Raw genomic sequence first — 139330 nt, 5'->3', positions numbered from 1 at the left:
TCTAAGAAGAGCCATGCCTTTCTCAGGGCCCATCAGCTACGTGGGTTTAAGCCTAGAGGAGCAAACCCCCGAGATGCGGTCCCAAGGAGGCCCCAGTAGGGGATGGAATTAACGACTTAGGACCAGGTCTGTCCAATCTCAGGCAGACAGGCATGGAGGGGCCCGGACACCTTGGGGCCAGGAGGCCTGATGCCAAGTTGCCTCTCCTGACTCACACAGCCCCACCCTCTCCAAGCTGGAGTCTACCATCCAGCTCCTCCAGTGGGGGAGGCACTAGATATCCTGCCTGTCCTGAGAGAGGGCAGGGGAGAGGAGAAAAAGAGGCCTGAGCATTTACTAAATTGCCAAGCTTATGATGGGGGCTCTACTGCCTGGTCTACTTGGAGTCTTATAACCATGCAGGGTGACACTCAGAAAACAGATGCTCTGAGCTGGTGGAGAGGGGAGGGAGGAGGAAAGAAAGAAAGAAAAAAGATATTAAAAAGGCAGAAGAGAGAAAACCAACCCACACTATATTACTGACTCTTCACAACCACCCTATTTTACAGATCAGAAACTGAAGCCCTGAGAAGCTAGACGAACTGCTGGGTCACACAGCAAGTACATGCTCCAGCCTGGATTCAAACCCAGCCCACCCAAGTCCTGGCCCAGGACTCTTTCCACAACTTGGTGCCCATCCCTTGGAAGAGTCACCCTTCCCAGGGTCCAGGTTTCCCTCTTTGTTCAGTGGGGATGGTCATTCCCTTACAAATGCAATAATGGGGGACACTGAGGCATGAGGAGGGCAGAGCTGGGAAAGGGAAGGATGGCAGCCCCTTCCTCCTCCATGGCTCAGGGGGCAGCCTTGAAGGTGGTCTCCATACGTGTGTTTGCAGAGACCAAAGCTGAGGCCAGAGGTCCTAAAATTCCTGGAGCCCTTTATTTCCCATCCTTCCTCTCTCAAATGTCCCCTTATGCCTCTGGAGATGCCCAGGTACATGCGAGGCCACCCTGAGGGCCCAGAGCCCCTCTTATGAGGAAGATAGTGCTAGACACAGACACATTCAGCGCTAAATGGTTAGGAGTGAGAATGGGAGAGTCTAGAGGAGAGACCTATGGTCTGTCTGGGGGAATCAAAGAAGGCTTCCTGGAGGAGGAGGTCATTAGAGCTGCATGTTGAAGCCTGAGCAAGAGCTTGCCAAGCACACTTGGGAATCCTGCACCTTGAAATAGGTGTGGATGGCAGAAGGGAGAAGCAATCCTTCTACCTCTCCCTCTCTGCCAGTCAGGGCCAGCCTGAAGGCTGCGATAGCCACAGTGGGAGTGTCAGAACCCAAATGATAGGAGTGCCATGGCTTAAAATTGAGCAACAACCATTTAACAAAAGCTTGGGCAAACAACTGCCTATCCGAACATGTCTGCTCTGACTCTGAGAGGTGAACATTCTCTAAAAGTTCCTGGGAATGTTATTGTCACGTCTTTTCCCATGCTGTTCCCATTATCTGTATTGCCATCGTGGCTTTGGTAAACTCCTATTCATCCTTCAAATGGCCCTTCTTCTGGATTGCCCACCTGCCTAGAAACCCAGGTAGGCTCTGGGAGTTGAGGGTTTACTCATCACTCAGAGGCCCAGCCCACCTACCTGAGGCGCCCACCAGGGGCTTGATGTAGTCAGGGTGCACCAGAACCAACAGTGGCAGGACAGGTCCTATCCACACCAGGATCACATGGTGCATGCTGTCCAGCACCCTCTTCTCATCTTGGAGGCCTGTCTCATTCGGGAGATACTGCAGAGGGTGGTAGAGAAGGGTAGTGAGAAGGTGTCCAGCCCTGGCTTCCCCCACCCCTTCCCTCCCACCACTTCCCCTGCCCTCAAAACAAGCCGGGAAGAGCTGTATGATTGTGGGCAGTTGGCTGCACCTCACTGAGCCTCCATTCCCTCATCTGAAAACTGGGAGAAAAGTCAACTCCCCTTCTGAGGGTAGCTGAGAGGATTCATGGAATAGCAAAGTGGAAGAGCCCCAGCACAGGGCCTGACACACGGCTGGTGTTCAAGAAATAAAAGCAGTAAGAGTAAACGCAATAATGATAACAGTTGGCACTTAATCTAGTACCTCTACGTTCATAACAAAATATTACTAGTATTATTCTCTTTAACACATACACGTGCTTGCAGTTGGGTGCTGCTGTGGGCATTTTTTCAACCCACACAAGAACCCTATGACGTAGTTGCTACTATTTTCCCCATTTTATTTTACTCTGAAGGGTCAAATGATTTGTCTTAAGTTACAGGTGAGTAAAGCGACTGTCCTGGTTTGGGCTCCCCTAGAAGCAGGACCTGAGACAAGGGTTCTAGGGCAAGCAGTTTATTTGGGGGGTGATCCCCAGAAACATGGGTGGGGAGAGGAGAAGTGAGATAGAGAGGAAAGGCAGCCAGCAAAGAGTTGTCAAGGGAATTACTCCCATGGGCAACTGGGGCTCAGTCCCATTGGGGATCTCTGGGGGACATCCATCTCAGAGTCAACCCACCTGAAGGTGAGGGGGCTGGGGTGTTTTTATACCAACTCCCCTAGTCCCATAATCACCGGCTGAGGTTGAAGTTCACAGTCCACCCGCACAGAGTGGGCTTCAGCTGCTAGAGAAAGCCCTAGAACACAGGTGCTAGCAACTAGAAGTCAGCCCACTGCAGCCAGACATGGGCCGAGAGGATGTGCGCAGACACTGGCATCACCTGCCATAGTGGTAAAGCCAGGATTTGAACACAGGCCCCCAAACTCCAAAACGCCTGCTCTTAACCAACATGTTCTATGAGGCAGAGCACTTCAGGCTCAATGTCAGATGGATCTGAGCTCAAATCCACCCTCAGCGGCTGTGTGATCTTGGGCAAGTCACCTAACCTCTCTGAGCCCCAAATATCGAATCCATAATATAGGGCAGGTCCATCCCTATTTCATAGGTTATGAGAATTGGGAGAGCTCAGATATAAAGGAGCCTAACCCAGTTCCTGGCCAATGGTAGGGTCCAGCAATTGTAGAATGAATGAATGAATGAACAAATGACTCCTCTCTGGTTTCTGTGTCTCCTTCTTGATCAGGTTCAGCCCTGAGCCTGTCCACACCCAAGGGAGATCATGGCATCATCCAGGTCTCATGGCGGGCCCACGGGGTCAAGGCTGGACTTCAGAACTGGTGCTGGCCAACCGCCCATGGCACCAGAGGCTGGCCACTATTTCCAGGACCACCATCCATGCCAGAGGGCTTCCTGGAGCAAGGGCATTGGATATGGGGCATGAAAAATGAGTAGAAGTTCATCTAACAGAGAAGGATATTCTGGGCAGAGGGCACAGTTTCGGCAAAGGCCATGGAGGTGGAAAGTCAGAGGCTTGTTCCAGGAGCAGAAAGTCATTCTATGGGACTAGAGGGAGATGGTAGAACAGGTGAGGAGGGTGGGGGTTGGAGTCTAAAGGGACTTGAACTCCAGCTGAGAAGCTGGGACTTTCTCAGGACAGCAATGGGGAGCCATGGAGGGTGTATAAGCAGGGGAGGGACATGGCTGGATTCAGGAATCCTTCTGGGACCAGGATGAGGGATGGACTGGAGGGGTAAGACTAAAGGCAGGAGCCCAGGGAGGAGCCTGGACCATGGAACAGCAGGAGAGGAGGAGGCCTGAGCAGTGGTTGGAGAATGGGAAAGAGGGAGGAGATTCAGGTACAGCCAAAACTTGGTGAGTGCTGGCTGCAGGAGGATAATAAAATGAATGTTTCTTGCACTATTGAGTGGAAATGTCTCCTGCTTCCTTCTTCTGAGACACTCACTCCAAGCAGTATCTAAAATGTGTCTATAATCACTTGTTACTTCCAGTCTCCGCAGGACCCGAGAATTGAGCTCATACATCCACCGCGGTGTAGCAGGCTCAGTGCCCAGCATACCACAGACACGACTTCGGGAATCGTTGAAACAATCCCACGAGATTATTAGGAATGATTATAGTTCCACGTTGCAGATGAGTTATCTGAAGCACAGGGAGGTGAAAGAGCTTGTCAGGGTCACACAGGCAGCTCATGGCAGAAACTGGCAAGTCCACACTGGTGACCATTGCCCCAAAGTGCCTCTCCAAAGTCTTCCTCCAAGTTCAGCATGAGGAAGGTCTCCACAACTGTCCCTCGGTTTCATCTGGGCCTGGAAGGGGGATCAGCTGAGTCCAGCAGGGAAATAGGGGCTGGACTCTGGCCCCAAAAGCCTCAGCACCCTTAGGAGTCTGACTTTCTCTCTTCTGACCTCTGAAGCCCTTTTAGAAAAGTCCAGCCTTTCTCATCCAGAAGCTAGAGGGGCAAGGGTAGACAGTTAAGATCAGGGACGCTGGAACCAGACAGCCTGGGTTTAAACCCAGACGCTGCCACTTACAAGCTCTGTGACCTAAGGCCAGCTACTTAACCTCTCTGTGCCATAGTATTCTCTGGAGAAAAAATGGAGATAGTCACAGGACCTACCTTCTAAGATTGTCAAGAGGACCAAATGAGCTAATAGTTATAAAGTGCCTGAAATAATACCTGGAATATATATGTGAAATAAGAAATGAAATGAAAGAAAAGGGTTGGAATCCTCACCTGGGACCACAGCATTAAAGAGAAAGAGAGAGTGTGTGAAACCACATTGTGGGGTAGGTGAAGCAACAAAATCTACAGGGGTGCCCTGCCTCCCACTCTGGGATTTCACAAGCACTGGTACCTGTTGCTACAGCAATAGCCTGGAATTGTAGAGAGAACTTTAGAGTCAGCTCTGCCTCATCCAAGCTGTGTGATCCTGGGTTCCTGCTTGCCCTCTCTGAACCGCAGTCTCACTCAGATCCTGTAAGATGGGTCTGTTCATGGCTCCAACTAGATTCTTGGGGGGATGAAGGAAGCCAGCAGGTCCATCATCCTTACTGAACATCTGTACCTTCCCTGCCCTGCCCAGCCCACCTGCCCAGCCACACACACCATGCCCAGGTGGCCCAGCAGCCAGCTGCGCCGGGGCGGCTGGGGGAAGCAGCGCAGTCGGCAGCAGGTGATATAGAAGTGCCAGCAGAGCCTCAGGAACTGCAGCAGCAGACGGAAGAGGAAGAAGAGCAGGGAGAGAAGGAGCCCGGACAGGGCATACAAACGGAACGCTGTCTTCTCCAATCCCAGGAGGTGCAGCAGGTGCTCTGTGATGGGCAGCATCCTGGGGGGACACATAGGGTGGGGGTTAGTGCAGGTGGGAACCACCCTCTGGCCACATGTGTGCCATACACATGATGACCTGTGAAGCCAAGCGTGATGTGCCTGGCACATAGTAGGCACTCAATACATGTAAGTCCCAGACACCAAGGATGCTTCTTCCCAGAGCAGTGACCTCCAGCCAGCTGGCCCCACCCATATGCCCTCAGCCTTGACTTCTCAGGGCATCCCTCCCAACTTCTCTGCCCGTGCACAGGTGGCCAGAGTATTAGAAAATTGAAACAAACTCCCTCTCCTCCTTCTTGCCAAAAGTAGCTCTCAATCAATGACTGATGAGCACTGCTGGATAAATAATCCAGCTCCTTTCCAGTGCAATGACTCTGAGGTGTGGGTTCTGTATGCACTGCTAGGGTTCCCCAGCAGGATTAAACTTCAGCTGCCCACAAGAGAAACCTTCTCTGTTAGCTGCCTCCTTTCCCCTGTCTTACCTCCTTCTTCTTCTTCTTCACCTCCTCCTCCTCCTCCCCCCTCCCCCTCCTCCCCCTCCTCCTCCCCTCCTCCCCCTCCTCCTCCTCCTCCTCCCCTCCTCCTCCCCTCCTCCTCCCCCTCCTCCCCCTCCTCCTCCTCCTCCTTCTTCTTCTTCTCCTCTTCCTTCTTTTTTTAATTGAGTTAAAACTCACATGATATAAAATGAAGCATTTAAAAGTGAGCAGTTCAGTGGCATTAATACATTCACGATGCTGTGCAACCACCACTTCTATCCAGTTCCAAAACATTTCCATCACCCCAAAGGGAGAACCCGTCTCCATTTAGCAGTCCACTCCCCCTCCCCCCCACCCCTGGAAACCGCTAATCTTTTTTCTGTCTCTACGGATTTGCCTATTCTGGGCATTTCATATAAAGGGAATCATACACAGCGACTTTTCGTGTCTTTTGTGGCTTTCTTCACTCAGAATGATGTTTTCAAGGTTCATCCACTTTGTAGCGTGTATCAGTGCTTCGTTTCTTATAAATGCTGAGTAATAGTCCATTGTAAGAACTTATCACATTTTGTTTATCCATTCATCTATAGGACATTTGGGTTGTTTCCACCTTTTGACTACTATGAAATGTGCTGCTATGACCAGGCATGTATATGTATTTGTTTGAGTCCCTGTTTTCAATTCTTTTAGGTTCACTGCCTTCTCCCTTATTGGTCTTTTCTGTGATCACTTCCCACATAAACTACTTGCACTCAAATCCTTGCCCTAGAGTCAGCTCCTGAAGGAACCAAAACAGAGTGGGTGTGTACAAATAATACTAATAACACAGTGACCAGGTGTAGAGCACTTACTACCTGCCATGCTCCACCATTAGGGTGGTGCCTCATTTCATGGAATCTTAAGGCAATCCTTGAAGGCAGGTCCCGTCATTCTCTCCATTTTCAAGACAATTCAAGCTCAGTGCCTCCAACTCACGGGAGTTGGGAGCTGGCAGGGGTCCCCTGAACCCCCACCAAGGCCAACCTCAATCAATTTGAGGGCCCATGGATCTCAGACAACACCAAGGAGACTGCTGAAAATGCTCAGGTCCTGCTCTCATCAATCTTTTCCACTCAGTCCTATGAGCCAAGGGTTCCCTCTGTGCTCCCACCTCCTTGGACAACAGAGCTAAAGAAACCCTGCACTGCAGGTCCTCGCCTGTGTCCTCAACACCCACCCACCCCTGCCAGGGGTGCCCCCTCCCAGGGCCTCCAACCCACTGGCTCTTCCACCAGCCAAAGTCCAACCACATCATCCAGGCAGAGGTGAAGTTTCTATTGGTTGCTGTGTCCTGGGAAAGCAGGTGGATGGGTCATTACCAAATGTGGAGGACCCCATTGGAATGGTCTGACTTACAAGGCAGATGACATGACGACTCATTAGGATGGCTACTATTAAAGAAAGAAAGTAAGAAAATAACAAGTGTTGGCAAGGATGTGGAGAAATTGGAAACCTATGCATTGCAGGAGTGAATGTAAAATGGTGCAGCCGTGCTCCAGAGAACAGTATGGTGGTTCCTCAAAAAAGTAAACGTAGAATTACCATATGTTCTAGCAATCCCACTTCTGGGTAGATCCCCAAAAGAAATGAAAGCAGGGACTCAAATAGATATTTGTACACTCGTGTTCATGGTGGAACTATTTGCAATAGCCAAAAAGTGAAAGCAACCCAAGCATCCATCAGCGAAAAAATGGATAAACAAAATGTGGTCCATTCATACAGCGGAATATTATGCAGCCCTAAAAAGGAAGGAAATTGTAACACCTGCTACAACACCTGCTACAACACCGATGAACCTTGATGACATTATGCTAGATGAAATAAGCCAGACACAAAAGGACAAATACTGTATGATTCCACTTATATGAGGTCCCTGGACTGGTCACATTCATAGACACAGAAAGGAGGATGGTGGTTGCCAGTGTCTGGGGGAGGGGGAAATGGTGAGTTAATGTTAACAGATACAGGATTTTAGCTGGGGAAGATGGAAAAGTTCTGGAGATGGATGGTAGTGGTGGTTGCACAGCAATGTGAATGCTCTTAATACCACTGAACTATACACTTAAGTGGTTAAAATGGTAAATGTTATGTGTATTTTACCACAGTTAAAATCTTTTTTAAAATACAGAAAGTCTGGTGTAGGCAATATGCCCTCTGGAGGGCTGGAAGGGGAGGGGGAGGGGGAGGGAGTAAGCAACCTTCCAAAATGACACACAGAGAGCTCCAAGTCACGAGTCCCAGGCATATGCTCTGAACTAAGACCACTGATGTGCAATTGGGCTGCCTCTCCCATGGGCAGCTCTAGGTGACACATGCCACAGGAAGTAGCCATGGGTATTTATTTCTTTACCAATTTAGCGATGGATGATGATTTTCGCCAGCAATATCGGGGAAGCCAGCTAGTGGGTTACTACGAAGAATTGTGACCTTCCTCTGGCTTCCACAGGCCAGGACTTCCACTAAGGGTTCTACATGTTTCTCTTCAGCATTCAGTTGGCAAATCATTTCTGAGCCCCTGCTATGTGTCTGACTCTGTTCTAGGCATGGGGATGTAATGATGGCAGGACAGACATGGCCCTGTCCCTTAGGGGTGGTGACCACCAACAGACATGCTAGGACACCACAGAAAGGCTACATGTTCTGAAGAAGGTAAAGTGGGGATGGGGGAGTGGCTGAGTATTGCCCCCCACCATTGATATCCCATTCTAATCCCTAGAACCTGTGACCTTATATGGAAAAATCTTTGCAGGTGGGATTAAGGTAAGGATCTAGAGATGGGGAGATGATTCTGGATTATCCAGGTAGGTCCTAACTGGAATCACAAGTGTCCCTCTAGAGAGAGGCAGAGGGAGCCAAGGACCTGGGTTCAATCCCTGGTCAGGGAACTAAGATTCCGTAAGCCATGTAGCGCAGCCAAAGAAAGAGTGTGAGAGAGAGGCAGAGGGAGATCTGGCACACAGAAGAGAAGGCCATGTGAAGACAAAGGCAGGGATTGGGGTGATGCGCCCACAAGCCAAAGAACACCTGGAGCCCCCAGAACCTGGAAGAGACAAGGAAGGATCCTCCCCTAGAGCTTTCAGAAGGAGTGTGGCCCTGCCGACACCTGGATTGCAGACTTCTGGCCTGCAAATCCAAGAGCTAATAAATTGTGTTGTTTTAAGCCATCCAGTTCACGGAAATCTGTTACAGCAGCTACAGGGCACTAATACTCAGAGTAAGAGGATGGGGAGCAATTCTTTTAGATGAAGTGGTCCAGGGAGGCCTCTCTGGAGAGGGATATCTGAGCAGAGGCCTGAGTGAAGTGAGGAACCTATATGAAGGGGGCTTTCTTACTAAAATATGTACACACACACACACACACACACACACACACACACACACACCATAAGCAGCTGGGTTCTAATCCTAACTCCTCCACTGACTGCTTTTACTGTCACCCCCAGTTCCCCATATGGAACTGGGGGTAGCTGTAAGAGATGATCTCTGAGTCCACCATGGTATGACCTTTCCTGTGTATGGTCTGGAGTTGGAGGGATGGGGTGGGGGTCACCATCCTGGCAGGCCCAAGACTTCTTGGGGTGGGCTGGAGTCAACATATTCAGCCAACAGGTCACATGGGTCACATCTAACCCCTGGGCAAGCTGGCTGTAGTCTAGCTTCCACCCCATCCACTACAGACACCTTTCTAAAGGCCTGTCATTCCTCTGTTCTAACTCCCTCCATGGCTCCGCACTCCCCCCAGCCTGGTATCCAAAGCCCTTTGGGAGGTGAACCCTGACCATCTTCCACCTCAGCCACAAAGCTCCCCTTTCTCAGTCCGTTTTGGACCCTCCCTTTCTTCACCCAATTTGTAAATGTTGGTATTCCTTAGAGCTTGGTCCTGGGTGGTCTCCTCTCCCTCTGTGCACACCTCCTGAGGATCTCATGCCCTCCCATGGCCTCCGTGACTCGTCTCTGAGGTGCCTCCCATGTCTCAGTGGCCCCCTTGATAGGTCCAGCCACCTCCTGGATATTCCCCCACGGGTATCAGATTCACCTCACCCCCACCTCCCTCCTTCTTCTTCCATTCGATCTGTTGCCAGCTGGTGCTGGTTATCCAGCCTAAACATTCTTTCACATCCATTCATTTCTCTCCATCCATCATCCCAATCGATGTCAATTCACCACTGTGGTAGCCTCCTCCCATCGGTCCCGAGTTCCATCCTTGGCCCCCAGCAGTCCATTCCCCACACAGAAGTCAGAGGGCTCTTCCTAAAATTAAATCAGACATGACCTTCCCCCTCCTCCTATGGACCCCCCATTACACTCTGAAAGCAATTCAGACTCCTTTCCATGGACCCCATTGCCCTGTGTGGCCTCCCCTGCTGACGCCTCCAACTCTGTCTCCCACCGCTCTCCCCCTCACTCACTCAACTCTGGCCACTCCAGCCACAGGCTAAGTTCATTCCTACCTCAGAGCCTCTGCACATGCTGTTCCCTCCACCTTGCATGCCCCTCCCCCAACTCTGCCCACACCAGCTTCCCCTCGTCCTCCAGGCCCAGCTCTGCTCTGACAGCCCATTTTGCACGGCAATCATCTACCTCCCTTCCTTTGCTCTCAAAAGAATTATTGAGCACCTGCTGTACGCAGTGACTTTCACAGTCATGCATGCCTTTCATCTTTCCAGTAACCCTCAGAGGAAGTTGGGGGACTTGGAGTCACAGCAAAAGCCCCTACCTCCACCCAGGAAAATCGCAGCTGATATTCTGACCACAGAGATGTCTTCCTGAAGGATTGAAATGGGAAGGAATTGGAACAAGATAAAGTGTGAGCCCTGAAAAAGGGGTCCCTGCTCCAGGTGGGTGGGTGCATGGGAGGGCCAGAGAAACCCTGTGCCCACCTCACCATCCCTCAGGACAGGTGCAGGCTGCAGTCTTTCCTGGGACAGACACCAGCTCTACTCCTAGCAGAAAAAACACATGCTGTGGGTCCCCAACTGGCTCTTCCCCTGGGAGCCACAGTCTTCTCATCCCCAAAATGGGAATAAAAGAAAGAGGTCCATCTGATGTTCATGGGAGGAGCTCAACAAATGGGTGCATTGAGGAAGTCCTCTACTTTCCACAGCTGGGTTCCTCCTCCCCTCAAACAGAGCAGTTCTGTCCAAATCCCCAAAGAAAGTGCTACAAAAAGTTTTGAGGAGGTGCGGCCGCTGTGGGAAACAATTTGATGGTCCCGCAAAAAGTTAAATATAGAATCAATCCATGACCCAGAATTCCACTCCTAGGTGTATACCCAAAAGAATGGAAAACAGGGACTCAAACCGATACTTGTGTACAAATATTCATAGCGACACTATTCACAATCACCAAAGGGTGAAAGCAGCCCAAATGTCCATCAACTGGTGATGGATAGATATCATATGGTGTATCTATACCATGGAATATTATACAGCCATGAAAATGAATGAAGCACTGACACAGGCTACAACACGGATAAACCTCAAAAACATGAAGCTGAGTGAAAGAAGCCAGACACAAAAGGCCATGTATTGTATAATCCAGTTTATATAAAATATCCAGGATAGGTGGGAGACAGAAAGCAGATTCGTGGTTGCCAGGGGCTGGGGGGAACAGGAGTTGGGGAGTGAGGAGGTCTCCTTTCAGGGTGATGGAAATGTTTTGAAAACAGATACATGTGGTGATTGCACAACATTGTGAATGTACTAAATGCCACAGAATTGTTCACTTTAAAATAGTTATTTTATGTTAGATGAATTTTGCCCCAATTTTTTTAAATGCAGAAAAAAAGGTTTTGAGGACCCATGAGAAATTTATCACGGTGGCTGCCTCTGAAAGGAGCCTGCAAAAACTGGGGGCAGGATTGGAAGGGAGGCTTACCTTTCTGTCTCCATCTTTGGGGACTTTTTGATTTTCTATACCCTGAGCACATATTGACCATTCAAAAGTGTTTTAACTATTAAAATTAATTAGTGAATTGTACAAGCCAAAGAATGAACTCTAATGTAAACTATGGACTTTAGTTAATAACAACGTTCTAGGGACTTCTCTGGTGATGCAGTGGTTAAGAATCCGCCTGCCAATGCAGGGGACACAGGTTTGATCCCTGGTCCAGGAAGATCCCACATGCCACGGAGCAGCTAAGCCCGTGAGCCAGAACTACTGAAGCCCAGCGCGCCCTAGAGCCCGCGCTCCGCAACAAGAGAAGCCAACGCAATGAGAAGCCTGCGCACTGCAAGGAAGAGTAGCCCCCGCTCGCCACAACTAGAGAAAAGCCCACGCGCAGCAACGAAGACCCAACGCAACCAATAAATAAATAAATAAGTGAAAGATAGGGGGAAAACCTAGCATGTTAAAAATAAAAATAATGTTCTATATTGGTTCATCAAGTGTAACAAATGCACCACACTAATGAGAGATGTTAATAACAGTCGAGTTGAGGGGGTGTGTTGGAACCCCATACTTTCTGGGTAATTTTTCTGTAAACCTAAAACTGCTCTAAAAAGTAAAGTCTGGGGCTTCCCTGGTGGCGCAGTGGTTGAGAGTCCGCCTGCCGATGCAGGGGATGTGGGTTCATGCCCCAGTCCGGGAAAATCCCACATACCATGGAGCAGCTGGGCCCGTGAGCCATGGCCGCTGAGCCTGCGCGTCCGGAGCCTGTTCTCCGCGACCGGAGAGGCCACGGCAGTGAGAGGCCCGCGTACCACAAAAAAAAAAAAAAAAAAGTAAAGTCTGTTAAGATTTAATTAGTTGATAGCACAGGGAACTATATTCAATATCCTGTGATAATGGAAAAGAATATAAAAAAAGAAGGAATATATATGTATAACTTAATCACTTTGCTGTACAGGAGAAATTAACACAACATTGTAAATCGACTATACTTCAATAAAAAATTACTTAGTTGAAATTAATGAAAAATGAATTAAGATGCTTCAATGGGGGGGCATGTTTGGGGATGCAGACAGTTATTCTCTTTCTTGACCTGGGTGCTGGTGACATGCGTGGGTTCAGTTTGCAAAAACCCCAGTTCTAGAATGTGCACTTTCCTGTATGTATATTACACTTCAACTTAAAAAATTAAAAATAAAATGAAGAGGTGTTTGGGGATTGCATTATTCTTTAAAAATGCATTTTTGGATTCAAATCACAGCTCTGCCCCTCCCCAAGTAAGCAGCCTGGAGTGAGTCCAGTCCCCATCCTCAGCATCCCCATTTCCAATCTGTGAAATGGGTTAATAATAAAGGGACCTACTTCCTAAGTTTGTCTGGGACACTTCAGTGAGATGAGGCTTGGCACATAACATGCAAAATTTCAGCCATTATTCCTATTTCTATTACAATATTTATAAAAGTGAGACAAATTCAAAGCTGACACTCTCAGGATGCTGTGGGAGGCTGGCATGCCTGTTCCTCTCAGCACCAGCCCCCAATCTCATCCCAGAAGCCAGGCAAGGGCCCCAGCAGCCCCGCCCTGGCAGAGGTAGCCCCGCCCACCCTACTGGGGTGGGCATTATCTGAAGATGGAGGTGCCAGTGACTCGCTCTGAGGCCGGCCCACACCCATGGAGGGCTGGTTTGTCAAGTTAGCCCAGCCACCAAACGGGGACTCATCATACAAGGTGTGTGGACTCCTGAGAACGAATGCAGTAACGTGGAACCTGGCCCACCAGAAACCATATATCTGCCTCTTCTTGAGCCACAGGCAGTGTACATACTACCTCCACTCCCCACATGGTGGCCTGACAGCCAAGCACCCAACACTGGCCCCACTGCCCTACATCCCAGCCCTGCTCTCCGTTCCCTCTAGCAGCCTGTAGTCAGACAGCCTGCCCGCTAAGCTGGCTCATGGTACCTTTTCGAACGCCTCTATGCCAAAGGGCTGTCGACTCACATTTTCCCAAAGTGCCAGACCCCAGACGTTATGAGCCAGGAGGGGGCCTACCCAAGTATCTGGGGTTCTGAGAGTTTCAGGGGCAGTTATGACGGCAGGGCCAGGTTGGCAGGACAGGATGTGGAGGGGTGAGTCTCACCACAGCTTTGGGCATATTTTAGGCATTTGCCTGCAGCTTCTTTGGCCCAAAGGAGATCCTGGCAGAAAAAGATGCTTAAAAATTACCAGTAAGGGCTTCCCTGGTGGCGCAGTGGTTGAGAGTCCGCCTGCCGATGCAAGGGATGCGGGTTCGTGCCTCGGTCCGGGAAGATCCCACATGCCATGGAGCGGCTGGGCCCGTGAGCCATGGCCGCTGGGCCTGCGCGTCCGGAGCCTGTGCTCCGCAACGGGAGAGGCCACAAGAGTGAGAGGGCTGCGTACCGCAAAAAACAAACAAACAAACAAAAAACTACCAGTAATCTAGATCATTCCAGGGCTACAATTGTCTCTGCCCATCATCTCCATCAAATGTGGCCATGCTTGGATGTGCGCCTCAGAAAGGACTCCTTGGAGCTCTGCATCTTAGCTGTGTGACCTCAGGTGAGTGTCTGCACCTCTCGGAGCCTAAACTTCCTCATCCACAAGACAGGAACCACGTTACCAACTTCATGGGGCTGAGATGACAACTAAGCGTTTTTTCATGTGCTCAGCTCGGTGCTTCATCAAGGACAGTAAGTCCTTGATCAAAGGTACCTCTCACGGCTGTTGGTACTACCATCACATTCATTATTGTAACTCAGCCACCCAGGATTTCGAGAATCAGGCCCAAGTCTTTCCAGGGAGAAGAGATGGGGTCCCATACCGTCTGGATGACTCTTGAATGTCTCCAGAGTCAACCAAACCCCTCTGCGGATACCAACCAAGGTCACAGCTGCACGCTAGCCCAGAGCTAATGTTACTGCTCAGAAACCCAAGCTGGGCTATACAGAGAGGCCAGAGCCTTCGGAAAGTGCCCAGGATTTTGGGGTCAGCCGGGGCTGGTTTGTTCAAATCCCAGCTCCCCCATTGTCTCCCTCCCACCTCCAGCCTGAGACTTACCAGCTGGTGGGCCTCAGTTGCTTTGCATGGTCCCTGCTGGCTAGCCCCGCTCTGGTCCAAGGGGGAAGGGCCAGGCCCCTGGGACACCAGGGAGCATTATTTCAAACAAACATCCCACAAACATCAGCTGGGACCAACTGCAGGACCTCACGCGACCCTCACAGCCAACTGTGGGGACCCAGGCAGGCATCCTCTTTTCATAGAGGGTCAGTTGGAGGCTCTGCGCCTGTGATGTGTGTGAGACTGTGAAGGCGGCGGCACTGACGAAGCCTAAGGTTCGTCAGTGGGACGCACCGCCTCCCCTTTAAGACAATGTGGAGTGGTGAAATCCCCGTGACCCCAACCAGCCTTAAGGAGGCGTCACAGGGCTGGGCTTGGATCCGTCTAAGATGCCCTGATTCCGAGAGGTGTCTTCTTGAGGCCCTTCCCACCATGGACACCCAGAGAGAAGGATACACCCAGGACTCCAAGGCGCACATAGAAGAAACCTCACACATATGCAGCGACGGTCGGGGGGACACACGCACACACACACACACACACACACACACACACACACACACACACACGAGTCCCTCACAGGCAGTCCCGTCCTGGTTCCTGGGGATTCCCGGGGCCGGCAGTGCACCCGCCCCCCGCCGCGCGCAGACCCTCGTACCCGCGCTTCCAGCCCCGGAGCTGGTGCACCTCGGGTTACAGCGCAGGGCTGAGGCCGCCCTCAGGTTACAGTCCGCTCCTCCCCCCCCCACGCGCGCTCACCCTGCGGGTCTCGGCCTCCCTCCCTCGAACCAGATCCGCCTGAACCGAAACCTCGGCTCTGACTTGCCGTCAGGCGACCCAGCTCTTTAACCCAGACCAGCCGGCCACAAGGAGAGGCCCGCCCCTGTCACGCCCCCCGATCTCAACAGCCTCTGGGCGGGGACTGAGGTGCGGCCTCCAGAGATGGAGAAAACGAGATACAAGAGACATGGAGGTGTGGAGAGGGACAGAAAGGGAAAGACAACAGAGGATGATTTGGAGAGTGACAGGTGGAGAGATGGAGAGAAAGACACAGAGACAGAGAAAGACACAGGCAAAGAGACAAAGACTTAAGATACCCAGAGGCCCCAACCATCAGGGTTCCTGCCACCCTGACTCCCTTTAGCGCCCAAATCCCCCTCTGGACCACTAGTACCCTCCTCCCACACCAGCACCCCTCAGGACCTCCAGTTCAGGGCCTGCTCCCAAGCTGGGACAGGAGTCCCTAAGCCAGCATCCCTGGTGCCCCACGAGCCACCAGAGCCTCCTCTGGGACCCCAGAAATCTGCAGACTCCACCAGCCCTTGGGAGCCAGCCGTTCTGCTCCCTCTGGATCTTGGGTCCAACGCACCAGCCTGGAGCTCCGCAGCCAGCCTCTCCCTCCAGGAAGACCTCCAGCTTCAACAAGCACCACAGGGACTTCCCTGGTGGTCCAGTGGGTAAGACTCTGTGCTCACAATGCAGGGCGCCTGGGTTCGATCCCTGGTCGGGCAACTAGCTCCCCGCATGCATGCCACAACTAAGAAGTCCACATGCCACAACTAAAGATCCCTCATGCAGCAACTAATATCCTGTGTACTACAGCTAAGACCCAGTGCAGCCTAAATAAATAAATATTAAAAAAAAAAAAAAAGCAGGGCTTCCCTGGTGGCGCAGTGGTTGAGAGTCCGCCTGCCGATGCAGGAGACACGGGTTCGTGCCCCGGTCCAGGAAGATCCCACATGCCGCGGAGCGGCTGGGCCCGTGAGCCATGGCTGCTGAGCCTGTGCGTCCGGAGCCTGTGCTCCACAACGGAAGAGGCCACAACAGTGAGAGGCCCGCGTTCTGCAAAAAAAAAAAAAAAAAAAAAATACACCACAGACACTTTTTCTGCTCCTCCCACCCCACCCATCCCCTGCCAGCCACCTTGACCCCTCCAACTAGGAGGTTCTCCTTGGCCAGCCCATCTTCTCCAGATGTGCCCAGAGTCAGCCCTGCCCCCTAATGTGAGGCAGATACCATTCCCTGGTTGGTGAGTGGGTGGCTGATCTGGGCAAGTGAGCAGACAGGTTGGGAGGGCTCACAGCTGGCCCCCAGCTCCCCACCGTCTCCCCAGGACCAAGCAAACGACCTTGCACATACCAGATGCCCAAAAATATCCATCAAAGTGGAGGAAAAACACTGGAGAGCAGAGGCCCAAGTTTTTAGTGCAGGTCCATCTAGGACAACCGAGGCACAGGATGCAGGCTTGAGGAGAGGTTTGACTGTCCAGGTTCAGGCAAGGGCCAGGTCAATTAGAGAAGCCTGAAGCTCTGAGAAGATAATACTCCCCTCTCAATGAGTTCCAGAGTTAGCACTGCCGTAAACCATAAAGAAGTTCAAGAGGGACTTCCCTGGTGGCACAGTGGTTAAGAATCCGCCTGCCAATGCAGGGGACATGGGTTCGATCCCTGGTCCAGGAGGATCCCACATGCTGCAGAGCAACTAAGCCCACAAGCCGCAGCTACTGAGCCCGTGCACCACAGCTACTGAAGCCTGTTCTTCACAACAGAAGAAGCCACCGCAGTGAGAAGCCCACGAACCACACCAAAGAGTAGCCCCTGCTCGCTGCAACTAGAGAGACCCCGTGCGCAGCAACGAAGACCCAACACAGCCAGTCTCCCTGAGAGTGCCCCCTCCCAGGATCAGCTGGTGCTGAGCTGGGCAGTGATTGGCTCAGAATTAGTCTGTGCAACAATGGAGCACCCACTGTGCTCCAACCATTGTTTTAGGTGCTGGGAATATGGCAGAGAATAAAACAGACCAAATCCCTGTCCTCATGGAACTGAGATTCAAGTGAGGAAATAGATACAGATATTTCCATCAATGAAGGGATATAACAAAGGGTTTTGACATGAGGTAGAAGGGATTCTACTGTATGAGGTTGGGCATCAGGTCACTGGCTAAAACCTGAATAACAAGAATAAATGTTGAATCATGTTGTACATCTTGAATATACACAATTTTTATTTGTCAATTATACCTAAATAAAGACAGAAAAGAATAAATTTTGAATGAATGAATGAATTTTTACAAGTCTGAACCTTACAGAAAATGCTCTGGCTGGTTCCCAGAGGCTGATACAAGTATCCTTAGCTATTAAGCCTGGTTATTTTATTTTATTTCATTTCATTTCATTTTAGAGCAGAGAAAGGTTTTTTGCAGGGCCAAGTAAGGAAAACTGGTGGCTCCTGCTACAAAAAACCTGAACTCAAGCCCAGTAATTTTATATGGCACGTGGAGGAACATTTTCTATTCATTTTCTGGTTTATGGAGTTATATTAAATGAGAGATTCGTTTGGATATGTAGAAGAAAAATATATATTTGGCCTGAACATCAAATCTACAGTCTCATGGATATAATAATAGCATTATAAATTTTGCTTAAAATCATAAGGTTTAAAAGGAAGAGCCCCGAGAGAAAACTATTCATTAAGTAATAGAAAGTTAATAAGTACATAGGGCAAAAAGTGGTGACAGGTAATTGTGAATGGCTGAAATTTCAGAATCAAAAACAATCAGTCTGGATTAAGATAAAGACAGAGAAGGAGGCTGAAGATCTCTGAATTTGAGTTTTGGAAAAATACAAATTCCAGAAAACAAGAAGCAGAGGGCTCAAAACTTGAAGGAGGGAATTCTAGAACAAGTGTAAGATGCCCCGCTTTGCCCCAGCAGGTGGTAAACTTGGATGATTTCTTCATCCTTCATTTTCATGAAGTTCTCACTAGGCGGTGAGGGTGGGAGGGGACAGTGTTTCAAGGTGAAGAAGAGGAGATACAAATAACTGAAACTTTGCTGCTTTGGAGGAGGCAGAAGGGAGGCCAAGAAAGGCAACATGAGGGATGTGACATCTGAGCTGGGACGGCAGGGAGAGGTTGGATTTCAACAGGTGCAGGAAAGGGAGTAGGGCTCGAGCACAGAGAAACCAGAGGGTGTGGCTGGGTGGGTGGCTTTCTCTGGCCTCGGGGTGTGAGAGACAAAGAGGCTGGAGGGGTGCAGGACCTTGAAGGCCAGTCCCAGTGGCTGAGGGTTGACCTGGGGAGCAGTGGGGAGCCATGGACAGTGCTTGAGTGGGGAAGAAGCCCCCTGTTGGTTGACTTGTTTTTTGGCTTGTGGAATTTTACTTCCCCGACCAGGGATTGAACCCAGGCCCTCAGCAGTGAGAGCGTGGAGCCCTCACCACTGGACCACCAGGGAATTCCCAGTTGGTTGTTTTAAAGCACATTGGAGCTTTTTTATTTTTTAGGGATGTGGAGGATGTCCACATGGGTGACTAGCTGGATGTGGGTTTCGAGAGAACCGAGGAGGAGAAGAGAGGGTGTCAGCCCAGCTTCTCTGCCTTTAGAGAGATGGAGGAAAGGAAGGAGGAGCAAGTTGAGGGGCCCGGGAATGGGGAAACACTTCCTGGCCACGCGACCCTGGGCAAGTCATGTGACCCCTGTAGGCCTCCATTCCTGACCGATAAAACGGGGGAGATGACCACAGGATGAGATGGTGTTTGCAGTGCGCTCAGCCCCATGCGTGGCACAGAGCATGGGCTGGACAAACGACAGCACTTCAAGTTTGTGGTTTGATTTGGGCCATCCCAGCAGTTCTCAGCTGGGGCAGACTGTCCCTTCAGAGGACATTTGGCAATGTCTCAAGATACTTTTGATTGTCACCCTGTGGAGTGAGAGACGCTACAGGGGTCCTTTGGGTGGAGGCCAGGAACGTTGCTCAACATCCTACAATGCACAGGACAGCCTCCACCACAGAGCATGACCCAGCCACAAATGTCAGCAGTGCCACAGTTGAGAAACTCTGGGTTACCTTGAGTCTAAAAGGCCTGTGGGCCATTCAGGGAGACACCCAGGAGGCAGCTAGGCCCATCAGGAGAAGTGCATCTGTGAGTCACCTGTACTGGGAAGACAGTGGATGCCAGCAGAGTGAGTCGGTGATGTTATTCCAGGAGTTGGACTGAGAAGAGGATGGGAAAGCAGAAGTGTTGATCACAACCGCGCTTAGAAAGAGGACAGGCAGAGGCATGCGTCTGGAGGTGGAGATGGGTCACATCTGGGGGGCTGAGGAAGCATGGTAATAAGTTCCATCAGCTGTGCCAGAGGTCATGGAGCTCAGGCCGTAGCAAGAGACAGAACTGTGTGGTTACCAATTCACCAGAGTCTTTAGCCTGGCTCAATAGACTAAGGTCAGAGTGGGAGGGGAGGAAATGGAGGCAGTGGCCAGACCAGGGAGGTGGTACCAAAAAGACATCTGGAAGTGGGTAAAGGTGGAGCATGGCATGGGTGCTGGGAAGGGCTTTTCCTGGGGCTCCAGAAGCTCACATAAGACTTTTTTTTTTTTAACATCTTTATTGGAGTATAATTGCCTTACAATGGCGTGCTAGCTTCTGCTGTATAACAAACTGAATCAGTTATACATATACATATATCCCTATATCTCCTCCCACTTGCATGGGTGTGGAGAGGGACATCCTCCCTATCCCACCCCTCTAGGTGGTCACAAAGCACTGAGCTGATCTCCCTGTGCTATGCGGCTGCTTCCCACTAGCTATCTGTTTTACATTTGGTAGTGTATATATGTCCATGCCACTCTCTCACTTCATCCCAGCTTACCCTTCCCCTCCCCATGTCCTCAAGTCCATTCTCTACGTCTGCGTCTTTATTCCTGTCCTACCCCTAGGTTCTTCAGAACCTTTTTTGTTTTTTGGATTCCATATATATGTGTTAGCATACGGTATTTGTTTTTCTCCTTCTGACTTACTTCACTCTGTATGACAGACTCTATGTCCATCCACCTCACTATAGATAACTCAATTTCATTTCTTTTTGTGGCTGAGTGATATTCCATTGTATATATGTGCCACATCTTCTTTATCCATTCATCTGTCGATGGACACTTAGGTTACTTCCATGTCCTGCCTATTGTAAATAGAGCTGCAATGAACAATGTGGTACATGACTCTTTTTGAATTATGGTTTTCTCAGGGTATATAGTGGGAGTGCTGGGTCATATGGTAGTCCTATTTTTAGTTTTTTAAGGAACCTCCATACTGTTCTCCATAGTAGCTGTATCATGGTTTTCTCTGGGTATATGCCCAGTACTGGGATTGCTGGGTCATATACTAATTCTGTTTTTAGTTTCTTAAGGAACCTCCATACTCTTCTCCATGGTGGCTGTATCAATTTACATTCCAACCAACAGTGCAAGAGGGTTCCCTTTTCTCCATACCCTCTCCAGCATTTGTTGTTCGTAGATTTTCTGGTGATGCCCATTCTAACTGCTGTGAGGTGACACCTCATTGTAGTTTTGATTTGCATTTCTCTAATATTAGTAATGTTGAGCAGCTTTTCATGTGTTTCTTGGCCATCTGTACATCTTCTTTGGAGAAATGTCTGTTTAGGTCTTCTGCCCAGTTTTGGATTGGGTTGTTTGCTTTTTTGATATTGAACTGCATGAGCTGCTTGTATATCGTAGAGATGGATCCTTTGTCAGTTGCTTCATTTGCAAATATTTTCTCCCATTCTGAGTGTTGTCTTTTGGTCTTGTTTATGGTTTCCTTTGCTGTGCAAAAGCTTTTAAGTTTCATTAGGTACCATTTGTTTATTCTTGTTTTTATTTCCATTTCTCTAGGAGGTGGGTCAAAAAGGATCTTGCTGTGATTTATGTCATAGAGTGTTCTGCCTATGTTTTCCTCTAAGAGTTTGATAGTGTCCGGTCTTACATTTAGGTCTTTAATCCATTCTGAGTTTTTTTTTTGTGTATGGTGTTAGGGAGTGTTCTAATCTCATTCTTTTACATGTAGCTGTCCAGTTTTCCCAGCCCCACTTATTGAAGAGGCTGTCTTTTCTCCATTGTATATTCTTGCTTCCTTTATCATAGATAAGGTGACCATATGTGCGTGGGTTTATCTCTGGGCTTTCTATCCTGTTCCATTGATCTATATTTCTGTTTTTGTGCCAGTACTATACTGTCTTGATTACTGTAGCTTTATAGTATTGTCGGAAGTCCAGGAGCCTGATTTCTCCAGCTCCGTTTTTCTTTCTCAAGATTGCTTTGGCTATTCAGGGTCTTTTGTGTTTCCATACAAATTGTGAAATATTTTGTTGTAGTTCTGTGAAAAATGCTATTGGTAGTTTGATAGGGATTGCATTGAATATGTAGATTGCTTTGGGTAGTATAGTCATTTCCACAATGTTGATTCTTCCAATCCAAGAACATTGTGTATCTCTCCATCTGTTCGTATCATCTTTAATTTCTTTCATCAGTGTCATAGTTTTCTGCATACAGGTCTTTCGTCTCCTTAGGTAGGTTTATTCCTAGGTATTTTATTCGTTTTGTTGCAATGGTAAATGGGAGTGTTTCCTTAATTTCTCTTTCAGATTTTTCATCATTAGTGTATAGGAATTCAAGAGATTTGTCATTAATTTTGTATCCTGCTACTTTACCAAATTCATTGATTAGCTCTAGTAGTTTTCTGGTAGCATCTTTAGGATTCTCTATGTATAGTATCATGTCATCTGCAAACAGTGACAGCTTTACTACTTCTTTTCCGGTTTGGATTCCTTTTATTTCTTTTTCTTCTCTGATTGCTGTGGCTAAAACTTCCAAAACTATGTTGAATAAGAGTGGTGAGAGTGGGCAACCTTGTCTTGTTCCTGATCTTAGTGGAAATGCTTTCAGTTTTTCACCATTGAGGACGATGTTGGCTGTGGGTTTGTCATATATGGCCTTTATTATTTTGAGGAAAGTTCCCTCTATGCCTACTTTCTAGAGGGCTTTTATCATAAATGGGTGTTGAATTTTGTCAAAAGCTTTCTCGGCATCTATTGAGATGATCATATGGTTTTTCTCCTTCAATTTATTAATATGGTGTAGCACGTTGATTGATTTGCGTATATTGAAGAATCCTTGCATTCATGGAATAAATCCCACTTGATCATGGTGTATGATCCTTTTAATGTGTTGTTGGATTCTGTTTGCTAGTATTTTGTGGAGGATTTTGCATCTATGTTCATCAGTGATATTGGCCTGTAGTTTTCTTTTTTTGTGACATCTTTGTCTGGTTTTGGTATCAGGGTGATGGTGGCCTCGTAGAATGAGTTTGGGAGGGTTCCTCCCTCTGCTATATTTTGGAAGAGTTTGAGAAGGATAGGTGTTAGCTCTTCTCTAAATTTTGATAGAATTCGCCTGTGAAGCCATCTGGTCCTCACAGCAGACTTTAAGGGGCAGAGATGAAAAGAAGAGAAATCCCCTCATATACTCTTGATGGGTATGTAAAATGGTACAGCCACCATGGAAAAACAGTGTGGTGGTTCCTTTTTTTTTTTTTTTTTTTTTTTTTGTACAGCAGGTTCTCATTAGTTATCCATTTTTTACATATTAGTGTATATATGTCAATCCCAATGGTGGTTCCTTTTTTGAGGAATAGAATTACCATATGAACTCTCTAATTTCCACTCCTAAGTATATACCCAAAAAACCTGAAAACAGGGACTCAAACACATACATGAACACACATGCTTGTACCAGCATTATTCACAGTAGCCAGCCACTTGAGACCATTTTTTCCAAACCAACCAAGGCCATCTCTCCCAACTCAAAGCCTTTGCACTGCTGTTCCTTCTGCCTAGAATTCTGTTCCCTCTCAGGGGTGACTCATCTCCCACATGGGCAGAATCTTAGTGACCTAGTTACTGTGGAGAAGGCGAAATGAGCAGTAAAGAACAAGGTGTCCTTTCTGGCCTTTGTCTAGTGTGACCCAGCCCCCACCCTTCCTCTGCAAACACCTGTCTCCATTTCCCCATAGTTCCGGGAGGATTAATTTCCACCTCCCTGCATCAGGGCCCAGGGACACAGTATATGTGAAATAGAGGGTAAACGATACCACAGACATCCGCGGATACTTCATTCTACCTCCCTTAAGCCAATCAGACTCTCTCCTCCCACACCTTAGACAATTAAATGCTCTCCTATCCCTCAGCTGAACAAACTCCGATCTCCTGTTTCTCATCCAATTAGACTCCGCCCCTTCCCCCCTCACTCCTAGCCCTCAGCCAGTCAGACTCTGCCCTCCCTCTCTTCAGCCAATCAGACACTCTCCTGCTTCTCAGACAACCAGACTCCACCTTCCTGCTCCTTGGCTAATTAAACTACTCACCTAATCCTCAACCAGTCAGACTCCCATATCCTACTTCTCAGCCAATTAGACTCTTCCTGTCTGTCCACCTAACCAATTACTTCCACCTTCCTGTCCCTCAGCTAATCTGGCTCAGCCCTCCCCCTCCCCACCTCAGCCTGTCAGAAGCAACCTTCTTGTCCCTCAATCAATAAGAATGCCCCTTTAGGTGAAGCCCGCAGTAGGCCTGGCTCTGCCAATTGCCAGCTCTGTGGACTGGAGTGCTCTTCTTAGCATCTCTGTGTCTCATTCTTCTCTACTATAAAACGAGGGCAGTCATCTCCTTCCCTGTCGGGGTGGTCCCAAGACTCCAACCTGAAAAGTGGATTCTCCCTTATATGTTGTATACATGTGTGTTAGTATTTCTCCTCTCTCCCTCAAATCCCCAAAAGCTGTTGCCTCTACTAGAATACCCTTTCCTGCCAGAAAAACTCCTATTCATCCTTCAAAACCCAGCTGCAGCAGCCCCTCCTCCAGGAGCCTTTCTGTGCTCCTCTCCCATGCTGTACTCAAGCTCCCACTGTGGACCCTCCCAGCTAGCCTGGGACTAGGTCTTTTGGGACCCCAGAATCTCCCAGCATGAGGCTGGGCACAGACTATTGCTGCCATTTGAATAACTGCTGACCAACTGAGTCCATGAACAAATCAATTTTAATACTGATTATCTGGAGAGGAAACCCAGAATTGGACTTTGGGGGAAATCATTAAATCCCTTAATATCAAGTACCAAATCATGAATTCATTTTTTCAGTGGAGACTGAGAGCGACAGCTTTCACCAGATTTTGGAAAAAAAAGGGGATTAAGGACTTTGTTTTACAAATTGGAGCCCCACAGAGGGCCAGTGACTTGCCCAAGGTAACACTGCCTGGTGGTGAAAACAGAGTCAGGATTTTAATTCCTGTGACCCATCTGAGAGTTCTGGGACTTGGATGCACAGTGTGAAAAAAGCCTTCACACTCATCATCCAATTTAGGAGGAAAGAACATTCATATTTATAATGAAGAGCCAAGTGGTCACTCAGTTGACAGACATTTGTTGAACACCTGAATGCTGTGTGCCAGGCACTGGTCTCAGCCCTGAGGATGCAGCACTGAGCAGGACAGGTCCCTGCCCTCCTGGAGTTTCCATCCAAGTGGGGAAGGCAGCAGTAGTTAAACAAATGAATAAGATAATGTCTGGTAAGGATCTTAGTAAATAGGATGTTCTCGCAGGGAAGGACTGGGAACCTAGTTTAGATAAGGTGGTCAGAGCTAGGCCTCCCTCTAGGAGGTGTTTGAATGATCCCTGAATGATAGGAAGATATGAAGAAGACTGTTCCAAGCAAAGTGAACAGCAAGTACAAATGCCCTGGGGCTGAGTGAGGGTGGCATCCTCACGGAGCAAGAGGCCAATGGGCTGGAGCAGGAAACGCACTAGGAGAGGAGATCAGAGGTGGGGGAAGAAGCCAATTGTGAAGATTCTAGTGTATGCAAGGCAGAAATGAGAGGGAAGCGGGGTGGGTGCCTCAAGGCAGAGGGACCTGCAGGAGCCAATGCCTAGAGGCAAGGAGGTGCCTGGTCCATGCCTGTTTGGGGCCCCAGAAGTCACCCTGCCTTCAGCTGTGCTGATATAAACTGCAGAGCAGGAAGGGAGTGAACAGTTTGCGGCAAAGTTGACCTCTGCCAGGGAATCTGTTGTTGTTCTTGACCACAGGCCACCCTAGGCTGATTCAGCAAGATTCTGTGTTGTCAAAGGTCAGCTCCCCAAAGAACAAAGCAACACAGCAGCAAACCCCTCCCCACAAGAGGACCTGCCTTATGGACCTCACCTCACTAGCTTCCAAAGGGGTTAAACTTCAGGAAACCTCAAAAATGCTTGCAGGCTGGATCTAGCCACCAGTTGCCATGTGACTTTTGGCAAGTTACTTCACCCCTTTGAGCCTGAGTCGACCACTTTTTTGCTTGACTCATCTGTAAATCAAAGGCTTCATACATGCTCCATTGTCTGCCTACATTACCACACTCATTTTTCACATTAAGGTTGGGACTCAGATTATAAAGAGAGATGGAGGTTCAGAATATAACTTGCCCAAGTTGGGAGTTAAACTAGATCTGTTAGATTCCAGGGATGGTGAGGCTATGGGGGTCCAAACCAAAGATCCTCCTTAGGAAGTGTCTGGCACCCAGTGGCCACTAAGCAGATGGGAACTATTCTATGGTTATTAACCTCAGGATGGTGTGACACCACCTCTCCCAGCCTCAGTTTCCTTGGCTGCAAAATGGGGACTTAGAATTCTCTCTTCACTGGCTTTGGGAGGCATTAGAGATATCAAATGTGTAAAAATAAATGGTGGGGTTTGCTGATTTCTCAAAAAGTTAAACGTAGAGTTACCCCATGACCCAGCAATTCCACTCCTAGATATAGACCCCAAAGCATTGAAAACTGTACTCAAACAAGTGCATGTGCAGGCATGTTCATAACAGCACTATTCACAGTAGCCAAAAGTGGAAACAACCAAAATGCCCATCAAATAATGACTGGATAAACAAAATATCAAATATCTATAGATTAGAGTATTATTCAGCCATAAACAGGAATGAAGCCCTGACACACGCTACAACGTGGATGAAACTCAAAAAGCATTACGCTAAGTGAAAGAAGCCAGACACAAAAGGTCACATAATGTATGATTCCATTTATATAAAATGTCCAGAGTAGGTAAATCTTAGAGACAGGAAGCAGATTGGTGGTTACCAGAGGCTGGGGAGGAGCGAGGAAGAGGAAACGGGGAGTGATTACTTAATCAGTATGAAGTTTCCGTCTGGGGTGATGAAAACGTTTTGGAACTAGATAGAGATGATAGTTATACAAGATTGTGAATGTACTAAATGCCACTGAATTGTTCACTTTGAAATGATTAATATTATGGTACATGAATTTCACCTCAATAATAAATAAATTAGATATAAATGGTGGGAAGCAGGTTGATGTGATTTCATATCACCCATACATTTGCTACAAGCGTAAGATAGATACATTATTATTCCCATTTTAGAGATAGAAAAATCAAGGCACAGAGAGAGGAGGTGCTCCACTCAGGGAGTGGGGAAGTCTGAATTGGACCTGGGGTCTCTCTGACCTCAAGCAGTTTCCACTCCTCTGCCTGGGAGCCATGCAGGTGATAGATACCCACAGTGAGATCATCACCCTGGAAGCACAGGTGACTCAGCAAGAAGGCAAACAGAAGAACCCAGGATATTGGCTAGCTTGACCTGGTTCTTTTCCTCTGGCCCAGGAGAACCAAGCCAGGGAGACCCAGAGCTAAGGAGCTGTCTGTTGTTCAGGCAGAAAACCTTTGTTATTGTCACCTCTCTGTTCCCAGTCCTGGGCTGAATGCCCCAAGAAGACTCATCCCTGGAGCCAGCACTCAAGGAGCTCCTAGTCTGGAGAGTATGGAGTTTGACATAGACACTCACAGACTCTTGGTGTCAGGGCTGAACCAGAGAAAGGACTCTGGAGCTGGGAAAGGCAAGAACAGAAAGCCTGAGGAGAAGGGAAGGCTTCCTGGACACTGGGGATGGGTTTTGAAGTATGTATAGGAGTCCACTGGGTTGAATGAAAAAGTTTGTATTTTACACACTCACATACTTTACTAGGGAAAATGCAAAGTGATATGAGCCCTGGAGAAGGGAAGTTAGTAAATATCTGGCAAAATTATATAGGTATTTATCCACTTAGAGGAATATATCCCAATGGTTTTCTTGCAAAAATAAGAAAAGATGAATGAACAAGGTTATTCATAGCAGCACCATTTAAACTGTCAAAAGACTGGAAATGTCCATATGTCCAACAGTAGGGAATGGTTGAATAAACAAATTGTGGCACAGCCACATGATGGAGTACTATGTAGCTATAAAAAGGAATGAGGAAGAGCTCCGTATACCAGTGTAGAAAGATCTCCAGGAAACAGTGTTAAATGGAAAAACAGCAAAATGGAATCTATCTATCTATCTATATATATATATATATATATACATATATATGTGTATATATATATGTGTATATATATATGGAGAGAGAGAGAGAGGGAGAGAGAGAGTAAACCATGAAAAAAATTGTAAATTGCTATCTGAGAGGAAGGGAAAGAACATGATGGAGGGTACTGGAATAGAAGCTAGATGTCTCTATATATATCTTATTCTGTAGATTTGACTTTGGAACCATTTAAGTATTTACATAATTCTAAAATAATATTAGATTTAATAAATAATTTCCCCACTTCACACCCATTAAGATAGCTAATATAAAAAAAGAAAATAACAGGGCTTCCCTGGTGTCGCAGTGGTTGAGAGTCCACCTGCCGATGCAGGAGACACGGTTTCGTGCCCCGGTCCGGGAAGATCCCACATGCCACGGAGCGGCTGGGCCCGTGAGCCATGGCCGCTGACCCTGCGCGTCCGGAGCCTGTGCTCCGCAACGGGAGAGGTCACAGCAGTGAGAGGCCTGCTTACGCAAAAAAAAAAAAAAGAAAATAACAAATGTTGGTGAGGATGTGGAGAACTTGGAACCCTGTGCACTGTTGGTAGAATGTAAAACGGTGCAGCCACTACGGAAAACAGTATGGGAGTCCCTCAAAAAAGTAAACATACAATTACCACATGACCCAGCAATTCCACTCCTAGGTGTATACTCAAAAGAAGTGAAAGCAGGAACTTAAATAGATATTTGTACACACAGGTTCATAACAGAACTATTCACAATAGTCATAAGTGGAACCAACCCAAATGTCCATCAACAGATGAATGGATAAACCAAGTGTAGTGTATCCATACAATGGAATATTATTCAGCCTTAAAATGGAAGGAAATGGTGGCACATGCTACAACAGTGATGAACCTTAAAGACACTTTGCTAAGTGAAATAAGCGCGTCACAAAAGACAAATATTATATGATTCCACTTATATGAGGTCCCTAGAGCAGTCAAATTCATAGGGAAAGAAAATAGAATGGTGAGTGCCAAGGGCTGGGGGAAACTGGAATGGGGAGTTAGTGTTTAACGAGGACAGAATTTCAGTTGGGGAAGATGAAAAATTTCTGGAGATAGATGTGGTGGTGATGGTTGTACAACAATGTGAATGTACTTAATGCCACTGAACTGTACACTTAAAAATGATTAAAACTGTAAAATCTATGTTATGTATATTTAACCACAATAAAAAAAGGTAAAGTGGCATTACCTTATTTGAATGACCAGTTAGTCTAAGTTGCATTTGTTATAGTACAATATTCAGAGATATTTTTAAATGGGGATGGTGGAATATAGTGAGGTGAATTTTTCAATAATAATAACAGTTACTATAATAATATAAATACTGTTATTTGAGATGTTTTCTAATCCCACATTTTTTCTAGTCACATAATTATAATGCACAATCTTATCATGAGGTGTTGTTTTTATTGCTGTTACGGTTTTAAAAAAATAAAAACTTTCTGTCCTCAAAAAGAAATTTCCTAAAAATCAAAAGCTTCAGGTTAGGGGCAAAACTACAAAATGAAACTATTTCAAGAGACATTATAGGACCATAATTTGATGGCACATTCCCAATGGGATATACCCAAAAGACAAAAAAAAAAAAAACAGAAAAAAGTCTTAAATGGATTTTCAGCAATCACATTGTTTAAGGTACTGTTGTTATGTTATTCTGAGATGATATGTGTGTATTGTGGGGGACTGGGGCCAGTAGGGAAGACTTGACTTGGACTAGTACCCCAGATGCAGAAATAATAAATGACTGTGAGTCTGGACTCATCCAGGACATGGAGTCTGGCCGTAATAGATTATCCTGTGGGCTGACCCTCTGCTGGGGAGGCTGGGGCAGTCAGATGGGTGAGCAGAAATGACTCTACTTATTGAATGCTTTCCACACGCTGGCATGGTCCTAAACATTTTGCATGTATCTCCTTGTTTAACTCTCACAAAACCCCTATGAGGTTGGTACTATTATCCCATTTCAGAGATGGACAAAATGAGGGCTCAAGACTAAGGCTCTTTCTCTAGCTAGTAAGAAACAGTGTGAGAATAGGAATCTGGGTGGGATGGCTCAGCAGGGGTCAGCAAACTTTAGTTAAAGACCACATGAATCCAAACAAAATGAAACCACTACCCAGAAAGGTATCTGCACCCCATGTTCATTGATGCATTATTTACAATAGCCAAGACAGGGAAACAACCTAAGTGCCTCTCAATGGATAAAGAAAAGGTGATATAGATAGATGGATAGATAGATAGATAGATATAAATATAAATGAATATACAATTCAGCCATTAAAAAATAAGGAAGTCCTGCCACTCGCAACAACCTGAATGGAAATTGATGGCATTATGCTATGTAAAATAAGTCAGGCAGAGAAAGACAAATACTGTATGGTCTCGCTTACATGTGGAATTTGAAAAAGAAAAAATAAATAAACATATAGAAACAGAGTAGAATGATGGTTGCCACGGGCTGGGGATGGGGGAAATGGGGAGATGTTGGTCAAAGGGTACAGACTTTTAGTTATAAGATAAATAAGTTCTGAGAACCTATCATACAGCATGGTGACTACAGTCAACAATTTCTTATACTTCAAAGTTGCTAAGGGAGTACACCTTAAAGTTCTCACCACAGACACACAAAAAATAAATATGTGAAGTAAGGCGATGGATATGTTAACTACCCTTATTGTGGTAATCATTTTGCAATACATTCATATAACAAATCATCACGTTGCACACCTTAAACTTATACAATGTTATATGTCAATTATATCTCAATAAAGCTGGAGGTGGGGGATGCACATAGTAAGTATTTTCAACTTTTCAGGACAAATGGTCTCCATCACAATGACTCAACTCTGCCATTAGAGCATGAAAATAATCATAGACAATATGTAAACAAATGGGGGAGGATGTGTTCCGATAAACTTTCATTTTACATAAACAAACTGTGCTACATCCATAGAATGGAATATTATTCAGCCATATAAAGGAATGATTCATAATAAAATGCATTGATTCATGCTACAATATGAATGAAACTTGAAAACTTTATGCTCAATGAAAAAAAAGCCAGACACAGAAAGTCACATATTACATGAAATGACCAGAATAGGTAAAACCACAGAGACAGAAAGCAGACTGGCAACTGCCAGGGGCTGGTAGATGACAGAAAGTAACTGCTTAATGGGTACAGGGTTTTATTTTGGGGTGATGAAAATTTTGGAACTAGATTAGATATAGGTGATGGTTGTACAAAATTGTAAATGTACTAAATGCCACAGAATTGTACACTTTTAAATGGTTCACTTTATGTTAGGTGGATTTCACCTTGAAAAAAAAACAAAAAAAATTGTTTACAAAACAGATAGTCAATACATAAGCTGTGGTTTGCCCAGTCTTGCTTTAAAATGTCTCTTCTATGTGGCACATATATACAATGGAATATTACTCAGCCATAAAAAAGAATGAAACTGGGCTTCCCTGGTGGCGTAGTGGTTGAGAGTCCGCCTGCCAATGCAGGGGACATGGATTCGTGCCCCGGTCCGGGAAGATCCCACATGCCGTGGAGCGGCTGGGCCCGTGAGCCATGGCCACTGAGCCTGCGCGTCCGGAGCCTGTGCTCCGCAACGGGAGAGGCCACAGCAGTGAGAGGCCCGCGTACTGCAAAAAAAAAAGAATGAAACTGAGTTATTTGTAGTGAGGTGGATGGACCTAGAGTCTGTCATACAGAGTGAAATAAGTCAGAAAGAGAAAAACAAATACCGTATGCTAACACATATATATGGAATTTTAAAAAGCGGTACTGGTGAACCTAGTGGCAGGGCAGGAATAAAGACGCAGATGTAGAGAATGGACTTGAGGACAGTGTGGGAAGGGGAAGCTGGGAGAAAGTGAGAGAGTAGCATTGACATATATACACTACCAAATGTAAAATAGTTAGCTAGTGGGAAGCAGCTGCATAGCACAGGGAGATCAGCTCGGTGATTTGTGACCACCTAGAGGGGTGGGATAGGGAGGGTGGGAGGGAGGCTCAAGAGGGAGGGGATATGGGGATATATGTATACATATAGCTGATTCACTTTGTTATATAGCAGAAACTAACACAACATTGTAAAGCATTTATACTCCAATAAAGGTGTGAAAAAATTAAAAAATAATAAAAACATCACTTTATGTTAGGTGAATTTCACCTTGAAAAAAAAACAAAAAATATTGTTTACAAAAGAGATAGTCAATCCATAGGCTGTGGTTTGCCTAGTCTTGCTTTAAAACATCTCTTCAGTGTGGCACATATATACAATGGAATATTACATCTCTTCACAAAACCCAGAGCTGAATTTTAAAATGTAGGCATATACAAAACATGGAAACAACCTAAATGTCCATCGACAGATGAATGGATAAAGAAGAAGTGGTACATATATACAATGGAATACTACTCAGTCATAAAAAGGGATGAAATAATCCATTTGTAGCAACATGGATATGACTAGAGATTATCATACTAAGTGAAGTAAGTCAGAGAAAGACAAATACCATATGATATCACTTATATGTAGAATCTAAAATATGGCACAAATAACCTATCTACAAAACAGAAACAGACTCACAGACATAGGGAACAGACTTGTGGTTGCCAAGGGGGATGGGGGTGGGGGAGGGAAGGACTGGGAGTTTGGGATTAGCAAATGTAAACTGTTATATATAGGATGAATAAACAAGGTCCTACTGTATAGCACTGGGAACTATATTCAGTATCCTGTGATAAATCATAATAGAAAAGAATATTTTAAAAAAGAACGTCTCAGGACTTCCCTGGCGTTCCAGTGGTTAAGACTCTGCACTACCACTGCAGGGGGCACAGGTTCAATCCCTGGTCAGGGAAATAGGATCCCACATGCCATAAGGTGTGGCCAAAAAAACAAAAGAATGTCTCTATGTGTATAACTGAGTCACTTTGCTGTACAGCAGAGATTGGCACGACATTGTAAATCAACTATATTTCAATTTAAAAAATTAAATTTAAAAAAATGTAGGCATATAAAATCTTATCTCAGAGAACTGCACACAAGTTTTTATTATTATTATCAGGGTCTTCATTATTATTATCATTACTGTTACCAAAATGAATGTTATTAACTCTGATCTTGGCCCCAAGCCCAGCCCTGCCCCGCCCCGCCCCAAGTTCCTTTTCCTCTGGCCTCTGGCCTCTGGCCTCGATCCCAGGTTCACTTCAGATCCAGAGCCCAGGGTTCTGTCTTTCTGTGCCAATGCTACCTCCATTAGAGATGACCCCAGGCCCTGGGTACTCTTATGAGACCCCTGGTCTGTCTGCAGCCTGGAGGGGCCTTGACATATCCTGGCAGTGGGCCTCATGAAGTGGGAAGGAAGCAGGGGCGGGGAATGACTCATCATGGGAATCCCAGCCTTTGTGCTGCCTCCCAGGCCCAGCCAAGACCAGGTGCGTTGGTGTGTGGGTGTCTGCATGTGTGTGTTTCAGAGCCTAACCTCACATTGACCCCACATCCTCAATCAGGTCTACTCAACAGTCACTCCCTGCTACCCATCTGGTCCCTGACCTGTGGTGGGCATTTCTGGACATCCCAAGAGAATTCAACATCTCCTAGTCTGGGGGAGATGGAACCAGACAGAGAAACTCTAGACCTTGTATGGACAGGTCTGGGTCAAAGGTAGGAATCCCGGGCTAGGGAGCCAGAATGGGAGAAGTGGGGAGCCGGGGGTAATCAAGGAGCCTTCCTGAAGGAAGGGTCCTACCCAAGAATGTCACAAATCCCAGATAGACCCTGAGGGAAATGTTGGCTGGCCATGTCATGTCCCTGACTCCAATACAACCCAGCTCCTACCACAAACTTCAAGGTTTAAACAGGTATCAAGGCTGCCCATCTGGCTGGCCCAAGAATTACTGGGTGTGAAGTTGCTCTGTAGCCAGTCTGCAAACACTTGCCCAGCATGAAGAGTCATAATTACTCTGACCCTGACCTAGCCACAGGATAGTGAAAACATGCACTGGTCTTGGAGCCTTCCCCAGGTTCTAGCTATGTGACCTAGCACAAGTTACTTAACATCTCTGAGCTCACCCTCCTGCTGGGTAAAATGAGCATAAATTGGCAGTTAGATAAAATGGTAAGGGTCTCTCCACAGCCACAATCAGTGGGAGAATCAGAGGGACAAACCCAAGGTCCATGATGCCACATCAAGGTCATTCCCAGACCAAGCAGACATTAGGTGAGGATCTCGTGTGACAGTTACCCCGCAACATCCTGGGGGCTACCCCCTGGTGGATGTAGGGCCTGGATGAAGGTAAAGCAAGGGAGGCACAAAGACAGGATCAGAATTCCCGATTTTTCCTTTCACTTCTGGCTCCAAGATGTCTAAGCACAGCACTGCCCCTGACCCTGTCTTTATTAAAGTGTTGATATTTTGTTCATCATGGATTTTTTTTGCATTTCTTTTAGTCTTTTAAAACATGGTGCTAGAATATTATTTATCTTGATGGCTGAGATTTTCGGCACCACCTTAAATTTTACACCCTCACTCTCCTCACTCTAGTCCTGCACCGGATGGACACACAGCCCACATCTTCCACGTGGTTCTATGAGGCAGAGCCCCTGACCCCAAATCCTCAGAAACTGGGACATGGAGGAGGAGATTTCCTCAGAATCTCCTGGGGAGCAGCCTCTATTCATCCTCCTCTCTTAGCATCTAACTCTGTGAGCCCCTACTGTGTGTCCAGCTTTGTGCTAGGCCATGCTGAGTGCCCAGAAAGAGGACACTCAATATCTAAGTAGGTCCCCTGGGGAATCCCAGGCCTGGCTTAGCCTGGGCACTCCCAGGCCCGCCCAAGGCCCGCCCTGTGCTGAGTGCTCAGGCCGGTGGGTCTCCTGGAAATTCCCCAGGCTAGTTTCGAGATGGGAGGCCAACAGTGAAGTAATTTACACGGCAGCCCCAGCCATGATAAGCCCATCCCACCTGATGCTGGATAAAGAGGAGGAGGGCTCTCTTCAGCAGGACTTGGCCACAGGCACTAGAGGAAGAGGGAGGACCCCTCACTGCCAACCCAGGTGAGCCCAGAAGTCCGCTCCGGGGACAAAGCCAGGGTCCCAAACACCCCAGCCCAATTCCTGCTCTCAACTACCACTGGTAGCTTGGGATCCGGAGCTGGAATGAGATGAGAGATGACATCTTCAGGTCCCCCTACGCTACTTCAACAAAAACAATCCTCATCCCCTGCACTCAACCTCTGCCTGAGGCTAAAGTGCTGACATCAAAGAAGGCAGACGGCAGTGCGGCAGTGCAGAGTTCAGGCCTCTCCTTCTCTCCTCACCCTCATCACAGCCAGTCTTACCAGTCGGGCAGGCACCTGAGAGTCCCCTCTGGTGGCCAGAAGCAGCTACAGAACGATCACCATAGGAAGGGTGGATCGCTGCATTAGCCTCAGTTTACCTCTCCTGGGGAATGGGCAGAGTTTGCTGGAATCTGAACTACCTAGTTTCCAGGCCACTCCTGCAATGCGCTTGGCTTACTGACCATTGACCTCACCCTGGGAGGAACAGGATAGGATGGGGGAAGCCCCTGAGACCCAGATGACGTTGAGCCAGGGCACTCTGTACCCACGCCACCACTGCCTCCCGCCCACAGCTCTGCAAGTGGCAGCCGTGTCATTCACCGCTGGACTTTGACAGTAGCCAAAGGCACTCTCAGTTCTCCATGCTTGTCTCCTTCCAGCTCTGCCAAAGTCTCCACTGAGGTAAACTGGATACTTCCCCTGGAAACTGGAAGCCCACAATGGTGGTCCAGGCTATCCTATGGATCCTGTACGGATTGCTGCTGCAGCCGGAGCCAGGCACAGGTAGGTCAAAAGGCAGAGGCCTGAGGCCAGGACTCTTATTTCAGCAGAAGTATACTGCTGCCCCGCTGTGTCCAGCCCTGTACAGGGTGAGGCTAGATCCAGGAGGCCCCAGTCTCAAGGAACCTCCAGTCTGGGAACACAGATGCTCCCAGCCCCATAGGATCAGGGCAAGGGTTGGGGGAAGAAACTGGGGCCAAAAGAGCAAAAATCAGGAAGGCTTCCTGCAGGAGGGGATGTAGATCTAGGACAGGAAGAAGAATTTTACTTGGTGGTGAAGCAGGAAAGGATATTTTAGGCAGAGAGAAGAACAAAGTTATAGATGAATCACTGAGTGAACTGTCTGGAGAAGAACCTGAATTCCAGCAGTCAGCAGAGTGTAAGGATTAAGACTTCCTGTGTTCAAATCCTGCCTCTGCCACTTCCTAGCTATGTGATCTTAGGTAGATAATTTAACCTCTCCACGTTCATAGGGTCCTTGTGAAGATTGACTGGGTTGTTATATAAGTCACCTAGAATGGTGCCTGGCACATAGTAAAGGTTTAATTATTCAACAACACACCCCAGCTCTGAGTCCCAGACTTCTAAGTTCTAAGTTCAGCCATAGATATTTCTCCCACAAGGCACAGGCCCACCCTCCCCTGGACATCCTTTGAGACACCTTTCCCTCTAAAATTCCCCAAACTCCAATTCATCATGAAAAACGGTCCATCTTTCCCTCAAAATATCTGGAGACTCTGACCACTCTTGTCCATCACAGCGTCACCATCCTGGCTTCAGCCACCTTCATTGCTTACCTCCAAACTCTCTCCCCTTCTCTACTCTGGTCCCCCCAAAATCTATTCTCCACACGGCACTCAAAGGAGCAATCAGAATTCCAACTTGGCCATGTATCTCTCCTGCTCATGAACCTGCCATGGCTCCCCAGTGCTCGCTGATAGTCTAAGCTCCTTAACCTGTTGTCTGTGCCTCAGTTTCCTCACCTACACAAGGACAATGATTGCCCAACAAAGAGCAGGGGGCATTGAGAAGATGTAGAAACGGCAGGGGGAGGCTCAGTAACAGGTGGTGCTGGGCTGCTGGGCTAATACCATCCCTCCTCCTTCAGCGACCCTGCCCCTGCTCATGGACTCTGTCATCCAGGCACTGGCTGAGCTCGAGCAGAAGGCACCAGCCACCGAGGCTGGCCACACTGCCTCTGCATGGCTGCTGTCAGCCCAGGACTCTTGTGCCCACAACCCTCTCCAACACTTCTTGCTGGAGGAACAGAGTCTCAAGACCACCATGCTGGATCCTCCTTCACTGAGCCCAGAGCTTCAAGGCCTGACCATGGAGGTGGCGAGACATGGTGTGTGGGACGGGAAGGAATGCGGGGTGGTGCTGGCGTCCGATGGCTCAACCGTGGCTGTGGAGCCTCTTCTGGCAGGGCTGGAGGCAGGGCTGCAGGGGAACAGGGTCGTAAACCTGCCTTTAGACAGCACGGACACCCCTCCGGATGCTGACGTCACCTTTCCTGACTTTGGAGCCACGGTTCCTGATGTAAGAGCCACCTCCCCAGGACTCAGGGATACCTCTTCAGATGTCACCTGGGCAGATGTCGGAGCTGTGTCTCCAAATGTTAGAGCCACAGATCTAGATGTCCAAGTCACCTCTCCAGATGTCCAAGCCTCCTCAGCAGATACCAAAGCCAAGTTCCCAACCACTGTGGACAGCCTCCTAGTGGTCACCCTGGCCAGAGACCTGGGCCTGAACTTCCTCCAGGGCCCTCAGACCTGGAGCCATTCACTGGGAACGGAGGGTTGCTGGGACCAGCTCTCTCTTCCCCGGACCTTCACGCTCCTGGACCCTGAAGCATCAACCCTCACCACGGCCTTCCTCAATGGTGCCCTGGATGGGGCCCTCCTTGGAGACTACCTGAGCCGGTCCCCTGAGCCCCGGCCACCCCTCAGCCACCTGCTGAGCCAGTACTATGGAGCCGGGGTAGCGGGAGACCCAGGATTTCGCAGCAACTTCCGACGGCAGAACGGAGCTGCTCTGACTCCAACTCCCATTCTGACCCAGCAGGTATGGGGGGCCCTCATCCTGCTGCAGAGACTGGAGCCAGCACACCCTCACCTTCAGGGTATGAGCCAAGAACAGCTGGCACAGGTGGCCACCCACGCTACCAAGGAGTTCACTGAGGCCTTCCTAGGTGAGAAGGGCCCCCACCCCCTGTAATGCTCCTTCTCACATATACAGACATTCTCAGTGCCCCACAGGTCAGGAGGATATAGGACTGGGGGATTCCAGAGTGGGCAATAAGGGCTTTGGCTGGGAGGCCAACAGGACTAGGATGCTGTGAGATTTAGTTAAGTTAGATCCCAATGGGGGCCAGTGTGGTGTGAGACTGAACTGTCCCCAAATCTGGGAGGAGACTGAAGGGATGATCCTTATATGCACTCTTAGTGTGGGAGGAGGCGGCAGGCAGAGAAACGCTTGCTTACTCCCGTGCTGGACTCTCTTCCTCTCAGGGTGTCCAGCCATCCACCCACGTTGCCGCTGGGGCGCGGCCCCGTACCAGGGCCGTCCGACGCCGCTGCAGCTGCCGCTCGGGTTCTTGTATGTACACCACACATACATGCCCGCGTCACCCTGCACGGACTTTGAGCGCTGCGCCGCCGACATGCGCTCTATGCAGCGCTTCCACCAGTATACTCGCGGCTGGGACGACATAGGCTACAGGTGGGCGGCAACCTGCAAGTCGCTGGCAGGGCGGACCAAGTGGTGGTGCAGTGTAGAGCCTGGGGGCGCAGAGCCAGACTGAGGGGGCGGGGTTTGGACCTGAGCGAAGCTGGCAAGGAGTTTAGGGTGGGTGGAGCCAATGTGGAGAGGGGAGCGGCCTAGACTAGGGTCCGGGCCTTAACAGGGACCAGAAATAGCTCAACAGTGGGATTCCCGAGTTTGGGGTGGGAACTAGGAAAGGAGTCCGGACTTGGGAGAGGAGCAGGACCTGTGGTAGCGGCTGAGTCTGGGACGGGGCAGTGATGGGATATGACCTAAAACAGAAAAGGGCTCTGAATTGGGCAGGAGTTGGACTTGAGACAATGGGGAGGGAGCTGGGTAGAAAGAGATGAGGCCAATGTTGGGGGCAGATCCAGAGAAACGGGACGGTTTCTGGGGTGGCATTAGGTCGGGGAGTGGGACACGGCTGGACGGGGTAGAGTCAGCGCGACCGGGCGGGACTTGGGGTGGCGGCGGCCCTTGGCACAGGTGCGGAAACTGGGGTAGAGGGCCAGATGAGAGCCGGGGCCTCACGCCGAGTGGTGCATGCTTCCCTCTATCCTCGCAGTTTCGTGGTGGGCTCAGACGGCTACGTGTACGAGGGCCGCGGCTGGCACTGGGTGGGTGCGCACACACTCGGCCACAACTCCCGCGGCTTCGGTGTGGCCTTGATAGGCAATTACACTGCGGAGCTGCCCGCAGAGGCCGCGCTGCGCGCGGTGCGCGACGAGCTCCCGCGCTGCGCTGTGCGCGCCGGCTTCCTGCGGCCAGGCTACGCGCTGCTCGGCCACCGCCAGCTCGTGCGCACTGACTGCCCTGGCGACGCGCTCTTCAACCAGCTGCGCACCTGGCCGCACTTCGACAAGGTGAGTCCCCGACGCCTGCACTACCTCGGCCTGAGGCCCATCTGTCCACACAAGCTCAGCACGGCCCCTGATCCCTGCCTGTTTGCCTAACCTCAGCAGGCCCCTCACTCCTTCCTGTAACCCTGTGCCCACACAGCCTCAGTCAGGACCCTGAACCCCATTGCAGCTCGTCTGTTCAGGCAATCTAGACTCAGACTCCAGTCATTCTGCTTGCAATATAGCCTACCCACCCTGCCACTCTGTCTGCACAACCTCATCCCAGCCACCCAAACTTGCCCTCATCCTTGCCCCCTACCCAAAGCCCCGCCCCTACCCATCCACACAACACTGACCCAGACTGTGACCCTCTACAGAAAACCCTTTTACCTGCACAGCTTCTGTCCAGCCCCTAACCTAGTATTGCAATCCTCTGCTCAGACAATCTCAGAGTCTCAGAGAGACAATCCTCTCCTGAGGATGCTTGCTAGCCCCAGCCTTCCTGACCCTTGATGACAACCCTTACGCTGGAGCAATCCAGGCCCAGTCAGCACAACCTCAGCCTGATGACTGCACCCCAACCTCTGATCATGATCACAAAAACGCCTCTATAACATCCCTGTGCTATCTAGCTCTACCTTCAAGCTACCACTCCATTTCATTTGGCTGGCCTGCAGTTGGCATTGTACCTGCCCCCTCACTTTGGGCCCCTGTCCTCTTACCATCTAGGGTGCCACCATGAGGAAGGCAGACCCAGCCCCACGACCCCTCACCCACCCCACCACCAAACCTCACACTCCCTTGTCTTTTTTAGAATGTGAAACCAAGAACTGCCAGGAGGGCCTCTAGGAGATCCAGGAGGGCCTCTAGGTGATCCAGTTGGAGGCCACCTCCAACGATCCTGCTAGCCACAGACCTCCAATAAAGAGACCATGGGAAGAAAGCCTGTGTCCATGCATCATCTGCGTTTGCACATTCTGTCTTAGTTTAGGGTTGCCCAGAAGCAGACCCTGGGACAAGAATCCTTGTTGATAAGTAGTTCTCTGAGCAGTGATCCCAGGACATATCAGCTGAGGAATAAGGAATTGACACAGGGAAGGGAAGGCAGCTGGGAAAGGGTGCTTTATCAGGCATGTGGGTATGGGAGGCACGTGGAGCTCAATCCCACCAGGGACCTTTGGGGGATAGTGTCGGTCACACACCGCGGAGTCATCCCACTCAAAGGGCAAGGCAGCTGGAGTACTGATCCTCCAATTTCCATAGTCATTGGCTGAGGGCTGCTCCCAGGACAGTGTTAATGTGTTGGCACTTTGGGACTGCTTGTTGCACGGGCAGTGTGGACTCCACCTGTAAGAGAAAGTCCTCCAGCCAAAATGCAGGGAGTTGGGAGTGGGGCCAGTATGCAGTGAAGTGGTACAGGCTCAGAGATATGGTAGAACACAGGGAGACTCTACCTGTATGTGCAGTGAGTGGACTGAGTGTGGTAAGAATGAGGTGGGCATAGCTAAGGTATGTGCACCCGCAAGAACATGTCCAGCACCAGGAAAAGGATTTTTGACCCTCGCTGAAGACCCTTTTCCTCAGGACAGGTTATAGAATGTTCAAGGCCCAGTGCGAAATGAAACATGCAGGCCCTGTCCAAAAAGTTAAATCAAGCGCAATGCAGAGCCCTTCTGAGCCCGGTGACTGCACAGGTCACATGCTCACGAAGGCAGTCCTACCCATCCCACCCTGTGAATTCCGGTCACGCTTGCCTTTGCACAAGCTGTTCCTTCTACCTGGCATGTTCTTCCCATGGCCAGCTCCTTCTCATGCTCAGCCCTCCTGGATTTTTCCAGCTCAAAGTGCATCACTTCTGCTCAGCCCCTACTCTACTCTGTCTATTTGCTTCCAAGTCTTCACCAGCTAGAAATGTCCTGCATTCATGTTCAAGATTTGTCTCTCTCGCTGTACTGTGAGCTCCAGGAAGGCAGGAACCAAGTTTATTTTGTTCCCTGTAGCTTTTCCAGTACCCAGCACTTAGTAGGCATTCAGGAAACATTTGCTGAATAAACAAAGTGTCCCATTATAAGCCTTCTGAAACTGATGTTATCACCTTGTACAAATCAGGAAACCAAGGCTCTGAGAGAGGAAATCACTTGCCTGAGGTCACACAGTGAGAGAAGGACCAGCTGGCACTCAAACCCACTCTGGGGCCAGTGGGCCAGGATTCTACTGACTCTCGAGTTATCTCACTTATTACTCAGGACAGCATTTGGCCACCTCTTTTTTCAAGTAAATACTTATTGTGGTATAATAGAGATACAAGAAAGGGCACCAAAATGTGTGGTTAATGAATTTTCACAACAGAACATACCCATGTAATCAACACCCAGCTCAAGAAATAGAACAGGTTAAATTTCTATTATGTGAATTTCACCTCAATTTAAAAAAAAAAAAAAAACCCGCCATGATCAGCTACCAGAAGCCTCCGTTGTGCTTCCCCACCTCCCCAGTCTCTAGCCCTTCCAAAGGAAACCAATATCCTGAATTGTTAAACAGAGTTTTGCCTGCTTTGGAACTTCGTATAAATGGAACCACACAGTGTTTACTCTTCATTCTTTGGGTTTTTTTGCTCAACGTTGCGATTCATCTGAGTTCAATCCTTCTTATTGATACATAATATCCCACTGTGTAAAGAGACCACAATTTATTCATTCTACAGTAGATGCACACTTGGGCTGTTTTCCATTTGGCGCTATTATGAATAGCGCTGGTGGGCATGTCTGTTGGGTGTACACCTAGCAGTGGAACTGCTGGGTCGGAGGAGAAGGGTGTGGTCAATGTTCATAGGTCACCACAGTTTTCCAACTTGGATGAATCAGTCTACACTCTGACCAGCAGTAGATGAGAGTTCCAGCATTTAGTCAGCATGTGCCCGTTTTGCAGAGGAGGCCACTGAGGCTCAGAGAGGGGCATGTGCTTCCTCCTGGTCAGTGAGAGATTCTGAGTCCTGCTCTGTCACCTCCTCTCTTCTTGCATCCTGCCCCCACTGTGCCCTCCCAGCTTGGCTGTGGGGTGGGGTGGGACAGACGGGGTCACGTGGAGTTGCGTTCAGCGGGAGGAAGCCAGGCAGGGTGCAGACGGCTGCTGATTCTGGGGCTGGTCAGGAAATCAAGGTAAGAGAGGGAGTGCATATGGCCCCCAAGGGGGTTCCCTGGGGGCAGAGCTGAGAGTAGGGAAGGGGCCAAGATGAAGACAACATGTGGGCAGACACTGGGCAGAATTGTCACCCTATCATCCCCCCAGGAGAATCTCTGCCATGGACCCACCTTCGCCGAGCCTGGCCTCCCAAACCCAGCCAGCAGCCCCATCGCCGCTAACCTCCTACCACTGGCACTCAGGAGGTTGTGGGGAGAAGGGGGCTGGAGGGTCCCGCTGGGGCCGCCTTGCAGGATGGGGGAGGGCGCTGAGCCACCAGGAGCCCACAGTCAGCAGCCAGCCGGCCCCTCGCTCGCTGTTTCGTCGTGTCCTCTCTGCGCCCCACAAGGAGTCGCGCTCGAGCCGCCTCCGAATATCCAAGACCCTCTGGGGAAAGCATAAGAGCCCACCGCTGGAGTCAGAACCAGAGCCAGAGATCTCAGGTACATGGCTCCCCCACCCAGGCTGGGAGGCCCGGATGCTTGGGTTTTGTCTGCCTCCGGAGCATCAGCCTTACAGACACAGGAAGTTGTGGGGAGTGCAAAAGCCCGACAGGAAGTGGCTGGGGCCCGGCTGGCTGCCCTCTTCTCTCTCTCCCCCTTACCCAGGGCCTGGGCATGGTGGGAGTGGCTAGGGACCTGTGAGCTGGGGGTCCAGCCCTGGGAAGGGACAGGGAATAGACTGATGGTAGCACGGTCCAGATGCCAAATGGCTCTTGGCCCCAGTAGGTCTCTCCTCACATTCAGTGGCCCAGGCTTATTCTCTCCTGCCTGGATACCCATCTCTGCTGCCTCCTGCTCTCCTGTCTTCCAGCCTCCGTGTCTTAGTTTCTTCACTTCCTTGAGCCTCAGCTTCCCCATAAGTTAAATGGGAATCGTGATTCCTGCCTTGAAGGATATATTATTTCATTCGTTCATTCATTCATTCAAACAGAGGTCTGTGAGCATTTACTGCGTTCTAGGCCCGCCCTGATTTAGACACTGAGGACACAGCAGTGAACAAAACAGACGAGACTGCCTGCCCTGTGGAGCTCATAGTGTAGTGGGTGTGACAGACAGTAAACAAACAAGAAAATGACACATGGGGCTAAGTGTCACACAGAGGGATCTAGAAGAGTAAAGGATATCATGAGAATTGGAGCTCATGAATGTAACGCTGGCCTAGGACTCAGCACATTTTATGTGATCCGTGAACAAGTGGGAATCATCATTTATTCCCCTGGTGGTAAAACAATGGGACAGACAGGTAATCTGGGTGGCCTGATCCAGCCCTCCTATTCCCGGAAGCTCATCTGATCCTCATCATTCATATTCCCATTTTGCAGAGGCATCCCTTCAGCCCCCTCCACGGTATCAGGTATTGCCCACGCCATAGCATCCAGTGAGAGCTCTCTAACAAGCAGACCTGCTCCTCCCCTACTCAAACACCTCCCATGGCTCCTTATACCTCCAGGATAAAACCCCAGCTCTTCTAACTGACACCCAAAGCCCTGCACTAGTCTCTTCCTGAACCTTCCCCTCCAGCCTCCAAGCCCTCCAAGCCCTTCTCACCCCTCCCTTTATTTCCCTGGGCCAGGCCATGTGCCACCTCCCAGGCTTTGCTCAAGCCATTCATGCCACGATCTCCTCCATCTTTGTCAAAACCCAATCTGTTATTCAAGACCCATTGCAGGGGACTTCCCTGGTGGTCCAGTGGTTAAGACTCCACGCTTCCACTGCAGGGGGCTCAGGTTCTATCCCTAGTTGGGGAACTAAGATCCCACATGCCACGCAGCATGGCCAAGAAATTAGAGAAAAAAAAAAAAAAAGACCCATTGTAAACTTACTCTCTCTGGGAGGCCTTCCTACTGCACCTCTCCCAACCCTGCCCTTCTTCTGTTCCTTTCTCAAACTTTGAACACTTTTCCCTTTAGACTTGTTATTTATGTAAGGAACCAAGGCTGCTGTCCTGTTTTTGAACCTCTTGGACCTGCCCACTGTCTTGCTTAAGAGAAGGATGCTTGTATGTACACGACCCTTGAGTATGGGCTCTGTTAGTGCCAGCCAGGCCCTGGAACAAAGGCTTAGTTTCCTTGAAGGAAACTATGAAAAGGAAAGAAGGAAAATTAGCAAGTAATGTTATTTCCATTTTCAGTGCATTTCTCGCAGTGAGATCAGACCACCACAAGGCTGAACCCTCCCGGAAGATCTGTTGCAACCTTTGCCTTTGTTCTTTATTTATCATGCATTTAAAATGAGATGCAGAAGCATTTAACATACTATGTAAATATGGACCTCTTAAAATTAAAATTTCATTGGAAATGCTTTCAATTCAGCAACATCTTAGCTATTTGTTAGTTCTTTTGTGTTGTCTTATCAAAGTTTAATAGATACAGTTCCATAGTTGTTGATGCGTTTGCGTGTATGTTCGATTTGTGTAAAGATGGTACTAAGTCAATTAAAAAAGAGAGAGAGAGAAGAATGCTTGTATCCGAAGCCCAGCTCAGGGACTCACAAGCTGTGTGACCCTGGGCAAGTCATCCAATTTCTATGTGTTTTCAGTTTCCTCCTTGGTAAAATGGGTGTTATAATAGCCCATCGAATGGCTTTTGGAGGATTAAATGAGAGGTGTGTGAAGCAGTAAACACAGTACGCGGGGCACATAGTCGGTGGGGCTGTGTCCACCACCCATCACCAGCCATGGTTAGTGGAGACAAGGCCCGGAGAGGGGTGGAGGCTTGTCCAACACCTGACATGGCTGCTGGGTGGGTTGGGAAGAGGGGGCACTTAGGAGGGAACCCCTGATGAGCCTTGGTGAGTGGAGAGGTTGTTCTGAGGGAGAAAGGACTCCCACATCCCCAGCACCTCCTCCTCTACCCAGAGCCTGAGCCGAAGCTGGAGCCCCCTGCCCCACAGATCCCAGAGGCCCCCCCACCCGACGTGCCCATCTGGAACATCGGGGCCTTCACCCTATTTGATGGGAGGCTGGTGCTGCTTGGGGGTGAGGAGGAGGTAAGAGGGGGCACCTGGGCAAGGGGAGGGAAGGAGAGGAAGGAAGAGAGACAGAACAGTGGTAACGGCAGGGGATGAGGGGGCATAACAGAAAGGCGTCTGCCTCTCCCTCTGTCTGTCTGCCTGCCTCTCCTTTCTGACCACCCACTCTTTTGGGGGGACAGCGTCCTTGCAGGCCCCGTGTGGGGAGCGCTAGTTCCGAGGGCAGCATCCAGGTGGCCTTGGGGAACCTCAGGGATCCAGGTAAGCTTGAGAGATGGGGGCTGGGGATTTGGGAGCCTCTCAAGGTGGGGCAGAATCCACGATGATCCCACCCCCCAACCTTCCACCCCTGACCACCCACAGATCGGATCTCTGGAAAGACCGAGCCAGAGGCTGCTGGCCCCAACGAGGTCCACAACATTCGGGTAAGTGGGGGGTGGAGGGGAGAGCAAAGACTTTCTGACCTTCAGAGGTGAAAGGGGGACTCTTCCTGGGTGATCTTAGGCAGGTCACTGACCCTCTCAGGATCATAGTGTCCATATCTGTCAAACGGAGCCAGAAAGAGAAGCTCCTTCTTGGGGCTGTTTATGAAAAGTCCATAGAGAATGTAGGAAAGCATATGATTGGTGCTTTAGAAATGGGAGCTGTTGATTGCCTTTAATATTCCTGCTAATATAGCCTGAGGTTGTGATCCCTCGAGACCAACAGATCTTCCAGGACACCCTGGGGGGAAGGGAGCTGAGGAGGGAACACAGGGTTCTGCCCAGCTGACATCCCCCTCCCCACAGGGGCTGCTCAAGCGGCTGAAAGAGAAGAAAAAGGCCAAATCGGAGCTAGGAGCCAATGCTTCCCAGGATGGGTAAGGGTCTCTGAGGAGCTGGAGGGGCTGGGATTCAACATTGCCCCTCCCCCTCCTCCTGCCTATAATTCTGACTTTCACCAAATATCCCCTGTGGCCCTCTGTGTCCTGCCCCATGTTGGGCAATGCTGGGGCCACCGAAAGACCCTTAGCATTGAGCCAGCCCTCTGTTGAATGGTGGGGGCAGAGTCTGACACAATAACTCTACAACTGCAGCTGAGTCAACACCTTGGTCTGGGAGTGTCAGGGAAGGGACACTTGAGCTGAGATCTGAAGGACAGATGGAAGTTAACTAGGCCGAAAGGGTCAGGAAAAGCATTCCAGGCAGAGGGAACAGCAAGTGCAAAGGTCAAGAGGACGGATGAAGTGACAAAAACAAGGCCAGTGTGACTGGAGTTCAGACAGTGAATTAAGTGTCAAAAGGAGGATTCAAGTCCAATTTAGGTTCAAGTCCCTCCTGACTTCCACCCTTCAGGCTGTAAGGGGTAGTTGGGGTGGGGGAGGGGTAGTGGGTAGGAATGACAGCTTGTTCATGTGCGCCTTCACCAGACCCCCCAGTGCTCTGGGCTCTCGGGAATCGCTGGCCAAGCTTTCGGAACTGGACCTGGGCGCCGAGCGGGACGTGCGGGTCTGGCCACTGCACCCCAGCCTCCTGGAGGAGCCCCACTGCTTCCAGGTACGTGCAGGCAACTCTCCGCCTCGCCTGACCCTTTGGCTCCACCCTTGGTCTCAACCGCACGCTGGATGCCCCTCCTCAACAGGTAACGTGGGCGGGCGGGAGCCGCTGCTTCTCCTGTCGCTCGGCTGCTGAGAGAGACCGCTGGATAGAGGACATTCGTCGCCACTTCCAGCCTAGTCAGGTCGGTAGTGCGCAAGGTCGGACCTGGAGACCCCTCCCACAGCCCGGGCCCCGCCCCTTCCACCCACCCCAAATCCCACTCGCCCCAAAACCTTGCCCCTTGGACACACCTGCCCCCCTACACTTTTGCAGCCACTCCGAGATCCTCCCCCCCACTTGCATCTATTACCAGCCCCTTGCACAGCTCGGATTGTATTCAATCCGAGCCCTATTTGCACCCCAGGCAGTCTCCAAGTCCCCACCCCGCGGCTACTCCTCCATGCCCTAGAGCCCTGATCTCTCCGGGAGAGCCCAGAAAAGCTAGAGGGTTTCCGCATAGCCATCTTGGGCACCCCCGTGGCCTCACTGTCTTCCCCCAGGGGCCCAGCGACCCCCTGGGAGCACGGGCCCCGTTCTTCACCTCTGGTGCCCGATGTGGAGCACAGACGCCACGCTCCCGCCCCTACTCCGGTCCGCAGGACAACATTGAGCGGGAAGAGACGTGGCTGAGCGTGTGGGTGCACGAAGTGAAGGGGCTGCCCCGGGCGGCGGCGGGGGCGCCGGGAGTGCGCGCGGAGCTGTGGCTGGACGGCGCGCTGCTGGCTCGCACAACTCCGAGGGCTGGCCCGGGCCAGCTCTTCTGGGCGGAACGCTTCCACTTTGAGGCGCTGCCGCCCGCGCGTCGCCTGTCGTTGCGGCTACGCGGAGCGGGCCCGGGGGACGCGGTGCTGGGCCGCGTGGCCTTGGCGCTGGAAGAGTTAGGCGTCCCCCGCGCGCCCGCCGCGGGCCTGGAGCGCTGGTTCCCGCTTCTCGGGGCGCCAGCGGGCGCGGCGCTGCGGGCACGAATCCGGGCGCGGCGCCTGCGCGTGCTGCCCTCTGAACGCTACAAGGAGCTGGCTGAGTTCCTCACTTTCCACTACGCGCGCCTCTGCGGGGCGCTCGAGCTCGCGCTGTCCGCTCAGGCCAAGGAAGAGCTGGCGGCTGCCATGGTGCGCGTGCTGCGGGCCACCGGCCGGGCTCAGGTGCGGCGCTGCGACGGGACGAACCCGGGTGACCAGGGGCTGACCGATCGCGCGCTCCAGGGGGGAGTTGGTGGGGACAATACCAGAGTGGCACTTTCGAGGGGCTGGGCAGCTTGAGGGGCGGGGTCTGAGCTGAGCCTCTGCACTGCGAGGCCCAAGTTTGCGCTTGGAGGGGTGGAGGTTCCGGCCTGTTAAGAGCCCCAGCAGCGAGGGCTGGGCCTGGACAGCAGCTATGAGGAGTGGGCCTGTGCCCCAGGGGTGAGGGACCCACCAAGGGCAGGGATTCCCCCTGACTCAGTCTGCGCCCAACGCATTGTAACCGCACTATGCCCAGGCACTGGTGACAGACCTGGGCACCGCAGAGCTGGCACGCAGTGGAGGCCGTGAGGCTCTTCTGTTCCGGGAAAACACATTGGCCACCAAGGCCATCGATGAGTACATGAAGCTGGTAGCACAGGATTACCTCCAAAAGACACTGGGTAAGCAGAGTGGGGCAGGGGTCAGAGGCCTAGCTGAGCCGGCTAGGACACCCCAGGGGAGATCTGAGAATCCTTGAGTAACTTGGATTCTGGTAGCGGGTGGTGCCCTGGGGATGCTCAGATCCTAGAAGGAATCAGGGGTTTCCCAAGATTTTAGGTGCCTCCAGAGTAATTTGGAGATAGAACTGGAGGCTGGGTGCTGTGGGTTGTGGTGGTCACGGGCTGGCCCCTCTCTGGCTGTGCTGGACTGCAGGACAGGTCGTGCGGCGTCTCTGTGCCTCCACTGAGGACTGTGAGGTGAACCCCAGCAAGTGCCCGGCCTCAGAGCTGCCCCAGCACCAGATCAGACTGCGAAACAGCTGCAAGGAGGTCTTTGAGAGCATCATCCACTCTTACGAGTGAGAATCAGGGCCCCAGAACCCGAGCCTAACCCTGCCTCTTAGCCACTGTGCTAACCCTGACTCCCGATTAGGGTTTCCAGATAAAATACAGGATGCCCAGTTAAATGTGATACCATATTTGGGACATGCTTACACTAAAAAAAGTGTTCATTTTTAAAATCTGAAATTCAGGTTTAACTGTTGATCCTAAAGTTTTATTTGCTAAATTTGGCAACCCATTCCCAATATCATGCTACCTAACCCCAAGTAACCTGGGACCAAATTCTTTGTCTTCTAAACTACAGGTGACCCCATACCCTAATTCCATGCCACCTGACCCCAATTAACATAGGATCTCACTCCTATGACCTCTGACTCCAGTAATGGCATACCCCCAATTCCATGATCCCTGACCTTAAGTAACATTGTGTCCCAAATCCCATGTAACTGGGATTCCTAAGATTCTAATTCCTTGACCTCTGACCCTAGGTTAACCTGTATGCCTAATCCCATGCCATCTAGGATATCAATCTCATGATTTCTGAACCTAGGTGACCCTGTAACCCCAATCCCATCCTATTTCATATCATGTCTGGCACCCCAATTTCATGTCCAGTCATAGCTACACCCCAAGCTCATGGCCTCCATCCTCATGTGAACCTGTACCCCCAAATCTAAGATCACTGACTCCAGAAGTCACGACGATAACTACACCACAAACAAACCCTGACCCTAAATGGACCTATAACCCCAAGCATCATTATCCCCAATGTCTTCAATCCTGACCCAGAATGCCGGTGTCTCCTGACACCTGACCGTAGCACTTTGATCATCCATGAACTTTATGCCCATATCCTCCCACTCTGACCATTGTCTTTTCTGCCCCAGCTGGTTCCCAGCAGAGCTGGGCACTGTGTTCTCAGGCTGGCGAGAAGCATGCAAGGCACGTGGCTCTGAGGCACTGGGGTACCGCCTAGTGTGTGCCTCTCTCTTCCTGCGGCTCCTGTGTCCTGCCATTCTTTCACCCAGCCTCTTTGGCCTAGCGCCAGAGCACCCGGCACCTGGCCCAGCCCGCACCCTCACGCTGATCGCCAAGGTCATCCAGAACCTCGCCAACCATGCTCCGTGAGTCCTGGTAGGCTGGGAGGCCATGCTGGGGCCGTGGGGGTAGCAGATGCCTGACCTGACCCACCCAGTTGGGCCTTGATCTAGGTTTGGTGAGAAGGAGGCCTACATGAGCTTCATGAATAGCTTCCTGGAGGATCATGGACCTGCCATGCAACGCTTCCTGGACCAGGTGGCCATGGTGGATGTGCACACAGCACCCAGTGGTTACCAGGGCAGCAGTGACCTGGCCCTCCAGCTGGCAGTCCTGCATGCCCAGCTTTGTACCATCTTTGCTGAACTTGACCAGGTGTGGCCTGAGCCCAAAGCCCAGAATATGAGGTAGGGAGGCAAGAGAGTAGGGAGCCTCTGGTCCTGGAGAGCTTGCTCAGCATCCTCCCTGCATTGCTTTACCAGGCAACCCGTGACAGCCTGGAACCACTGCCCACCATCCTGAGTGCCATCGAGGAGGGCCGACCTGTACCTGTGTCTGTGCCAATGCGTCTTGCACCACCTCCGGCCCAGGTCCATTCCAGGTAACCTACCTGCCTCAAGTCTGATCCAGTTCTGACGGGTAGGAGCAGGGGAAGGGCCAAAGGCATCACAGGGTCAAACTGTGGTCAGAGATGAAGACAGGATCATGTCAGGGGTCAGAGACAACAGGGTCACGTTGGGGTCAGTGTCAGAAGCAGTGTAGGATGGAGGTCAGAGGCTGGAGACAGGATCATCTCGGGGTCAGGAAGAGGCTCACAGTACAGTCAGAGGGCGGGCACAGGGTCAGATTGGAATCTGAGGTGGGGATTAAGCATTGCAGAGATCAGGGAGAGGTCACATCTGGGGTCAGAGAGAAAGTGACATTGTGGTCAGCAATGAGGGGCAGGTTTCAGTGAGAGGTTGTGGATAGGGTCAAATCAGGGGTCAGAGTGGGTCAGAAGGATGTTGAGACACATCATCAAGGGTCAGGGACAGGTTCATATTGCAAACAGGTCGGGCCCAGGGTCAGATGGGGTCAAGGGTTATGGACAGAGTCATTTTGGAGGTCAGAAGTCAGGGACTATGTTCTTTCAGGAGGCTGAGACAGGGTGAGTTTAAGGTCAGAGACTGGGAACAAGACGGAGTCAGATTGGGAAGGAAGAGGGTACAGTTGTGAGCAGAGGCCAAGCTCAGGCAAACTGGAAGCAGAGGTTACAGAGAGGCTCAAGCCAAGGGTAACACTGTGTCAGAGTCCAGGGACAACGCTAGAAAGAAATCAGAGGTTAGATTGACGTTGTGTCAAAGGTCATAGAAGGGACAGTATTGTCAGAAGTCCAGGACAGGATCAGAAGTCAAAATGTGATCCCTTCAGCAATAGGGTCACACAGAAGTAAAAGATCGGGGCGGGGTTATTTCTGGTCAGAGGTAGAGATGCAGTCCGCTCAGGAACCGGTGGAGCGTCTGAGCTCCCCCATCCCACCCCCAGCATCTCTGCAGGAGAGAAGCCTGGCTTTCTGGCCCCCCGAGACCTCCCCAAGCACACCCCTCTCATCTCCAAGAGCCAGTCCCTGCGCAGCGTTCACGGCGCAGGTAGTTGGGCCCGGCCACGGCCGGACGAGGAGCAGCCCCCGCGGCAGCCTCGGCCGGTGCAGCGCACGCAGAGCGTCCCGGCTGGCCGCCCCGCTCGCCACCGCCCGTCTGCAGGGCCGCGGCCGCGACCCAAAGGCTCCCTACGCACGGGACCCGTGCCCCGCGGCCGGCCCTGGACCGGAACCTCAGCATCGCTGCCTCGGAAGCCGTCGGTTCCCTGGCAGCGCCAGCTGGACCAGCCACGGGACAGAGACCAAACGCTGGGCACCCACCGACCCATGGGCAAGGTGAGGTACAGCCCAGGTGCGCCCGCACACAGAGTGGGGAGACAGGATTGGAAAAAGACTGAAAGATGGGCAGGTCTCGGTTCAAATACCGAGCTTGCTGTGCTGTGTGACCCAGGCATAACCCAACCCTCTCTGAGCCTCAGTTTCCTCTTCTGTACAATTAGGGCATCGTTCCCCAATAGGCAGGGCGGTGAGGAGGCAGAGCACGGGGTACAGGGAGGTCAGGGTCCTTGGGGAGAAGAGGCGGGACGATGGCTCAGGTTACAGCTGCTCCCTCCCCACAGATGACGGAGCTGCAGTGCGAGGTGGCCGCCCTGCGCCAGGATCAGAAGGCGCTGTCCGGCCTCGTGGAGTCACTCGGCACCCACATCCGGGCCTTGAGCGAGCAGCAGGAGCAGCTTCGGAGCCAGCTTCAGAACCTGGCTACCAGGCTCCGAGAAGGGTAAGCCCCGCACTCCCCACTAGCTCCGCCCCCAGGTGGGCTTTCTATTAAAGAGATCGGCTCAGGCCCCGCCTCCCAGTCAGTCCCACCCAAATCATGTCTGTCACGGCCACGCCCCCTCTGCAAGACCCGCCCCAACACACCTAAGACCCGCCTCTTGAGCTCCACCAGCCCCAAATACCTGGGAGGGCCTTTCGTCCAGTCCCTCAGTCAGCTTCTCCCACACAGATTGGGACAGACCCACTATCTCTTAGTCTGGGCATTCCCCCATCCCTCTCGTGACCCAACTCAGGACTAGCCAAGACCCGCCTCCAACGGTTGGTTGGTTTGTCCTTTCATCATATTACGGTCCAGGCTCTAATTCAGCAGCCCCTTCTTCAGACTGATCTAGGCCCCACCCCCCAGCCTGGATAAACCCCGCCTCCATTCCAAGCTTCGCCCCCGAGCCCCTGACTCTCCTACCAAGAGCGGGAGGGATGTTCCTCAGCCTCTGACTCTTTCCCTTTGCCCCTGATCCCCACAGGACCGCGAAGTTGGATCCAGAGCGCGATCCTCCAACCAATGAGGGCCACAGGCTGAAAAGTCTGGTGAGACCCCTGCCCGAGCCCTGGGGCATATCTGGGCTGGGTAAGGGAACAAGAGTTGGGTGCAACCCTCCCCCGGCTCTGAGTCCACTGCCGCTGCCTCCCCAGGAGTGCCGCCTGGCCGAGATAGAGAGTACTCAGGCCCAGGTGAGGGAGACCATTCAGAGCCTGCAGCTTCTTCCCAGGACATCGGGGTCCCAGAGCCAGCCCCTGCCCCTCAAAGCACCCTGCATCAACGGAGACACCACTTGAGCTGCGCACTCGGCCCTACGTGTTCTGGGAGCAGAGAGAAAGCGGTCTTAGGGGCCTTTCCAACCCCTGCCTCAAACCCACGTGGCCTGCAGTAAGGAGTGGAGCTGTAGGTGCCAACCAGTCTGGCACTATCAGGTTGCCCAGTAAAATCTTGATTTCAGTAAAAAATTGATGGGTTTTTTTTGCGCCTAAGTGTTGCCAATCAGAAAGCAACCTCCCCCCCCCATTCAGCTCTCCCAAACTCTCCCCTAATTGGAGGTCTCAGGGGAGGGGAGTGATATAGGGAGAGTCTCACCAGCTGTGTGACCTTAGGCCCTCACTCTCTCAGAGCCTTGATTTCCTCATTTGTAAAATGGATCTAAAGTCCCTTACACAGTAGAAGACCCATAGTTTAAAGTGTTCAGTAAAAGGCATTTGTCATTGTTAGGGGCAGCACTTGCTTCTCAGTGAAGCCCAGATCCCACCTCTACTAATTCCCAGGTCCCAGACGAGAGCATCTCCCTAGGACCCCAAATCCCACACCAGCTCCCTCATGCAGTGAGGGCGTGGGTCTGGGAGGCAAATGAAGGAAGGGGTGGGTAGGTGTGGAGATGGTTAAGCTCTGCGAGTGGTCACTGGGAAAATGAGTGGGCATTTGAATAATGGGTGGGTGGATGGGTGAGGGATAGGGTGGGTAGGACAAAAGGCAGATGAATAGGTTAGCATTTGCTGGATGTTTGCCCTGGTAGGTGATTAGTTGAGTACGTGGTTAGCTGGGATGGGTATGTCTGCCTAGAGAAGGTCTGGATGGTAATAGGAAATAAACATTTGAATTAATTAAGTGGTTATATGTATTGCATGTACACTTGTTGAGGTCTCCTGAGACTCTTGAGCTGAGCAGTGGGGAAACAATAATATACTAGATACACAGACTCCTGTTCTCATGGAACTTACCCTCTACTGGAGAAGACAAACAAACAAACATGCAATTGATGGTTGGGTGAATGGGTGACTGGGTGAAAGGATTATGTGTAGAGATGGGTGGATGCTTGCTTGGTTGTTTGGATAAGTAGGTATTTACTTGGGTAGTGGATGGATGAGTATGTAGATGGGAGGTTAATGGTTGGTTTGAGTGGGTATTTGGATGGAGGGATGGATGGATTGACAGGTGGTTGGAGGAGTGGGTGGATAGGTGGTTGGTTAGTTGACTGGATGGGTAGATGAGTGGTTGATCCACTGAATGTGTGGATGAATGGGTGGGGAGATGGATGGGTGGTTGGACATGTGGATGGGTGGTGGGTGGGCGAAGCAGCAGTCCTATTATGTGCGCATTATAGGGTAGTCCTAGTGACTGTGAACCTAGTGACTGTGAACCTGGGGGTTGGGTGGAGAAGGGGGTCTTACACTGGGGACCTAGGGCAGCTCTAGGGGCATGGAGGTACTGAAGTTCACTGTGCATAATGAGGAAGGAGGGAATGAGCTTGTGGTTGGAACGTAGCTGATTGGGAGCAGGGGACTGCAGGCTAAGGCTTCGCCATGTGGAGTCCTCAATAGTGACCTATGAATGACCCACGGGGGAACTTCCCTGCCCCCTCCCCACTCTTCTGGTGCTATTAGCAGTCCTAGCATTGGAAGAACCAGTGGGGTGATGAAGAGCCATTGAGGGCAGGAGGACAAGAATGTTGTCATGGTAACAGAGCCTCTCCCTGGACTCTCAAGCCGCGCGGGCCCTTTAAGGGCCACCCGACTGGCCACTCCCAACATGGCGGCGCGGCTGCTAGCTGCCCCCCCACCGAGGTGGAGCAGGCGGGGGTGGGGGTGAGGGAGTGCCCCCGGACCTCCCCATCATGGCGGCGCGGCGGGGCTGTCGCGCTGAGGTCACGGCGGCGCGCCGGGGGGGCGGGGCGGCGGGGGGAGCGATTTAAAGGGACAATGTCCCCCGAGCGGTGGAGGCGGCGGCGGCTGCGGAGGCCGCGACACCGGCACCGGGAGCGGCGAGGACCGTAGCGGCAGCGACGGCCGCACCAAAGAAGGGAGCTCCGAGCCCCGGCGCCCAGCCGGCGGCGCCGACTCCCCGGTGAGGCCCGGCCCGGCCTGGGGAGCCCGCGGGCGGGGCGGAGCCGGCACGGGGAGGGGGAGGCCCGGGCCGGGCAGGGCCAGGCGGGACCCCCCGGGGCGGGGGGCGGGGGCGGGGCCTGCAGGGGCGGGGCCTTGTCGGGGGCGGGGCCGCACAGGTTGGGGGGAGGAGCGGGGGTCTTGGGGCAGGTGTCCCCCCTACCTCGGCGCGTCCCGCGGGGTCTCCCGCCCCGGGGTGCACGGGCGGAGGGCGCATCTCCCGGACCCTGGCGCCCCGAGGGGTGCGCTGGCGCGGCGCCGCCACCACCCCTGCGACCCCCGGGGGTGTCCAGGAGGGAGCCCTCCTCCCCACGCTGCCAAAGTGCTCCGAAGTTGCGGTCCCGCCCGTTCCCCGCGGGCAGTGTCCACCCGGTGGGCACCCGCAAGTGCTTCCTTGGGGCCTGGGCAGGGACCCCCCACCACAACGGCCAGTCCACGGACGGGCCCCCTGGGAGCCTCCAGGCCCCCGAGGGCAGCGCCTGCAGCCAGGCCTGGAGCCCCGGCCCCGCCCCGGTTGCCTGGGCTCGGCCTCCCACCATCTCCCTGGGGAGGGCGCCTCATTCCTGCCCTTCACTTTCCGCCGTTACCTTGAAGGTATTTATAGGTGGAGAAGACAGCCCCCACCCCCACAGCCTCCCCAGGGTCCTCATTTCTGGACCAGGAGCCCCATCCTTCCCTTTTGCCCTCAGACTAAAGAGATCTTGGCAGGGTGGGATGAAGGAACCCAGGCTGGGTATGCATGAGGGGTAATGTTGGGGTGAAGCGAGGGGGTTTAATGCTGGGGTCACTTGAGGCTGAGTGTGAGGGTGAAGGGGTTAATGCTGGAGAATCCTAAGGTTGTGTGTGGAAGGAGGGTTGGAGTGTGGGAAAAGTGCAGGGGTAACTGATACAGGCAACAGAAGCAAGAAAAGTGCAGGGGTAATGATGGGGGGGGGGGACTTGAGACAGTGTATAGGATCAGAGTGTAGAAGTGGCCGGGATTCGGGATTCGAGCTGAGGCATGCGCACAGGATATGCACGTGCATGGAAGTGAGGGCACAATTGGGGAAAGTGCAGCGGTGTATGAATGAAGGGAGCCATCAAGAAGTGATAGGATTAATGCTGCAAGAAAACAAGGTAGCTGAGTGTGCATGTTGTAAAATGGGGTAAACTGAGGCAGTGCAGGATCTGTGTAAAGAGAGGAGTCATGGATGGGGAGACTGAGGCATGCTGAGGTTAGGGACCTTTGGGATACAATGTGTGAGGATGGGGCCTCAGTACCATGTACTTGCTCACCTGTGCTGGGAGGTAAACTGAGGCACTGAGCTGCAAGCGTGAGGACTGGGGCTTCAAGGAAGGAGAAACTGAGGTAGACTGCGTGCCTTTCCTACCTCCCCTAAGCACCTGTCTCTCTGCCCCCAGACCTACAATGCCTCACTGAGCCAGGCGGGCAGCTGAGTGGAGCCAAGCAGAGAGCATCTATGGATGGGCCCCTGGCAGGCGGCCTGGCCGCCCCGGATCGTCCTCGAGGCCCCGAGAGACTGCCTGGCCCAGCGCCGAGGGAGGACATCGAAGGTGGGGCTGAGGTTGCTGAGGGGGAAGGTTGCATCTTCCGGTCCACCCATTACTTGCCTGTCACCAAGGAAGGCCCTCGAGACATTCTGGATGGCAGAGGTGGCATTTCTGGTAAGAGGGTGGGCCCTGTGGCCCTGGGGGAGCATCCAGCCAGGTCCCCGAGGCTCAGGGAGGGCCAAGTCACCCAGCCCAGCAGGGGCGGAGTTGGAATTCTGATTCTGCCTGGTTTCGGAGCCTCTGCGTTATGCTTAGTTTCCCATTTTACAGTTGTGAAAACAGAGGTCCTGGGAGCTAATGACCTGACCAAGGCCCCCCATTGGGTGACAAGGAGCCGGGACTTGACTCAGGTCTGCCTGGCTTCCTTCTCTGAGCATACTAATTGGGTCCAGGTGCCCAGCTTAGCACCCCTAGCTCCCCTCCCTGAGCCCACTTGTTCCCTATGGGCATACCCCATTCCCATCAGTCTATCCCAGTTCCCTCTTGCTGCACTGTCTTGGCGAGTCCTGCTCCTGAGCCATTGGCCCCAAACAGCTTATGCCCTCTAGTGGTTAGGGAGAGACTGGGTAGTCAGGGATGACAGCCACCCCTTTATGCCTCGGTTTCCCAGCAAAAGGGAATCTCACACTGTCCCCACCTCAAGATTTGTTATTCCTTCATTGAATACTCAGCAACTACTATGTGCCAGGCTCTGTTCTAGGTGCTGGAGATACAGCTGTAAACAAAAGTGGCGAAAGTTTCTGCCCTCAGGGACCTGACATTCTAGTAGGGGAGACAGACAACAAGCAACTATAAAAATAACATACGGGCAGGTAGTGACAGGTGCTGTGAAGGTATTAAACAGAGTGCCAGGATCATGCCTGGGGAACCTGGGAAAGCCTCCCTGAAGGGGTAGAATTTGAGTGGAGCATGGAATGAATGGTGGGAAGGGCAAGCCAGGGAGAGGGAACGGCAGGTGCAAAGGCCCTGTGGTGAGGAGGAGCCTGGCATGTTCAAGGGCCAGGCAGGAGCCTGGTGTAGGTGAAGAGTGGTGAGTGCAGTACAGGCTGATGTACTACATGTCTCCCTTCATCTCCTTGGCCTGCTCTAAAGGCCTTGGTTTCCAGGAATCTCCAAGCACTCTGTCAGGGGTTTCCTACACACCAAGCCCTTTATGTGATCATCTCATGTCATTCTCAAAAAAACCCTTTGCGGTAGCCTCGGTTATTATTATCCCATGTTAGAGATGGAGAAACTCAGACCCCATCTGAGGTGTCAAGTAAGTTGCCCAAGGGCCCACAGCTAGGCAGTAACCTGGCTTGACAGCCCTCGTCCTTAACCACCACCCTGTGTCAGGGCATCCTTGACCTGCCCCAGTTCACCTTGGCAATGCTCATGACACTCATATATTTACAGAGCACCTCCTAAGGGTCACTGGTGCACAACGACCAAGTATACACACCATCCCCGCCCCCACTGGACCCTGCCATCTGGGGTCAGACAGACAGAGCAGCCACCAGGTGCTAGGACACAGTCACTGAGGTTGCAATGGGGGAAGCCCAAGCTGGGGGACACCCAGGAGTCCTGGATGAGGAACATTGAGTCAGACAAAGAGGCAGGGAACATCTAGGCAGGGGGCTCCACACATGCAATGGCGTGGAGGTGACTGGTGGCACCTGAAGGGGATGAGGGGGTGAGACCCCTGCTCAGAGAACCTTAGCAATCCCCTCCTCCAAACCATTAGTAACTCAGGCCCAAAGAGAGGCAGGACCGTGTCCCAGGTCATGCGGCTGGCCAAGACAGGCCCAGGACTTTGACTTTGTGGGAGCCCTGCGGAACAGACTCTGGGTCCTGGGGCCCTCTCTGAGTCTGGTTCTGAGAAACTGGGCGCTCTGCTGTACCTGGCAGAAGTCCCAGGTCTGGAGAGAAGAAGGTAGGTAGGTGGGTAGGTATGTCCTCACTCCCCCCGGGGAATCATCCAGGGTCCAGTGCATGTGCCTGCGGAGGAGGGGAATGTAGCTGCTGAGGGGGGTGAGGTCCACCCTTACCGGTGTCCCTGAGCATATGGGGCACGGGGCAAGGGTGGCTTGACTTGGAGTAGGGTCGCGGCCTGGAAGCTGGAGGAGGGCCTGGGCGTCGGACACAGTGTCTCCCCCCGCTGCCCTCTCAGCCCGTTCCACCCCGCCTTCCCTGAAGCAGGCACCTGCCCTAGGAGTCTTGTGATGCCTATAAATAGGAACAGCCTCTGGGGCTGCTGTTCCATGCAGAAGCCTGGGCCCTCCCTCATGCCCACCTAGTCCTTGGAGCCCCTCAAGAGCACCCCTGGAGTGGCTGCCTCCAAACTCCACCTAGACACGGATGAATCCCCTGCCTTCTCTGTCCTCCGTTATGGCTGTTGGCCTGGAGCTCCTACAGCCTCCCTGCAGCCCCTCACCCACAGTTTGGCCTCTCTAGTTGGCCTCCTGGGTGCATCCAAAGCTTGTGGGGCTGAGATGGTCCGCATGGATTGCTGAAGAGTCTGGTGCATGCCTGGCATTGGGACCAGGGGGCTAGGGGATGAACAACGCGTCATTTCTGCCCTCGTGGGGCCCCAGGCTGAGGAGGAAATCAGAGCATCGAGTGAGTGGGCCTGAGGCTCCCGGTCAAGCCTCCAGCTTCCAACCTGGGACATGTCTCAGCCAGCCCTGAACCCCGCCCCAGGCACACCCATCTCCCTTCCTTCCCTCCACCGCCGACTCTCTGGATCGAGCATTTACTCTGTGATCTTCCTTGGCATCGGGTCACTGGCCCTTCGAGACTGGGGCCGTAGCTGTTCCCATTATATTGAGGAGGAAACAGGCTTGGAGCGGGAAAGGCATGCCCTTCAGGTTCCCTCTTGGGCTGGAACTGGATCTGTCTGACTCCAATGTCTAGATTCTTGGTCACTCTGCCAAGCTGCCTGGCTTGGGGTTCAAGCTGCTCACGGACACGCTCTTCATTTTCAGTCTCTCATTTTCAAAGCCCCTCGGGGACCCCAAATGGCAGGAGCCAATGAGGGCCCCTCGGCATGGCCACTGCCGGGGGCTGCATCCAAGGTGCCTTGTCTGGACCCCCACCGGCTGTGGAGGCCTCTGGATGAGCCCCCAGCCCCGAAGTGTCTCGGACACAGGGCCCTGCTGGGTCTGCTTCCTCCAAAGTTGCTGCCACTAAAAATAGGAGCTTCACTGGAGCCGCTCAAACAAAGAGGCCAATACGGCCCCCTGGCTCGTGGAATTCTTAGACAACGGCAATCGCAGAATCATCGAATCTGGGACACTCGGAATCTCAGGAGCTTGGGGTCCCAGAATCTCAGAATCAGGACACCCGGACCCTCAGACTTGCACCTCTAGCCTGTGCTGGGGCTTGTTGCCTGTGAAATGGTTGCCCTCTCCTGAGAACTCATGTCTGTGATTCCTGTGTTCTCAAGAGACCCATTTCTTGGGGTCTCACTCCCTTAGCTGGTCCAGGCCTTGACTTCCCAATCCTCCCACCCTTTGCAACACTCCACCCACTCCATCCTCCGCCCCCGCCCCCCACACCAGCCCTTTCATCCGAGCACACTCCGACCTGGCCCTGCTCCCCATCAGTCTACCCCAGAGCTTCTCAAATGGAGGCGATTCTGCCCCAAGGGACACTTTGGCAATGTCTGAGGACATTTTGGTTTTCATGACTGCAGGGCCAAGGGTCAGGGCGGTGGGTGGCTACTGGCATCTGGGGGTGAGGCCAGGGATGCTACTGAACATCCTACAATACACAGCATGCCCCCCACCACAGAGAATGATTTGGCCCCAAATGTGAGTAGCACCAAGGTTGAGACACTGTTCTAGATGATGCAAATTTCTGTATCCCCATCACCACCTTCACCTTCCAGAGGCCACATGACAGTCACAACCCTTCTCTCAGACTCAGCAGAAAGACCCCTGGCAGTATCACAACTTGCTGACCCCTACCCTCTACCCTCAACAGCTCTTAATTTTTTGGCCTCTGACAGTCAGCTCTCAATTTCCCGGGCAAATTGGACAGTAGGGGATTTGAAAAAGTACAAACCCCGGCACTAGCGCTCTTTCTGGACCATCCTCAAATTGAAGCTAATCCAGCAATTGCATCTGTTGGGCTCTGGATGGGGCACAAGTTCCCCCAGTGTGTTAACCTTGGCCCACGCAATTGGCCTGTGCCCCGATTGGCATGCTCGCCTGCGGCAGGCGGGTGCGGCAGGCGGAGGAGGCACAGGCCAGGATTCCTGTGGTCGCTCCAGGCATTGGCTCCACAGGCGGATAATGGAGAGTTGGCTCTATCTGTGTGAGGGTTCCTAGGAGGGCATGTGATTCTACAATGTAGGCCTGGAAGGGGTTCTGGGAGGCAGGAGGCAGGGACGGGCCCTCTGCAGCTCAGACTAGAGGGCTCCTCACTCTTCATCTGGCAAGTATTGGTGGAGCACCTGCCGTGTGCTGGGCACTGAGGTGCTACAGTGAATGAGGCCCTGGGGTGGGGGTGGGGAAGCTTATGTGCTAGCAGGGGACACAGGCAATTTCAGAGAGTGCTAAGAAAAAAAAAAAAAAAAACAGGTAATGAGAGAGAAAATCGTAGGGGCTCAGTTTAGCAGGTGGCCAGGGAAGGGTTCTCCAGGCAGAGGGAATAGCTGGTGCAAAGGCCCTGAGGTCAGAAAGAGTTAGGTAGGTTTGAGGCTTCACGAGGAGTCTGGGAAGAGTGAGTGAGGGGTAAGGAGGAGAGGGAGGTGAGGCTGGAAAGACCTGCAGAGGTTCGACCTCACGGGGCCTTGTAGGTGGTGGTCGGGAATCTGGCTTTTATTGTAGGTATGATGAGAAGCCAGGTGAGATTTTACCAGGGTGTGACTTAAAAAAAATCACCCTGGCTGCCAGATGGGGGCAAAGAGAGAAGGGTTGAAGGCAGCAAGCCCTGGTGGTCCCCTAGGAAAGCAAAGGGGACTCCTCCAAAGAAACCCCTTTCAAGGCTCAGGAGCACAGAGGCCAAAGGCCTCTCAGGGGAGAGGAGCGGGGAGCCGGTCGGGCCCTTCCGAGGTGCCCGGCAGGGCTTCCAGAGCTGGGGTGCTGTGAAGGGCCCCAGCCAGGGGGACCCCAGCCCCTCAGGGTCTCCCCTCTCTGTTGCAGACGGGCAGCCCCATCCTGGCCTCAGCGAAGCCCTCCCCCGTGCCACCTCCGCCACCCATCGGATCAGCAGCTGGTGAGTGCCACGCTGGCCCTGACCTCAGGGAGGGCAGGGGGGCAAGCAGGACATGTCTAGGCCTGAGAGAAGCCCCCAAGAGTGAGAAGGGGATAGGAGGGAATCTGGAGGCCAGGCAGGAGGAGGTGGCTCCCTGCAGGCAAGCCCCTGGGCATTTGTAGGGGGTGGAGGGAGGATTGGGATTAACACAGACAGTCAACTCTCATTATCCCTGCCAAGAGCAGGGCCAGTGGGCCAGGAGCCTGGAGGTTGGACCCTTGGAGTCCTGTCTCTGCCAGGTGATCCTTAGAATAATGTTTGGCTTCTCTGAGTCTCAGTTTCCTCATCGGTAAATGGAGACCCTAAGATACATCTCACAACCTCACCTCGAGGACCCAAGGGACGTTGGGTAGGAGCAGGAATTGACAGCAATGCTGATGGCAGCAGCCTTTTATTAAATGGCTTGGGGGGTGCTAATATGTAATAACATCCATATTGGGATTAATAATAGCTCTCAGTTATTTAGCGCTTGCTGTGTACTAGGCCCTCAGCGCAGGTTTACCCCACTGAGTCTTTGCCATAACCCTGGGGGGAATGGTCCCATTAACATTGCATGTCACTGATGGGGCTTAGAGAGGTAACCCTGTGATTTCCGCTCAGCCTCTCAGTGGAACCTGTTTCTGCATCTGTTCCGTGGGTGTGATCCATAGCCCCTCGTGGAGGCAAGATCTTGAAAATGAGGGGGATTGATCAGGAACAGTCATAATAAGAACCCACAGTGGTCATGGGCTTACTGGGAATCAGGCAGCAGGCCAAGTGAAGCGTTTCCCAGCTTTGAGCTGTGTCATCCTCACCCTACACTTCATGGGGTCAAGGTCCCCATTTGAATTAAGCACCTGCAGTGTGTTAGGTTTTCTTTGATCATGGGTACGAGAAAGCTCCCTTAGTCATTGCATAAGGGCACAGAAGCTCCTGGTTCTTGGGACTCATCCCCATTTTTAGGATTGGAACACTGAGGCTCAGTGGGGTTGCCTTACCTCCCCTCTCCTCCAAAGGAGGTCAGGGTCACTGGGGCCACAGGCTGAGCAGGGACTTTGCACCTCTCCTGACTCTGCCCTTCTGGGAGGGGAGATGCAGGGAGGAAGGTAAATTTGCTTGAGTTGTTTATGCTGCAGAGTTTCACCAAATTTGCTGGAAAGATGAGGCTAAACAAACTGGGATCACCCCAATTTGGGGAGGACCAAGACAAAAAAGCAGCCTGAAGCATAGGTCGGAGCCTTGGACCCTCCCAGGGGACGGATGAGAGTTGACTGTGCCACCAGACTTGGGGACACTACTTGTGATCCCCGCTGTGGTCTCTGCACACTCCCCCCACCACCACCACATGCAGCGGGGCTGGGCTACATACACAGGTGTTCCCTGGGAGCTAAATCTAGTGTTTGACCCAACGGCCCTGGAAGGGTCCACATGTACTCCCTCTACCTCCCGACCCACACCCCAACACACCCAAGCCCCTCTGAGGCAGCCCTCAGGCTGGGTCTCTGGAGCCTGTCTCAGACTGCCTGGGACCCCCTCCCCTGCCCAAGGAAGGGAAACTGAGGCCCACAGCTAACCTGTCCCCATTGGCACTTCCTTGCAGCTGCTGGGATGGAGGCAGCCTGGACTTCCAGCCGGGCTCCCCACCACCCCATCCCCTGGGCCACTTCCCTGGCCCCCCCGATGGCCGGGGGCCCTGGGAGCACCCCATGGTTCAGGAGGCCGGGGAGGGCATCCCATCTGAGCAGAGGTTCGAGGACTCGGTCATTATAAGAACCGTGAAGCCCCACGCTGAGCTCGAGGGCTCTAGAAGGTTCTTGTACCATCAGGGTGAATCGAAGCTCTTGGAGAAGGTTCCCCGGGGCCGCCCCAGGTTCGACTGGCTCCAAGACCCAGAAGAGCAGGCCCCACTCCAGGATGCAGCGCTGCACCTGGACCTGCCGCCCCAGCTGCCACCCCTCACCTCCTTCCGGACAGTGCTCGTGCCGGTAGAAGATACCACTAAGGCGTTGGATGTGCCAGTGGTGGGCACCGGAGAACACCTGGCAGACCTGGAAGGCCTGGCCCAGCCGTCCGAGTGGAGCCTCCCCAGGTCGGCCTCAGAGGTGGCCACACAGACCTGGACGGTGAACTCAGAGGCATCTGTGGAGCGGCTGCAGCCACTGCTCGCCCCCGTCCGGACGAGGCCCTATCTGTGTGAACTGCTGGAGGAAGTGGCCGAGGGGGTGGCCAGCCCAGACGAGGACGAGGACGACGAGCCAGCTGTGTTCCCGTGCATCGAGTGCAGCATCTACTTCAAGCAGAAGGAGCACCTTCTGGAGCACATGAGCCAGCACCGCCGAGCCCCGGGCCAAGAGCCCCCGGCCGAGTTGGCCCCCCTGGCCTGTGGCGAGTGTGGCTGGGCCTTCGCTGACCCTGGCGCCCTTGAGCAGCACCGGCAGCTGCACCAGGCCTCCCGGGAGAAGATTATCGAGGAGATCCAGAAGCTGAAGCAGGTCCCAGGTGACGAGGGCCGGGAGGCACGGCTGCAGTGCCCCGAGTGCGTCTTTGGCACCAATTCCTCCAAGGCCTTTGTGCAGCATGCCAAGCTGCACATGCGTGAGCCACAAGGCCAGGCTGCAAAGGAGCCCTTCGGGGGCGGCAGCAGGGCTGGCAGCCCGAGCCCCGATGCCACCTCCCTCACCTATCAACCCTACAGAGATTCCTTGGGCCTCAGTGCCTGTGTGTTCTGTGGCTTCCCTGCACCCAGCGAGAGCCTGCTCAGGGAGCACATGAGGCTTGTGCATGCCAACTGGGAGGAGGATGGTGAGGCTCTTGAGGAGGACCCTGCCAGCCGGCCCGGCACCAGCCAGGATGCTTATGCCCGATTCTCTGATGCCACTGACTACTTTGGCAAAGCTGAGCCGCTCTTGGCCCCCATGTGGCAGGGGAACCCTGCTGGATACGACCCCAGCCTGTCCTTCGGCCCTGGCTGCCAGCAGCTGGGCATGAGGGACTGCCCACTGTTGAAGCCACTCCCACATGGCTCGAGCCAGAGGCCTCAGGGAAGGCCAGCCTTTCCCTCGTCACTAGCATCTGCCCCCTACTCCTTACAGGCCAGTAGAAGCAAGAGTGCTGTCCACCCACAGGGGCTCTCAGCCCAACTGGGGGACCAGAGGCACCCTTGGAGCGAAGAGGACGAGGAGGAGGACATACTGCTGGCCTCGGAAATGGACTTTTCCCCCGAAAATGGGGTCTTTGCACCGTCAGCCACCCCCGGCCTCATCCCGCAGTCAGCCCTGGAGCTCAAGCGGACATTCCGAGAAGCCCTGCAGACAGCTGAAGCCTCAGGGGCACAGCAGCAGCAACTCTGTGGGATGGTGCCGGTCGTTGTGGTGGCGAAGCTCGGGCCGCAAGTCATGGCTGCGGCAGCCAGGGCCCCCCCGAGGCTGCAGCCTGAGGAGCTGGGGCTGGGGGGTGGCCACCCCCTGGACTTCCTGCTCCTGGACACACCGCTGGGTGGCCCTCTGGGGCTGGACACATTCCTGGATGGGGACCCAGCAGAGGCACTGAAGCATGAGGAGCGGAAATGCCCCTACTGCCCAGATCGCTTCCACAATGGCATCGGCTTGGCCAACCACGTTCGGGGCCACCTGAACCGCGTGGGCGTCAGCTACAACGTGCGGCATTTCATCTCCGCCGAGGAGGTGAAGGCTATCGAGCGCAGGTTCTCCTTCCAGAAGAAGAAGAAAAAAGGTAGGGCAGCTTCACTCCGGCACCCACCTCCCTCCAACACCTGGGAGATGCACAGCTGGGCAGCTGAGTTCTGAACCAACCAACCCTCACTCTAAATCCTCCCGTAGTGCCAAGCAGGGTGAAGTCAGGGCCTCCCCTCTCAGAAGACCTGGGAGCTGAGGCAAAGGTCACCACATTGGAGGAGGTGCGGGGACACCCCAATGCCCTGGCCCTTCCAACAGCTGGAAGAAGGAGTATGGGCAGGGAAGTCAGCCCCAGGCACGGAATTTCATTGATTCCTTCATTCAACAAATATTTATCGAGTTAGGTCCCCTCTGTTCTGGGCACTTAGGACAACAACAGTGAATGGAACAGCAGTCCCTGCCCTCCTGGAGTGCACAGCCCAGTAACAGGAGTGGTGGGACCCTGGCTGACTTTAGAACCCCTTGGGCTGCCTGTGGTGTATGCAGATTCCCAGGCACCAAGGTTCTGATTTCGGGGGTCTGTCTCCAACACCAGTGCCCTGGGTGGTTCTGATGCTGGCAGACATGGAGCCTACGTGGGGAGGTGCTGGTATGGTGTTTGAGAGTGTGTGTGTATGGGCACTGGGGGGAAGGGGCAGGGGACAGACAGCCACAAAACCAGGCAGTTACAATGTTAAGTGACCAGGGCTGTGATGGGGGAAGCTCGGGGAACCAGGAGTTTGGGGAAGCCAAGAGAAGTTCCCTGACTCTGCCTGGGGGATCCAAGCAGACTCCCAGAGGAAGGTGTCCCATCCATTTGTCCATTTCTTCATTCAGCAAAGACGTAATTTATAACGCTGGGGTGTATAGATATGAGCTCTAGACGAAAGAGGGTATTAATCAAATACCCAAACTCACCCAAATGATTGCAAATCCACCCTGGAGAAGTATTTCTGAAGGTGGGGTCCCTGATGCTTTGAGCTACGTAAGGGGAGAAAATGGAAGGTCAAGAAGAGAAGACTTCTTGGAGTGAGCTATACAGGCAGGAGCATGAACAGCAAAGGACAAGGGAGGCGTCCAGGGTGAGGAACGGCACTGTGTGATCCGCTGAGGATGAGCAGCCCCGGGAACGGGGAGAGCTGGGGCTGTCCCCACCCCCATCCCCAGCCAGGCAGTCCATGTCCTCTCTCTCTCTGCAGTGGCTAACTTCGACCCAAGCACCTTCAGCCTGATGCGCTGTGACTTCTGCGGGGCCGGCTTTGACACTCGTGCCGGCCTCTCCAGCCACGCCCGGGCCCACCTGCGTGACTTTGGTATCACCAACTGGGAGCTCACTGTCTCACCCATCAACATCCTGCAAGAGCTGCTGGCCACCTCAGCTACTGAGCGGCCCCCCAGCCCCCTGTGTCGTGAACCTGGGGTGCCGCCTAGTGGCTTCCTGACCTCCCGCCGGCCCCGCTTACCTCTTACAGTGCCCTTCCCACCCACCTGGGCTGAGGACCCTGGGCCAGCCTACGGAGATGGTAAGGGGAGAAGGGGCAGGTAGGGCCAGAGCCCTGACCCTTCCCAGGGGCCCGGAGGGATGGAGGAGTGGGAGGGGGCAGCCACTCTGCTTTCCTGGAAGTGTTTCAAGTCACCTTACAAAGTAGGTCAACAACTGTCCTGCCACTTAGGGGTCATTGCTGTTTTACTCAGGGGCTGGGCCAGGGCTCCTTCTAGATCCAGTTCCTGCCTGCCCTGCCTGACAGTGATTTTAACATAGGCTTATTGAGCTCTTTACTAGGAGCCAGATCCTGTCCTAAGCACTTCACAAATATGGACTCATTTACATCCTCACAACAATCCTTTAAAGGCAGGTGTTATTATCCCCATTTTACAGATTTGGAAACTGAGGCACAGAGAGTTTAATTAACATGCCTGAGGTCATACAGCTGAAAGCATGTGGAGCTGGGATTTGAAAGCCCAGGAAGCATAGGCTCCAGAATCCTTTCTGTTAATGATATCTTTTATCTAGCACGGCACTGTCTGGTGGAACTTTCTGAGATGATGGAAATCTCTCTAGACAACGGTACTGTCCTACAGGGTCACCAGTGGCCACATATGGCTTCTGAGCACTTGAAATGCAGCTAGTACAAGGTTAGTGGTGATCCAGTTGGACAGTGCGGATCAGGAGTCTACATTCTAGATTTTCAATGGTGCCTACCGTGTCCAGCAGCATTGATAACCCCTCCCGTACATGAGTGCTTGCTGTGTATCAGGGTTTCATCTCACACCTGAAAACAATTCTGTGGAGCTGAGGATTGTTGTGTTCCTGTTTTATGGATGAGGAAACTGGGGGTCCTCCGCTTTGCCACAGCCACAAAGCAGCAGAGCTAGACTTACGCACACCGTGTTCGGTGGTCTCTCCAGTATAGGATGGCTTGGGAAATCCAGAAGTAAAATTTTGGTGTCCTGGGGCTGGACACCGTGGAGGCAGTGGAAAGGTGAAGGACCCAGCCTTACAAAGCCTGACTTTGTGGGAGACTTTACTGAACCTCAAAGCAGAAAACTCAGCAGTGAAGAGACGGTGGGCTCTGAGGAATGGAGAAGGTGCCTGAACAAGGGAATTGTCCAGGGGCTGCCTGGGGCTGAGGCTTTCATCTCTGTTTCTCCCACCTGGAGTTTCCAGGGTCCTACCTAGTTCTGTACTCTGGGCTTTGCTGGACCCATCCACAAGCCTCCTTACCAGTGAAGGGCACTTGAGGGTCTGCAAAGGGAAGAGGGGGGCTATCAAAGCTCCCTCTCCTCTTTGGAGAAGGAGGAGATTTGATGGTGGATAGTGGACAGAGAGAGGATAGTTGTTGGTTGAGGTCACACTTCGGGGAGAGGCAGAGTGGGGATGTGACCTCAGGCTTCTTGCCTTTGTGAAGGCTATCCCCTAGGCATTCAGCTCACATACCTGGCTAGGTTTGTGGTGTTTCAGTGGTGGCTAGGAGGTGCAGCTTGCTCTGAAGATGGCTGGGGAGCACAGGAAGCAGTTTGTAGTCTCCAGCATTGCCCCCTTCTTTCTCTGTCACTCCAGCAGAGGCCTGAATGTCAAACTTACGCCCTTTACCCGGCACCTGGGCCAGGCACCCCAAGAGTGGCAGCCTGCATCCAGCAGCCAGGTTCAGCTCTGGCTAAGCTGTTTCCACCAGAAGACCAATGTACCAGCCCCTAGTTAGTGCTGAGGGAACTGGCCAAGTCATTAAGACGTAGGAGTCAGCCTGGTACTGCACTGGCCCTGTACATGGGGGGAAGATATGATCAGTCTTTCAGTGAACACGTTGGGGGTGAGGGCGATAAGGAGTGGTTGAGAAGATCCCGGAAACCTTGCCTGAGGAAAGATGTCCAGGATTAGGGCTCGGTCTGGGCACCGACCCTGCAAAGTGGCTATCCTTAGAAGCCTCTCCCATGCCTCCCTAAGCTGGCGGTAGGGAGCCGTTGCCAGTTTGGGGGCGGGGCAACGGTCAGATGCTGGCTCCACCCAGCTGTCAAATAACAGCTGGGGGCAATCCGTTTAGTTTTAGGGAGGGAGAAGCGGGTTGTGCTTGAAATGTGGTGCCATTTTTGTGGGGAGTTCCGCAGGATTGCCGGACAGCGCCGTCGGGGGACAGTTGGACACCAGGATGGTGTCGGGGGATCCTCCTAGTTGGGGATCAGGTGTCTTCCAGGATTCCCGAGCCAGAGGGGAGACTTGCAAGGAAGGGAATGGAACAGGGTCCCGGGGCAGGTCCTAGCTCCGCCCGTCGGGCTCTAGGAGCCTGGATGCTGTTAAGGCGGATGCGTGTGGCCGGAGGATTCCTATAGTAGTTTTAGGGATGTCCGGGGTGGGGAAAGAGTGTCCCGGTCCGCCGAGACCTGGGCTGGGGCAGCAGTTGGCAGCCGCTCGTAGCAATGCATGCGTGTGTCCGCAAGCTCCCCTCCAGCCTGGCGGGGACAAGGGTTTCGTTCGCTGTGCTCGACGCTCGGCCGGCCGCCCTGGGCGCGCCCCTAGGGACGGGGCGGAGCGGAGCGGACTCCGCGGCGGCGGCGCTCGGCGCTCGGCTGCTCCCGCCTGGGGCGGCCGCTCCGCGTGCGCCGGAGCCAAGATGGCCGCCTCCACCGCCCAGTGCCGAGTGACAAAAGCGGAGAGCAAGGCGGCGGCGGGGCCGCGCGCGGGGGGCGCCCGGGAGCGCGCGCCCGCGGGGGCGCCCCCGCTGGGCCCCCAGAGCCCGGGCCCCGCGGCTCTCCCCGCGCCGCCGCCGCCGCCGCCGCCCCCACCCCCGCCGCCGCCGCTGCCGCCGCGGGACGGGCCCAAGGCCGAGCCGGAGCCGGGGCCCGGGCCCGCGCCCGCGCCGGGTAAGAGCCCGCGCCGGGGAGGGTGCGGGGAGGGCAGAGTTGGCGCCCCGCTCGCCCCCTGCCGCCGCCGCCGCCGACGCCCCGACGCCCGCCATCCAGTCTCCGGGACTTCCCCTCCCCCCAGGCCCTCCAGTCGCGGGGACCCTGGGCCTCCCGTCGCGGCTCGCAGGGTCCCGGGCTTCAGAAACACTCTCTGCCGTCACTTCGCGGAACCCTCACCCCACCTCTGACAGATGCCCCCTGAACCCTTTGGAGCCTCTGGATCGTCTCTTAACACAGTCCCTGTATCTCCCGCGCGGAAACCCACTCCAAGTCACTTCAGCCTTGACAAGGGCCCTGCCCCATCTGACAGACGCGCCCACTCCACCCGGAGGCTTTGACAAAGTCCTCGGCGTCCCGTGCCCCGGTGCATCCCCCGGACCACCTACGTCTCCTTGCCTCTGTAGGAGTCAAACTGAGTCAGGGACCTGCCTGCCCTCCTATTAACAACACTGAGCACCTTCAGGGTCCCGTCTGACACACAGTTCCTTCATTCTCAGAGCTCTCTCATGCTCTGAATGCTAAACCCGGGGCTCAAGAGGCTTCTCAAGCCCCTTTTTCTGAAAAATTAGACCATGAAAACTCACCTTTGACTGTCCTCCTATACGCCTCACCCGGAGAAGCTTCCTGGCCTGATGGATGCCTCAGAGACTTCCTATAAAGTTCTGTGATTCCTATTCTCTCTGTCCCCAGTAAGGTCCCCTGCTGGTCCAGGATCCTAGTTCTTACCTTACCCCACCTAGGGCTTAGCTTGTGATCAGACCACCCCAGGATCCCCAGTTGTCTCTGCAACCCCAGCCCCAGCTGTCTTGTCTGGTGGAGATTCCCCACAAGTTCCCTGGAGCCTTCTTCATGTTCTGAGCTCCCTGCCTCTGCCTTGCCTCTCTGGCCTCTGTCCCTGGCCTTGTCTTACTGAATTCCCCTTCTGACTGCCACCTACCCGCCCCCAAGACTGATAGATGCTTCCCTCCACAGAGAGGAGCCCAGAGAGATCTCTCTGCCCAGAGAGATATTTTCTCTGAGATCTGCTAAGGTGGGAGTCTTGGCTCAGACTAGCACTGCGTCCCCTGACCTGTCCGTGTTCTGGTAGGTGGAAGCCATTCCTAGTCTCTGCTGTCAGTTGGCAGCCTTGACATCCCTGCGTCATATTGGTGCTCGGGGTTATGGACGGAGCCTCAGCTTTCATGGGGTGAGCTGCATTCCAAAGTGAGAGCAGGCACCAAAGATGAGGAAGAAGGCTCCCACCACCACCACCAATGTACCCCTGGCCCTCAGTCCTTACAGGGGTAGACAGCCCACGCCTTGCCTGGGCTGAGCCTGTCTTCCCAACCTCACAGGCTTGGGTTCTGAGGAAAACGCAATGGTGGCCATGGACTTGGGCTCCCCCCTGCTCCCCAAGAAGAGCCTGCCTGTCCCTGGGCCCCTGGAGCAGGTGGCCAATCGGCTGAGCAGCAAAGTGGCTGCAGAGGTTCCTCATGGCAGTAAGCAGGAGCTGCCAGACCTCAAGGGTGAGTGGCGCAGGAGGCAAGGGTGCCGGCCAGGCTGGTCACACTCACAGGGAGCTTTTGGGCCTGGTAGTTAATGTGGGGCCCGGGAGTTAATGTGGGGCCCCAGGTTGGCCACAGCTTTCTCTCTGGCCTCTCATGGCACCAAGGAGACACCCAGCTATCTTCTCTCTTGAGCTTTTGCTGTCACAGGCATGCATGGCCTTGAGCCCTGGTCAAGGGAGGGGCATCCGGAGAAGCAGTGGACATGTTCATCCAGAGCTCACACCCAGACCCAGTTCATTTGCTGACTTTGATTGCTGATAGCTATGTGATCTGCATGAAACTGCCTTGTTTGTCCATTGATTCTCAGGTCATTATTGAGTAATGACAGGCACTGTGCTGGACCCTAGGGATGTGAGAGATGCAAAACAGACCTGGCCCTTGTCCTTGGGAGTCACTGAAGTTGGGGAGCAGGGAGGCAGAGAAGCAGATAAGCAGGGATCAGGGCTCTGCAGAAGAGGGTGCAGGCAGGGCACCACAGAGACCATGGCTGAGGCCTCCAGCCTAGCGTTTGGGGCATGAATTAAGCTGCATATGGTGGCTAGGCCTTAGCTTTTGTCTGGCAGGTCAGCATCTGTGTGAAAACCTGCTGCCAGGGCACCCTGGTACGTTAGAGATCCGAAAGGCGTTCCACTGGCCGAACCACAGAAGCGCTGTGCTCCTGCTGTGTGCCTTTGGGCACAACTCTTCCCCTCTCTGAGACTCAGTTTCCTTATTTGCAAACTGAACAGGCTAATTCCTGCCTCATTAGGGTCATTTTAAGGGTGGGAGGTGTTGACAGAAGCAAAATGCTTGCAAGAGCCTGGGTGAGCGGGGCCCCAAGGGGAGGAGAAGTGGGAGAACAGAGATTGTGCAGCCTCACAGCTAGCTCTCCTGGCCTCCGTCTCACCTTCCAGCCCAGAGCCTGACCACCTGCGAGGTCTGTGGTGCCTGCTTTGAGACACGCAAGGGCCTGTCCAGCCACGCGCGCTCCCACCTGCGGCAGCTTGGGGTGGCTGAGTCGGAGAGCAGCGGTGCCCCCATCGACCTCCTCTACGAGCTCGTGAAGCAGAAGGGCCTGCCCGACACACCCCTTGGGCTGCCCCCGGGCCTGACTAAGAAGTCCAGCTCGCCGAAGGAAATGGTTGCTGGAGCCCCACGACCCGGCCTGCTCGCCCTGGCCAAGCCCCTCGATGCCCCTGCTGTCAACAAGGCCATCAAGTCACCTCCCGGCTTCTCGGCCAAGGGCCTGGCCCACCCACCCAGCTCCCCACTCCTCAAGAAGGCATCACTGGCCCTGGCGGGCTCCCCTACCCCCAAGAATCCTGAGGACAAGAGCCCCCAGCTGTCCCTGAGCCCCCGGCCGGCCTCCCCAAAGGCACAGTGGCCCCAGTCTGAGGACGAGGGGCCCCTGAACCTCAGTGAGTGTGGGTCCTGGGAGCCGAGGGAGGTCCTGGCACTGGGAGGGGCAGGGCTTCAGGTTGGGCTGCAGGGCTCAGGGTGGGGGCAATGGGGACTACAGCGCCTGTGTCCTGAGTCGACTGGGCCAGAGTGTGTTAATCAAGGTGCTGCGTCTCCTGTTGGGCCAGCCACGCTGCATATTATCTGTCTCCCATTTCACTTCGATTTTCTAACCCCTGGAAGCCTGGCTGTGGCTACTGAGCCTGCCAGGGTCATCCTTACCACTTAGGGGCAGCTTTTGGCTTTCTCTGGGCCTGAGGGTTGGGGCAGTGAAGGTAACCAGGGCTCCCGTGGGGCACCTTGGGTCCTGCAGGTAGACAAGTGGTCCACCTGACAGGAGGTCCCATGGTTGGCCCTGCCTTCACATCCTCCTGCTCCTGGTGTCCTTTGCAGAGGTACCTGTGTGCCCAGGGATGGAGCTGTACCTCCTGGGCTGCCTGTGAGCATGGCAAAGAAACTCACAGACATGAGCAGATTTAACAAGGGCATCCCTTAGGAAGTTAGGCCTTCCCACACATTTGTGGTCGTTAGAGTCTGGGGGTGAGCCTAGGGTCTGGCACCCTGCCCAACAGGGCACCCCAGTTGCTCCTCACATTCCGACAAAGCTGCTTCCACTGTCTGCTGTGCTTCCAGGAGCAGCGTTCTGAGCAGGTGTGCCCTTGGCTGTATGATGCTCAGCAGCCTGTGGGCCCCTGCTTTGCACCCGCCCCACACCCTGCACAGCTCCATAGCTGAGGTCCCTGGGAAGAAGGCTTGGGAGCATCAGACTGTGCCATTGGAATTTGGCCACTGCCTCTGTACTCCACATCCTTACGCTCTCTACACTCACCTTGATGCCAGAGGGCTAGGCACAGAACAGGACTTTCAGCTTCCCAAAACCTCTTAAATCTGTGGCACGAGTCTTGGACCTCCAGCAGCCTGGGCAGCCGAGAATCACACCAGGCCCTCCCGCCTCAGTCCCCCAGGGCCGGCCAAGGTGGCGGCCGTGAACCCCCCTGTGTTTTGTCTCCGCAGCTTTAGATAGTGACGGGGGCAGAGAGCTGGACTGCCAGCTGTGCGGTGCCTGGTTTGAGACCCGCAAGGGCCTGTCCAGCCACGCCCGCGCCCACCTGCGCCACCTGGGCGTCAGCGACCCGGACGCCAAGGGATCCCCCATAGACGTGCTCCACGGGCTCATCAGGAGGGACGGCGTCCAGATCCGCCTCCCACCCGGGCGTGGCACCCTGGCCCTGCTGGGGCGGCCTCCTCCCGCCTCTGCGGCCCTCTCCTTGCTCCCCCCCCCACCGCCGGCCACGAAGGCCAAGCTGAAGGCCGAGGGTATGGCCAGCCCCTGGGGGAAGCAGGACCTCTCAGCCGCCGCAGCCGCTGGCATTTTCTGGGCCTCTGATGTGGAGCCGTCTCCTCTCAACCTCTGTAGGTTCTCGCTTCAGCCGCCCCCTCCTCCCTGCGGGCCCTGGAGCCCCTCCCAGGGTGGGGGTCACAGCCCCATCCCTACTCCCTCCCTGCTGGGGCAGGGAGTGGACAGGGGCCCTTAGCAGTGGACCAGTTCTGCCCAGAGATCTTGTCGGCAGTCAGCTGCTAGGCCTTCTCTCTTGGCCTTTGACCTCCATGACTGAGACTTTCCCTGAGAATGAAGGCCAAGGGTGGGGTGCTGCCTTTTGGTGTGGAAGGTGCCCATGGTTGCCCCTGGTCTGGATGGCAGGGCTACCACTTCCTGCCCCCATCCTCGTTAGGACCCGCAGAGCCGTCGAGTCTTGGTTCTGTCCTTTTCTGCCAGGACCAAGGGCCCATGCGCTCTCTAGAGCCTCCCTGTGCTCCTGCCGGGTGTCTGGCCCCCCCGCCCTGCTCCTCAGTTCCCTCACTTGCACTTGCTCTCCACCACCACCCCAGCCCCTGGACGTGCTGCTGTCCACGCCCAGCCGACCAGGAGACCCACAGGTGACTGTGCTAACAGTGCCCACGGTGCTAACTGCCCCTTTCTCCTGCTGCAGCTTCGGGCCCAGAGCCGGCACGTGACATCCGCTGCGAGTTCTGTGGCGAGTTCTTCGAGAACAGAAAGGGCCTGTCGAGCCATGCACGCTCGCACCTGCGGCAGATGGGCGTGACCGAGTGGTACGTCAATGGCTCACCCATTGACACGCTGCGGGAGATCCTCAAGAGACGGACCCAGTCCCGGCCTGGTGGACACCCCAACCCGTCAGGGCCTAGCCCAAAAGCCCTGGCCAAGGTGGTGGGCAGCGGAGGTCCTGGCAGCTCACTGGAAGCCCGCAGCCCCGCGGACCTTCATCTCTCACCCCTGGCCAAGAAGTTGCCACCGCCACCAGGCAGCCCCCTGGGCCACTCACCGACTGCCTCTTCTCCTCCCACGGCCCGGAAGATGTTCCCAGGCCTCTCTTCACCCTCCCTGCCCAAGAAGCTGAAGCCTGAACAAATGCGGGTGGAGATCAAGCGGGAGATGCTGCCGGGGGCCCTTCATGGGGAGCCGCACCCATCCGAGGGTCCCTGGGTGGCACCTCGGGAAGACATGACCCCCTTGAACCTGTGTAAGTGTGTCCCTGGGGCAGGACAGGGAGAACAGGTAGAGGGGTCTTCCCCCACATTTCCCTCGGGGATACCCAGAACACCCAGGGTTGCAATGGAAGGGAAGTACGCAGGCCTAAAGGACAAGGTTCCTGCTATGCAGACCCCCAACTGAGCTGCTTCTTGATTATTCCTCATTCCTATGAGGGCGGCAGAATTGTGTCATTAGGCAATGGCAAAAAGATTTTATCTCTGTACCATCTTTAATCTGTTGGTAGTGGCTACCATCCAGATTCCTAGGGATCAATTGGTGATGTCTGCCGTGGGCAAGAGTATATGAGTATTGGAAATGGGTGTCTTCCTCATATTCCTGGTCACTAAGTACTTGACATTTGGAGTTCGAGTTAAGGTCTCGGCTGCTCCAGAGTCTAGCAGTATATGACCTTGGGCAGTTGCCTCTTTTGGAAGATGGAGATCAGCATGGTCCCAACTCTGTAACAGGGTTTTCTTAAGTGGTGTAAAGCACTTAGCTTTAACGGTTAAAGCTCTTTATGCAGTAGCTGTAACATCCCTGTTATAACAAGCAAGTGCATTTCTCTCTCAAACTGTCACTTAGCTGCTGTGTGCCGAGCAGGTGAGGATGGCCCAGGCCTCTGCCTTAGTGCTCACATGCATTTCATGTCTGCTTTATACCACGTGCTTTGAATGGCTCCCGCTTTAGGGTCCCCCCACCCCAGTAACACAGGGAGGTGGTTTCCATCTCCATTTTGCAGAGGAGGAAACTGAGACTCGGGGCAAGTATCTTGCCCAGCATCACACAGGGGGTCACAGCCAAGCTTGCGTCTGAGCCCAGGATCCAGGGAGTGCTTGTTCCTTGATACTTCACAATGTCATAGGGAGTCATCATGAAGGCAGCTAGAATTTGAGGTTACAGAACAAGCAGAAGGGCTGGATGATGTACACAAGGGCCTCTGGAGGCAGATGAAGGAGCGGGTCGTTCAGGTCTGGGGCTGCATGGATGGGACAGAAGGGCACTTAACACTGACCTTGAGCTTGGAGGCTTCCTGCCAACAGCCACCACCTCCTTCTCCTCCCCCTGCCCCGACCCCCTGCAGCGTCCCGGGCAGAGCCAGTACGTGACATCCGCTGTGAGTTCTGTGGCGAGTTCTTCGAGAACCGAAAGGGCCTGTCGAGCCATGCACGCTCGCACCTGCGGCAGATGGGTGTGACCGAGTGGTCTGTCAACGGCTCACCCATCGACACGCTGCGGGAGATCCTCAAGAAGAAATCCAAACCATGCCTCATCAAGAAGGAGCCGCCGGCCGGAGACCTGGCCCCTGCCTTGGCTGAGGACGGGTCCCTCACGGTGGCCCCTGGGCCCATGCAGGCCCCTTTGCCGCTGGCGCCAATGGCTGGCCGGCCAGGCAAACCAGGAGCTGGGCCAGCCCAGGTTCCCCGCGAGCTCAGCCTGGCACCCATCACTGGTGCCAAGCCTTCAGCCACCAGCTACCTGGGCTCAGTGGCAGCCAAGCGGCCCCTGCAGGAGGACCGCCTCCTCCCAGCAGAGGTTAAGGCCAAGACCTACATCCAGACTGAACTGCCCTTCAAGGCAAAGACCCTCCATGAGAAGACCTCCCACTCCTGTAAGCAGTGGTTGGCAGGGTCCTGGGAGGGCATCTGCCAGGGCCTGTAGGGCTGGGCAATGCCGTGCACACAGTTATCCCCAGTGGGGGTCAAGGCCCCAGTGGGAGGCGGGACTGGCTCCTGACCTGGGCAGCGCCTTCTGGGTACCCTTGCTCCCTTTGGGCTGGGGCTCAGCAGCACCCCCTCTGCCTGCAGCCACTGAGGCCTGCTGCGAGCTGTGTGGCCTTTACTTCGAAAACCGCAAGGCCCTGGCCAGTCATGCACGGGCGCACCTGCGGCAGTTCGGCGTGACCGAGTGGTGTGTGAACGGTTCACCCATTGAGACGCTGAGTGAGTGGATCAAGCACCGGCCCCAGAAGGTGGGCGCCTACCGCAGCTACATCCAGGGCGGCCGTCCCTTCACCAAGAAGTTTCGCAGTGCCGGCCATGGCCGCGATGGCGACAAGCGGCCGCCCCTGGGGCTGGCACCCGGGGGCCTGGCCGTGGTGGGCCGCAGTGCCGGGTGTGAGCCAGGGCTCGAGGCTGGCCGGGCAGCTGACAGTGGTGAGCGGCCTCTGGCAGCCAGCCCACCAGGCACTATGAAGGCTGAGGAGCACCAACGGCAGAACATCAACAGTGAGTGCTGGTGGAGGAGGGTCATGTGCTGCCACCTACTGGGGTTCTCCTGGATGCCCCCTGGGTTCTCTGCTGTGCATCTGCCCTTAAGTCGCTTTCCCAGTTTGCCCTCCCGTTCAGTCATCCATCCTTCATCCCCCCTGTCCCGAGGTCCAGGAGGTGTCCAGTCATCCGTTGTCCTGACTTAAAATTCCCCACAGCATTTGCCCCTTGCTCGCTGAAGGCAGGAACTTCCTCAGGGGACTTGCCCTCTGGCTCATCTCCTGTCCCTCTCCCCACCTTTCCCCACCTCAGAATTTGAGCGCCGACAAGCCCGCCCTCCAGATTCCTCTGCAGCCCGGGGTGGTGAGGAGGCCAATGACCTGCACCAGAAGCTGGAGGAGGTGCGGCAGCCTCCGCCCCGGGTCCGGCCAGTCCCCTCCCTGGTGCCCCGGCCCCCCCAGACATCACTCGTCAAGTTCGTTGGCAACATCTACACCCTCAAGTGCAGGTATGCAGCCCTCAGGGGAGGGAGGGAGAGAGACTACCCGCCCGGGACTTGGCCCTCCAGAGCCTCTGAACAGGACTTGGGCTGGTGGAGGCAGGAGATGTAGCCTCAAGGACTGCCCTGGGTTGTGGCTGGACCCAGGTTAAGGGCTCCTCACAGACAGCAGCACCACAGAGCATCAGGCTGAGACCTTGAGCTTTATAGCCAACAAGACCTGAGTTCAGTTGCCAGCTCTGACCCCAGCTTACTGACCGTGAGCAAGGATTTCCTGCTGCATGCCTCAATATTCCCACCTATAAAACGGGGTTGATAACAGACCTACCTAATAGATTTGTTATGAGGATTAAAAGAGTTGAGTATAAAGCATTCGAACTGTGCCTGGCGCATGGTAAGCGCTTGGCAAGTATTTGCCGGATTAAGAAAAAAGTAGGTCTCAGTTCATTCTTACCAAAGTCCGTGTGTACATCAGAGGCCAGGAAACAGAGTCTGAGATGTGATGTGTCTGCCTCAGGCCACACAGGCCAAGTCAGAGGTAGGATTGGAACCTAAGTCTCGGAGCCATGAGCTTGGGTTCTGGGCCCCTATGCTGTGAGGCCTCCCTTGGGGCCGAGAGGATGAGGAGCTAGTGAGTTGGATGGGTAGGAGTTAGTGCCCAACTCCCTTTCCCTGGCTCCCATCATTCTCTCCTGGGGCCTGGTTGGGTAGGATCTGCTTCTCTATGTTCTCTTCCATTTCAGAGCACATGCTTCGGTCAGCTGGCAGAGGTGCTTGGGAAGCTGGATGGCCCATACCCAGTCCCTGAGCCAGCAGACTGCCCTGAGCATAGAGACAGGGGTCTCCAGGGGACCCTACCGTGACCCCATGATGGGTAGAGGTAGCTGTACATGGGAGAACATCTAGCTTCTGGGTCCCCCTTCTGTCAAATCCTGGGCTTACTTTGTTGACTCTGAGTAGCAGTAGGTGTGCCTGATGCTCAGAGTGTGGCCAGGGCTATGCTTCCACCTCTCCTCACTGCAGTGGCCACTTCTCCTTCTCTCTGTTCCCCCCCTACAGGTTCTGTGAGGTGGAATTCCAGGGGCCCCTCTCCATCCAGGAGGAGTGGGTGCGGCACTTACAGCGGCACATCCTGGAGATGAATTTCTCCAAAGCGGACCCTCCGCCCGAGGAGCCCCAGGCCCCACAGGCACAGACAGCGGCAGCAGAGGCGCCCTAACACAAAAGCATTCCAGATCCCCTCTCGTGCCACCTCTATCTCCTCTTCCTCCTCAGTCTCCTCCTCCCTCTCCTCCCTCTTTCTTTTCCGTTTCCAAAGGAGCAAGCCAAAACCTCAAACCGGCACCTTTCAGGAGCCGGGCACACTACATCCGGGGCACTGGAAGCCAGCTAGCCATGCTTCCCCCAGCCTGAGGACTCTGGGGCCACACACAGGGCATCTTCCTTCAGCCCACACCCACCTGCCCACCCAGTTCAGCAGGGGCAGCGGCCAGGTCTCTGGTGGCAGCCATTCTGTTCACAAGGGAGGAAGGCCAGCGTTCTCCCATGTCTAACAGCCAGGCAGGCTATGTTTGCCATCCGTGGCCACTTGCAAAGACCCCAAGGACCCCTGTCCTGGTTCCCTCTTGCCCCTATGAATATCCTCTCACACGCACGCACGCACGCACGCACGCACGCACTCAACGTACCTCGTGAGACCCGGGAATCTGCCCCAGCCCTCCAGTTCCCGGGTCGAACGACAACCACATCATGCCACGGTGCTTGCTCAGGGGAAGCCACACTCCCTCTGTGGCCCGCTGCTGGGGCCTGGGAGCCCCCCCACTGAGCCCACAATGCCACGGAAATCCTTGTTGGCCACCCCCACAAGAGGGGCCTTCCCAGCTGGGAAGAGCTCAGAGCTGACAGCTGCCTCCTGCCATGTCAAGGCCCCCAGAGCCTTGGGGGCTCCAGGGCCTGGGAGGGGGTGGGGGTGGGACTCTCCTTCCCCACCCTCACCCCCCTCCCTCTTTTCACTGTTGCTTTCTATGTATAGCTCCCTAGATCTTTCCACTTTTTTAAAACCGCATTTTGTGTAGAGAATAAGGAACGTGGATCTTTTTATTTTGCAGTCCTGGGCCAGCTAGAAACCGGGAGCTGATTGACCTTTTAACTTTTTTCAGTGGCCACATTTTGGTTATCGATGTACCTAGAAGTATGTAAATTAGATTAAATTTCTCTTCTGGAAACACCCCAGGGCAGGCAGCCAGCGTGTGTTTTTCTGTCGAGTGGACAGGCTGGCATTGTCTGTCTGGCAGCCAGGGCTGGGATCGAGCCACCTCCGCCAAAAGCCCCTGGAAGCCCTGGGTTTTCCTGTTGGCCACCAAGCCCACCAGACCTTTCTGGGGATGAGCCCAAGTTCCCAGCTGTTGGCGCTCGATGGCATGGCTGGTGTGGATGCTCTGGCCAGCTGGTGAAGCGGCTCCTGTGAGCTGAGGAGAGGGACCAGGACTCTGGGCAGCTGGTCTGGGAAGGGAGCCAGGATTGAGAAGTGATTGAGGCCTGAAGGGCTCTCTGAGGGCAGGAGCTGTCCAGTGAGGGTGTGGGGGACTCGTTGGGGGAGGGTGAAGTGCACAGCTGCTGGGACTGGCCTGCCTTCAAGACATGTGACTTGTCTGGAGACACATACACCCTGAACCTGACTAACATGAGGGGAAAAAGAGAGCTGCTGGCTCCTTTTCGTTGTTATTTATTTTCTCGTTCTGCAAATGTTTATTGAACATTTCTGAGATTTTAAGAGATTTTGTTGGCTGCTCCTTCTTGTTTATTGCATGTGGTTTCTCAGCTCATCATTTTCACTTAAACAGCCAAGGGCTAGAAAGTAGAAATGACCTCATGGGGCAGAGGCCTCCTCCACCCCCAACCCTATTATCCTGGGCCCCCCACCATGTCCCTGGCTGGGAAGGAGGGGCTAACAAGCTGTGATAGTATGCCCTCAAGAGTAGTCTTGGCCTGCACACTTGGCTTTTCTGTTCGTGTGAAATCAGGACACACATCTTGCCTGGTGGAGGAAGGCCTCTATTACTTAACGTCTAACCAATGCTGTGGGTGGGCATGTGTGAGACTTTGAAAGCCGGTAGGGCATCTCCTGGGATGAGAGCACCTCCTCTTTCAACTTTTTATAAATTAGTTTAAAAAACCCAGTAAATTTTTAAAAGTGATGTAAGCTGGATGAAAAAAAAAGTTCAAACTATGCAAGAGCTTACAAAGTAATGTGGGAGGCCCTTCCCCACCCACAGTTGTGCCGTGATAGCTATGTCAGTCCTTGAAAGGGTTGAATACAATTGCCACAAAGGGATCTTTTCCTAACACTTGTGAGCACACCCCTTCTCATAAGCAGTTTTACTGCCTCTCTAATGAAGTTGGCAAATGAGGGTAAAATATGGCTTTGGTACATGCTGTGAGGGAAGCTATGGGATCCAGGAGAGATGTCCTGGGGCCCTGCCTTAGTTTGGAGGGCAGGCAGGCATCCTTGAGGGTGACACTGAAATTAGCCCCACAACTGGAGTGCACATTAATCAGAGTTTTATGTACTTCATATATGGAGTTTATCAGTGCATCGTGAACCTTGTCCCATGTGGCAGCAAATTCTGCGTGAGGCCCATTTTTGGAGGAGTTGTTAAAACATTTTATCATGGGGAATTCTAACCACGCAAAAGTGGAATAGTAAAATGAACCGTCATCTACTCATCAGTTATAAACTCATGACCAATGTCTTCAGCTATAAGCCCTCCATGCCCTCCTCTTTCCTCCATCTGAATTACGGTGAAGCACATCCTGGTCATCAGATCAATTAATATATTAACGTTTCAGCATATTTCTCTGAAGGATATGGACTTTATTTTTTATTATTATTTTTATTTTTTTGCGGTTCGCGGGCCTCTCATGTTGTGGCCTCCCCCGTTGTGGAGCACAGGCTCCGGACGTGCAGGCTCAGCGGCCATGGCTCACCGGCCCAGTCGCTCTGCGGCATGTGGGATCTTCCCGGACCGGGGCACGAACCCGTGTTCCCTGCATCGGCAGGCGGACTCTCAACCACTGCGCCACTAGGGGAGCCCGGATATGGGCTTTAAAAAGTGCCATCGGAAAAAGAAAGTGCCATCGTTAAAGAAATGGGCAATTCCTTAATATCAAAAAGTGAGCAGCAGCATACTTTTTTTTTTTTTTTTTTTTTTTTGGCCATGTGGTGCGGCATGCAGGATCTTAGGATGCGGGAACTTAGTTCCCTGACCAGGGATCGAACCCGTGCCCTCTGCATTGGGAGCACGGAGTTGTAACCACTGGACCACCAGGGAAGTCCCAGTAGCTGTATAAGTAAAACAAAAAAAAAATGTAAAAGTCATACAACTTGAATTTTCACAAGCACCATTGAGCATGATTTTCAGTGTCTGTAGCTCTGTCAAGTCATCTCTTAGAAGTTATGAAATGTCTCTGACAGTGTATTCCACACATCCCAGTGAGGGTGCTGAGGAGAGAGCTGGAGCCCGGCTGGGCTACTTAATGCAGGATCTCCGAAGTCCAGAAGAAACCAAGAGGGGTTTAGAGGGGTAGTTCCAGCTTTGACACTTAAGTGTCAAGGACCCTGAGCAAGTTCATGAATTCCAAGCCTCAGTTTTCTTATCTTTTAAGCGGGAGTTTTAAAAAATTTCCTCACAGATATGAGGGGGCATTTGAAATGATAATACAAATATAGTTATTAAGTATATAATATAACCATGCTATATACTTGTTATCATTATGAAACGGTGGATAACAAAATGTAACATTTCTTTAGAGCACCCGGCACCGGACTGAATTATTTGCATACATTATCTCACGTATTTGAACGTGTGCCCAGTATCTTGTTTGGCGCTTAGTTGTAATTTTCACTCCAACGTGGTTTTCCCGTATTCGTTTTCGAGCTCAAGGCCAGAGAAGTTAGGAAAGAGCGTAGGTTGGCACAGCACCCCCATGGCAGATCCGGGATTGGAGGTGTGCCCTGCGCTGTTAGACCCGGCTCCCTCCTGCTGGCCTCCAGGGCACAGACCCTTCTCCAGCCTGACTGCGCTTGGGCCCCAGGTCTTTCCGTAGTGCACAGCTCCGCCCCTTCGAACTCCACAGGATTCCACCTCCAGGCCGTCTCCTCTGAGCCAATCACCGTGGTCCTGGGATAACGGGAGGCGGGAGTAGGGTGGGGCTCTCACGAAATTGGCACCACCTTCAGCCACTGGCATAAGGACGTTTCGAGATGGACAGCGGGGCTATTCAATAGGCGTGAAGCAAGGTCCGGAGCGAGCCAATGCGGTCGGGAGGCGGGGCTCAGTTGTGTGTAGAAGGAGGCTGGGGGGTTGTCGCCGCTTTCGCGGCCTCTGACGCGTGGAGCAGCTGTTTGAGTCTTCGGTGCAGCGTCGTTACTGCCATGAGCTACACAGGTGGGCCCGGCAGGGTGGTGTGGGGTCGGGTCCGGGAGGGGAGGGACAGGGATGTGCCAGAGCCGCGCCGGGCTCGTCCGTGCCTCCCCCGGGGCTCGGACACTGCCCTCTCTGCGGTCACAAAATGGCGCCGCAGGCCCGTCGCCTCAGTTTCGCCCCCCTCACGCCTAGGCGTTTTAGTTCTCTGTGTTGGCAACTTTGGATCCCGGCTCCCGGCCGCCAGAAGTCTTGGCTTCTGTCGTCTGTGTCCGTGGGCCTTGGCCTCGGCGCCTGAGATGTCTCTTCCGTTCCTGGCCCAGCCCCCTGGGTCCTCGACGCCTCAGGTCGCCCTTTCTCAGGCCTCGGCCCTTCAGGTCAGTCTGCTGACTCGGCTGCCGTCGCCATTGCCATACTGTTTCCCGCGCAGTTTCCGTGCAGATGCCGCAGCTGCCCGCATCATCCCCCGCTTTTATCTGCTTCAGGCTGGGAGAGGCGCCAGGCCCGGCGGGGGGATGAGTAAATCAATATATGAAGGATTTGGGCTGAATGGGAATCTCGCGTCCTTAGGGACTGAGCCTGAGCCTTGTGGGGAATGGCTAGCTTCCGCGTTAACGCATTCCACATCTGTCAAATTCATCGTGTCGGGGTTGAATAGACACTGGAATACTGACAAGAGCTCCTCAAGCGTTTTATAGAGAAGGGCAGACCATAATTGGCAAACAGACAAACATAGTATATATCGTGGGGTGTTCAGTACCTTGAGGGGGTCGCTGTATAACATGGGGTGGTTGGGGACCTCTGAAGAGGTGACATTTGAGCAGAGACCTGAATGGAAGGAGGGAGTAAAGGATATCAGGGGGCCTTCGACATAAAGACGCAGTGGCAGGAGCTGCCTGACTGGTTAAAAGATCAGCCAAGGCGATCAGTGGGACTTGAGCTAAGGGGAGAAGGGGGGATGATGAGATTAGAGAAGGGGCCATAGGCTATGCTTGGGTGATTTCAGATCATCCCTGGATGAATTCAGAGGCTGCCTGAGTCTGCCTTGGGAATAACGGATGAGGCTTCTCAGCCAAGAGCCTCCCTTGTAATGGGGGTATTACAGGCGTGAGCATGTGTGGTTGTTGGGCAACCAGCATTCTACTTGGAATGTTTTTAGGACTGAGAATGGAACCTGAGCCTCTGGGGCTGCTCTATAGGCTGCTTTATATTGGCCTAGACAAGAAGGTAGTGTTAGCCCTCCAGGTCAGGAGCTTGGCAAGAACTCCAGTTTTTAAAGCAACCATCCCTTAGCCCAGTGGTTCTCAACCGGGGGCAATTTTGCCCTCCAGGGGACACTGGCAATGTTTGGAGACATTTTTGGTTTTCACTTCTTGGGGTTGGGAGTGCTACTAGTGCATCTAGTGGATAGAGACCAGGAATGCTGCTAAACATCCTACAGTACACAGGATGGCCCCACTGGAAAGAATTATCTGGCCCCAAACATCAGTAGTGCCGAGGTTGAGCAACCCTGCCCTAGCCTTTGTGTACCCTTCCTGGTTCAGGAGGAAAGTCAGTAGGGTTGTTGCTGACATATCTGGAATTGAGATGTGATCCTTTTCACCAAATCTTACTGAGAACTGGAAGACAGTTCTGTGGTTATCGGGGGCAGGATTGCTGAAGAAACCAGGGATGAATGGTGGGGGGCTGTGGGGTAGCTTAATAATGGACCATTTGTTTTTTTTATAGACAAGGAAGCTGAGTTTAGAGAGGGCACACATGGCCAATTCTGAATTTCAACTCCACATCTTATAGGCTGTAATTCTGGGTTTGAGTGGGCACTGAGGTAGCCAAGGTAATGAGGTAATGATTAGTTTTTCCTTGATTTTGATCAACTGAAAACCACAGTAGCTTTATAATGTGAGTCTTTCCCTTTTAAGAAGCAGACCACCGAAGTCAGAGGCATATAGGGACTTCCCTGTGGTCCAGTGGTTAAGACTCCACGCTTGCACTGCAGGGGGCATGGGTTCAGTCCCTGGTTAGGGAACTAAGACCCTACATGCTGTTCGGTGCAGCCAAAAAATAAATAAAGTCAGAGGCATTTTATGTCACATTTCAGACAACTGTTTGCCTGTAAGGAGAACTTCTGGAGGCCTTGAAACAAATGTTACCATTATTAGTAAGCATAGAAGGTGATTAAAATAATTTATCTTTTTGATAACTTGTCCATTTTTTGAACCTAGTTTCTTTATGTGTACTTGAGAAAGAATGTTCCATCTCCAGCACAGACGGGGGGAGATTGGAGCAGTGGAAAAACAGGACAAAAATTCAGAATCGGGTCTTCAAACAAAGGTCTGAAATGCTACTAATCATTTTATAGGAATATTTATTATCTCACATATTTTCTGTGTGTTAGGAATGCACAGGTGGTTTAGCCTGATGGTTCTGGCTTGGGATTTCTCATGAGGTTACATTTTGGATGTTAGCTGGGACTGTAATCATCTGAAGGCTTGACTCAGGCTGAAGGTGACTCAAACTCATGTGGCTGGCAGGTTGGTGCTGGCTGTTGGTTCCTATACCATCTGGACCTCTCCACAGGCTTACTAGAGGGTACTCACTCTGTGCTGGCTAATTTCCCCCAGAGTGAATGATCTAAGAGAGAGCAAGGTGGAAGTCTCAGAAGTCACACTCAGTCATTTTTGCAATACCTTTTTGGTTACACTGGCTATCTCTATTAGTTTGGGAAGAGACAACGTAATGTCTGGAGGCAAGAATCATTGGAGGCCAACTTGGAGGCTGGTTATCACCAGATGGTAAAGGTTGGGGGCAACCTAACCCAGTTCCAATTGTCCTCTAATTTTTGTCACTTAATATCATTTCTTCAAAGAATCCCCTTCTAAAAGAAGAAGGAAAAGAATAAAACTGAGAAGCTTTGTGTATTTTTGAGCAAAAAAGATGTCAGAGAGGCCGGCCAAGAGGGAGGGGCTGTGATACAGAGTTATAAATCCATGGTCTGACCTTTCACTTTATATGACCAAAAACTTGCTTATTTTATTTTTTCACTCAGAGCTTATTTTATTATTTTTACTCGGAGCTTACCAAGCTGGTAAATTGAACTAAGAAGAGAACGATATCGCAGCCAGACAAGAATTTGTTCATAATTGGAGCATAACTGGCTAAAGAAGGTTCTGCCCTGGAGACAGTATCGTGGAAAAGAATATTAATGTGGGGAGGACAGGACTAGAGCAGTTTGCCGTTGAGCTCTGAAGGTTTGATGGATTGTCTTTCCTTTCTCCCCGGGGAGAATCAGGCCCCCTCTCCCCTGAATATACATAGATCTTTTGCTCCATGGCTTTCGTGTACTGGGTTCCAGCATGTATTTCTGTTAGCCTGTGGTAGGTTCCAGTTGCAGCTGCAGTACATACCAACCACATTACCTAAAGTCTGGAGCCATTTTGCCAGTGGCAGTATTGCTGAACAGACAAGTTTCCAGAAGCTAGTTGAGCAAACGGTGGAAAAGCCCCGTGTAAGGTACTTTTTACCCTGTGAGCCTTCCCCACAGGTCAACCATCTTTGGAATGCTTTCAGTGTTTCTTGTGTACAGTTATTGATTATCAAGGGTTAAGATGTAAGTATCTCAGGAAGGTCTTGGGTCCCTGGAGGGAATCTATTCCAGTGTGCCCTCTTTAATTAGGGAAGGTAAAAAATGTTGGATTTGTATACTTCTCTCACCGGCTCTCTCATTCCCCAATGCCCAGTCTCACTTCTCTCCTCTGGGAAGTAAAGATAAAGTGTGGGTCCACTGATCCTTATTTGAAACCCTTGGAGCTGGGTGTGTTTTGGAATTCTAGCTTGAGAGGACATTCCACAGACCTGCACTGGGGTCTGGGGCAGCACCTTGTAATTAAATGAAGAAAGATAAAAATTATCCTCACAGGTCAGTTTTGCCCCAAAATGAGTGTTGACACCACATTTGAGGAGAACACTTGGTTTTCAGACCATTTTGGAATTGCAGGGTTTGGTTTTAAGTCCTTTTTGGAATTGCAGGGTAAGGGTCTTGGCCCTGTTCCTTTTGTTGGCTGTGGTGAGGATGAAATGAAATAATGCAGATAAAGCTCTTAGCACCCTGCAGGGGAAACACTTGTTAAGTTGGCTGCTGTTGCTGTCATCTTTGTTGCTTCGGTCTTAAGAAATGAACATGATGTGTTGGTTTCTGCTGCGCTGTGAAGTGAATCAGCCATGAGCATACACACATCCCCTCCCTCTTGGACCTCCCTTCCCCTCCCCCCTCACTTTCTCCCAAACCATTTTGATTATGACTTACTGCCTTCAGCCTCTTCCTTGTCCAGTATTGCCTGCATACCCGCCTTTTGACCTGAAGGGGCTGCTTTGATCATATCACTTCTTTGTTTAAAATTCCATTAATCGTTCATTGGTAATTCCAGAATCGAGTTCAAATTTAAAGGCATATGAGGTCTCCTCCATAGATTCCTCTTTTCCCCCTTCCACTGTGGTCTCCCATTTTTGTTTTACTGAAATGCTTTGGTGAGCATGCGTCTTTAAAAATCTTAATTCACAGTTCTGATGCTGGAATATCCTACCTTCATCTCCCAGGTTTTCACAGTTACAGTTGTCCTTTAGGGTTCAGAACAAATCTCACTTTCACCTTGAAGTCTTAATCTCTTATCCATGGGACTGTCCCTTTTCTGAAATCTCCTATGGCTTATGTTAACTTTTATTCACTTAGTGTTTTTCATTTATTGCTTATATTGTATTTTTTCATGGTTGTATGTGATCTTTCCAGTTGTATTGATTAAATACATACAGATACATGTATTTACATAGATGTGGGGGGGGTCCACACATACATATACTCCAAGGGCCATATATCATCCTTAGCAGATATTGAAGTGTTGGAATTGTTTTCTTTGCCTTCTGTGTGGTGGAATTAAAGTAATGGTAACGAGGGAGGGCTACTTTATTGCTGTAAGAGTACTTTTTCTTATTACATTCACAGAAGAATGTACCTTGTTTTATTCACTAATCGTAAGATGAAGGTGTGTAAACTGACTTCTCTATCAGTTTGAAACTTTAGATAATGCCTCTATGTCCTGATTGTTTTTTCTGTTTGTTTTCTTTTTGTTTTTGCGGTATGCGGGCCTCTCACTGTTGTGGCCTCTCCTGTTGCGGAGCACAGGCTCCAGACGCGCAGGCTCAGCGGCCATGGCCATGGCTCACGGGCCCAGCCGCTCTGCGGCATGTGGGATCTTCCCGGACCGGGGCACGAAGCCGTGTCCCCTGCATCAGCAGGCGGACTCTCAACCACTGCGCCACCAGGGAAGCCCTGTCCTAATTGTTTTAAATGTTTAAAGAGGACAAGCATATAATGTTGCTTAACATGAAAAATGTTATCAAGTGGAATAAAGACTATTTGTTGTTAAAGAAAATCAATTTGGGGGAATTTATTTAATTGAAAACAAAAATATAAGTATTTTGAAACCGTTCTTTACCATGTGTTTCTTAACCATGATCTGTGGAGTCAATTTTATTTAATCCTTGAGACCTGTAAAAAGACCTGTATAGAAAGACCTTGTTTTTTCCCTACTCTGAGTATACTAAAATTAAAGAAGATATGTTTAAGGACATTTTCCTCAATGTAAAGAAAGTATTTGCTAAAGTAAAATTCTCTTTCACGTTAAGTTGCAGATCCATAGTTGATATACCTTTTGCCTTATGCACCGTGAATGTTAAATCCACATCCTAAACTTAAAATATTTGTGAGTCCTCCACAGGGCTATTTGTAAATGTTTTACATACTAGTCTTGAATAAACATTCAGTATTATACCAAAAAAGAAAAGAAAAGAAATGAACATGAAAGAGTGTCAACAAATATGTGAACGCCTACCCAGGGAAAGGTACTTTGTGTGTGCTTTTGTTGTAAATAAGTTACTGGAGGTTCTGGCTTTAATTTTTAGGTCATGAGTTGGCGCTGATGGGAACAGGCAAATATTGCCCCTTATGGTGTCTGTCATAATTTCAGTGCTAAGTGTAAATCATTTAAAAAATGTTTTAAACGTGTAGTTTTAAAGATAATGTCAGGATTCATCATAATCTGTTATAATCAGCATTTGAGAGCAGTAGTTTCTGGTAGAGGTTCAGATTTTCCTTACCTGGTACTAATTCATTTTAAATTGAGAAATAGTATGAGAGTTAAGAAGATAAGAAATTATATGTATAATCTATAATACTTATTTCATGTCAACATGCTAACCCCAATGCAATTGAAATTACAATTACCTTTGAGAGGTAATTGTAATACACACATTTTTTTATTGGAAAACTAAAAAATACAAAGCCGTTCCGGCTTCAGATTTGGGGGAATGGAAGAGGTATTATTTACCTTAACATTGTTCAAAACTGACCCCCCATTGTTTTTTGAATTGGAGCTCACCTTTCAGTGATTTGATAATAAATATTTTCCTCATTCAACTGAATCATTTGGGTACCCATTTATCAAAACAGGATACTAGTTTGAAGGTTTAAAAGTGTTTATCCAATTCTTCTGGCATAGCAAGTTAAACATAGCCTGCCTTTCCATTGGTTAATATGTTCTGGAGGTGTAATCAAAGCATTCAGAAGCTAGAGGTTTTGGTGGCTTTCCAGTGACGGGAGGGCCTGCCAGCCAGTCTCCACTGAAAGGTAGTCTTAGATCATTTTCATGCAACTTGTTTGGGAAAATTAACCACACTGTACCTCTGTTTAGGCTTTGTCCAGGGATCTGAAACCACATTGCATTCTACATACTCAGACACAACTGCTCAACCCACCTGTGATTATGGTAAGTGTGGGCCCCTGGGAATTGGAGGGTGCATGCTCTGCCTTCTTCTAGTGGCAGAGCAATCTGGTGTTTATTAGTTGCCTTTAACTTTGCTGTCACACTGTCTTTTCCAAAGGCAAACTTGTGTGAAATGGTATGGTGGGCTCTTAGAATAGCCAGTGCTTCCCTTTGGGGAATTATGGGAAAGATGTCTGTTATTGAGCAAGCTGGAGTTCTTGGGGCTGTAAAAGATTTGTTCCTTTGACTCTTTGACATTTTCTTAGAAGTACCTGTGGTCTGTGACAAAGATCTGGCTTCAGAAAATCCCCTTGAGGGTCTGGGAAGAACGGCCAAAGTCCAAAGGATTGGTCTGAGCAGAAACGAAGCCATTAACTTAGCCCCAGGGTAGTGCATGAGACTCCAGTGTGGGAGAGGCTGCCTGTCTGAATCTAGCAGGCCTTTAGAGTCACAGTCAGGCCAGCAGGCTCCTCACACACAGGGTTGAGAGAAGGTTTCTCATTGATTTCTCAACTCTGGACAGACACACTAAATCCCTAATTCAGAAGTAGCCACGTGACAGGATCCATAGATGGTCTGTTGGTGTCCTTCAGCAGCCCAGAACTGCCAGTAAAGCTGTCCTTCTGTGATCTGTGACCCTAGTTGTCTGTCAAGAAGGAGCCCTCTTTAAAGGATTTTGCCTTGGTTACTGAGATGTGTTATTGGTTTTACTGCCAATGTCTAGGGAAAGACTAAGCCTACACAGTCACATTCCCTCAGGAGTCACTGATTAGGTGGATATAAGTAAGCTCCCTGAAGAATTAGCAGATAGTCTCGGGGCGGGGGCGGGGGAGATTTAAAATGTTTTAAAAATTGGGCTTCCCTGGTGGCTCAGTGGTTAAGAATCCACCTGCCAATGCAGGGGACACAGGTTTTGTGCCCTGGTCCGGGAAGATCCCACGGAGCAGCTAAGCCCGTGCGCCACAACTAGAGAAAGCCTGCTTGCAGTAACGAAGACCCCCTAATGCAGCCAAAAATAAATAAATTAATTAATTAATTTTAAAAAATACTTAAAAAAATGTTCTGAAAATGAGTAAGGAGGTATCAAGGAGTTCATAAATGAGGAGAAACTTGGTTTGCATGGCTTCTCTGTCCTGCCCTCCCTGCCTCAACCCTTTGAATCAGACATAGTCCCACATCACACATCTTTTTTGAATTATTTTCCCTCAGGTTTATATATTCTGGGTACAGAGCATTTTATCAGATGTGCCATTTGCAAATATTTTCTCCCAGACTGGAGTTTATCTGTTTATTCTCTTGATAGTGTCTTTTGAAGAATACAAATTCTTCATTTTGATGAAGTCCAATTCATCAGTCTTTTCTTTGTTTTTGTTTGTTTAAGTCTTTTGGCCGCACCACGCGGCATGTGGGATCTTAGTTCCCAGACCAGGGATTAAACCCGTGCCCCCTGCATTGGCAGCGCGGAGTCTTAACCACTGGGCCGCCAGGGAAGTCCCAATTTTTCCTTTAATAAATCATGATTTCTGGTGGTGTATCTATGAAATTTATGCTTAGCCCAAGGCCACAAAGATTTTCTCCTAAGTTTTCTTTTAGGTGTTTCATAGTCCTAGGTTTTACTTTTATTTTGTGATCCACTTGAGTTAATATTTCTACCAAGTGTGCAGTATAGGTCAAGATTCTTTTTTACCTTTGTTGAAAATTAATTGAACATATACGTGTGGGTCTGTATCTGGCCTCTAATTCAGTTCCATTGATCTTTGAGTCTGAATTTCCTATAGTACCTTGCTGTCTTGATCACTACAGTACGTCTTGAAATTTGTAAATGTGAATCCTCTGGGTTTGTTCTTTTTCCAAAATTGACTTGGATATTATAGTTCCTTTGCTTTTGCATATAAATTTTAGAATCAATTTCTATTAAAATTCCTGCTGAGATTTTGAGTTGAATGGTCTTGAATCTATAGATTAGTTTGGGAGAATTGAAATCTTAACAGTATTAAGCCTTCCAGTACATGAACACAGTATGCCACTTCATTTGTTCAGGTCTTTGATTTCTTTCATTGGTGGTGTAGTTTTTTTGTTTGTTTTTTTTTTTAAGTGATATGGTCACTTCATTTAGGAATTAAAGAGAAGCTGTAAAAAAAAAAAAAAAAAAAAGAGAAGCTGTACATTCTTTTTTTAATATAAATTTATTTATTTTTATTTATTTATTTTTGGCTGTGTTGGGTCTTTGTTTCTGTGCAAGGGCTTTCTCTAGTTGGCAGTGAGCGGGGGCCACTCTTCATCGCGGTGCGCGGGCCTCTCACTGTCACGGCCTCTCTTGTTGCGGAGCACAGGCTCCAGACGAGCAGGCTCAGTAGTTGTGGCTCACGGGCCCAGTTGCCCCGTGGCATATGGGATCTTCCCAGACCAGTTCTCGAACCCGTGTCCCCTTCACTGGCAGGCAGATTCTCAACCACTGTGCCACTAGGGAAGCCCCAGTGGTGTAGTTTTTTACACACAGATCTTGCACACATTTTGTTAGATTTGCAGCTAAGTATTTCATGTCTTTAGTGCTGTGGTATATGATAGTTTTCAAAAATTCAGTTTCCAGTTGTTCATTGCTGGTATGTAAAGATTTGATTTTTGAATGTTGACCTTGTAATAAACCTTGCTTAGCTTACTTATTCACTAGTAACTCTTTTTTGTAGATTTTTTTGGAGTAGTTTTACATGGACAATCATATTGTGAAGCAATAGGTATATTTTTACTTTTCCTTCTGGATCAGATTGCAAGAATAATATAATAGCATTTAAGTGACATTTTGAAAAACAGTCAACCAAGATCCCACCATTTTATATTTAACTTTTGTCAGCATAGTTACTTTAGGTAGTTGAATAACTTGCAGGTGGCTAGAATTGTGTCTACGGTTTTGTTTTGCTTACTGTTAGAAGCATTTCCTTGTGCAGCATAAGGCTTAGATTCTTTTTTGATGTCTGTGTGATCTCACTGAGTAGGTTGGCTATAATCTGTTCTGATTAACTATTGCCTTAAAGTTGAATGTTTACATTGTGTTCTTTTTTTATTTTTAATTTATTTATTTTTGGTTGCGTTGGGTCTTCATTGCTGCGCACAGGCTTTCTCTAGTTGTGGTGCACAGGCTTCTCATTGCAGTGGCTTCTCTTGTGTGGAGCGCAGGCTCTAGGTGTGTGGGCTCAGTAGTTGTGGTGCACGGGCTTAGTTGCTCCGCAGCATGTGGGATCTTCCCAGACCAACGATCGAACTGTGTCCCCTGCATTGGCAGGCGGATTCTTTTTTTTAATATCTTTATTGGAGTATAATTGCTTTACAATGGTATGTTAGTTTCTGCTTTATAACAAAGTGAATCAGTTATATATATACATATGTTCCCATATCTCTTCCCTCTTGCGTCTCCCTCCCTCCCACCCTCCCTATCCCACTCCTCTAGGTGGTCACAAAGCACCGAGCTGATCTCCTTGTGCTATGCGGCTGCTTCCCACTAGCTATCTATTTTACGTTTGGTAGTGTATATATGTCCATGCCTCTCTCTCGCTTTGTCACAGCTTACCTTTCCCCTCCCCATATCCTCAAGTCCATTCTCTAGTAGGTCTGTGTTTTTATTCCCGTCTTGCCCCTAGGTTCTTCACGACCTTTTTTTTTTTTTTCCTTAGATTCCATATATATGTGTTAGCATATGGTATTTGTTTTTCTCTTTCTGACTTACTTCACTCTGTACGACAGACTGTAGGTCCATCTGGCAGGCGGATTCTTAACCACTGCGCCACCAGGGAAGTCCCTACATTGTTTTCTACTTTTGCTCTTTATTGTTTACTACGACTGTCTCCTTTTCTTTACTCTCTCTCTTTTTTTGTTGTTTCCTTTTTAAAATAAATTATATTCTTAAAATTCTCTTTTGTCAACTCTGGTCTCATCTCTGGATGGAAGTTAGTTCCGATGTTCTTCTGCAAGGGTCAGATCTCAGGGAGTCACCAAAGAACATAGTGTAGACAAAGATTTCCGCCCCCCCTCCCAAAACAGGGACCTGGTTGGGGAGCCCATCAGGGAGTCTAGGTTGCTCTGGGCATAGCAAGTAGCACATAGGGAGTGCTTGCCTGCCCCTGTCATAGGAGCCACCAATCTGCCCTTGTGTTCAGCATTAATGCTCACTCCTGCTTCCTCTCCTTGTGCTTCTTTGCTCGTTCTGGCAAGTCCTCAGTAGCAGAAGCCTGGGGTGGGGCAGGGACATGCTATTCTGGCCTCACAAGCATAACCCCAATGGGTCTGCATTTGCCTCCCAGTCCTGTCTCTTTTTGCATAGCTAGTGTCCACTGTCCTGGGTGTAAACAGCCATGTGGCCAGGATCTTGTTAACTGCTGGGACTAAGTGCATTATTCCTTGTATGGCTCTGCCAGCCTCTCTTCTGCCTGTAATGTAAGAACGCCTGTTTCACTACGCACTCCTTACATGATGTCCAGCTGCTGTCCCTTGCTGCTCTGATTACTTAGTGTCTCCTTTAACACACATTGCTCTGGGCCTGAGGAGTGCCCAGGACTGCCAGCCTCTGTTCTGTGTCCTCTGAGCATAATTGTTGAATAAACAAACGAATGAGAAGCCCTTGCTTCAGCCCAGCTGAAGAGGATTTTTGCTTTGTGAGCTCTAGCATGCCCACGGTTCATTAAAGTAGTGTTCGTCTAAAGTTCCTTGTTGGTTTCCAGTGTCTCCCCATTCGTTTGTGCAGTGGATTGAGGAGGAGCCTGAGTGTAGGATCTCAGCCTGCCCCCACCCCCCTTCATTCTGATTCATCTTCTCAGTGTATGCAGTATTGCTTTCCTGTGGCTGGATTCTGTTCATCACACTGCCGTCTCACTGAGCTTGGTCCCCTGCCCTGGGATGAGCCTGACCTGTCTGTCTGCAGGGTAGACAGTGTGGAGTAGCAGGTAACTCTGAGGTCTCACCCGAGGCACTGGAAAAGCAGTCACCTGTTCTAATGGACTCCCTTGGGAAAGAAACATGTCTGCTTGACTCAGAGGTCCCTCTTGGCTTTGCACTTTGTCAGTTTTCAGTGGCTTTATGTTTCTGAAGGAATGAATTTTTCTTACATGCTGTAATAAAATCCAAAGCACATTTAGTTTATAATCCAGATTGTTTTCTCAACAGCTTTTCTCAAGCTGGGAGTGGTGTTTTGTCCCCCTCTGCTTATGTGTTCCAGCACAGCACACTCACAATTCAAGTGTTGGTGGCTCTCCCTGTTAAGACAGACATTTAAGAGACTAGGGCAGTCAGTTTCTCTGCTCCATATGGCTTTGTCGGGTGATTTGATTGACACGATTTCAGAGTGGCTATGAGCTCTGCGCTGAGCTTCTTGTACAGCACAGTGTTGGTGTAAGGCACTGGAAACTGCTCTCCTCCTCCTCTGATTGGTGTTTAGCCAGGGGCAAGAGTAATCTTCCAATACTGGCTTTTTTTTTTTTTTTTTTTTTTTTTTTTTTGCGGTTTGCGGAGCACAGGCTCCGGACGCGCAGGCTCAGCGGCCATGGCTCACAGGCCCAGCCGCTCCGCGGCATGTGGGATCTTCCTGGACCAGGGCACGAACCCGTGTCCCCTGCATCGGCAGGCGGACTCTCAACCACTGCGCCACCAGGGAAGCCCCCAATTCTGGCTTTTTAAGGAAGGTGTATAGGAGCCAAATTCCTTAGCTGAGAGTGTTAGGAATGGGAGGTTCCTTCAATAGCAGATGGTCAGAACCACGAAAGGTCAGGCACCAGGGCAGCAGGTGGCCTGGGTCATTTATGTAGTGCTCTCAAGCTCAAAGCTTCTCAATTAGGGGAGGTTCAGTCTCCTGTAACCGCTCAGGTTCTAGGAATCGTTGTCTTTGTGCCTGAATTAAACTCTTACTGTATTGTAAGCAATTATAGGTGTAATTGTTGTTCTACTTTTTGTAGGATATGGAACTTGGAGCTCTGGGACAAACAGAGGCAAGTATTATACCCATGATCATTCTCCTCTCCCTTGGGATTGAACTGGTTGAGTCTTTCAGCCACTGCCCAGCTTAGCCAAGGTTTTGGGCTGGGGGTCGCCTTTGGGGGTCCCAGGTGCCCTGGAGCTGGCTACTCCTTCCCAGGAGGCCTTATTAGTATGAACTAGGGCCCAGCCAGCCTTAGGTGGCTAAGATCCAGTCTTGTCTCTGTGACCGAAGGTGTCCTTGTCTCTGTGTTTGTCTGTCTCTCCTCGCCCCCTCCATCTTGTCTGTCTTTCTGTCTCCCTCATTGCAGGCTACGAGAACTATGGTTATGGCTATGGCTATGGCCAGGATAACACCACCAACTATGGGTATGGTATGGCCACTTCAAACTCTTGGGAAATGCCTAGCTCTGACACAAATGCAAACCCTAGTGCCATGGGTAGTGCCAGTGCTGATTCCGTTTTGTCCAGAATTAACCAACGCTTAGATATGGTGCCGCATTTGGAGACAGACATGATACAAGGAGGCGTGTACGGCTCAGGTGGAGAAAGGTGAGTGGACACCTGCCTAGGGGCTGAGGCTCTGCAGGGTCACCTCCTGCCTATTGCCCCTTGGCGTCTCCCTCTTCTAAACTGCCTCTTACGTCTGCTTTCTCCTTCTTTGCTCTGCTGTCGGGGCTTCCCAGAGACTGCTTGGGGTCCAGTGCACTTCCCTTCTTTGGCCTGTGTCCCCTCCTCCCTCCACCCTCCCCAGCTGCCTGATGGTGAGCCTCTCTTCCAGCTTTTAGAGAGAGGAACAAGCTCAGACTGGGCTGGCTTCACTGTACCCTCCGAGTGGCTCTTCTCAGGAGCATTGTTAAATGGCTCTTCCCTCTGGAGACAGCCATTTGACATTCTTCAGATACTTTACATCCTGCGCTCTGTCAGGGCAGGACAGATTGGGCTGGGTGTGAAGGGTGGGATGAACCCTTGGGGCTGACCACTGTGAGCTGCGCATCCCACATAAGGGACAAGGAAGATGTGGGCATGTCCTGGCCACCCTTCAGTGCCTTATAAACATGTACCTGTTGAGCCGTAGAAGTGCCCGTGAGGAACTGTTGACATCCTTACTTTGCAAATGGGGAAAGTGAAGCGCAGGCAGGTCACACCTCTTGCCCACAGGCACCCAGGAGTAAATAGTGGAGCTGGGCCTCCCACTCGGATCTGCCCTACCCCACAGCATCATGCTGTGGGCATTTGTCATTGTCTGAAGTGGTGCTGGCCTAGAAGTTCTTGTGCCCTAGTGAGAGGTTTCAGTGAGGAGGGCACATGTATTTCTGGCACAGGTTGGAGTGGAGTGGCCTAATGGCTCCAGCTGACAAATGGGAGAGAGCAGAGAGTAAGGAGGGGCCTGGCCAGGCACTGATGGGGCCAAGTGAGGCACCAGGACCACTAGGGGGCAGAGGGTACCAAGGGGACTTTTGCTTGCATGGGCTGTGTAGCAAGCAAAAAGTGTTGGGGGATGCCCAGCACATCCCCTGCCTGACAGTCATAGTGCTTGGAGCTGAGGCTGCCAAATTGCAGGCAGGGGGTGGGCGGGGGGCCGTGCAGTTGGGCTGACATTGCTGCTGGTGCCAGCTGCCTGTGTACCTTCTTGTGGCAACCTGGAGCTGGAGAGCAGGTTTGAGGGATGGAGTGGCAATTATAATTGGGTAGCACTGGCCTATTCTTTCATGCTGCTGGTGCTTCTTGACTACCCAGCTTTGGCAAAGAGACATGTGGGGTCTGGGCCTGTGGGTTGCAGCCATGGTTAGAACGGCTCTCTCTGGTGCCCTGTCTTGCGCAGGTAGAATGTTTGGCCTGCCTTCCCAGTTGCTATGTAGGATGTGATTCCCTGTCCTGGGCTCCAGAGTTGATATGAGCTCATAAGAACTCTTTTTCTTGTCCCTGGGCAAGGTCACATTGTCTTTCCTGGCAACATTCCTTGTTTTGTCTTCCTTTTCGTTTCGAGTGGTGATGGGCTTTGAAGGGTTTGGCAGTCTCTTGTGGGTGTCATCAGCCCCAGTGGACAAACACTGATGTGCTGAACTGCCCATGTACTGCAGGATGCTGGGGTGCTTGGCTCTGCCCCTCGAGGAGCAACCTTGGGCGTTGTGACTGCCGCAGACACATGCACGTTTCTTATGGGCTGTGGGCTGTCTCTTCTCCTAACTGAGACCTACTTTACCCTAATAGTCAGTCCTTCTTAGGGTCCTCAAGCTGGTGTGGCCCACATGCAAGCTTGGGGACATCATCTGAGAGGCCCTTCTGGCTTCTAGAAGTCTGCTCCTGAGAGACCTTTTAAATTGGCATTTCCAAATATTGATCCTCTGATGGGGATCAATGGGGTAGGTGCTGGAGTGGGTTTTCTGTCCCCATGACAGAGAGGTTCAGTGGCAGGCAGGAGCAGAAGGGTGATAGGACCTGAGGCCCTCCCTGATGCTTGCCACCTGCCCCTGCAGATACGATTCCTACGAGGCCTGTGACTCGAGGGCCGTCCTGAGTGAGCGTGATCTGTACCGGTCGGGCTATGACTACGGCGAGCTTGACCCTGAGATGGAAATGGCCTACGAGGGGCAGTATGATGCCTACCGCGACCAGTTCCGCATGCGTGGTGGCGACACCTTTGGCCCACGGGCTCAGGGCTGGGCCCGGGACTCCCGGAGTGGCCGGCCGATGGCCTCAGGCTATGGGCGCGTGTGGGAAGACCCCATGGGGGCCCGGGGCCAGTGCATGCCTGGTGCCTCCCGGCTGCCCTCCCTCTTCTCCCAGAACATCATCCCTGAGTACGGCATGTTCCAGGGCATGCGTGGCGGGGGCACCTTTCCAGGTGGCTCCCGCTTTGGCTTTGGGTTTGGCAATGGCATGAAACAGATGAGGCGGACCTGGAAGACCTGGACCACAGCTGACTTTCGGGTGAGTGGAGGAGGCCTTCCTGTTTTGTGACTGAGCAGAGCGAGGGGCCTGGAGCCATCCACCCTGACCCTGCTCCCTCTTTCTGACCCAGACCAAGAAAAAGAAGAGAAAGCAATGTGGCAGTCCCGACGAGCCCGACAGCAAAGCCACCCGGACGGACTGCTCCGATAACAGTGATTCAGACAATGGTGAGGCCAGGCACTGGCATAACCCTGTCCTCTGCCCCTTGGGGCTCCTGGGCTGAGCTTGCTTCCTCTTACCTTTCAGACGAGGGCACCGAGGGGGAAGCTGCAGAGGGCACTGAAGGCGCTGAGGCTGTGGAGAAGGGCTTCAGAGCAGTAAGTGGCCCCAGCCCTGCACTCTCTCTGTCTGTAGGTGAGACCTGTGAACAGTGGACCACCTGAGTCATCTCTGCATGCACACATGACTAGTACAAGGAGGTGGAGGTCTGGTAGAGAGCACAAGCTGCTGGCAGGCTGCCTAACCAGAGGTTGGATTTCCTTATCAGAAAAATGGCAGAGTGAGCCCTCTGTGCAAGGGCTGTTGGGAGGATGTGAGGCTCTTGGCTTAGTGCCTGGCCTTGAACAGGGCCTTGTCATTTACAACTGTTACGAACAGCTATACATGCTTTAACATTGACTTTTTGAAATTATGTCTTAGGAAGGAGAAGACGAAGAGGGAAAAGAGGATGGGAAGGAAGAGGGCAAAGAGGATGCAGAGAAAGGTGAGTCTTCTGAGTGGCCTGGGTGCTGGGGTGGCTCTTCCAGGTGCTCATGGTGGGAGGGGTCCAGCCAAGGGCAGGGTTTTGGCAGAAACGTGTCCAGCTTGGATCCTCCCTTGTGTGGCTGGGTATGTGCTGGTAGGGAGTAACCTCCCTCTTCACCCCCTCCCCACTCTGCCCCTAATCTTCCCAGACCGAGGCTATGGGTGGTGATGGCCCCTGCCTAGTACACTGGTTTTGCCTTCAGGTGGGGGCAGCAAGCAAAAGTGTGGGGGAACCCCAGGCACACCCCCTGCCCTCAGGCCCTTAGTAACATGCAGTTCTGAGTCCTTAATGGCTGGTGTCCAAGCCGGGACCCTTGGTGCAGTTTTTACGGCTCTGGTTTGCGTGTCTTTTCCCTTAGCGCCTCAACAGCCCCTGTTGGGAGTCCCTGTCCCCCTATTCAAGTGATGAGCGCCAGCAGGTACCTAACCATAAATCCAGACTCAGCCTACTGTTGGCGTGGTGCCCAGTGTGAGGTGGGCAGGGCCATGCAAGCTTTGGGGCCTTTACCACTTGGAGGCTGCTCTTAGGCCCCAACTGAGGCCTTCCTGCATCCTGCCACCTGGGCCCTCTGAACTTGTGCCAGTGTCCCCACTGAGACAGCCTCTCTTTACCTTCCAGCCTCCCTGTGGCCCACTCTGCAGAGTATAGATGTCCTGGAGAGTGGTGGGGTCAGCACGTGTCCTCCCTTCTTCAGGGCCTAGACCAAAATCACTCCCCACCCATTCCAGGGTACCCAGCCCTGCTCACAGCCAGAGGCCACAAACTGGTAACTGTGCTCCTCTGTTCCCACAGGGGCCCTGAGCACCCAGGATGAGAGTGGCCAGACCAAGCGCAAGTTGCAGGCAGGCAAAAAGAACCAGGACAAGCAGAAAAAGCGGCAGCGAGACCGCATGGTGGAAAGGTAACCAGCTTCCCTCCACCCCTTTGCCTCTGCCTCGCTCTGGGGCTGCCTCCAGGAGAGCAGGGCCATAGCTCTGCTGCCTCACCGCCCTCTGGCCTCCCTTGGGAGCTGCCACCTGCTCGGCCGTGCATGGACCCTGCTTTCCGCCAGGCCCAGCTCCCAAGGCCTGATTCGTCCCTTGCCCCTCTGCGGCCGCCTGGCGACCGCTAGCGACTTTGGCCTGAGATCTGACACTGCTCACCACCGTTGCCCAGAAGCTCCAGCACTAGGTCACTCAGCGCACGAGCCCCGAGGTGCACTGGGGGCCTGATGCCCCTGCGGGAGGGGGCCAGCTCATCAGAGACTCAAGGTCCAAGGCGCCTGTGCCACCCCAGCTAGCTGCCAAGAGGCCATCACCGTGCTCAGGAGAGATGGCAGCACCTGTGGGCTGTGGCAGCCTCGGGCCTGCCCTCTGCCCTGCCCGCCGGCCCTGTCAGGCCGGGCCTGTCTGCGGCTGAGCCCTTCACGCCCCTTGGTCGGGTCTGTCTGCCCTCAGGGCTCCCGCACTGGCGCTTGCCTCCTCCTCCTCCGCCTCAGACTCTTGCTCTTGCTGGACCTTCCTCAGCCTCGCCGGCGCCTGGCCCCTGGGCTCTCCAGACAAAGCTGACCCCGTGGCCCAGATAAGGACGTCCGGCAGAGGTAGGGACCTGCCCCAAGGCCTCGGTGGCGGCTGGCCTCCTCCGCCCCTTGCCACGGCGGCCTGCTCCAGCCCAGGCCCCAGACCCCGGGCTTCTACTGTGGACACGAGGCCCAGACAGAGCACCTCGCTCAGGTGACTCCAGGCTGCCCTCTGGCAGGCCGGGCGGGCGCCCTCCTTCCAGCTCAGACTGGTCTCTTCTCAGAAGAGGAAGATGAGGCAGCAGGTGCCCAGGCCTGCTTGCCTCCCATCCCTCCCGACACCACCCCCAAGCATTCTGAGCAAAGGATGGGCTGGGCCTTTCAGTCCCTCAGACCCCAGAAGGAAGATGCAGCACCTTTTCGGGCCCTGCCTCGGGACTGCGTACTCCACTCTGCACCTCAGGGCCACCTGGCTCACGCCAGGGCATCCTCCTTCCGGTCCCCAGCTGGGCCAAGTACACAAGCTCCTGCCCAGCCTTGGTAGAGATGCCCTCCGGCAACCTTCCAGCGACTCCTTGCCTGTTGCAGCAGCTGCTGCCTCAGGCTTCAGCCTCCTGCCTACGGGAAGGAAGAGCTCCTCCCCTGTCCCCTACGTTGCAGTAACTGCAGCCTGCAGACGTTCTGTCCCTCTCTACACCCAACCCCACTGGTCCTAGCCTGTCCCCCTGCTGGGACCGTACTTCACAGGCCCATGAGCAAGGCCTGTTTCAGGGCTCGCAGCTGGGTTGGGTGAGGCAGCAGCACTGTTCCCTGGGACCCTCTTGGTCTCAGTCCCTCATTTCCCTCCTGTGGCAGGATCCAGTTTGTGTGTTCTCTCTGCAAATACCGGACCTTTTACGAGGATGAGATGGCCAGCCACCTCGACAGCAAGTTTCACAAGGAACACTTTAAGTACGTAGGCACCAAGCTTCCGAAGCAGACAGCTGACTTTCTGCAGGTGAGCTTTGGAGTGGTACAGCTGCTTTTACCCTCAGGACATAGAGCAGCCCACACAAACCTTAATATCTCCTTGGGATCTCCGGCAGGACTACGTTGCCAACAAGACCAAGAAGACAGAGGAGCTCCGAAAAACCGTGGAGGACCTTGATGGTCTGATCCAGCAGATCTACAGAGACCAAGATCTGACCCAAGGTGAGGAGGTTCCATCCCAGTCCTATCAGGCAGGGCCTGAGCCTTCCCTCCTCTGGTTCTCAGAGTGGGGTCACAACACCCCTCTGTTCCCCCAGGGAGGGTCACTGAGAACAGCCTCAGGCCCACGTGGAAGTGGCAGGGTGAGGTGAGGAGCTGGTCTGCTGTTTTCCCCCAACTCCTGGGTCTTTCTTAGGTGCCTGGGACCAGTGGCAACTCCCCTCCTTCTCCCCTCTACAGAAATTGCCATGGAACATTTTGTGAAGAAGGTAGAGGCAGCCCACTGTGCAGCCTGTGACCTCTTCATTCCCATGCAGTTTGGGATCATTCAGAAGCACCTCAAGACCATGGATCACAACCGGAACCGCAGGGTGAGTGGCTACCAGTGCCCTCCCACCAGCCTGTGGGTTGACTGGGTGAGGCCACTGGGGAGGTCCTGGGGTTATAACCCCTGCTTGCCCATGAGAAACTGCAGGGACTGCAGGGCTCAGGAAGATGTAGACATTTCCAGCCCAGTTCAGTCAGCGAAGCTACAGAGAGAGGGCTGGGAAATGGGGACTCTGCCTGGCAGGTGGTGGCATCAGAGCTAGACCTTAAGAAGTAAGGTCCGTGGGATATGGTGACCTCCATGTGCATATGGGTCAATGGCCACATAGGTTCAGAAACCAAACAGGGAGACGTGTATGGTGCAAGTGTTGTTGGAGGAAGAATTGGACACAAGGTTCACAAGGGCTGGGCTGAGGGGCCTGATCTTGCTCCTGTAGGCAGCAAAGCTTTTAAGTGGGGGACCAGTAGGATTAGAGTCAGTGTTGGACTAGAGACTTTGGGCACCTGTTGTGGGAGGGAGGTTGGGGATCAAGGAAGGGCTGCTGCAGTATCAAGCCAGAGGTATGCCTCCACCTTGGAGATGAAGACAGGCAGAATAGAAGAGGTGTTAAGGAAGTGAACAGGAGGTTGGCATGAGGGAGGGACCAGAAGTCTGGGATGTGGCAGATTTCTGCCTTAGCTGGTGGACAGTGTTGCTGCTATGATGGGGAGGGCGGTATATGGTACAGGGAAAGGAGCGAGTTTGGCAAGAAATTGAAAAAATTCTGTCTTGCATTCCAGTGTATTCCCAGTGCCTATCACAGAAGCCAGAGTAGGTGGGTTTTTTTTGTTGTTGAATGGGTGACATCCTAGGTTAGAGGTGTCTGTTAGAGATCAAGTGAGGGTGGTGGGGCTTTGCAGTAGGGAAAGAGCTGAGAGGCTCAGGACCCGGTCTGGGCTAGAAAGAGAGTCTTGGGTGCCATCACCTGGAGGAGGCTGATGGGATTTATGAGCAGATAATAGCAGCAAAATGGTATAAGAAATAGCATTTCTCAACCTTTTTCCATGCCCATCAGATTCATCGCTGGTCTTTCTCAGTGCAGTGATTCTTAACAGTGGGATAGGTTTAGAGATCTGGCTTGGGTGGTTGAGGAGATTTGGGATTGGCATATGCAATTGAGAGATATGGAAAGATAAGGAAAATGTCCGTTGGCTTTGGCAGCAGAGAAGCTGTAGGGATCTTGCCAAGGTGAGATTCTTGGTTTGGGAGCTGATAAAAGGGGTATACCAAAAGAGAACAGAGAGCAGATGTAGAGGCTGGACAGTGCATGGTATTAAAACTTGGAAAATCTGGATGAAATGAATGATAGCTAGCAAAAAATAAACTCAAAACTGATACTAAAGCAAGTTGAAAAAAAAAGAACCAGCAACTGTAGAGGGGATTGGAAGCATGATAAAAGTTACTTTGAAGACACCAGAAGTAGTTAGTTTATAGAGATAGTTTCAATATAAACACTATATTTTTTAAAATTCCAGAGTTAGAAGTGAATAAAAAGCTTCTAATTATTATTATTATTATTATTTTGGTGACAGCTTTATTGATATACAATTCACATACCATACGGTTCATCCATGTAAGGTGTACAAGTCAGTAGTTTTTAATAATATTCACAGTTATGCAGCTATCAGCACAGTCAATTATAGAACCTTTTCATCACCTCAAAAAGAAACCCATACCCTTTAGCTATCACGCCAACCCCCATGCTCCGCCAGCCTTAGGCGACCACTGATCTACTGTCTGTCTCCATGTATTTGCTTATTCTGAACATTTCATAAAACTGCAATCACATAGTATGTGGTCTTCTGTGATCGGCTTCTTCAATTTAGCGTGTGTTCAATGTTCTTCCATATTGTAGAATGTGTCAGAACTTCATTCCTTTGTATGGCCTAAAAATATTCTCTTGTATGGACACATACCTCATTTGGTTTATTCATTCTTTAGAATTTGGATTGTTTCTACCTCTTGGCTATTATGGATAATTCTGTTATGATGCAAGTTTTTGTGTGGACATGTATTTTCATTTCTTTTAGACAGGAGTGGAATATCTGGGTCAAATATTAACATTTTAACTTCCTGAGGAACTGCCAGATTGTTTTCCAAAGTGGCTGTACCATTTTATATCCCCATCAGCAATATATGAGAGCTCTGATTTATTCATATCTCACCAACACTAGTTATTATCTGACTTTTTGATTCCAGCCATTCTAGTGGGTGTGCAGTGGTATCTGTTGTATTTTTCATTCACATTTCCCTGATAACTGACTAATGATGTTGAGCATCTTTTCAGCGGCTTGTTGGCCATGTGTCTACATTCTTAGAGGTGAAGAAATGTCTGTTCACATACTTTATTTTTTAATTGTGTGGTCTTTTTGAGTTGAGGGTTCTTTATGTATTCTAGATACAAGTACCTTATCAGGCATATGATTTGCAAATATTTTCTCCCATTCTGTGGGTTGTTTTTTTTCACCTTTTTAATGTGTCTTTGCAGCACAAAGTTTAATTTTTTTTTTTTTTTTTGCATTATGCGGGCCTCTCACTGTTGTGGCCTCTCCCGTTGCGGAGCACAGGCTCCGGACACGCAGGCTCAGCGGCCATGGCTCACGGGCCCAGCCGCTCCGCAGCATGTGGGATCCTCCCGGACCGCGGCATGAACCCGTGTCCCCTGCATCGGCAGGCGGACTCTCAACCACTGCACCACCAGGGAAGCCCCAAAAGTTTAATTTTGATGAAATCCAGTTTATCTGTTTTTTTTCTTTTGTTCCTGTGCTTGGGGTATCATATCTAAGAATCCATTGTCAAATAAAAGGTCACAAAGATTTACCCCATCTTTTCTTTTTTTAAAATATTTATTTATTTATTTTTGGCTGCGTCGGGTCTTCATTGCTGCTCGCAGGCTTTCTTCAGTTGCAGCGAGCGGGGTCTACTCTTGGTTGCGGTGCACAGGCTTCTCATTGCGGTGGCTTCTCATCGCAGAGCACGGGCTCTAGGTGCGCAGGCTTCAGTAGTTGTGGTGCACAGGCTTGTAGTTGTGGCTTACGGGCTCTAGAGCCCAGGCTTAGTAGTTGTGGCGCACGGGCTTAGTTGCTCTGCGACATGTGGGATCTTCCCAGACCAGGGCTCAAACCTGTGTCCCCTGCATTGGCAGGCGGATTCTTAACCTGCGCCACCAGGGAAGCTCCCCTATGTTTTCTTTCTCTTTTTTTTTTCTTTTATTGCGATACGCGGGGGGCCTCTCACTGCTGTGGCCTCTCCTGTTGCGGAGCACAGGCTCAGCAGCCATGGCTCACGGGCCCAGTCGCTCCGTGGCATGTGGGATCTTCCCGGACCGGGGCACGAACCCGCGTCCCCTGCATCGGCAGGCGGACCCCCAACCACTGCGCCACCAGGGAAGCCCCCCTATGTTTTCTTATAATAAGAATTTTACAGTTTCGGCTCCTAAAATTTTGGATCTTTGATGCATTTTAGTTAATTTTTGTATATGGTATAAGGTAAGGTTCAACTTCATTCTATTCCATGTGATTTTCCAGTTGTCGCAGCACCATCTGTAGAAGAAACTACTTTCCCCCGTGACTATTTTCCCATTTTCACTATGGCACCCTTCTCAAAAATCAGTTGACCATAGCTACATGGATTTATTTCTGGACTCTTTATTCTTTTGTTCTCTATATTCTTATGCCATTACCACACTTTAGCTTCATAGTAAGATTAAGAATCGGAAAGTGTGACTTCTCCAACTTTTGTTCCTTTTTTTTCAAGATTGTGCCTTTGAGCTTCCAAGAATTTTAGGACCAGCATGTCAGTTTCTACAAAGAAGCCAGCTGTTATTCTGATAGGACTATATTCAATTTCTGTATCAATTTGAAGCGTGTTGCCATCTCAGCAGTATTAAGTCTTCCAGTCTGTAAATATGGGGTGTCTTTGCATTTATTTAGACTTTCTTTAATTTCTTTCAACAGTGTTTTATAGTTTCCAGTGTATAAGTTTTGCACTTTTGGGGCTCTTAATTTATTCCTAAGTATTTTATTCTTTTGATACTATTATAAATGGAATTGTGTTCTTTAATTCCATTTCTGGGTTGTTCTTTGTATGTGTATCAAAATACAATTGATTTTTGTATGTTGATATTTTATCCCGTAACTTCACTGAAGTTGTTTATTAATTCTAATAGTTTAGTGGATTCCTTAGCATTTTCTATATATAAGATCAGTTATCTGCAAATAGAGATAGTTTAACTACTTCCTTTCCAATCTGGATGCTGTTTAATGTTTTTTTTTCTTCTTTAATTGCCCTGGCTAGAACATCCAACACAATTTTGAAGAGAAGTATCTTCTTGTTCCTGATCTTGGTAGGGGAGGAAGCATCGGTCTTTGACCATTAAGTATGATGTTAGCTGTGGATTTTTCATAGGTGCCCTTTTTCTGGTTGCTGAATTCCCTTCTGTTCGTATCTTGTTGAGTGTTTTTATTCTGGAAGGATATTGGATTTTGTCAAATGCTTTTTCTGCATTTATTGAGATGCTCATGTGGCTTTTGTTTTTTATTCTATTGGTATGGTATATTACATTAACTTGGGTTGTTAAGCCACGCTTGGTGTTCCTGGGAAAAATCCTACTTGGTCGTGGTGTATAATATTTTTATATGTTGTTGGATTGGCTTTGCTGATGTTTTGTTGAGAATTTTTGCATCTGTACTCATAAGAGATAATTCATCTGTGTTTTTTTGTGATGTCTTTGGTTTGGGTATCAAAGTAATACTGGCCTCAAAAAATGAGTTGGGAAGTTTTCCCTCCTTTTGTTTGGAAGTATGTGAAGAATTGGTATTAAATTGGTAGAATTTGCCCCTGAAGCCATCTGGACCTGGGCTTTTCTTTGTGGGTAGCTGCTTTTTTTTCATTGCTAATTCTATTTCTTTACTTGTTATTGGTCTATTTAGATTTTCTGTTTCTTCTTCTTTCTTTGGCTGCGCCACGCATCTTTCAGGACCTTACTTCTGGGCCAGGGATTGAACCTGGGCTCCAGCAGTGAAGATGCCGAGTGGTCCTAACCACTGGAACACCAGGGAACTCCCTCTATTTCTTCTTGAGTCAGTTTCAGTAGTTTGTGTCTTTCTAGAAATATGTCTGTTTCATCTATTATCCAATTTATCAGCACACATTTATTTCTAGTGTTCCATTATAATCCTTTTTATTTCTGTAATGTCAGTAGTCCCCTTCTTTTTTGCGGTTCCCTGGCCTCTCACCGCTGTGGCCTCTCCCACCGCGGAGCACAGGCTCCAGACGCGCAGGCCCAGCGGCCACAGCTCACGGGCCCAGCCACTCCGCGGCATGTGGGATCCTCCCGGACCGGGGCACGAACCCACATCCCCTGCATCGGCAGACAGACCCCCAACCACTGCGCCACCAGGGAAGCCCCCGCTTCTTTCATTTTTGACTGGTAATTTGAGTCTTGTTTTTTTCTTGGTCAGTCTTGTTAAGGTTTGTTAATTTTGTTGATCTTTAAAAAGAACAAACTTATGGCTTTATTGATTTTTTTTTCCTCTTCTGTTTTTCTGTCCTCTGCTTCATTAATTTCTACTCTAATATTCTGCTTGCATAGGTTTTTTCTATTTTAATGTAGGCATTTATAGCTATAATTTTTTCTCTGAGTACTGCTTTCACTGTATCCCATAACTTTTGGCATGTCACGTCCTCATTTTCATTCATCTCAGGTTATTTTCTAATTTCCCTCTGATTTCTTTTTCTTAGACCCACTAGTTATTCAGCAGTGTGTCATTTAATTTTCACATATTTCTGAATTTCCCAAATTCCTTTCTGTTACTGATTTCTAATTTTATTCAATGTGGTCAGAGAATATACATTCTATTATTTCAGTCCTTTTAATTTACTGAAGTTTGTTCTATGGCCTATGCTGTGCCTTGTGCATTTGAAAAGAATGGATTTTCTGCTCTTGCTGTGTGGAGTGTTCTATAGATACCTGTTATGCTTGTTTGGTTTTATAGTGTTGTTCAAGCCTTTTATTTCCTTGTTGGTCTTCTGCCAAGTTGTTCTATGCATTATTGACAGTGGGATATCAGCTATTGTTGAATTGTCTGTTTCTCCCTTTATTTCTGTCGGTTTTTGTCTTATGTATTTTGGTGCTCTGTTGTTAGGTGCATCTATACTTACAATTGTTATATCCTCCTGATGGAGTGACCCTTTATCCTTATAAAATGTCCCTTTCTGTCTTAGTACCATTTTTTAACACTCTATTTTGTCTGCTATTAGTATAGCCAGTTCATTTTTCTTATGGTTGATGATTGTGTATCTTTTCCCATCCTTTTCATTTCTATTTATTGAATCTATTGGATCTAAAGTGTATCTCCTATGAATAGCATATAATTTGATCTTGTTTTTCTATCCAGTTTGACAGTCTCTGCCTTTTGACTGGATTGTTTAATTCATTCACATTTAACATTATTGTTGATATTATTAGATTTACATCATTCTTCTATTCACGCTTTACTGCTTTCTTTGTATTAAGTATTTCTTTAGTATAACATTTAATTTTCTTTAATGGTTTTTTTGCACTGCATTTTGGGGCATTATTTTCCTAGTGGTTTCTCTAGGCCTTACCTTGTACATACTAAGTTTTTAAGTTTTCCTTTAGATACAGTAACTTAATTTCAGTGAGATTAAGTTACTCCTATGTACCTCTCTACATAGGAGGTTTTTGTTATGTAAAGTAGTACCTCTGTATGTGGTACAAACCCAGTAATGTAATACAATGTAGTTATTACTTTATATAATTTGTCTTTTAAGGAAGCTGACAGAAGAAAGGAGAGCAGTTACATATTTCTAGTTTTTGTTATATTGGCCTTCTTATTGCTCATTACTGGTTCTCTTCATTTGAATTCTTCCTGTGGATTGAAGTTACCATCTACAGTCATTTCCTTATTAGCCCAATAAAATTTTACTCCCCCAACCTTCTTTGTGCCATTATTGGCAAATATATTACATTTCTCTGTTACAGGCCAAACAATACAATTATTTATATGTATTTAGAACTATATATATTTTTAATACTTAAATATATGTATAGTTTTATACAACTCCTTTTTAAACCAGTTGAGAAGACAGGAAAACATATTGCATTTGTAGTGTTTTTTGTAATTACATAATTACCTTTATTGTTCTTTCATGTGGATTTGCATTATTGTCTGGGATCACTTCCTTTCTGCTTGAAGAACCTCCTTTGGTATTTCTTATAAGGTCTGCTAGTATGTGGTATGTGGTTGTTGTAGCAAAAATCTAAAAACATTGTAAGTGTGCCTCAGTTGGGAAACATTCTGGTGTGTCCATCCGTGCACCTAAAGGGAGGAGGATAATGTATTGGCGAGTGAGAATAGTATCCTAATTGTGCATCTTTTTTTTTTTCCGTTCATAAAACTTTTTTTCCACTTAACATGAACTTAATACACGTGTTCTTAACAATTATGCTTGAATTGTTCATGAAAATCTCATAAGACATTAAAAAAGCCATCATCTCAAGTTCCATGTTAACTATTGTTACAGCACGTGCATGTTAGTCAAGCATCAAAAATCACAAAAGCAAAAAAAAACTTAAGAAAAAATTAAATATATGGGGTTTTTTTGTTTTACTACTGTGCTTGATATACGTGAAGTACTGGATATCAAGCAATTCATTTTTTTTTTAATTTTTAATTATTTATTTTTGGCTGTGTTGGGTCTTCGTTGCTGCACGCGGGCTTTCTCTAGTTGCGGCGAGCAGGGGCTGCTCTTCGTTGCCATGCGTGGGCTTCTCATTGCAGTGGCTTCTTTTGTTGTGGAGCACAGGCTCTAGGCTCATGGGCTTCGGTAGTTGTGGCTCACGGGCTCTAGAGCACAGGCTCAGTAGTTGGGGCGCATGGGCTTAGTTGCTCCGCGGCATGTGGGATCTTCCCAGACCAGGGCTCAAACCCATGTCCCCTGCATTGGCAGGTGTATTCTTAACCACTGTGCCACCAGGGAAGCCCAAGCGATTCATTTTTACTGCATCTTGTACATTCGTTCTTAAGTTGCCTAAAACATTTAAATGCAAATATAATGAGTGTAGCAAAAATACTGAAAGCAAACAGCAGGTAACTTTATAAATAATGGAATGTGAACCGTTTTTGCTCTTATCCAGAGTAAATTGGGTCACATCTAAAGGAACGCTTCTGTAGCTGTAGTCAGCAGTGTGCACATTGAGACTGGGTGTTCTGCAGATAACACATAGTTTAACGTGTAATATCCATGGGATATCTATTTCTACTACAGCCTTGTAAGTGTGCCAAACCTTAAAGTACCCACAACTACATCTGTGACTGGAACCAGTTAGCCCTTTTATTCCCCACAAGGACAAAACAATATGTAGGCAGTTTTCTTTTGTGTATCTTTAACTTGTTTCATTTTCAGCATGCATGAGGGCTATTAATATTTTCCCCAAGTAGTAGAGAAAAATATGTAAGGAAAAAAAGATGAAGGTGGGGAAAGGGAGTAGAAACAGAAAGTGAGATGATTTTCTGAAATGTGATAATAGAGTGGCTAGGGTAGAGTAGAGGTCCTGGAGATCAACTTCCCCACCCCTCCAAAAATAGCTTTACCTGTTTTTCCTGTTTATGGCTTTATACTTGCATTACCATTACTTGCATTAATGATGGAAGTAAGCGTTGCCTTCATTCTCACCACCGAGAAAATGATGTAGCATTTTGGTATAAATCCTCCCAGAGGGAAAGGCTCTGACATGCTGTGCACACTGTCCCTGAGCCCTACTTTAAGGACCGCATGGTGTTCTTTTCAATGTTTGATTTACTTAACCACTTCTCCACTGAAGAACATTAAGGTGCTTTCCAATTTTTCACTACTGCAATCAATGTGCATGCATGTTTCCAATTTTAAACTTAGGCTAGATGCTGGGAAGGAATTACTGAGAAATTTTTACTTTTGATATATTCTCTCAAACTGTTTTCCAGAAAATAAACACTTGAGCCTCTCACCAACAGAGTATAAGTGTCTCTTTTCAACCTTTACATTAGCGGGTATAATTCTTCCTCCTGGGAATCCTATGGATTAAAAGGATGTATATCATTAAAATACACGGTTTGACATTCGTATTCCTGCTTTTATATCCTCCCTGTTTATCCTAAAGAGTTCCATGCATTTTAGGGCATTTGCCCCCTTGTTAGGTGTTGCACATTTGGTTTTTAGTAGGTTTTTTTATTTGTTCGCTGCTTATAATTTTTAAGTAAGCAAATCAGATTTCAGCAGTACAGCTGTAAAGACATATGTCTGTAATCAGTTACATACAGTAAGTATGGTATGGAAAGATGGAGCATTTGAGCAAAGATCAAATCGGGTCGTGGCTCCATGCTTGTAGAGTGGACCCACGCTTGTACCCAAGGGTGTGCTTACAGAACTACGCAGTCTGGTAGTATTCATTGGCGGTGCTGGGCCCCGAGGTGGAGGTGGAGAGGTGTGCGGGTGTGAGTGGTCTCTGCCCGATCCGGCGGGGTGGGGTGGGGAGTTTTGGATACCGGGGGCAGCCTCTGCAGCCCTGCCTGCCTTGCCCGTAGCTCATGATGGAGCAGTCTAAGAAGTCCTCGCTCATGGTGGCTCGCAGCATCCTCAACAACAAGCTAATCAGCAAGAAGCTGGAGCGCTATCTGAAGGTGAGCTGCACGTCCCTGGCATGCTGGCCCCGGCCCCGGCCCCAGCCCCAGCCCCTGGTCCTGGTCCCGGCCCCAGCCCCGCGGGTCCTCCCTTTCTTCAGTATGGCGCCCCTCTCCGCAGGGCGAGAACCCTTTCACCGACAGCCCGGAGGAGGAGAAGGAACAGGAGGAGGCCGAGGGCGGTGCCCTGGATGAGGGGGCGCTGGTCGAAGCGGCAGGGGTCGCGGAGGGTGCAGAGGGCGCGCCGGCGCAGCCCCCAGTGCCCCCGGAGCCGGCCCCCGGGGCCGCATCCCCGCCCCCACCGCCGCCCCCCGAGGAAGACGAAGAGGCGGCCGTGCCCCTACTGGGCGGTGCGCTGGAGCGCCAGATCCGAGGCATCCCGGGCCTGGACGTGGAGGCTGATGACGACGACGAGGAGGGCGGGGGGGGCGCTCCATGACCCGGGCCCGGGGCGGGCGGGGCCCGCGTGGCCGAGGCTGCAAGCCGAGTCTAATAAAGTTCTTCCCATCTTACCTCTTCCTCTTTTGTCTATGTGCGGCGCGGTCCCCGTGGGCGTGTGTCGGCACCTAGCCGCTGGGCTGTGTGTGCCTGCGGGTGGGGCCTGGGAAGGGTGGGTTGCGCCTGCGCACTGGCGGGGAGGAGAAGCGATACGCCTGCGAGCAGCAAGGCACCGCGGTCCGGACCAAAACTCCCAGAGTGCTGTGAACACCGATCCACAACAACCGGAAGGCCAGCTGGGGTGGTAAGGGCGGTCCCGCTGTGAACTCCAGCCAATGGTAGCCCGTGGAAGGGGTGACACATGCGTCTGGTCTACCAGTAGAGGACGGCGGGAAGTGCGTTGAGCGCATGCGTCCTGTGGTGGCTTAGAAAAAGGAGCTGCTGGCGGGCCGAGCTGAAGACATGGAGCAGGGCTACGGAGGTTAGTGTGGGCAACTCAGTGCGGGGTGGGACCGGCAGGTGGTGCCCGGGCGGCAGGGCCACCGCCACGCAGAGGGCTGCGGGCCGGGGACTACACCCGAGCGCGGTTACCGCAGTCCGGCCCTGCGGCGAGGCGACAGGGGCGCGCGCGCGCAGCTTATTGGATCTCGGCCCCGTCGCTCCCGGGGCGCTGCGTGCGGATTGGCCGACAGGGCCTGAGGAAGTTGGCAGATTTCGGCGTGCCGACGTTGCGGCGGGCTTCGGGGGGCGCCTCAGGCGGTTGGGGCAGTTTCATTTCCTTAACCCCGGCGGGGTTGGCCGGGCCCTGCGGATCCTCGCCGCTAGCAGGCTTGCTGTCCCTTTTGGAAGACGCCACAAAATGGCGGCGCCGGGGGGCGGAGCTATGGCGCGAGTTTGTGGGGCGCGGGGTCTTCGGCCGGGGGCCGAGGTGGAACCGCTGCCTCTTTTCGGGCCGTCGGGCCTGTCCGGGGACCTGCGGGGCTTGGCTGGGGCCTCCGCGCGGCACACGTGACCTGGGACGCCGGTCCCGGAAGCCGTATGGACCCCGCCAGGCCCACGGTGCAGAGCAGTGGGGCCTAGTGCGGCCTCTGCAGTGGTTAGCCTCACTGGGCGTCTACCGCGGACCTAGCTCGTGCAGATCGGGGACGACACATTTAAGGGTCAGATGCGGGGTATCTTGGTCAAAGCTTGGAAACACGATGAGCTCTGGGGTCGTGACAGATTGGGGGCTTTCCTTAAGGCAGTCCTTTGTGGTGGCCTGGAAACGCCAGAGGGGCTGTGTGAGAGGGAACGTGCCCTTAAGCACTTGGGTTTCAGGGCCTGCGGCAGGACAGACCTTCTCGGGCGATCTGCTCTCAGTCTTTGGAATCTGAGCCGCCTGGGAGGCCTTTGCTCTATGCTGGGAGGCCTTTGCTCTATGCTGGGAGGCCTTTGCTCTATGCTGGAAGCCGCGTTTGCCCGCAGGGAACAGTTGGAATATGCAGGGTTGGGCTTGACCCGGCGCAGATCCCTATTCAGGTATATGAGGTTCGAGAAGCAAGCGATCTGATCATGGCTGCCGCAGCGAAGGCGCATGTTTTGAAAGGTGGCAGCATTAGCAGGAGGCCAGCAGCAGGAATTGCAGAGAAGCAGAGAGGTCCTGAGGTGCATGGTGTGCTTGTGGCTCTACCTGGTACTCCTGTCTTTTCTGCAGTGTGACTGGATCTCACTCTTCTTTACCTGCCTCCCTACCAGAGTTTTCAGCTAGTAGTAATTCTGCTTTATGCATGCCCTTAGCTTGGAGAGGTCACACACACACACAGACACACACACACGCCCATCTTCCTACTTACTGAAAACCTTTTCAGACTCAGTTTAGATGCAGAGGCCTCCCTGAATCCTTCTGTAGCTTTTCCATCTAGAGCTATTTCCTAAGATTTGTTGAGGCTTAAGAGTTACTCTTTGGCCATAGGAGGCACCTCGATCTGGGTCCAGGTCCTTGTTCTCCTCAGCTCCATGTTCTTGGGCAAGTGACTTATCCTCTGGAGTCTCTGTGTACGACGGAGTAAGTAGTACCTATCTCAAGGGTCATTGTGAGGTTATGTGAATACCACATGCTCCTTAGTTAGACCAGTGCCCCACAGTTGGTCAGTTGCTGTTAGAATCACTGCCTTTCTGCTGCACAGATGTGGAAAGCTGTGTGACGTGGGGAGGTCGTAACCTTCAGCAGGGTGACTTTGGATCAAGTCCCCTAACCTCTGAGCCTTAGCTCCCACAACATCTCTGAATGTCATTCTCTGAACGTCACAACTAATGTGTGCTGAGTGCCCGTCGTGTGTTGGCATACAGTAGGCACTCAGTGGTTTGGGTTGTCCTGGTAGGAGAGAAAGGATGTATTTGAGAGAGAGGAGGCTTTGTAAAGGTGAAGTCGTTTGACAGGTATGAATGGTTGCCCGTGCCCAGCTCTGTGCCAGGCTCCAGGGACACAGATGAAGCAGGGCTAGACAGATGCTACCATGGGAATGTCTGGAGGGGCAGAGGGAGCCACCACAGAGAGGAGTGCAGTCTGATGCCTCAGGGCCAGGCTGAAGCCCTGGGACTTAAAGGCCCAGCGGAGCAGTGGACGGTTCAGAGTCACACAGAAGCGAGGCCTAGAGAGGCACAGCTGTTGTCTCCAGATTTTCGAAGTTTGTTCTCAGTTGTGGGATACTTATGGCTGCTTGGGGTGGGGGCGGGGGACTGTGTCCTAATGATGAGCTAGCTGGTGGCTGGTTCTGTGTCTTCCTCAGCTGCGGGTTGAGGCTTAGGTCAAGGTCCCTCATCGGGCAATGGACAGAACTGTCCCGGAAGCCCATCCACCTCCTCTCTTTTCTGCTTTGACCTCAGGCAGGTGGAGTGTGATAGTGCAACACCCAGCTGTGGGATGACTTTTAAGGAGACATTGTTGTGGTTGTGCTGCCTTCTTGGAAGGCTGGCACTGAGCTCCTTCAAGGAGATTCTTTTATGTTCCTCAGAGCATCTCAGAAGCACTTGTTCTCTGGTATGACACATATGACCCTAACTCACAGATCTGTTCACAGGCTATGGGGCATGGAGTGCTGGACCTACCAACACCCAGGGTAAGTGGGATGGACCTGCTTTTCAGGGAGGCATGGGCTACCCACCCCCCAGCACCAGCATGGCATAGCTGGGACCAAGAAACCTTTTTTGTAAAGGGCCGGATAGTAAATTTGGGGGCGCTTTGCAGGCTACGTGGTCTCTGTAGTGCAAAAGCCACCACAGACAGTTTATAAACAAGTAGGTAGGCCTGTGTGCCGATAATATTTACTTAAAGACACTGGAATTTGCACATCGTATGATTTTCATGTGTTGCGGAATAGTCTTTCTTTTAACAGCTTTTGTTGTTTAATTCTAAGTAAATAGCCGAGGGTATAACGAAAGGTTTTTATAATTAATAGACTTTATTTTTTAGTAGCTTTAGATTTATAGGATTGAGCAGATAGTGCATAGAATCCCATACACTCCCCCTACCTTCACCCCAGTACAGTTCCCTTATATGTTACAATTTATAAGCCAATGTTGATGTATCGTTATTAACTGTAGCCTAGAGTTTATATTAACGTTAACTCTGTTAAACAGTTCTGTGAGTTTTGACAAATGTGTAAATGATGTGTCTTTTGTCAAAATTCGTATGTTATGAAGTATTCTTTAGATTTTGTTTTTTTTTTCTTTCCTGACCATTTAAAAACATAAAACCCATTCTTAGCTTGCAGGCCCTACAAAAACTGGGCTATGGACTAGGTTTGGCCCGTTTGCTGACCCTGCTTGTGAGTCTATATCATGGTGCTAAGTGTGTTTGAAGTACCAGAACGTGCTTTTTGGCGGGCGAGGTTTTCTTCTTTTTGCCAGCATCTGTTCCAGGGGATGGGATACGGGTTTACTTTGTTCTCTGAGCCTGGAGCTTGGCCCTAGCACCACTGGGAGCAGGGTGACTTTTCTGCCCATCACTGAGTTTCGCAGGAGAAGGTCTGTGTAATTCAGGCACATGACGACCCCTTGCTCATTTGAGTTAGAGACATGATTTTCCACCAGTGCACTCCCCGTGCTGTTGGCAGTGCCTTAGTTCTGGCTCCTGGTGAGAACTGGCACTTTAGAAGGGCTCTCTACCTAGGGACCTGGCCTGGGCGGCCTCTTGGCTGGTGGCCCACGCTGGACAAGCTTCCTGGAAAAGGGCTGCTGTGTCCTTTCTGTTGCCCTAATGGAGGAGATCAGGCTTGCTTAGGAGAGAAGCCCTGACTGTGCTCCGCTGAGTGCTCTGTAGGAAACGAGTTTTACAGCTAGTGGACTGCAGCCTTTCCTGGCCATAATGGGCAGCCAAGGGTGCCTCCTGGAGCACTGACATAGCCACCCTCAGCCCTGGCCTGTGCATAGTGGATGAGGTGATAACTGTTCTTCAGCACCCGGCTGTGGTGGGGGCAGGGGATGTGTCTCAGATGCCTTTGTTTTGCAAACAAAACTCGTATGTTTTTGTTTCTTCTAAGGTGCATATGGAACTGGTGTGGCCAGTTGGCAAGGTAGGCCCTTCTGGGGGTCCATGGGTGGGTGAGTGGGCCTCCGATCAGCTACCTAGAGAGGCTGGGGTGCAGGGATCCCCACCTCCACTCCTAGATGTGCTCACAGCTGTTGTGAAGGCTCAACAGACTGGGCCTGAGGTGTTGAGGAGGGCTGGGGGGCAGGCCTCCAGGGGAACTTGCTGGATATGGGGGGTGGGGAGAGTTGTGGTTGTATTCTGGGAGCAGCAGCTGTTTGGTGGGTCCGTCAGTAGTCCCAACTGCTGGCTCCTGGGCTCTCGCTTTGGATGAGAAGCAAGTCTTAGGATTTGGTATAGAAAACCCACTGCTCAGAGTTGAGGCCGTGCCCCTGCCCTCCTCCTGCTGCCTCTTGGCAGATGACTTATGCAGTGTTGGGGTAATGCCAGAAGCACTTGGACCCATGACCCTTTTCCTTCTCCGTGGGCAGTGGGTGCTCCTCCCCAGACTTGTCCACCATGGGCTGGCCTTGTGGCTGCTGAGATCTGATTGTTTTTCTTCCCTCTGTCAGGTTATGAAAACTACAATTATTATGGTGCCCAGAACACCAGCGTCACCACAGGAGCAACCTACAGCTACGGCCCAGCCTCATGGGAGGCCACCAAGGCCAGTGATGGCCTGGCACCTGGGGGCCCCGCCATGCATATGGCTTCTTATGGCCCAGAGCCGTGCACCGACAATTCCGACTCCCTCATTGCCAAGATCAACCAGCGTTTGGACATGATGTCCAAGGAAGGAGGCAGGGGCGGGAGCAGCGGCAGTGGGGAGGGCATGCAGGACCGGGAGAGGTGATTATAGACCTGAGCCCTTCCCGGGGGATCCCGCATGCCCAGCTTTGTGTAGACGGGAGTGGGCACCTGCTCTTCCAGGGAGGGCTCTTCCCCAGCTCCCTCCTGAGTGTAGGATAGATAAATTGAGCCATTGTTGGGGCCGAGGTATGTAATAGGACTTGCTGGTTTCTTGAGTGGTGGGGCTTAGGGCATGACTGTTAGCTAAACTGTGCCAGACTCCTTATTTCTGTATCAGGCGCCTAGCAGACTCTCCCCATTCCTGTGGCCAGGGCTTCATGCCCCTTTTCAACAGTGTTTGAAAGGGATTTTGGTCTGTTTATTTTCTGAGCATTTAGGAGGGATGCGTGGTGGTGTGGCTTTGCTGTTCTGAATATAGGGAAGTCAGCTTTGCAGGAGGCGTTGAGGTGCCCGGACAGTGTGGTGATGGGTTGTGCTTTCTTTGCAGCTCCTTCCGCTTCCAGTCGTTCGAGTCCTATGATTCCAGGCCTTGCCTGCCCGAGCACAATCCTTACCGCCCCAGCTACAGCTATGACTATGACTTTGACCTGGGGCCTGACCGCAACGGTGGCTTTGGTGGTCAGTACAGTGACTGCCGGGACCCAGGCCGTGAGCGGGGCTCCCTCGATGACTTCATGCGGGGCCGAGGCCAGGGCCGCTTCCAGGACCGCAGCAACCCCGGCACCTTTATGCGCAGCGACCCCTTCATGCCACCTGCAGCCTCTTCTGAGCCTCTTTCTGCTCCATGGACGGAAATGAACTATGTGGGTGGGCGGGGCCTGGGAGGCCCCTCCGCCAGCAGGCCTCCACCTTCCCTCTTCTCCCAGTCCATGGCCCCTGACTTTGGCGTGATGGGCATGCAGGGGGCAGGTGGTTATGACAGCTCTGTGCCCTACGGATGTGGCCGGTCACAGACCCGGATGAGAGATCGGGTATGCCCTTGCCAAGTTCTCATCTGCCTTATTTGCTTTTCCTTTTAAATAGCTTTGTCTGTAAGATTCACTCATATTTTAAAATGCACTTCAACTTTTAGTAAAAACGTACAGAATTGTGCATCCTTCACCACCACGTAATTTTGGAGCGTTTCCGTCATCCCAGAAAGAAACCTCTGTTATTAGCAGTCATTCCCCGTTCTCTCCCCCAGCCCCTGGCAGCCACTAATGTACTTTCTGTCTCCGTAGATTTGTTTTTTTCTGGACGTTTCATATGAATGCAGTCATATAATACTTGGCCTTTTGTGTCTGGGTTCTTTCACTCAGCATAAAATTTTTGTGTTTTGGTTGGGGTGGGGGCGTCCAACCATGTTGTATTTCTTTGCTTTCTGAAAAGACCTTTTCTGTCCTTGTTCTCTGATCTTACAACCTCTTTGTTCTTCATTTCTCTGGGGTTTGTTAACCGTCCGAGTAAGCAACGCATTGGAATATGCTTTTGTCTGTAGCCTAGGCGGAGAGAGTTCGATCGCTGCGGCCCAGATAGCTTGGGCAGGAAACGGAAGCAGTTGCAGATTTACGATGAGCCAGACACCAAACAAGCCCGGGCTGACAGTGAAGGAGATTTTTCTGAAAACGGTATGCCCTGGGGCCAGTAGGCCCCGCTGTGTATGAGTCAGTTGCATGCTTGGTGTTCTGCCTGCTTGTCTGGACAGGGGACACACAGGAACTCAAGGGCTGTGTGTGTCACCTGCACTCTCAAAATCCCCACTGTAGTCAGGACAAGCGCAGTCACTCTGGACAGTGAGTTTGGGAGGTGAAAACAGGGAGTGGGCCAGCTGCCGAGGTGCTGACTTTACCTATTCCTTTGTGTTTGGTAGATGATGGAGCTGGTGACTTCCGGTCAGGAGATGAAGAATTCAGGGGTGTAAGTTCGCCTTTACTCATCAACCTCCAGTGTCTCTAGTGTGGGATTTTTTCCTTACTTTAGTGTCTTCCTTACAAAGAGGCAGAAACAGCTGCTGTGGTAGATTCAACTCTACCTCACGAGTAGATTTTTTTTTTTTTTTTGCGGTACGCGGGCTTCTCACTGCTGTGGCCTCTCCCGTTGCGGAGCACAGGCTCCAGACGCGCAGGCTCAGCGGCCATGGCTCACGGGCCCAGCCGCTCCGCGGCATGTGGGATCCTCCCGGACCGGGGCACCAACCCGTGTCCCCTGCATCGGCAGGCGGACTCTCAACCGCTGCGCCACCAGGGAAGCCCTCATGAGTAGATTTAATAATCAGATTTGCAGCTAGGTTTCTAAGAGTTTTCCACTTGCAACAATCCTTCTTTTCTTGAAGACCTTCCCAGCCCTCTCCCCAGCCATACCTGTGTCCTCGCAGTGATGTGCCTAGCTATACACGTGGTAACTGCAGTGGCTGTGTAGGCTGAGGCTTTCAAACAAGCACCGAAGACTCATTTGCTGCCAGCTCTGCTGGTGCTGAGCTGCATCCTTGTCATTCAGCTCTCAGAACCAGTCATGGGAGATGGGTGTTGAAGGCTGGCTCTTAGCCAGGACCATGCACAAGCACCTGGGGAGCAAGCCTTCGCCACCTCCTGCAAATTCTGATCCAGGTCTGGGGTAGGGCCTGGAAATCTGGGTGTATGAAGGCTTCATCCAGGTGCTTCTGATGGTCAGACGAGTTTGAGGAAGGGGCAGGATACAGTGAATTTTCAACTTTTCTGAGGGTCTTGCTTGTTCCATGTCTAGGTTGCTTAGATCTTGAGTCTGAAAATCTCTGCATATCTGCTGATGGCTGATTTAATCTTTAGCTTAATGTCTAAGGAATGGCCTCAGTTTCAGTTTTCAGTTAGATGAGTCGTTTTTATCTATACCTGGCTTGTTAATAACGTAAACAAGTAGCTGGGAAACTTGATAAAGCCCATTTTCATTAAAGAGTACAGGAACTAGCTTCCTACAAATTGAGGTCGCTTAACACAGTTGATGGATGGGCTCTTGGTCTTCCCATGTGCAGAACCGTTCACTTGCCAGAGGTAGTTCTCTAGCTTTAGGAAGAACTAAAAGCTGGACTGTCTTTAATAAAAAAGCAAGTTAGTCATCATCACAGAATCTCAGAAGGCAACCAGGACTAGTGAGAGGACACTCAGGCTCCATCCCATGGCCCTGGAACTTGTCCTGACACATTTTGGGCGTGTTCCTGGTGGCACAGCGACCACCAGGTGGTGGCAGGGTGCTGGGCTGGTCGTGGAGAGTTCTAGAAATTCCACCTCACAGTCTGACTTTGTGCCTTTTTAGGAGGACGAATTCTTCGAATCCGGGAGGCAGAGAGGTAGGCATCACCCAGCATCTCTTTGAGCTTTCCTGTGTCTGCCCAGCTACCTTGCACGCCCTGCCTAAGGCCCAGGCGGGCTGGGTTTCTGAGCGAGCCCAGGGCCTGGGTGGAGGGGCTTGTGGCTCAGGGCAGAAGAGGGGCCATGCCTGCAAGGTGGGCCTTGGCCATGCCAGTTACCCTGAGGCTTTGTCTTGGTGTTTGGAGCAACACTTGCTGGAGACAGGTCTGTTTGCCTCACTCATTGCAGGCTGCAGAGGCAGGGGGAAACTCATCTCTGGGTGTCTGCAATAGCTCGCAGTGGTAGGGAAGGGAGAGTCTCAGAAATGCAAGAGAGAAAAGAAAAGGCGCCCTCCAGCTTGTCTTCTCTGCTCCCCCCTTGGCCAGTGCAGGTCCCTGTACTGTTTTCTCCCGGGCTTCATTCTGTCCACAGTTCCCTTGCTTGCCAGGCCAGGGCCATGCTCTCAGCCTCTGTGGTGGGGACACTGGCACGGCATGGGGCAGAGTTCAGACACCTGCCTGGGTGGGGAGCTCGGGAAGGGGGGGGACTGTCGGGACACTCAGGCCCAGATCCTCCAGAAGCAGTCACTGCTCAGCAGATCTCACCAGTTCGAGCGAGGGAAACCTAAGAGACCAAAATAAGCAGCAAGAACAGAGCAGTATTAAGCCCTTCGGGGGGACGTGGAGAAGCAGCCACTTGTTTCTTTTCCTGTTCCCATGGGTCTGTCCATAGCTGGTTTCCCCTAAGAATCACAGGCTGCCTCCTGTGTGACTCTGCTCCCATAAATTCTGAAGGCCCCTGGCTTAGATGCTCCTTCTCTCATATGTTCAGGTTCAGCCAACCCTCTGAGGTCCTCCTGCCCTGTTGATTGAGGCAGTTAACGTTTATAGCATGGGACCACAGAGAGCATTTTGCAGCTCATGCAGCGGGGTAAATGCTACAGCAAAGGTGACGTGTTTATTGCGCGCAGGTCCTGCTACCTACCCGGGATGACTTTGCTATTAAACAGCAGTAATAGTTTCAGGCAGTGACCTCTTGCCAAATATCCCACACGCCCTTTTGAGAGGCTTCTGAGCAGCGCACGCCGGTCGCCATCTTCGTGGGACAGTCTCGTGACTGGCATCAGGGGTAGGGGTTACAGTTCAGATGCTTATCCAACCTGTTTTCAGTGTCTGGCCCTGGCCCTGAGCCGCGGTGACCTGGCCTGGCCTCGCCTCACGCTGGGACTCTGGGCTGTACAGCTCTCAGAGGCGCTCCCACACTGGCCCCACGGGATGGACGGAGGACCAGTTGGTCTCTTCCCATTTTTATTTCTGGGATTGCTTCCCACATATTCTTGGGAAAGCCCTAGATTGATGGTTTTTGTGAGTGGAAGATAGAGTTTGGGCCACCAGGGATTGTCAGACCTGCTGAGGCCCTAGTTCAGAGGAGGCCAATGGGACAGTTGTCATGGTCCACCTAGAGGTGGGACGGAGGGCAGGAGAGTGGCTTGCTTTATTTTATGAGGCCTTCCAGCTGCTGCCTCTTTATCTGGGAAGAATTGCTTCTCTCTCTCCTTAAGTAACATTGGGAGAAGACCCAATTGTAGGGTGCTGGATTAGAAAAGCAAGATAGGGAAGGACACAGAGAGCAGGTGGGCCATGGTGTGAGTGGGATGGGCGGGCCATGTCCCTGGCCCATGCCAGCCTTATCAGACCATGGGGGGAGTGAGGTGACTCCCTTGGGAACTACTGAGGGTTCTCATCAAAGGCCACCCCTGTTGGGAGCCTTTGACAGCCCTTTGGTACCTCAGGGTGTCCTGCCCCCGCCATGTGTGGAGGCCGTGGCAGGGCATGGGGTATGGTGGCCGAACTGTGGCCCCCATTCAAGGCCCTGGTGCTCAGCTCATCTGCAGGCTCCTCAGAGTGTCTCGAAGGGACTTTTCTGTTGCAGGAGAGAAGGACGATGAGGATGATGAAGTGAAGAAGAGGAGGGAAAAGCAAAGGAGGAGAGACAGGATGAGAGACCGAGCAGCTGACAGGTGAGGAGGCAGGCGAGGTGGGAGGTGAGCACTGTCAAGACTCCCCTGAGCTCATCTGTCATCACTCCACAATGCAGGGGGGGGGCCTGGTTTGATCTTCTGACTCCAGGTGTATGTCAGGAAATCCAAGTCAGGTCGATGGGAGACAAAACTTGGGAAACACACTGAATCTTATTCTTGCTGGTGGGTCTGTGTGGCCTCACATTCCCAGCTGGCGGCTCTCTTGATTGCCCTCCTGCAGGGCTGTGAGGAGTTCCCTTGCCCCTTGGCTTGTGTCTGTCATCCCAGACAGGTGAAGTTCATTCAGCATACCTGCCAAGAAGGTGCTTTGGGTCCCTTGTCCAAATAAATCCAAACCACCTGTGGAGTTTGACATGACGATTACATATGTATAGTTGCTACCTTCAAGATTTTGTCTCTAAATAGAAAAAAATGCAAAAGTGCAAACCCCAAAGGGCTGTGTGCTGTGACCACACCATGCGCCTCTCCCCGTGTCTTCCTTCCACTCACAGGTGGCCACGTGAGTGCGTGGTTGATGAGGCCCATGACCACAGGTGGCTATGTCTCCATGCACAGGTTCTCTTGATGACTTGGAAGGGAACCCTGGCCCTTGAGGCTTAAATGGGGGTAGTGGTTTCCCTGTGCAAAGAAATGCTTAGCGGAAGAGCTAACAGTAGAGGCTGGAAAGCCAGGAACTGAAAAGTAGGAGTTCCAAGTGTTACACAGAATTCATTGAAATCCTTGTTTTTAAACAGATGAATAAAATGACAGCTATATTAGATCTGTTTTCATGCCACATGGGAACCGAGATGACTTTTTTATAAAGGAATCTTTAGACTGCCCTAGTGACTGAAGATCCTCAAAGAAACTTGGAGAAATTGTCATGGGGGAGGTAAAGTTGCAGCAGGGAAGTAGGAACCCTGTATTTCCTTGGTAGCTTCCTGATAGTCCTGCACATAGGGCCTGGGAGACTTCCCTCTTCACTCCTCTTTCGGGGGTATCTGCAAAGGCAAGAGTGTCTTGTGGCACTTGTCCAGAGATCAGAAGGCAGGCGTTGGGGGCCAGCAGATCTCTAAGTTGGCAGGGGAGGACTCCTGAGTGCCCCAGGGCCTGTGCTATTACACCCCAAGTGGAGCAGAGCTGAGGGAAGCAGCACCCCACTGTGGGGGTTTGAGGGTCTGTAGCGTGCTCTCCCCTTGCCGTACAGCATGCATGCATTTGGTGAGATTTTGAAAGCACACAAGAAGCCTCAGTTTTCCTTCATAGAACTTGATTGTGATGTCTTTACGTTGAGTCCCATTGGAGAATTGATCTTAGGATATGTGAGTTTTGAACTGTGTGAGGTCTTCGGGAGTTCCTCTGTTGTATTAAATGGGGTTGCTTTGTATCTTCTGAGTGGCTGTAGAAGGAGACATCTGAGAAGCTTTGAAGTTAGGTACTAGGCCCCCAGAGCAGTGGGCTGGAGACTTAGGGAGCTCACAGTTCTGAAAAGTCTCCACCTTTGGCTGTTCTCTTGTGAGCCTTTGGACCAAAAAGAGTGGTAAGGTAGTAAAGTGCTACGTGAATCATTTTCCTGAAATACTTGCAAGGTTGTACTCTCATTCTTAAGGTGGGGAAACTTGGGGTAACTGCTGCTCTGACACCCTGTGACAAGTCAGAAGACTTAATTCAGAAATTGCTTTCCCATTTCCATTTCAGTTCTAAGCAGAGATGATTTGGTTATCTGTGCATCACCGCTTTTCTTTTTGTCTTCCTTCTCCAGGATTCAGTTTGCCTGTTCCGTGTGCAAGTTTCGTAGCTTCGAAGATGAAGAAATCCAGAAGCATCTGCAAAGCAAATTTCACAAAGAGACACTGCGGTTTATAAGTACCAAATTGCCTGACAAGACGGTGGAGTTCCTCCAGGTAAATCACGCTTGGCCTCCATCACGGCATTTCCCAGTGATCCTGCAAGTGTCAGATCCCTCACAGAGAAGGGAAGGGAAATAAGAGGCCTAAACTTGGTCAAGATTTCGTTTTCCAGAATAGCAGTGTACAAGTCCCGAAGTCAGAGGGACAACTGAGAGCTCCCGTCATTGTAGTTCCCACTAATTCTGCCCATGGAGCTGCTCTGATAGCTGTCTTCCCTTCCTTGGAGCAGCTGAGATAAGGCTGTCACTGCCCCCCATGGGCTTGGCAATCACCCTTGGGGGGCTGCCTCTGGTGCAGTTGGAAAATATCCACATGTGTCACCCTCTCCTCATTTCCTTTGGTGCCATCTCACAACCTCTCTAGGAATACATTGTAAACAGGAATAAGAAAATTGAGAAGCGGCGTCAGGAACTGATGGAGAAGGAAACCGCAAAACCAAAACCAGATCCTTTCAAAGGTGAGTTGTGATCCTGGGGTGTGTGCTATTCCAAATCACAGAGCCCAGCTCGGGGTGGTTGAGCATGTGACATGAAGACAAGTGGGAGGGGCACTTAGCAGGGGAAAGAAGCCTTCAGGTGTGGCCTAATGTAGATGACACCTCCACAGGCAGCTTATTGGAGTGACATTAAGCACTCTGATGTTTTTTTCTCCTTTGTATGAAGAGAAAGGACCAGAAGAATGAGAAAAGTTAAGTATAAAGTTGCCAGGTGTAGAGGCCATTTGTCTGTCTCCATACCCCTTCTGGAGGGCAGGTGATGCCCGTCTGAGAGTCTGTCCTAACTGAATCCTTAGAGAGGGGCTACAGGGAGAAAATGTGGGCCTTGATGGGGAGTAGGTGGGAAGAAAGCATCACTTGCATGCTGTCCCCGATCCCACAAGACTTGGGCTTTGTCAACAGGGATTGGCCAGGAGCACTTCTTCAAGAAAATAGAGGCTGCTCACTGCCTGGCTTGTGACATGCTCATCCCTGCGCAGCCCCAGCTCCTCCAGCGGCACCTGCACTCTGTCGACCACAATCACAACCGCCGGGTGAGTGCCCCCCTGATGCTGGCTGGGGCAGGCAGTCCTGGCTGCTAGTGGGAGGGGTTCCGAACTTTCTGTCTCTTATGGGGAAGCTAACATCTTTAGGGGCTTTTGCCACATACCATCAAGTCCATCATTTCATCAGGTGGTTGTAAAATGCACCCCAGTTTCTATTAAAACGTGAGAAAAATGTGTTGCTTAAGATTGACTAAATCCAGTAGCTGCAGATCTCCTGGGTTGAGAATGTTCTTTGTAAACCACACGGGTAAATTCCCCAGTTGCCGAAAAACTGGATTTCTTATAAGCTGAGGCTGAGGGCCACTCAGAGCAGAATGGCCTAGGGGACCCAGGACTAAGGACTGGTTTGATCCTTACTAGCTGATGGGGCCTGAGGCTAAATGTTTAGCTCAAGGCGTTGGCAATTTTTTTTTTTTTAAAGGGTCAAATTGTAAATATTTTCAGCTTTGAAGGCCATCAGGTCTCTGCCTAACGCCTGCCTAACGCCTCAAGTCCGCTGCTGATGGGCAAAAGCAGCCACAGGCCATAAGTAAAGGAATGGGTGTGGCCACGTTTGGTCTGCGGGCTGTAGCTCGCCAAGCCCTGGTTGAGCATCTCTGTCTATCGTTGGTTTACCCTGACTACCAAATTGGAGCTACCTGCCCACCCGTCTCCTGGTATTATTAAAGATCAGCCGAAAACCACTGTTCGAATATGGGATTATCCTATGAATGTGTCAAGCTCTAGAACAGTCAAATGGTTGCAGCGTTCAGACTTTTGCTCTAGAATTTACTTGTAAAGTCAATAAAACTCAAAAAACTGAAGAAGCAGCTTGCCCTTTTCCCCTACTGAGTCCCCATAGCTTCTGATCTGTAAATGTTCTTATTTCATCCTTGCTTGTGCACGTAGTATACATCAGTCATGTGCCTGTGCTTTTGTCTTTCGAGATTATCAGACTTTTCTAAACTATTTCACAATCTCAGTTCCGGTGCCTCTCCAGTGCCTTCTTGCTTTCATTATTGGAGCCTAGCATTTGGGGACTTACCATAGTGCAGAAAGATGTTAGTTGTCTCTCTGCATAGGACTACTCTCAGAGCAGCTGAGTGTAACCAGGCTGATTTGTTCTCATGCTTCTCTATGCACGCCATTTGTAAAAGCCCATGTTTGATTCCCTTTGTAGCTGGCTGCTGAACAGTTCAAGAAAACAAGTCTCCATGTGGCTAAGAGTGTTTTGAACAACAGACATATTGTGAAGATGCTGGAAAAATACCTCAAGGTTTGTGCTCAGGAGTCCAGTAGGTGGGAAGAGCTTTTGAGATGGAGGATGAACTAACTCTGTGGGTTTGGAATTATATCCAGAGTGCAGTATTTGGCATTTCTGAGTCTTTTGAAGAATTGAGAGATGTTGGAATGTATCGGGCTTGGGATTCCACAACTGCGCACTTCCTGAGACTCACTGCTTGCCTGGGCACTCTGGAGTTTGGTCCTACTTGATTAATCTGTGTGATGGTGCTGACTCTCACCATGAGAAACCCTGACTTTCCATAAAATACCAAGCAAAACGCTGGTGAGATGCTTCAAAACAAACCAAAGTAAATGATAATTGTCCAGGTAGAAGCTAAAACAAGGTTTTGCAGGCAGAGACAACCAACAATGAGGTGGGGAACGAGGGGGAGGGAAGAGCCAGTGGTGCCATACTACGGAGTAACAGGAGCAGAGTAATAAAAGAATCCCAAAGAGGGTACCCTAGCGAGGAGTCTGGTTGGAAGAGTCTCTGGTTCCTCCTTGGGAAGCATATTTTGCTAAGTGCTCAGCCCCATGACTTCAGCGTTTAGGGCTGGGAGTTAAGATTCAGCATAACCTGACTAGGATGTGTTTGCCCTCCTCTCAGTTATTAACTGCTTCAGTGTTTGACAGTTCATTTCAACCATAAAGGGATAGAATCTAAATAACCGGTTTAAGAACCATAACTGATCAGTGTTTACTTTGTGGCTTAAACAGACTTAAAGTTCCTGGAGTCAGCTGGAGACTCAAGCTTCTAATAAGTGTCTTTGTTTTTGTTTTGGGTCCCACCTTGCGGCTTGCGGGATCTCAGTTCCCCAACCAGGGATTGAACCCTGGGCCATGGCAGTGAAAGCCCAGAATCCTATCCACTAGGCCATCGGGGGGAACTCTAAACAGCGTATTTTAAAACACGTTTTCTAATCTGCTAGTGATAATGTTTAGTTTACTTTTTCTAAACTAGACATAGTTTTAGCATATGCTCGTGAGAAATTCAGCTTCTGAGAGAGGTACACTTGGATTGAATCCTGACCGATGTTTAATGGCTGTGTGACCTGGCAAGTTAACGATCTTTAAGTCTCATATACTTCTCTGTAAAATGGGGATAACCTTCATGCCTGGGCTGAGTGCTTAATCGAAACTTACGAAAGAGCCTTAACTTCCTGTTAAAATGAGGCTTTTTTTTTTTTTTTCTTTAATTGGGTTAAGAAAGCCTAGGTCTTTTAAACCTTTCCTCACATGCTTGAATAATAAGTGCAAAATAGTACTGGTGAAGCTTTTCTGAGGTGTCTTTTCTGAGTCTGTGGGCTCTGAGCAGCTGTAGGATTGACTCACCTGGTGTGATTTAAAAGGTTTCTCTCGTTGACTCTGCCCATTATAAAAAGATTAACTCCCAGCAACCTGAGCCTCAGTCTCTCATTTGGACAGTTCTTTAGACTGCACTAACCTGTGTTTCCTCTTCTTGGCCAGGGTGAAGATCCTTTCACCAGTGAAGCCGTTGATCCAGAAATAGAAGGAGATGACAATTTAGGAGGTGAGGATAAGGAAGAGACGCCGGAGGAGGTAGCTGCCGAGGTCTTAGCTGAGGTGATTACGGCAGCAGTGAGGGCAGTAGATGGGGAAGGAGCACCTATCCCGGAAAGTAGTGAAATGCTGGTGGAAGGGGCAGGCCCTACGGACACAGCTGAGACCATTAGTGGTCCCCACCCTGGAGAGCAGCTGGAAGCGGAGGCACCCTGTGGAATGGCACCTGAGAAGGGCAACACTGAAGCAGAGGCTGGAGGTGAAGCTGCTGAGGCTGGAGGTGAAGCTGCTGAGGCTGGAGGTGAAGCTGCTGAGGCTGGAGGTGAAGTGGAAACCCTGGCAGCAGAGTCAGAAGGCACCTTGACAGTCACTGCTCCTGTCCAAGCTGCTGCAGAAGCCGAAGTGGAACAAACTGATGCAGAGTCCAAAGATGCTATTCCCACAGAATGATCCTCCTTTCCCTGTTTCAGGGGATGTGTTATATAATGCATTGTTCTTTCTTCTTTGGTTTATAAGCAGTACTAGGGTATATGATGCTGGAATACTATTTTGGTGAAGAGACCCAGCCATTTCCTTCAGAAAAGTGTACCTCACGGGCTTGTCTTAAGAGTTGCGTGGCTTTCTGCCTTGGTTTGAAGGCTGCAGAAGTTGTACATTCCCACAAGTGGCTGTGACATCTCTCTTTACACTGTAGTTGGAATAATAAAAGTTGGATAAGTAGATTTTGGTGACACTTTGCTTGTTAAATACAGCCAGTGGCTGAATGCACCACCACAACCACCAACACCCCCGCCCCCCCCCGCCCCGTATTATTTTTTGGTCTGGGAGCAGTTCAATACTAGGATATATCTTGCTTTATAAAGGATTTTTTTTTAAGTTTCATGAATTTGTTTTGGCTTCAGTTTTTGATCTCTGCTTTTGTGGTACACTGTATGGTATGTGGTCCTCCTTCACAAGATATAGCAGAATCTTGTTAACATGTGATGTTGATCCTGTCACATCACTGAACTCTCAAAGGCCTGATGAATCGGACACACCTGCACCATTAGAAGCATACCTACTTACCCCTCAAGAACGGGAACACTTTGCCTAGGGCATTGTTTCCCAATCTTCAGTCCTTGGTGAATCACCTTTACAATGTTTTACCTCATTTGTGTTCCACCTCTGCATTACTTCAGGGTTTTTTCGGTTTTGTTTTTCTTTAAATTGAGTTACTTCTACTTAAATATATTTGAAAAGAAAATTTGATGTCTCATGAATGGAAAACCAGTATAAATTGCCATACATAGATACTATCAGTGGAAAATGAATAAACATTTTATTTTAGATAAATACTGTTGCTTTGGAAGTTTCTGAATCTGTAAGAAAGAAAAGCCAGCATGTGTTAAAGGGTAGTAAGCAACAGTTATACTTTCATATAATCAAAAGAATTGAAAGATACCTTCCTTTTGAAATGATACCGCTGGGTCTGTTTTCCTATAAACCTTTGATCTGTCACATTTGGGGAAGCATTGGCCAGTGGGAAATTGTTAGGAAAGAGGTAGCAGAATACTTGATGAGCATCTGTTGTGTACCAGCTGCTAATTCATGATAAAAATTAGATATGGGCACTGCTCTCAAGGAGCCTTATTGGAGATGTGAGATGAATATTTATGAAAAAGTCAATGTTAGAACTAAAAACAAATAAACTGCTTAGTAAGAAGAAACCGGTGCCTATGAATCTTTTCTAAACATCGTTCCTTTTACTGCACAGATGTGGCTTAGTCACAGGTTATGCATGCCCTTTGAAGCTTGTTCTCTTGAGGCCAGAATGGTGGCACTGACCATCAGTAGCCTGAAAAAGGATAACAAAACTATGAAACTGCTTTTTTTTTTTTTTTTTCCTTTTTGGCCACACCACGCGGGATCTCTGTTGCCCAACCAGGGATTGAACCTGCGCCCTCAGGGGTGGAAGTGCAGAGTCTTAACCACTGGACCACCAGGGAATTCCCTTGCTTTTCTTGTAAAACTAATACAAGTCTTGCCATTGAATCTGAATTTCAATTAAGTTCTTTCACTACCACCCTCGCCCCCCCACCCCGTGTGAAATGACATGAATCATTTTATTCCTAAACTTAGGTTAAACCAGGCCCTTCCTCATTCCCCAAGATGGGGAGTCATTACTCAGGCTGCACAAAGGGGTGCCCTAATATTCCTGAGGTGACAGGAATAAGTTGCAAGCTTCCTCACTGCAAACTAATATCGGTTATTTCCCATCTGTAGGGGAGAAACCTGAGAGGGACGTTAAGTAACTTTTAGGGCCCCGCATTAAAGATGTGGGACTACCGAGGTCAATACACATGTCCATGAGACACCAATGGCCGTGAACTTTCCATAGAGCACCTTTATTACTTGAAAACAGGTTTAGAGAATTTGGCAATCTCTGCTACTGGCAAGCAAAAAAATCTTAGGAACGGCAACCTAGTTTCAACTTTGGGTAATATGGTGGGCCTATGTGATTTCTTTGGGTTTTTATGAAATACTACAGTTGCTAAAGGGGAAACAGTACAATGTAATGAGCAAAGTGCTCATTCAAGAGTACGTAATCAGTATTAGTAAATCCTCTTCACTTGGACTTTGGACCATAAAGAAATCACTTCTGCTGGAAGTGATCCTTGCTCACCAGAAGTGCAGCTGGTGGTGATAGACACAGTAGAGTTGAAGTAGAATTTTAGCACTAACAGTAGAAGAGCCTTTTAGCATTGGGCCACTTCCTTTATCTTGTATAAGGACACTGTGAGGCCTATGAGGCTTAGTTGGTATGTACCTCCTCTCAAAAACACTGTGGTTGAGCATATACTTTTTATATATATATATGAAATAGGAATTCAGTTTGGGGGACAATATGAATATGGTGGGGTAGGGGGCAATCTATCCATTCTCACAGAGTTGGTTATCAGAATTAAGTGAGATAATAAATACTTGGCACTACTGAAAAAGTGGTTTCTAAGCTCAACGGTTTGGGGTTTTTTTTTCCTAAGAGGTAAAATTCAAGTAACAAAATGGGCCATTAACCATTTTAAAGCAGACAATGCCATGGCATTTGGTACACTCACAAAGTTGTGCAACCATCACCTGTAACTGGTTCCAAGACATTTCCCTCACCCTTAAAGGAAACTCCTCACCCATCAATAGTCACTTCCCACTCCTCCTCTCCAGTCTCCTGACAACCACTGATCTGCCTTCTGTCTCTGGATTTATCAATTCTGGTGGTTTCATATAAAGGAAACCTACACATGACATTTTCAGTCTGGCTTCTTCACTAAGCATAATGTTTTTGAGGTTCCTCCATGTTGTAGCCTATATCAATACTTCATTCCTTTATATGGCTGACTATTCCATTGTATATATATACTACGACATTTATTTATCCAGTTATCCAATAATAGACATTTGAGTTGTTTCTACCTTCTGACTATTACGAATTGTGCTTCTAGGAACATTCGTGAACAAGTATCTGAGTACCTATTTTCAATTCTTTTGGGCATTTACCTAGGAGTAAAATTATTGGGTCATATGGTAATTCTTATGTTTAAAATTTTGAGGAACCACCAAATGCTTCCACAACAGCTGCACCATTTTACATTCCCATCAGCAATTTGCAAGGGTTCCAATTTCTCCACATCCTTACCAACGTTTATTTTCCTTTTCTTCTTCTTCTTCTTGTTTGATTCTAGCCATCTTAGTAGGTGTGAAGTAGTACCTCTTATCTCATTGTGGGGTTTTTTTCCCTTCGTTTTGTTTTGTTTTTTCTTTTGGCAACATCACGCGGCTTGTGGGCTCTTAGTTCCCCCATCCAGGGATTGAGCCTGGGCCCATGGCCCTGAAAGCGTGGAGTCCTAACCACGAGCCTGCCAGGGACTTCCCTCATTGCGGTTTTTTGTTTTTGTTTTTTAAAATTAATTAATTAATTAATTGATTTGGGCTGGGTTGGGTCCTCATTGCTGCACGTGGGCTTTCTCTAGTTGTGGCGAGCGGGGGTTACTCTTAGTTGCAATGCGCGTGCTTCTCATTGTGGTGGCTTCTCTTGTTGCAGAGCATGGGCTCTAGGCGTGTGGGCTTCAGTAGTTGTAGCTTGTGGGCTCAGTAGTTGTGGCTCACTGGCTCTAGAGTGCAGGCTCAGTAGTTGTGGCATGTGGGCTTAGTTGCTCTGCAGCATGTGGGATCTTCCCGGACCAGGGCTCAAACCCGTGTCCCCTGCATTGGCAGGCAGATTCTTAACCACTGCACCACCCGGGAAGTCCCTGTCTTCTCGTTAAGTTGTAGGATTTCTTTATATGTTCTGGATACTAAACACTTATCAGAGAGATGATTTGCAAATATTGTTTTCCATTCTGTGGGCTGTCTTTTCACTCTCTTCATAGTGCCCTCTGATGCAAAATAAATTTTTTGTTTTTGGTTCAGTCCTAATTTATCTTTTTTCTCTGTTGCTTGTACTTTGGGTGCCATATGTAAGAAATCATTGCCAAATCCAAAGCTGTGAAGATTTACCCCTACGTTTTCTTCTAAGAGTTTTATGGTTTTAGCCCTTATATTTAGGTCTATGGTCTATTTTGAGTTAAATTTTGTATATGGTGTGAAGTAAGGGTTGAACGTCATTCTATTCCATGTGATTATCCAGTTGTCTCAGCACCATTTGTCAAAGAGATGAGTCTTTCCCCATTGAATGGTCTTGGCACCTTTGTCAAAAGTCAGTTGCCCATAGCTACATGGGTTTATTTCTGTACTCCCAATTCTATTCTTTTGTTCTATATATCTATCCTTATGCCAATACCACACAGTAGATTTATAGTAAGATTTGGAATCGGGAAGTGTGAATGTTCCAATTTTCTTCCTCTTTTTCAAGACTGTTTTGGTTATTCTGGGTCCCTTGAATTTCCATATAAATTTTAGGGTTATATTATTTTCTACAAAGAAGTCAGCTGATATTCTGGTAGGAATTATGTTGAATCTATAGATCAATTTGGAGAGTACTGCCGTTTTAAAAATATTAAGGTTTCCAATTCATGAGCATGGATGTCTTTCCACTATTTCTTTTTTTTAAATTAATTCGATTGCACCAGGTCTTAGTTGCAGCAGGTGGGCTCCTTAGTTGTGGCATGCAAACTCTTAGTTGCAGCATGCACGTGGGATCTAGTTCCTCGACCAGGGATTGAACCTGGGCCCCCTGCATTGGGAGTGTGGAATCTTAGCCATTGCACCACGACCAGGAAAGTCCCTCCACTATTTAATTATTCTTTAACTTGTTTAAGCAGTGTTGTAGTTTTCAGGGTATAACTTCTGCACTTACTTTGTCAAATGTATTCGTAAGTATTCTTTTGATGCAATTGTAAATGCAATTTTCTTTCTGTATATTTTACCCAGGGCCACAGCAGTGAAAGCACCAAGTCCTAACCACTGAACCACCAGGGAACTCCCTGGAATTGTTTTCTTAATTTCATTTTTGGATTGTTCATTGCTAGTGTATAGAAATACAACTGATTTTTTTTTTTTTTTTCGGTACACGGGCCTCTCACTGTTGTGGCCTCTCCCGCTGCGGAGCACAGGCTCCGGACGCAAAGGCTCAGCGGCCATGGCTCACGGGCTCAGCTGCTCTGCGGCATATGGGATCTTCCCGGACCAGGGCACGAACCCGTGTCCCCTGCATCGGCAGGCGGACTCTCAACCACTGCGCCACCAGGGAAGCCCAATACAACTGATTTTTTTGTGTGATCTTGTATTCCGCAACTTTGCTGAATTTGCTTAATAGCCCTGAAAGTTTTTTTCGGTCCATTCTTTTGTAGTTCCCATGTATAAGATCATGTCATCTGTGAATAGAGATTGTTTTACTTCTTCCTTTCCTATATGGATGCCTTTATATCTTTTTATTGCCTGATCGCTCTGGCTAGAACTCCCACTACAGTGTTGGCATCCTTGTAACTTTTTTTGGCTGTGCTACATGGCTTCTGGGATTTTAGTTCCCCAACCAGGGATCGAACCGAGGCCCTCAGCAGTGAAAGCGCCAAGCCCTAACCACTGGACCGCCAGGAATTCCCAACATTTTTTTTAAAAAGTTGGGCTTCCCTGGTGGCGCAGTGGTTGAGAGTCCGCCTGCCGATGCAGGGGTCACGGGTTTGTGCCCCGGTCCGGGAAGATCTCACATGCCGCGGAGTGGCTAGGCCCGTGAGCCATGGCCGCTGAGCCTGCGCGTCCAGAGCCTGTGCTCCGCAACAGGAGAGGCCACAACAGTGAGAGGCCCACGTACCACAAAAAAAAAAAAAAGTTACTTATATCCTTAGTAATCATTCTCCTAACTGTGAATTCCTTAAAGTTTATGTGGAAGACCATTTGTCTCTGTTCCTGTAGATACTCTAATTCCAGCCAATCCATTTAAGCTGGATTCTTTAAATAAAGAACATAAAGTACATAACATTTTCTTTTGGGACTCTAACTTTATGAGTAACAGGTCAACATATTGAGTATAGAGTGCCTGCAGGGCGTAGGCACTGTGGATGCATGTACCAAGTCTTTGCTCAGTAACCTGCCCACAGATACCCACTCAGGACAGATCTTCAACTTGTCCCATGGGAAATGCCTGGGGATTTTAGCTTCTTAGATGCCTACAAAGATTTGGGAGCATTTCTCTAAATAGGAGTGAAGATAGAGAACTCACAAGTGTATCATAAATTTCCCTTATTTGCTGCCATGAAATTATTTTTGAAAGAATTCCTCTCTAGAGGTAACCTCCAAGGGCCAATGACTAACTTCAGGGTAACAGAATGTGTGAATTGTTTACTACAATAGTCCCCATAAGGAAAACTATAGCCTCCTTAGAGAGACATAAGTTCCTAATTCCTTCTGATTGGAAGATAATTTAAATGACAATACTGTTCGTCTCAAAAGAACTAAGACCACAATATTCCCCAGTATTTGAAATATACTTTGACTAGTTTAACAATGCAAAGCCAGAGGAACAAAGGGGATATTTTGGGAGAAGGAAGAATTTGCTTGCCACACTATTCATCAACCCCACTAAGGCTGAAATATATCTTCCCTAGGGAAAGGGGATATTTGGTCCCAGGATGTATGTTATTAGTTATCTATTGCCACATAACAATGTACTCCAAAATTTAGTGTCTTAAAATTAAAGCATGCTTATTATTTCACAATTTCTGGAAGTCAGGTGTGGCTTAGCTGGAATTACAAGGCTGCAATCAAAGTGTTGGCCAAGGCTGTGGTCTCATCTGAAGGCTTGATTATGGAAGGATCTACTTTCAATGTTATTGTGTTTGCTGGCAGAACTAAGTTCCTTGCAGCTGTTGGATAGAGGGCTTTAGTCCCTTGCTGGCATTAACCAGAAGCTACATTCATTCAGTTCCTTGGGCCTCTCCTACATGGCAGCTTGCTTCATCAAAATGTGCAAGCTGAGAAGGCAAAAGAGAGTCCAGCTGGATGAAAGTCAGTCTTTTGTAACCTAATCATGAAAGTGACATTCCATCACTTTTGCCATAATCTTTTTTTTTTTTTTTTGCCATAATCTCTTTGTTATCAACAAGTGACTAGGTCAGGACCACACTCAAAGGGAGGAGATTACAGAAGGGTAATCAATGGGGGCCATTTCTGAAAGCTGGCTACCAAACAATGCTAGTATAAATCTAGATACAGATGCTCTTCTTATAAACGTATTAGATTCCAAGAACCTGCTTCTTCAGCCCATTTGTCTTGAAGATGAAAGGAGTAAAAGAGATGTAAGCTTTCAGTCCTGACTTGTACTTACACCAACAAGAGCAGGTTATTCCCACATGAAGTCTTTTTTTTTTTTTGCGGTACGCGGGCCTCTCACTATTGCGGCCTCTCCCGTTGCGGAGCACAGGCCCAGTGGCCGTGCAGGCCCAGCGGCTGCGCAGGCCCAGCGGCCATGGCTCACGGGCCCAGCCACAGCCACTCCGCGGCACGTGGGCTCTTCCTGGACCGGGGCACGAACCTGTGTCCCCTGCATCAGCAGGCGGACTCTCAACCACTGCGCCACCAGGGAAGCCCCCACATGAAGTCTTTGCTGAAATAAATTCTATCAGGCATCCTTCACCAAAATAGGCTGGTTTCAACTATAGTGAAGATCTGTCAAGGCAAGAAACCTTTTCTGTTTGGTAAATGCTGAAGAGAATTTTTTAGCAGCTGGAGCAACCGCACTTGACCCATTGTCGTTCATTTTGATGCCATGATGATTCCATAAGGGCTTGAATCCCTGGGACCATTAGTGGCTCATGACTGAAATTTTATCAGGAACACTTTCCACCATGCTTAGCCTCTAAGCTTTCAAATTGCCAGCCTTCTGTGTGAGTCTTAAAGTAGAAGGTATCTTGCAATGCTGCTCATTTCCTGGCCATACAGTCAGAAGTTTGTCCATGTCAACTTCATCATTAGCCTTTTCTGTTCAGTTCTCTTCACTTAGGCACAGTTTTCCTTGTTTATGATTCATTCTTTTTTATCCCTAAAATAGTAAAATATAATACAAATATGCATAAAACATATAGTAGAATGAATGCACAGTCAAGAAGCAGAATACTTTCCAGTCATGTAAGATGAAAAAGACCAGCTGTACAACACTGTGTTTATAGTTAATAGTACTGTACACTTAACAGTTTAAGAGGGTAGATCTCACATTGTGTTTTTTACCACACACACACGAATCAGTAGGGCCATGCCAGGTCTTCAATTTGGAAAATAAATTTTAAAAAGAAATAGAATACCACTAGACCACCGAAACTGGCCACCCACACCATTCTCCTCATCCCTTCCTGATCACTCTCTCAAGTAACCAGTGGTAATTACCTGCTTGTCTTTCTTTATAGTCCCCACACCTCCACTGGCTCTTGCCCAGAACACAACCAAATAAAAGAAACAAGCAGAAGCAGCGGTCCTCCTAACTCCACAGAGGACTTCATGATGATGGATCCTTGGCTCAGACCTCCTCAGGCAACAGGAAACTGTAATTTTATTTCCCTAAAAATCTCAGTCTATTTTTATGTTTTAGAAATCAACATATAAATGGAATCATCATGTATGCCTTGCTTCTTTGGTTTTCCCATTATGTATGTAAGTTTCATCTGTGTTGTTGTGTGTGGCTGTGATTTGTTCATTTTCATTATACTACAATCTATTCATTCTACCAGGTAGGTGGACATTTAGGTTGTTTTCAGTGTGGGCTCTTAGGAAGAGTGCTATGCTGAACTTTCTTAAGTGTGTCACTGAGAGTTTCCGTGGAATGGAATTAGTGGGCCGTAGAGTGTGCAGAGCTTCAACTTCACCAGACAAGGCCAACCTGTATTCTAAAATGATTGAACCAACCGAGCAGTATATAA

The 139330-nt window shown here is 50.7% G+C and overlaps 6 protein-coding genes across 14 annotated transcripts in view; 5 read left to right on the top strand and 1 right to left on the bottom strand.

Moving 5' to 3' along the window:
* The window catches only part of CYP4F22 (cytochrome P450 family 4 subfamily F member 22), a 17306-nt gene extending 12127 nt beyond the window's left edge, over positions 1-5179 (bottom strand). Inside the window, exons 1-2 of the mRNA XM_065873779.1 lie at positions 4958-5179; positions 1622-1766 (exon numbers count right to left, since the gene is read on the bottom strand). Coding sequence (XP_065729851.1) covers positions 1622-1766; positions 4958-5179 — 367 coding nt within the window. The remainder of the gene's footprint in view (positions 1-1621; positions 1767-4957) is intronic.
* A 28921-nt stretch (positions 5180-34100) lies between these two features.
* Positions 34101-40237, top strand: PGLYRP2 (peptidoglycan recognition protein 2). Its single transcript, XM_065873778.1, has 6 exons — positions 34101-34140; positions 35663-35764; positions 36870-37952; positions 38272-38482; positions 39090-39387; positions 40178-40237. Exons 1-6 carry the CDS (start codon positions 34101-34103, stop codon positions 40235-40237), a joined length of 1794 nt encoding a protein of 597 aa, XP_065729850.1.
* A 2253-nt stretch (positions 40238-42490) lies between these two features.
* On the top strand, positions 42491-53492 carry RASAL3 (RAS protein activator like 3). 4 transcript variants are annotated; one of them, XM_065874090.1, is made up of 19 exons: positions 42665-42986; positions 45240-45251; positions 45403-45533; positions 45698-45776; positions 45879-45940; positions 46304-46374; positions 46924-47050; positions 47136-47234; positions 47692-48234; positions 48569-48713; positions 48967-49082; positions 49131-49147; positions 49961-50218; positions 50306-50507; positions 50615-50733; positions 51657-52047; positions 52332-52489; positions 53013-53076; positions 53182-53325. In XM_065874090.1, exons 1-19 carry the CDS (start codon positions 42665-42667, stop codon positions 53323-53325), a joined length of 3060 nt encoding a protein of 1019 aa, XP_065730162.1. The 4 variants fall into 4 exon arrangements, with proteins under 4 accessions (XP_065730164.1, XP_065730162.1, XP_065730165.1 ...); XM_065874092.1 differs by lacking the exons at positions 45240-45251; positions 49131-49147 and adding an exon at positions 42491-42521 and having other exon boundaries at positions 42652-42986; positions 48967-49111; positions 49982-50218; positions 53182-53492; XM_065874093.1 differs by lacking the exon at positions 49131-49147 and having other exon boundaries at positions 46304-46337; positions 46920-47050; positions 48967-49111; positions 49982-50218.
* Positions 53493-56879: 3387 nt separating this feature from the next.
* Positions 56880-79725, top strand: WIZ (WIZ zinc finger). Of its 5 annotated transcripts, XM_065874426.1 has the most exons (12): positions 56880-57084; positions 62097-62169; positions 63788-65919; positions 67061-67384; positions 71597-71767; positions 72703-73206; positions 74261-74659; positions 75238-75789; positions 76882-77409; positions 77606-78025; positions 78320-78515; positions 79566-79725. In XM_065874426.1, exons 1-12 carry the CDS (start codon positions 56880-56882, stop codon positions 79723-79725), a joined length of 5664 nt encoding a protein of 1887 aa, XP_065730498.1. The 5 variants fall into 5 exon arrangements, with proteins under 5 accessions (XP_065730498.1, XP_065730500.1, XP_065730503.1 ...); XM_065874428.1 differs by lacking the exons at positions 71597-71767; positions 74261-74659; XM_065874429.1 differs by lacking the exons at positions 56880-57084; positions 62097-62169; positions 63788-65919; positions 67061-67384 and adding an exon at positions 69971-70220.
* A 4127-nt stretch (positions 79726-83852) lies between these two features.
* On the top strand, positions 83853-113647 carry AKAP8L (A-kinase anchoring protein 8 like). 2 transcript variants are annotated; one of them, XM_065874088.1, is made up of 14 exons: positions 83853-83953; positions 90673-90747; positions 96684-96716; positions 97014-97254; positions 99183-99636; positions 99728-99824; positions 99904-99974; positions 100297-100360; positions 101195-101303; positions 102756-102897; positions 102986-103091; positions 103329-103459; positions 113043-113138; positions 113260-113647. In XM_065874088.1, exons 1-14 carry the CDS (start codon positions 83941-83943, stop codon positions 113575-113577), a joined length of 1950 nt encoding a protein of 649 aa, XP_065730160.1. In that variant the 5' UTR covers positions 83853-83940; the 3' UTR covers positions 113578-113647. The 2 variants fall into 2 exon arrangements, with proteins under 2 accessions (XP_065730160.1, XP_065730161.1); XM_065874089.1 differs by having other exon boundaries at positions 83941-83953; positions 97014-97071.
* Positions 113648-114038: 391 nt separating this feature from the next.
* AKAP8 (A-kinase anchoring protein 8) lies at positions 114039-130400 on the top strand. Its single transcript, XM_065874440.1, has 15 exons — positions 114039-114057; positions 116636-116674; positions 118097-118129; positions 118656-118932; positions 119381-119864; positions 120371-120500; positions 120743-120789; positions 122161-122194; positions 124128-124215; positions 125978-126119; positions 126489-126582; positions 127024-127154; positions 128326-128421; positions 129897-130209; positions 130258-130400. The coding sequence occupies exons 1-15, from the start codon at positions 114039-114041 to the stop codon at positions 130398-130400; spliced, it is 2070 nt and encodes a 689-aa protein (XP_065730512.1).
* The last annotated feature ends 8930 nt before the right edge of the window (positions 130401-139330 follow it).

This window comes from Phocoena phocoena, chromosome 3, assembly GCF_963924675.1.
Source record: "Phocoena phocoena chromosome 3, mPhoPho1.1, whole genome shotgun sequence".
Classification (NCBI taxonomy): domain Eukaryota; kingdom Metazoa; phylum Chordata; class Mammalia; order Artiodactyla; family Phocoenidae; genus Phocoena; species Phocoena phocoena.
The sequence above is the reverse complement of the archived record's forward strand: the minus strand, read 5'-3'. Positions and strand labels throughout refer to the sequence as shown.

Excerpts from the sequence above, each read along its gene's own strand:
- PGLYRP2 (XM_065873778.1), top strand. The coding sequence starts at position 34,101 with ATGCCACATCAAGGTCATTCCCAGACCAAGCAGACATTAG. Across the intron at positions 34,141-35,662 it reads CCAGACCAAGCAGACATTAG|GTAAACTGGATACTTCCCCT; the intron begins GTGAGGATCTCG and ends GTCTCCACTGAG. Across the intron at positions 35,765-36,869 it reads GCAGCCGGAGCCAGGCACAG|CGACCCTGCCCCTGCTCATG; the intron begins GTAGGTCAAAAG and ends CTCCTCCTTCAG.
- RASAL3 (XM_065874090.1), top strand. The coding sequence starts at position 42,665 with ATGGACCCACCTTCGCCGAGCCTGGCCTCCCAAACCCAGCCAGCAGCC. Across the intron at positions 45,941-46,303 it reads ACGAGGTCCACAACATTCGG|GGGCTGCTCAAGCGGCTGAA; the intron begins GTAAGTGGGGGG and ends CCCTCCCCACAG. Across the intron at positions 46,375-46,923 it reads GCCAATGCTTCCCAGGATGG|ACCCCCCAGTGCTCTGGGCT; the intron begins GTAAGGGTCTCT and ends CGCCTTCACCAG.
- WIZ (XM_065874426.1), top strand. The coding sequence starts at position 56,880 with ATGGATGGGCCCCTGGCAGGCGGCCTGGCCGCCCCGGATCGTCCTCGA. Across the intron at positions 77,410-77,605 it reads TGAGAAGACCTCCCACTCCT|CCACTGAGGCCTGCTGCGAG; the intron begins GTAAGCAGTGGT and ends CTCTGCCTGCAG. Across the intron at positions 78,026-78,319 it reads CCAACGGCAGAACATCAACA|AATTTGAGCGCCGACAAGCC; the intron begins GTGAGTGCTGGT and ends TCCCCACCTCAG.
- AKAP8L (XM_065874088.1), top strand. Across the intron at positions 101,304-102,755 it reads CGAGACCGCATGGTGGAAAG|GATCCAGTTTGTGTGTTCTC; the intron begins GTAACCAGCTTC and ends CTCCTGTGGCAG. Across the intron at positions 102,898-102,985 it reads AGACAGCTGACTTTCTGCAG|GACTACGTTGCCAACAAGAC; the intron begins GTGAGCTTTGGA and ends GATCTCCGGCAG.
- AKAP8 (XM_065874440.1), top strand. Across the intron at positions 120,790-122,160 it reads GAGATGAAGAATTCAGGGGT|GAGGACGAATTCTTCGAATC; the intron begins GTAAGTTCGCCT and ends GTGCCTTTTTAG. Across the intron at positions 126,120-126,488 it reads AGACGGTGGAGTTCCTCCAG|GAATACATTGTAAACAGGAA; the intron begins GTAAATCACGCT and ends CAACCTCTCTAG.